At 40.6% G+C, this 137,920-nt stretch overlaps 3 protein-coding genes across 3 annotated transcripts; 2 read left to right on the plus strand and 1 right to left on the minus strand.

Annotated features, from left to right (window-relative positions):
• The first annotated feature begins 17,481 nt into the window (after window positions 1-17,481).
• Window positions 17,482-115,876, plus strand: LOC5568348. Its single transcript, XM_021838260.1, has 6 exons — window positions 17,482-18,813; window positions 113,534-113,887; window positions 113,951-114,446; window positions 114,513-114,674; window positions 114,895-115,208; window positions 115,284-115,876. The coding sequence occupies exons 1-6, from the start codon at window positions 18,726-18,728 to the stop codon at window positions 115,850-115,852; spliced, it is 1,983 nt and encodes a 660-aa protein (XP_021693952.1). The 5' UTR covers window positions 17,482-18,725; the 3' UTR covers window positions 115,853-115,876.
• Window positions 115,877-122,292: 6,416 nt separating this feature from the next.
• Window positions 122,293-123,152, minus strand: LOC5568346 (glutathione S-transferase 1). Its single transcript, XM_001657950.3, has 2 exons — window positions 122,945-123,152; window positions 122,293-122,881 (listed from the first exon to the last, which is right to left on the minus strand). The coding sequence occupies exons 1-2, from the start codon at window positions 123,077-123,079 to the stop codon at window positions 122,360-122,362; spliced, it is 657 nt and encodes a 218-aa protein (XP_001658000.3). The 5' UTR covers window positions 123,080-123,152; the 3' UTR covers window positions 122,293-122,359.
• A 453-nt stretch (window positions 123,153-123,605) lies between these two features.
• Window positions 123,606-124,658, plus strand: LOC5568347 (glutathione S-transferase D5). Its single transcript, XM_001657951.3, has 2 exons — window positions 123,606-123,793; window positions 123,857-124,658. The coding sequence occupies exons 1-2, from the start codon at window positions 123,662-123,664 to the stop codon at window positions 124,370-124,372; spliced, it is 648 nt and encodes a 215-aa protein (XP_001658001.2). The 5' UTR covers window positions 123,606-123,661; the 3' UTR covers window positions 124,373-124,658.
• Window positions 124,659-137,920: the final 13,262 nt, after the last annotated feature.

Below are 137,920 nucleotides of genomic sequence, written 5' to 3' on the forward strand. Positions count from 1 at the left end.
TTTCCCGAGTTCAATCTTTAAGCAGAGTTGCTTAATATCAATCATATCAGCTGATGGCTGATGGTCTACAACTATCACTATCACTTGCGAGCTATCAATATCACTTTGATTTGACAACCAACAGCAGTGATGCGACATCGCACTCTAGATCATAATCACTGCGGAATGAGTGATCACGTGGTAATTATCCATGCTATTACTGTTTTTCAGTGACCAACAAATAGTTTCATTCTATCTGTAACACTGTCAAAAATATCGTACTGATAAATTGCTATTTTAACTGCTTAATTTAAGGCTAAACTTAACCCATCAGTGATATCCATAGTCTATCGCCATCAATGCGCTTGTGATGGAGTAGACAGCATGATGCTGATGTGATATGCAATGATCCGATTTGTATCGCAGTCGGCCTGTACAAATCAGCAAATTTGAAGCGTTGATAGTGACAACGAGCAACTCTGTCTTTAAGTGCAAGAATAAACTGTGATATAATATGTGATGGAGAAATCTCGCGTAACATTACTAAAGGACCCATCTAACATTGAGAGGCTCTCTTTGTTTACTTCCTCTTTCATTAATAACTGAGTCACATTAATCTCTTCTGTTGCTTTTTTTGTATGAAACGCTAGTCAAGGAAATTGACTTTCGATCTATAGTGAAAAACTTCCCAAAATCTTTAGTATTCCACTGTTATAATCAAAAGAGAATGAGAGAGGAGAGAATCTCTCATTTGTACATAGGTCCTTTAGTAATGTTCCGCGAGAAATGTTAGTTTAAAGTCTAGAAAATATCTCCAACAAAATGCTTGTAGAAATGCCTGAAATGGAACGGATGAGCAAATTAATGTTTTCTTCACGAAATTCTTAAAAACCTTGAAAAAATAAACATTTTGAATTTAAGAAAGCCGTATAACAATTTATTGATGACCTTATTAAAGAGCATTTCAGAATAAATTCTTAGATGAGACTCTTAGAAAACCCTGGCTACGCCCATGCCGCGAGCTATGTAAGTGATAAGTTTCTTTAGCAGTTATTACACATTTATTACGCACTTTTTCCCCCTTCCTTCACGTTTCCTTATCTCGAGGCAGAAGCAATTGCCGAACCCCTCGCGCAGTTCATTCATGAAAAACCGATTCCTCAATCACAGCTCCACCGCACGGCTCGGCTATTCAAACCGCTCACATTCCCCCCACTCATTGTACCGCACTTCTTGCTCATTCCCAGCAGCAGCAGCAGAAGAAAAGAAGATGCTTCGGAGCCCGTGATGATCGATGGAAATGTATTTACCATGAAAATGAGTTTGCGAAATTGGATGCATTTTAGAAATACATTAAAAAATCCATCTCATCGCCTCCTACCGAACCAATTCCCTCCTCCTCCCTTCATGGTTGCCTCCGATGCCCAACTAGAGAAAAAGTAATTCAAACCGAGTTTTCGGAGGTTCTTCACTTTTCTCACTCTTTCCATGGGCCGGAGAATCAAGCTTTGGTTGGATTCGTTTTGCTTCTTGCGGCTCACTGCGGAAGCAAGAGTATTGAACCCATGGCCCAACGAACGTCACATCCGACTCCGATATTGAACCATAGAACTGTAATGGGGAAAAGCTTCGTCAACATCCGCTAGAGGTCCCAGCATGCCATGATATCAAGAAATGATATGATGGATTCTGTTTCAAGCGATGTCATCTCAAATATTATCGGCTCAAGTAGGCCGATGAAAATGCTTATCATCACTCAGGATGATGATGATAATGATAGGGACACGGATCGAGAGGAATCTCGTCAATGGTTGCTCTGATTACGAATTTGGGGTCCGAAAGAGAATCAACCACCGACCAGCGCTTGCCACATGTTGACCGGAACGTGATTAAAATTTGATGAAGATCGCCACCAAGCATGATGAGATTTTTCGCTCGGATGCGAAGAAGAGCGAAATGCGACACGAAAACGGAATAGACGAGAAAAAGATCAACACGGTTCGCCGAAATGCATCAGCATCCGATGGGAGAGCGATTGAATTTCGCTCTGATGTGAGTGTGAAGACAGAGAGCAACACTTGATTTTGTACGAAATTGGGCTCTCCTGAATAAGCACAGATTCGAACTTGATGTTCAAACTGGAGTACTGGAGATTAATAATCGATCGGCTAAAATTAATGGTATTACTTTTTCGGCAGGGATTATGGTGTCCCGAGCACAAACGAATGATTCTCACTAAGCTATGCATACCAATACCATTATTGGGTATTGTTCAGTATTCCAGGTATTGTCTACACCACATTTTGTTATTACTATGGTTACTCCAGGAGCTCATGTTAAAATTTCTTTTGGCGTTTTTTAAGAGAAATGTCACAGGAGGCAGGTTCATAGTCACGCATCGGATATTTTGATTTCACATCCTCTAAGGATGTTTCTAAAAAATAAATCTAAGCATGAAATTTTCAACCAGCATCATGATCCAGGATGAATATGTGAAACAACTTCAAGGGCAATTTCAGTCGAATTTCTAGTGGAAACCCTGTAAGAAATTTTAGGGCCGAATTGAAACCAGTCCGCATAATTTGGAAGTGAGTAAGGCTTCTTATTTGTCTATGGTACAATGGGGCCCAGATAGCCGTAGCGGTAAACGCGCAGCTATTCAGCATGACCATGCTGAGGGTCGTGGGTTCAAATCCCGCTGGTCGAGGATCTTTTCGTAAAGGAAATTTTCTCGATTCCCAGGGCATAGAGTATCTTCGTACCTGCCACACGATATACACATGCAAAAATGGTCAATCGGCAAAGAAAGCTCTCAGTTAATAACTGTGGAAGTGCTCATAAGAACACTAATCTGAGAAGCAGGCTTTGTCCCAGTTGTGACGTAACGCCAAGAAGAAGAAGAAGAAGACAATGGCTATTTCCATTTCTAGCATCATTCCTGAAAAAACCTCCTTAGAGGTTGGATTGGTTAAAAAAATATCTGGAGGAATTCATTTAAGCGTCAACTGAGAAATCGTTGAAGTGATTTCTGGAAGATCGCAGGGAAGAACTGCTGGTGGAATCTATAGAGGTATTTTAGAGGATAATTCTGGAGGAGTCCGTGAGTGTAATCCTGAAATAAACGCTAGACGGAAAAGTTTCTAAAGCAATTCCTCTAGAAATCTATGGAGAAATGCTTGAATATTGCGTGGAGGACTCACGTAGAAATCTTTGGAAACTCAATGATCAATACCAGAATTCTCTGCACTGCAGATTAGATTCAGAAGAAAATTTGATATAAAATTAGAAATATGACTTTAGAGACCATTTTGATTCTAAAAGAGGTTTGAAGAGACTTGCTTTGAAATAATGACCAAGCCTTCAAAAAGATATGTGCTAAGAAGTTTCTAAAGGTATTCCAGAGAAAACAAAAACCTGCGTATCATAGAATAACATACATAAATAACAGCTAGATATGGAACAATATTCTTTCAAATTAGCGAAAAAGAATAATTGACAGATTAGTAACAGCTCAAATTCCCACTTAGAGTCAAAACTGTCAAAATCCCGCCCAGACAGCTCTGATCCGCACCTGTCTCGTCGATTGCCATCATTACCATAATCATTACTAACAACCACTCTAATCACCAATCGTGCAATTCCCCCCTAAACAAATCATCGGTTAGTATTTCACAACATTCCCACGATGACTCACCAATCAAGTCATTTTGCACAGCGCCAACTACTCTCCACAACGCACAGTATAACGTGTCTGTCTATCAAACTACTAGCTGTCAGTGTCTTCCACGCGAAGGTGCATTCAGCTCCATTCCACCTCAGTCGCAGTAGGCATGCACCGTAAACCACATATAACCTGCCGGTATGCGCGAGACAACGACGACGACCCTCATTCTTCTTCTTGCTCCTTACATTCCTTTCCTCGACTCCTCATTCACCAAACAAACGAAGGCAAGACGATAAAGTCCAATCCAAAAAAATATGCCTTTGTAGTAATATGCGAATTGAATGAGCTCTATGGCTCTCCTCCGTAGCACAGTGTTTTGAATCGTCGATTTCACGATAAAAATATAATAACTTCAAAACCATTGGTTGTAGATATTTTGTGCCTTCTTCGAAGAAGTTTTTTTATATGAAAAGCCATTTCTTTTAGTTTTATTAATTTGATGATCTAAAAGAGCGATAAAAATAACATAAATTAAAATTAAAGACTTAAAGTCTTCGACAAAGTTGTAAAATATGTAAGGTAGATGTGCCAGTTATGGCCATAATGGTTCCCCTTATTTCGCGATATGTAGTAATAATATTGTTTTAAAATGTGATTTTTTATGTATTGTGGTGGTTAAATATCAAGTATATTTTGTTTTTGTTCTTTTTATTTTCGTCCCAATTGGGACAGAGTCTGCTTTTCAGTTTAGTGTTGTTATGAACACTTCCACAGTTATTAACTAATAGCTTTGTTATTAACTGATAGCTTGTTGTTAGAACATTCAGAGAAAGATTGAAAATATAAAAGCTATATCTATTTGAAATTTTACATATCATCAAATAGAGAATCACTTTAGCCATAACTGGTAAACTTTCCCTAGTTATAAACAATTTTGCCGAAACATGAAATTTCTTTGCTTTCGCTGTACTAAGACATGGAGTGTTTTGTCATAAACACCTATCCAAACTACAAACCGCACCTTATACAAAGTTGTTCACATGTACACATGTTATCTGAACACAAAAAGTCTCTATTTCTTATCGATAAAAAATTGTAAACATATTTAGGTCAGATTTTAGTCCACATTCACCTATGAAATATTTATTCATGGTATTCAACACTAAGCTGAGAAGCAGGCTTTGTCCCAGTGGGACGTAATGCCAGAAAAAAGAAGAAGATGAAAACTCGAATCTTTGATCTAGCAACACGGCCGAACTAGCAACAAAATGCCCTGTTGCAATTATACTCAACGATGAGAAAGCAGGCATTTGCCAAAACAACCAATGGTCTTTTTTGACAGGCAATTGGTTTCGTTTTGTACTTTAACCTGTCACATATTGTCTTAGGTTTGACCTGGGAGGGAGACACCGACACTACACACGAAATATGACACAAAGTTATTTCGAACTGCAAGAAAACTCCAGCTTGCCAACGACAATCAAGGCAGACTTGATGAAAATCGGTAGTTTTCTTTTGTTGTGTTCCTTCGATCGTTCTGGACAAACATGGAAAAAGGACCAAAGTTTTCTATGCATTTCATTTTCGTTTTTATTGAAAAAAGTAAAATGATGCGTATTTGCATACTTTATATTCAATCAGAATAGAAGGTTCTATTGTGACATTACTTTTGAATAAGCATGAATAGCTTTTCAATCGATTTTTTGTCACATTTGATAAAATGCAAAAATGTGTTTTAATCAATTACGCGCTTTTATCATGTTTGTCCATTGTTTCAGATCTGGGCTCACAGTGACAGTTCGTGACAGCAGAATCTCGGCTCACCTTGACGTACATAAATTTCGTATTAGTTTCTCCCTCCCAGGGTTTGACCTGGGAGGGAGGCACAGATACTACACACGAAATATAGAACATCGTTTGTTTGAACTGCAAGATAACTCCAGCTTGCCAACAACAATCAAGGCACAACAAAACATGCAAAAAGGGCCACAGTTTTCTATGCACTAAATATTCCTTTTCATTGGAAAAAAGTAAAATGATGCGTTTTTCAATGCTTTATATTCAATCAGATTGAAAGGTGCTCACGTAACATTACTTGCATTATGTGCATGAATTGATTTTCATTCGATTTTTGTCACTTTTGATGAAATGCGAAAATGTGTTTTAATCAGTTACGCGCTTTTTCTATGTTAGTCCAATGTTTGAGATCTGGGCTCACAGTGACAGTTCGTGACAGCGGAATCCCGGCTCACTATGACGTACAGAAATTTTGTATTGGTTTCTCCCTCCCAGGGTTTGACCTACAAGAAATAAACGGATTCGACGATCATCGGGTACTCCGATGCTGATTGGGCTACTACGATCAGTGAGGATCGGAAATCCTTTACTGGATTTGTTTTCATCGCGCAAGGTGGTGCAATTTCATGGTGCTGCAAGCGTCAGCATATAGTAGCACTTTCGACATGTATAGCAGAGTACATGAGCCTCTGTACGTGCCATAAATTCTTTTGTTCTCATGACTTTTACTGTGCGCCGTGTTTTGGTGCTGTCTCGCTCTATCTCATGGGCAACTTGAAAACAGGGCGCACAGTAAAAGTCAAATGTTTTATAGCATGCATAGGCTCATGGCACTCTCGGTAGCCGTCCAAGAATCGCTTTGGTTGAAGCGCCTTAGAGCAACGTTCAACATCGACATCGATGAAGCCGGGAAGATCAATTGCTATAATAAAAGAACTATTGCAGTTGCCAAAACGGTGGGTACTATCCAACAATATCGTTTATATCAGTATAGATAAACAACTAATGGACTGCTTGTATATGGGAGCTATGGGAATCCACACTAAAATTAATTTTATTGTAGAAACTACTGAATCCATGGTAAAATTACACCAACAATTTTCAACCGACTACATTAATCTGTTAACTCCACAAAAACATAGTAACCATCACTAAACAAGAATATGTTTCTGTTTATTTAACCAGAGTTGTAGTATTTATGACTAGAAACATTCTAGATTTTACAAGTTTGGCATTATGCTTCTGACCACACTGTGTTGTACTAGAGTGATGCAAATTTTGAAATGTTTGCTCCCCTATGCTTAAACAATTTTAATTATGGTAAATAGCATCCTCCCAAAGTTTGAAGTGGTTCGGAAGAAATTTGACTGTGCACACGCCATTTGAAGTTTATATAGAGATTACTATGGAAAACGCCAATCTTTTGTTTTAAGCCCTCTATCTCTTCGTCATAATATTTTATGGAAAAGTGAACAAATTCTTCTAATGTGAAATCCTCCCAGCTACAACTTTGCCGAAGACCACTTTTTGATTGGACCTCAGGATAAATTGTTATTCATCATCATAAAGTTGGTTTACATGTAGCATGCTTCTCCAACTGTTCGGCAGGCAACAGTGGTGCTCATGGCGGGTAGAATAGATCAAAGTAATCCAGGCTACTATGTTCTACAGCAAAAAAGCAGTGTTGCTCTGAAAGTAATTGAATAATCATCTCAGCATGTTTAAGACTTTATTATCAATAATAACAAATTATCCTTACGTCCCATCGAAATGTGGTCTTCGGCAAAGTTGTAGCTGGGAAATTTTTACATGAGATGAGTGTGTTCACTTTTCCATAAATTATTTTGACGAGCAGTTATGGGACTGAACACAAATGGTTTGCCTTTTTCATAGTAATTTCCATATAAACTTCAAATAGCGTGTGCACAACCAAATTTCTTCCGAATCACTTCATATTTTGGGAGGATCATTTTCATCATAATTGACATCGTTCAAGCATAGGGGAGCAAAATGTGCATCAGTCTAGTGTTGTACGGTGGGTGTCATGGATTGAAATACAATGCTTTGTAGTCGAGGCTACTATGGAGATAATCACTTTTACTGCACTGCTCAGTGATTTATAACAGATTATAGTAAACTTAACAGATATGTGTAGTCGGTTGAAAATCGTTGATGCAGTTCTTAATTCTTAAAATTTGTTTGCGTGCAGAGTCAATATGTTGAGGAGGAGTATTAAAATGGAAAACCGAACAACCTATGACTTAAAAAGTAAAAGCAGATTTGATAGTGCATTTTCAGGGAAAACTTTCCTTTCTACGGTTCAACGAAAAACTACCTCTGCTGTCACATCACTGATTTGCACTGGTAAATCATCAGTAGACTTCAATTATACCTTGGATACCGTCTAGACTCTAGATGATAGTTGTTTATTGATATTTTCCATAGCGTTTTCTCTTTCAAGCATACTATGATTGAATTATTAGCTTCAATGATAAAATGATATTGAAGCCTGTGATAGAACTTTGACAGCTACGGTAGAACTCTGCGGCTACCGTGCCCCGCGAAACTTTCCTAAAAATCGCAAAATACTTTTTAAATACCGCCCACACACGAGACAAGACGTATTTCCTAATCCTCTGCCCTTTATATAAAATCAAACTCATAATACCAAGATTTAAGAAAACCTTTTTGTATCGAGAAACTTCATCATAAGTAGTAGTTTGGCTGACAAGATTATATCAGCAATGTGTTTATGGTGAAGTACACAGAAGGACGAAAGATTGGTTGGAAAGATTGGTCATCTTTAGCAGCTATACCGAATTAGGAGATCCGGTGAGTTTGTTCCAAATTATTATCTGAATATTATTAGCAATAGTTCAATCCTAATAACTGCCGCGGGAACGTTCTGTTTTTTTTTTGTGCCATGCATCATCAGTTCGAGATTACTCGGTTTTTGAGCTTTTTACGCTAGCTTGCTATAATCTTTGATGCAAATATGATTTTTTTATGTTGATAAGAAGGCACGTCAAAAAATAAGTATTTCATTTCACATAATGATTTTTTTAAGTTGTCGCTGGTTTTCTGTATTTAACACTATATTTTTGCCATTTTAGGTTTATAATAAGCGGTCATAGAACTAAGGATTAATTCCTGTTAGTTCGCTATATTCCTTAAACTGAACAGCGTCAATAAATGTTGAGAACTGTACGACAAATTTGGTGCCAAGACAATTACTCAAAAGATCAAATACTACTGATTTTGTTTGAGCTTCTTCTGCAAGACAGACCATGGGTGGCAGGTGAACGTATTTATGGATTTCAGAAAATACCGCTTGATGAAACAGCCCAAATTGTGGTCGTTTGATGACCCTTTTTTTTATTTGAACGAAGCTTTACCACAGCTCCATCCTAGGTCTTGTTTTTCAGATCCAATACATGCTCTGTCTCCTGCAAATGATGAAGGTATGGTTTAAACCGACATACTTCCCAGTTGAGGCTATGTAATAGCATGTATGGAGCATGGATCTGTTCATGAACGACATAGACCTTGCCGAAGATCAAAAATTATACTTCTAATACATTCACAATCTGCAGACAATTGATAATTTACAAGGAATATAAGTTTTAATTTCCCATTCTATCGTGAGATCCACGGCATACACATAAAATTGTAAACCGTGATGAGATTCATGAGGTTTTGCGGCTGGGACGTGCAGTTCTCTCAAAAATAAATATGTACCCTATCTTTTTCTCTATCAATCGTGTCTAGACTAAACGCTATTCTCGTATCGATGCCTAAAATGAAAAAAAAGGATTAATAAAAAAAGAGGTGGCTTTACAAAAAATACTCAGGCGCAAAACAGATCCAGTGAAAATTATTGACATTTCAATCATCAATCGAAAAGCATGGCTTACTAAGACTAAACTATAAACTTGGTAGGTAAGTAAAGTCAAAGTCAAATCACCCCCTGCAGTTTTATAGCTAGCGTAAAAAGCTGGATAGTTGAAACCTGAGAGAGACTCGCGAAGAGGAAAAATATCAACGTCATATGCAGCCCAGATTCCCCTCTCACGGAACGTCAAATGCAGCCCACCGTTTTTATGGCTGAAAAAATGATAAGTAAACTGTTATTAGAAACCTCAGTCGGCGGAGCAGTTTTTTCCAAAGTTGCTGATAAATCTAAGCAGAAGATTAATTATTTCTAATGTCTGCTACGTTTGCTGGCATGAAATTTCACTCAAACAGCTATTTATGATTCGATGTGATGCAAACTCAATCATTTTTTGCTGAGAGGTTCATGTGAGGATTTGAACAGCATGCGCATAATTGGTATAAACAAAAAGTGGAATACGAAAAAACTCAGCAATCACAGAAAAAGAAGACCGTCTTCGCGAGTCTCGTCTCAGGTTGAAACACAAAGATGCGCGTCCGTTCGTTTTTTTCTTTATTTTAATGAGCTGAGTACGTTTTTTGTTTCTAATGTTCAATTTTCGAATACCTGGTTCAAAAAATACTGCAAGTCTTACGCGCTGCGGTTTTGTTTTTGTTCTTATTTTCTACCGATGACCCTTGAAAGATCGGTTCTGCTTTTAAACCATTAATAAGCCGATACCAACACTTGATTCGTCGTATACATAATCATTTAAAACGGAAAGTACTATGTGGATTATAATTAACCATATACCTTAAATAAGACAAATATCTTCTCTTTGATTGCTGGCATTTTAAAGATTAAATTAAAAACACTTAAACAAAAAATGCCCTGTGTCTATCGCTAGCTTTCAAAGCGAATCCTGACCTTTTACCACTCCCAACCCCAACCTCCGTAGCACTTACGTGGGTGTCGCTGAGTCAGTGGCCTCTAATTCAGTAAGTGCTACATCAACATTTTCTTCCTCTATCCCATGTTACGGTAAAGATGGGCGTGGCCAGGAATAGCGATATTTATGGTTTTGGTCTTCTTATTCAAGATTGGATCAAGGAATACTACCCTTCCTTGTTCTTGAAGGCAGCCTGAATAAGATTATCAAAAATAAAAATAAATGTTGGTAGTATCCAATCTACGAAGTAGTGTAGATGTACCAATAGTGTAGGTACTAAGCACGAATAAACTTCATTTAACCGCCTAAATTCAAGAAGCGCAATTAATGTACATGTTAATGTTGTAACGGGAAGTAACTATCATTGACTTAATGAGAAAAATTATTTCATCGCAGTAATCCACGGCATGTCAGTGAAAAATAATACCTCCACTATTGGTACACTGTTCCTTTAGTTGCGATGTATTTTTAATTTGTGTTCCTATAGTTGCGGTATCCGTTGTTTTCTTATGGAATCCATCACTATGGGAACACTTTACCGCAACTATTGGTACAAGTTAAAAAAAGTTTTAGCAATTTTTGTGATATTTCATCAGTTTTAAAGCAATTTGAACGCTCTTTTCAACTATTCCGTGTATCAACAAGCCAATACGTCGATTGACAGTGTCGGTTCTGTGGTTAATGTAATAAGATCAGTGAAAACGGCACTACCGCAACTATAGGAACACCCACAACTAAAGGAACACTTACCCTATCCAGCTTTTAACGCTAATTCGCTATAATATTTGAATCACCCCCATTTGGCATTTCGTGCGTACACTATATTTTTTATAGCTCGATCGAAGCAAGCTTTTAGAAGATATAAATTTTTAATGTTTACGTTGTAATGTCAGAGTTCAACGGGTTCACCGCTCTTGGTATCTGAAAATCCAAACTAGAATAGGTTTTTGATTTTCTTATTTTTCTACTATTTATTTTAGGTTTATATGTAGCAGTGATAAGTGCCTTAGCGATGATGATTGATGATACAATTATTAGCTACGAAATAAACTGAACCTATACTGAAACAAAATTGGTGAAAGTAATTGATTTTGAATAAAGAAGTCATTCAGAAATAAACCGCTTAACATCCCGCTTGAGAACCTAACTCAGAGGAAGATTTGAAGTACTACTCAAACTGATAAATTCTCATTAGTTTCTATGACATTACAATTTAATTCTAAAGCTAAGTATGCTGTTTCGCTCAAGAAAAGTAAAGAAATTCCTTGACTCAAAAGGGTCAAGAAATTTCCTACAGAGAGCCCCCTTTGAAGTGACATTTCTTCTCAACTGCGTACTGCGATCAGAAAAAAGTGATTTTCTTGACCATTTCTTGGGAGAAATTTTCCACGCATCGAGATAGGCGATTCCTTTTCTTGTCAGTAGCAAACCGGCTGTTTCATGCTATTTTACTTCGGAGCTCGGATTGATAGACGACTTGTTCACAGCGTCAGGAATTCAAAACTGCTTTTTATTTGATCAGTGTTGCCAAACCATTTTTCAAAACAAAGTCATTACATTTTTATGTAAAACATGTAACATCTCCCTTTTCATCAATTGAAGAATTGAGCTTATCAATACATTTCAAAATCTTTAAAACGTTTGGGAACAAGAATACGTCTTTTGGGTCGCTCCGATGTCACTTCCGGTGCTGAGGATGGTCTACATGGTGTTCCTTGATTACTGGAATCAATCGTGGGATTTGCATCCAGCTGTGGTTCAGGTTTCCGGCTATTATCAGACCTTGCTGTGACCTCGTTTCCAGATAGTAGTGAATGATGAGAAGCTGCTTGCGGTACACGTTTGATCATCACGTTATCACGCCGTAATTGCTGACCACGAACGTCAACGATTGTGGATCGATCAGTTGCAGTAGCCTTTACTTCTCCAGGTAACCACGTATTGTCAGTAGGTTTTTTCTTAACAAATACTGGCTGTCCTATTTCCAACGGTGGAAGACTCTTCGCTGTGCGATCATAGTAGTACTTTGCAGTTTGACGATTCTTCTTAATACGCTCCTTTACTCCCGCTTGAATATGTGATGTGTATTTTGCTTCAGCCATAGGAACGTTGAATCTTATACGACGACAGAACATCCTTTGTGCCGGAGAACTTCCACAGTTATTCGGAACGTTACGCCACTGTTGTAATGCTTTCCAAAAATCCGAATTAGTTTCTCCTGTTTTCTTTAGCAACTGTTTAATTATTTTCACCGCTGCTTCTGCTTTGCCGTTGGCTTGTTGGTGGTGAGGAGCAGACATCGTATGAAGGAATTCCCACTCCGTAGCCAACTTCCTGAATTCAGCGCTGTTGAACTGCGGACCACCATCAGTGCCGTACCGGGCAAAGTTTTGGCGGCACTTATTGACCACATTCGAAGCGGTTGCATTTCTTTGGAGCTCATCGACTTCGATGAAGTCAGAAAAATGATCAACCGTTATCAAATACACGTGTTTGCTGCCTTTGAGTTGGAGCTCACACAAATCGAGAGAGATCTTTTGGTACGGGTAACATGGAATTTGATGTGTTTGTATAGGTTCTCTTTGTTGATTTGGGGCAAATTTCAGACAAGAATAACAACTCTGAATGCGTTGGCGTATTTGGTCATTGATTCCTGGCCAAAAAACAGTGTCACGAGCGAGTTTCATTGTTGCTTCGAGACCAGAGTGAGAAGTGTGCAAACGTTCCAAAATGTTTGATCGAAGACTAACCGGTACCAATATACGAATATTCCTGTAGACCAATCCGTTCTGGGTGTAGAATTCGTTTTTGTACTTCCAGTAAATCCTCATTCTCTCTGGCAACTCTCCAATCGTTAAAGGCCACCCGTCCACAATGAATCGAATGATTGTTTGGATATCCGGATCTTCAGACGATGCTCGGCGAAGTTGATCCAGACGAAAGTCGGAAATAGGTATATACTCCGCTGAGTTGATCGCTTCATAGTCCGCCAGCGTGAAGTCCATGTCCATTGTGTAGACGTCGTAAATACTTCTGTCAGTAAGGTCACTTTCAGTAAGTGCTGCCCTTGATAACATGTCGGCGATAACGACTTCCTTTCCAGGCTTAAATAGTAGCTTAACCTTGTACCTTTGCAATCCTAATAGCATTCGTTGAAGTCTCATCGGTGCTTCATTCAATGGCTTCTTGAAGATCCGCAACAAAGGTTGATGATCAGTCTGAACCGTAACGTCCTTCCCGATAATATACATCTCGAATTTCCGGCAGGCATACAGTATGGCTAATGTTTCCTTTTCAATTTGTGCATACCTTCTTTCCGTTGGTGTCAACGTTTTCGAAGCGTAACACACAGGCTGACCTTCTTGCAGGAGTACTGCTCCCAATCCTACACTGCTACTGTCACACTGAATAGTGACCTCCTTATCGACATCGAAATATTTCAGCACAGGAGCTCGTGAAACCATCGTCTTCAATTTAACGAACGCGGCATCGTGTTCTTCTTCCCATCTCCATGCTTCTTGCTTCCCAGTTAGTCTTCTTAGAGGTTCAGCTATCGTCGACAATTTAGGCAGATAATTGGAGAGGTAGGTGATCATTCCCAAAAATCGGAGAAGCCCTGCAGCATCCTGCGGTGGTTGCATATCGATGATGGAACGAACTTTTTCAGGGTCTGGTTTTACTCCCGCCGAGGTGAGAATGTGTCCAAAAAATTTCACTTGCGGTTGGAAAAGACGTATCTTGTCCTTGTTGAGTTTGACGTTTTTTTCACTCATTCTCTTGAGAAACGCATCGAGGTTATTATTGTGATCTATCATGGCCTCTTCTGAACTGCTCCCACATCCGAAAATTATCACGTCGTCTGCTAGGACTCGAACTCCTTTCAATCCGTGTGTTGTTTCATGTAGCTTCTGTTGAAAGATTTCTGGAGCGGGTGAAATCCCAAACGGCATCCTCAACCAACGATACCGACCGTAGGGAGTCCAGAAAGTCGTAAGCCGCGAACTTTCCTCATCCAGCTGCACCTGCCAAAATCCAGATTTTGCGTCAACCGTAGTGAAAATTTTAGCTTTTGATAGTTCAGGTAGAAGTTCATTGACAGTTGGAATTGGATAATGAGGACGTTTAAGAGCAGTATTTAAAACAACAGGATCGATGCAGACTCTAATTTTGTTATTTCGTTTTACAAGGACAAGATTACTCACCCATTCCGTTGGTTCGTTCACTTTCGAAATTATTTGCAGCTTCTCCATTTCATCTAACTGAATTTTCAGTTCCTCGCGCAAGGTAACTGGGATCCTGCGTGCTGGTTGTACCACCGGCTTTACTGAATGATCAACTTCCAAGTGAACATCTCCAGCTAATTTACCAATTCCTTGGAACACGCCTGGATATCTGGCAACGATATTCTTCGCAGTAACTTCATGTTCAGCCGACACCGACAAGCACAGTTTCAATAGATTTAACTTTAGACACGAGTACATCGACAATATCGGTATCTGTCGAAAATCAACAACGGTGAAAACGGCTTTATACTGCTTATCGTTGTGTCGCAAATCCAATGTAGCTCTGCCCAACGCTCTAGTTGATGAGCCACCAAATCCCTTCAAGACTGGTTGCTGTTTATCAAGTTCTACCGATTTGCCATCCAAAATCTCTAACAACGTAGGGAGGCCAATCACGTTGCACGATGCACCACTATCCAGTATGCATTTCACTTTTTTGGATTTGTTCTCTGTTCCGAAGCTCAAGTCTGCCTTCAACAAACCGCCATGTTCTTGATCGATACTATACAGGTACTCGACAGTATCCACAATTTCCTCCTTAGGCTCTGTTTCCGCACAACTTTCTTCAGATTCCGAGTCGCTGATCTTATGCACCATTTTACTGGAACGTGTTTTGTTCTTCCTGTGCAATTCCCTATCTTCTTGCTTCTTCCTGCACATAGCTTCGAAGTGGTTGCGCTGATGGCAATAGAAGCAAGTGCTTCCCCTTGCTGGACACTCTTGCAGATTGCGATGGTATCCTTTACCACAGTAGGCACACTGCTTTATTTTGTTTTGTTTTGAGTACACTTTATTCACAGAATGTCGTTCTTCTTCTAGCCACTTGTTCTTTTCCATTTCCATCATCGTGGCTTCTTCTGACATACATTGATTGATGACATCCACCGCTGTAAGTTCCACTTTATCGATGAACGCTTTCTTCATACGGGTATCACGAAGGCCGGCTACAATCACGTCTCGCAACATTTCTTCTTCAAGATCGCCCCAGTTGCAATCCTTCACAAGCGCTCTGGCTCTGTTTATAAACTGTACCACGGATTCTTCTTCATTCACTCCATCTGCCGGTTGTTGTTTACACTGTAGAAACTCGTAACGCGCTAGCTTAACGTTTCGCTTCGGCATCATGTAGTTCCGCAATGAAGCCAAGCAGGCCACCACGGTATCTTTTTCCGCTGCTTGTAACGGCCAATTATTGAAAATTTTCCGAGATTCAACTCCTAAGGCTGCTTTAAACGTTGCTATTTTTACTCGCTCCTCGCGGTTTTCTAAACCCGAAGCGATGAGATAGATTTCAAAACCCTCAATGAAATCATCAACATTTTGACGCACATTGCCTGTCATAACTAGCGGCTCGGGAAACGGGATGTTATTGTTGAACATTTTTGCGGCGGCTGCTGACATGGCGGCTGCAACGATAGGCGATGTAGAGCTGTCGTCTTGACCTCTGCTTTTGCTGTTGTGCCCGCCGGCGGCTCCTTCCATTCCATCGTCCGTATGCTCAGTCGCCATCTTTTTTTTCCGATAATTCGCACTGATTCCGAATTTCACAAAACTATCACGGAGCAATTATCTTCCTTCGATCGCTATGGTTGTTTCGACAAACGGTAATCACAAATACTTGCTACAACCATTTTCCGGTATACTCAGCCACTTCTGGCACCATGTTTCATGCTATTTTACTTCGGAGCTCGGATTGATAGACGACTTGTTCACAGCGTCAGGAATTCAAAACTGCTTTTTATTTGATCAGTGTTGCCAAACCATTTTTCAAAACAAAGTCATTACATTTTTATGTAAAACATGTAACACCGGCCTTAAAGCTCTGAATAGACATGGGCTTTGCGATGGCCGATTTAGTAAGAAAGTCATTTGACCAAGGATAAGTCTGTCAAACATTTTCGAGTCGTGGGCGAAAGTTCAGAAGAATAATGTCGAGTGGGCCAAGAATGTTACTGCATTAGAAATTCTGCTAACTCAAACCGTTTTGTTTTACGCGTTATGTGAGAGTCTTGCCCAGATTCGAATAAAGTTATGTCCTGAACTTCGTGACCTATAACTGTGTCGAGATTTGTGGATTATACTTCTCAAGACTTAATTGAAATTTGGAAGGACCCTGTGTGGATTTCTCTCACGGTTGCGGTGGGTTCATGTTCAAGGTTCTAAAGAAATCGATATTTGTCACATGTCTATAATTCCGGTTTTCAGATGAAATTTTAAGAAGAAGGGTGATCAAGGTACCTAAAATGAGATAAAACAAAAATTAAACTTATTAATATAGCAATTATATGAAAATCGAAATACGAAAAAAAAATCATAACAGTAAAGTGAAAATTTTTGACATATAAATCAACAAACGCATTTCACTGCCTACTAAGACCTAACTATAAAACCTGTGGACAAGACATGTCAAACCCAAATCACCCCCCAGTGTTTTATAGCGAGCGTAAAAAGCTGGATACCGTAACTACGCTAACGAGAAACTTCATCATAAGTAGGTACCAAGTAAGTATCTAAAACCAATATTTTTGAACTCATTCTATTTTGATTGCGAAACTAATGATTTAAAACACTGCGGCGTAGATAGAGGATAGATGTACCTTGTACCTGTAAATACTGCACCGTTTTCCAAGAAAACCGGAGCACAGACATCATACAGGTATGTCCGGAGAGTTCCCCCGTCAACCGAGAAGACGAGAGAGAAAGAGCGAACTTGAACCACCCGTCGCGTCATCGTAGTAATCTATGACCAGTAAAAAAATCACTTTTCATTCATTCCGGTGGATGTTTTTCATTCTTAAAACCGAAAAATGCACATTGAGAGAGAGAGAGAGGGAGAGTCTTGCGTGTGCTTAAAGGTGAGAGAGGAGTGAGCGAACGAGCGAAGGAACTTGAGCAATACGGAGGTGCCCGCTAGCTATGCAACGTCTTGAGTCGAGTTGACGGTCTTCAGTTTCCAACAGTTCGTCTTCGAGGGTGGATCGTTTCGCGTGGATAGAAGGCGATTGCGCGTGGCGTTTACAAGACAAGAAACAACGTGTGGATTCTTGAGTGGATCGCGCGCACGTGAGAGAGAAAGAGCATTTTGTGCATCGGAAGCAGGAAGAGAGCGCGAGGAAGATCGTGGTGTGAAAATACCCCAGCAAAGAGTGCATGAGGGGGTCGGAAGGGTGGTACAGCGAACCCGGTTCAACGTTTTTCGGTAGTGAAGTGTGTAGCTTTCATTCATTCATCGATTCGCCAGTACGACGAGCAGTCGGCAGTCACTTCACGGAAGGTCGATCGCGGTTCATTCATTAACCGCACCGTTTGACTTTTTGACCCAAAGCCGTCAACGCCTACTACGACTGCTGTAGTGATCGCGATTTGGACTTTTCGCGCCGCGAAGAATGTAAGCTGGATATCGCAGCGTGGTGCATTGCGTGGTTGAATCCTCCAATCGGCGTTGAAGATCGCGATCGCGTGCGCTGAGGTTTCGCTGAGTTGTGCAAATCTCGCCGAAGGCTGCCACTTGCCGTGAGCGCACTCAGTCGGGTTATTAATTAGCCTAACGGATAAGATAAGCGATTGTTTTGCATCCAAAAGATTTCCATTCGTCTTAATTAGCGCTAAGGCGAAGCGGCGCTCCTGGACGTTGTGCCTTGACGATCGCCCGGTGATCAATGCGGCGAGGCGATAAAAACAAACAAATCAACTGAGCGAACGTTTGAAAGTCTGGCCATCATCAATGTGTGCGCGGTGAGCGACGAGGCTAGAAAAAATGTATCACCTAATGAGATTTACTTAATTTATGTATTAAGAAAGTCATAAATACTTCCCCATTCGGGTCATCGGGGAGTTCGAGTGAAGAAGCAAGCTCAGAAGAAGAAGAATAGCGATTTATTAGAGGTGTATTAGGTAGTTTTTCATTGCTCGGTTTCTTAATTGTTCGTTTGCGCACTCTTTTCTGTTTGAAAACTGGTGGAAACATTAATTTCCCAAGTCCCGGGAGGGGGACTCCGAGAAGAAGAGTTAGTGAAGTGAGCACCGCAATAAAAATAGTGAAAAAGTCGTAAAAACCTCGAAAAAACCTAAACAAAAGCTCCGGTAACGAGCAACCACAGCAACCGCTGCCGTTCATCGGAAGAAGCAGATAAAAGCCCATCATCATCATAGTCGCCGTAGTCTTCATCGTCGTTCGTCATCATGCGGACTTGCAGTAGAAACGTAGTCACCGGTGGAATCTGTAAAAGGCTGCTGCTTCTGCTACTGGTGCTGATAGCAATCGAACAAAGTGAGTACCTACAGTCGTTACTCTTCCATTTCCCCACCCGACGTAGGTGACCTACAGCCCCGATTCTGTCAACCGAAAAACAAATTGTCCATTTCCTGTGTCAACTTGAGACCCCTCGGTCTTTTTTCGCTGCACCGATTTCTCTTCGATTTCCCAATCATCATCGCATGCTCAACTGCTGTCTCTCAGACTCAGACCGAGACTTAGGGCAAAAAGTTGCGTGATTCGGCTCCACCGAGTCAATCATCTGCAACCGGCAACCACAGTAGGCTATGAGGCTGTATTTCACCGAATCGAGATTTTGTGACGTTTTCGCGGCAGTTTACGTGCGCGTGCTGCATCCCCCCCTAGAAGGCCATGAGCGAGCGCCGTCATTATCCAAATCCAAGCAACCTTACGTCACTAGGTGATTAGTCACACGCTGCGGTTTTCAAATTTAAATCTGTCCGATTCGGCAATCGAATGCCGATTGTCTTCGTCGGTTTTACGACCATTTTTTCCCGTTCCCCCTCGATGAAGTAACTGAGAAGCCCCCAAGATCACCCCAAGCCAATTATTACTGTTTTTGGACGAAAAAAAACCCGAAATGAATCATTACAATAAAATCGCGAGTAAACTCCAGGGCCTACTGTTTTCACGCAACTGTCATCTCGCTCGTTTAGTTTGGTTATGGTTTCTCGAACAATGCCGCGGTGAGGCGACGACCCGACAATGGCGCAGAAACTGACACATCGATGGCAACTGCAGCCCCCTTCAACGATTAAAAGTGAACAAGTGACTCTCACCCCGGTTGATTACTCGCCCCGGCGCCGAACGCTGCTGGTGATAATTAACGGGTTCATTGTTTCACGGGGTCTGGGAGCATTTTTTAGAGGAAATTTTCGTATTTTTTATGCCGTGCACGGCAATCAATGGATTTATGACAGCCGGAGAATCGTTTGCGAGACCGATTGTTGATACTTTTGATGGAGCTTTGTTGACATTGTTGGATTGAGTGGATGTCGTTTGAAATTCGGATACGGTGCAGCATCCCTCGTTAACCTCGAAGATGGGGAGATAAGCTGTCATGGGAATTTTACCCTTGATAGGCTTTTTCAGGTGACGTTTCTAATCAGCTAATAGGCCTTTCCACGAGACGCTTCAAATCAGCTGATTTCGGAGCACTTTGACAGTTCTCCTACGGAAACTTGTTCCCATCGATGTAAACTAATGCAAAATACTTGGGGGCTCGTTGACAGTTCTGCTATAAGAATGGCAGTCCCGTGTATGCAAGGGTCCTCAGCAGATGTAAGCAACATTGTTTATTTATGTCTTTGGCTACGTTATGTTACAAATTTGACAGGTCTCCTGCTCAAATGGAACGTGAATTTGGCGAATTTGTATAGAAACGACAGTTCACTGCTGTTTCAATATTGACATTGACATCCCTCTTATTTGGAGCCCTTAAGGCAATATTTTATAAGAAACATGTCGCGCGTCGGTAGTTTAGAAGTGAAAAAGTGCGTTAGTAGTGTTTGATCTATTGATCAAGTCGCTTGCTCTTGCGTGGGCGGGCGAGTGACGAACACTTGTTCGGCGTACAATGCGATTATCGAATTATTTCGCGAATCCAGTTAGGCGTGATTATATCATGGATCACATCACCAAACATTGATCACTCCCAGATCTCTACCTTATCCCCCTAACCCAATAAACTTTCCATGACAACTGTGGAGATGCAAAAATATACTCGGTCTCTAGTAACAACGGTTGTCTAACTAACATTCCTTCCCTTCCCTGATGACCGTAAGGACGTGGTCGGCGCAGTTATTGACTTTAAAAATTTGAGCTCTCGATTTGAGCATATTGAAGAATGGGAAGCTAATTCCAAGCCCCTTTCATTAATTTCATTAACTACGAATTGTACGGTCTACTATGCTTATGCTTATATTTACTCTTAGGGCCCTATTTTATAAGTCGAGTCGACCAAAAACTACTCGACTGGAGTCACTGTCGACCAAAAATTTTTTTTCGACTCGGCTCTGTCACTCAAGCTTGTCGACAGTTGTCACTCTATGCTATGTTACTGGATTACTAAGGGAGTCGACGGGTGACATATGAAATATGCATGCCTACTTTGATCGACAATGTCTACAGACGAGTCATATGAATCCACTAGATTTACAAAATAAACCCCCTTATTTACATTACAATATGACGTCACTCTTGATCATAGGCACTCTAACGCAAACGAATGCGTAAACAAACTGGTGACTGTTACATGAAGAATGTTATTAGACCAATGAATTGAGTTCACTTGTTCCAAAAATTTGGACACTTGTGGCTTGATCATGGAACGTTTCTGAGTGATACTTCCTTGAGCGGGGTAGGGACTTCAAAAGTACAGCGCTCAAGTAAAATTTCTTCTTTTTACCAAAAAGTTATGTTGACAGTTAATCCAGTAGGAGTGAAATGTCATTTTTACTTATGGCTGGTACTCTGATCATAAGTACTGTGCAATAGTATAGGACAAGAAACGGCCAAGAAATGATTCCTCTACCGAAATTACTTGAGCTGTACGCTGCTGAGAAGTAGAGTAGATTTCAAAACATCGGTAACGCTGGAAAAATGTGCTGCTCAATTATTCCGCAAGTAGGGGGATACGGGGCAGTATGGACACCCTAAGGAATTTGCCTATTTTGACTGTAAAAACATGAATATTATACTGTTTTTTATGTGCAGTCTGCTTTTTAAAGTTCTTGAGCATTTGTTAAACATGGTTACATAATCAGGAAAAAAAATATTTTGTTTTCAATAAAAGGTTTAAAAAAAGCTTATATTTGGTAGTCGCCATCAAGCTAGCGGGGCAAAGTGGACACCCCCATGGGGCAGTATGGACACCTCAATGTTTATAGGAAAATTGTGCTGCGATCGTTCTCAAAACCTCGGATAATGAAGTACATATTCAGGAAACCATAGTGACAGGTCACTGTGCCACTGAAAATATGATTAAAATCAATTTACGACATTTTTCGTAGAGATGCTTAAATATTGCCTCCAGGTTGGTTTTTAATCAAGAATTGACGATTTTTAACCGATTTGTGGTTCCACTTCATAATTATTGCATTGAATGCTAAATATTTTTGGATAATTTTGTGTTTGAAGTTATATTTCTTCCTCTTTGAAGTGCCAGCTCTACTTTGCCACCCAGTGTTTATATTGCCCCAACAGTATAAGAAATTTCCATATAAGTTTTTCAATGTCTTAAAGTACCAGAAAATAATCTACTATATTTTTGAATATAGCATAAATAATTGAAGATTCAATCCAGAGCTACATTATCGGTCAACTTGCAGTCATTTGCTTCTGAAACCTTATTTAGTGAGGTGTGAATGTTATAATTTTCGAACCAAATACAATCATGCTCAATTTTTCGATTTAAAATCAATGTTTAGAACATTTTTTCTGAAATTTTAGTGGATAGTTTACTCTTCCGATAGTCAACTGAAAAATTGTTTGCATTGAAAGTGTAAAAGTATTCGCCTATGTAAAGATACAGGGGGTGTCCATTCTGCCCCGGGTGTCCATACTGCCCCCGGTACCCCTAAAAGTGACACTGTGCTCATACTGGATCGGCTGTCTAAATTACTTTGGTAAAAAGGATAAATTTTATTGGAGCGATTTACCTTTCAGGTGCATACCACGCATTACAGAATAATCGAGCGGAACTTTACATTGCAGGCGTTACTGACGTTACGAATTCGTCTTTATTTATCAACAGCGTACTGCCTATTAGACCAAGTAAAGTTAACTCGTCAATGTATAAGTGATAAGTTAAAAATAATGTGTAGTATCCGCTCCTCACTCGGCCGAATCCGAACTGTCATTGATGTTATACTCAAATATAACATACGCAAATATAAAACATGCACTCTCAAAAAATTAATACCTGTTAAATTACAATCAAGTAATATTTCAATCCAATTTCAATACATCAACTCTAGCTAACACATATTAAAAAGGAATGATAGAAATCAGCAAAAACATGTCAAATGATCCTATCCGCAAAATAGAGAGAGACTATTCAACGATGTTACAGTAGCATTTGTGGAAATGTTTGCAATCCATATAGAAACAGATTTGTTTAAAAAAAAAACATGTGAATCCGTTATAAGACAGTATAATTATAGAAACTGAGCCTCTTGTTTGCAGGTCTATTTGACAATAGATTTTTTAGCGCAGAATTCATTTTCAACGTAAGATTTTGCACCTTATCGAACGCGACGATTTCTAATCGTCGCCGAGAAAACTGTCGCCACCCAACCAGCCGCTGCGAATTTGACGTTTCACCAGTCTTTCCAACATAAGGACTGTTCATTTTATAAAGTGGACACTTTGTTTATGCTATATCTTTTTTATAAGTCGATTAAATCATAATCGGTTTTCTGTGCATCGTTCAACTATTATTCTACAATGTTATGAAAATATAAGATCTTAGAAAAAGCTTTTGATTGAAGAGCTGAATAGTTTTTCCAAAAACTCTTAAGAAAAACTGATGGTCAAAGTTTAACTTTATTTTTCGCAAAACAAATATCCTCATTGTTATGAACAAATTGTATGTTTGTATCTTTTACTATTAATCTAAAGGTGTGACTTTCAAAAAATGAATTATATTCCACCATTCACTGTCATTAAGTAACATTAATGATTTATCCATTTATGCCTAAATTTGTTGATACACCATCCTTTCACTCCCAGCAAAAGAGAAAAGTAAAAAAGCGTGTTCAAAACTAGTTTAGATTACTAAAGAAACTATATTTGTATGATCGAGAGCTAAATCGTGAGTCCGCAGTCTTAAGTACAAATTTTACTCTTTATGGTCGATTTACTAAAAAGTCTCATACTTTTAAAATCATGTACGCATATTTATCGATCTACAGCAAATTCTAAATGTTTTTCTCCGAATATTTTCAATTGGTAGTCTCAGAATAACGTATTATGAAAATATTATGTGAAAAATAAAATCGATTTTATTACAGCAGTGTTGCCAATTTTGATTATTGTCATTGTGCTTTGAAAGGTCTTCCAAAAATAAAGCAATTGTTTTTCGATTGTGCTTTAAATGTGAAGTGGGGACTAATTAATTAACTCTATGAAAGCGTAAGTTATTTTTAATATTAATACTATAATAGCACTTCCGTCAGGACGTACCTTAAATTAAAAAAAAATCTACTCATATCAATTCCCTTCAAATTTAAAATATTTTTCTCCAAAAATATTGGGGAAAATTTATTTTATTACATCTGTAAAATTATTGCACCAAAAATAGCTAGATTTTTTTCCATCAGGCTTCTGATTGATGTTGCTTTTGAAAAAAAATCTTTTTTTGAAAACGAAAAATATAGATTGTCGAATTTTCCAGCCAATTTCTAACAATCATTGATTTTTATAATCTCAAAAAATTAACCGTTCTACACGTTATTCCATATTCGTGTGCAATCAAATTATTTTGGAGAATATTTTATCATTACAACACTAGAGGACCCAGCAAACTTCGTCTTGCCATCAAGTAGGCTGTTGAAAAACGCCATGAAACGTCCCGTGCAGAACGACAATTCCTTTCACTCCCGTTTTCCCGACTTTTGCGTTCAATATCCTGGGCTTATCATATACACAAACACATCGGAACACTTCAGGAACATAACAATGGAGAATTTTCGAAATTAGATAGCCCGTTCTCAAGCCATTACGTGACATACAAACACCACTCCATTTTTATTTATATAGATTGCACAATACTAGTCGAACGATGTACAGAAGATTCCGACTCCATGAATCCAGAGTTGAATCGTCAGAAGCAATCGAGACAAATGGTTTTCATTTGTTTTGATCTGGGAGAGAGACTCGCGAAGAGGAAAAATATCAACGTCATATGCAGCCCAGATTCCGCTGTCACGAAACGTCAAATGCAGCCCGTCGTTTTTAAGGCTGAAAAAGTGAAAAGTATTGTATTCGTAATAAACTGTTATTCAAATCCTCAGTCAGCGGAGCAGTTTTTCCAAAGATGCTGATAAATGTAACCACAAGGCTTGTTATTTCTAATGTCTGCTACGTTTGCTGGCATGGAATTTCACTTAAAAGGCTGTTTATGCTTCGGTGTGATGCAAACGCAATAAATTTTTGCTGCGATGTTCATGTGAGAATTTAAACGGCTTGCGCATGATTGATGAAAACACAGAGTGGAATAAGAAAAAAAACTCAGCAATCACAGAAAAAGAAGACGCGCGTCTCGTCTCAGGTTTTGATTCATGAAGAAGAACTTACACTTAGCAATCAGTTCTCGCGAAACATTACTAAAGGACCTATGTACAAATGAGAGGCTCTCTTTGTTTACTTTCTCTTTGATCAATAACTGAGTCACATTAAGGGGGCAGGATCCGTCATTGATTTCGGAATTTTTAAAAGCAGTTTTTTTGTTCAAAATCAAGAAAATTTACATGAAAATGTGTTCACTGTATGCTATTTTCCAACCGAAACACAGTGAACACATTTTCATCGAATAATTTTCAGTTTTGAACCAGAAAACTGCTTTTGAAGTTGAAGTTGACGATGATTACGATGACAGAGCGTTGAGCGTTAACCTCTTCTGTTGCGTTTTTGGTATAAAACGCTAGTCATAGAAACTGCCTTTCGATCTTTAGTGAAAAACTTCCCAAAAGCTTTAGTATTCCACTATTATAATCGAAAGAGAACGAGAGAGGAGAGAATCTCTCATTTGTACATAGGTCCTTTAGTAATGTTTCGCGAGAGTTGTCCCGTCGTGACATAATCAAATTTCCACGAATTTACCTGTCTTTTGAATGACCACAACGCGGATGAAAGTCATGGAAAACCCACTGCTCCGCAGTCGGTCTTCGTCATGGCTGCATCACGCTAACTTGTCTTCTGGTTAGTCATGATTGATATGTGTAACCGAGTGCTACTCTTAACAGCCCGTCAGGGCCTGCTATCATGTCCATTGCATGATATCACCAGGGCTCTCAATCAATTAGCCATTCACATTCATCTCGGTCAATATTTACACTTTCCAGGCCTTGACGCCGTAGCTTGGCTCTGTTTCTGTTGTTCGCAGCAATCTTGGATCGAACAGACACGCGTAGTTCGCCTACTGCGTCTTAACTCAATCAAGCCACGTGCTCTTGCAGTTGCACTTGCTCTCTCTCTATCTCTCAAGCAAGTGAACTGGAAATCTAATTATTTGTAGAAATAATATTTTAACATAAATTTTGCGCGCTAATTGCAGCCAGTCGATCTCCGGAATGCGCCCATCCCGAGGCAGTGTCTGCTAATTAGATTGGCGCCGGTACCGAGATTGGCACTCACTCACTCAGACTCATCGGCCAAGGCGAAAGGCCGAAAAATGACAAGCGTCTCGTGTCGCGCAAAACTAAAAATGGCAATAATTTCCCGAAAGTGCACCAGTTATCTTCGCACTTTGGCGATAAAGGTGTTTCGCGCGAGCGAACGAGCGAGGAATGCAATTACGGCGACAGACGGGTTCGCCGCCTACTCGGTTCCGAGTTCCCACGCGTGCGTTGTCGTTCATCTTAAGGCGCAGCAGCGTGCGAGGACAGTCACAAAAAGGTCCTTTTCTTTCTTTAGGTTGCGCCCGCGCGCGCGAAAGCTCGTTAAAAATAATAAATGACAGACGCACTCACCGACGGGCGGGCGAACTACCAAAAGCGTCCCGCAAATGAAATTACAGTAATATCTCGATAGAACGTAACTCGATTTTTATTTCCGTTACGTTGTATTGAAGCAGATTTTCTCTCTTGATTGCTCTCTTATCAACGAATACATATTTAACTTATGTTATGTCTCACGTTTTCACCCTTCCTAATTTTGTGTTGGATGTTTATTTTTTATGTTTGTATATTTTTATTTTAAACTAGTGGTCTGGGAAAACCTTGCCTTGTCATCAAGTAGGCTGTTAAACAACACAATAAAATGTCCCGTACAGAATGACAGTTTCAATCACTCTCGTTTTTGCGAGTTTCCCGTTCAGTATGCTGTGCTTTTTATAGACACAAATTGGAAGAAATTTCAATATCCACAATATCCAATAGACCGTTCTCAATCTATTGCGTGACATACAGACACCATTATATTTTTATTTACTTATATAGACGATATACGTCTTTCAATAATATTGTAGTAGAGCCTATTTATAAGCTTATATATATCGAGCTTTTTACGCTAGCTATAAAACAACAGGGGGTGATTCGATTTTGACATTTCTTGCCAACAGTGTTTATAGTTCACTCTTAGTAGGCTGTAATTAGCGTTTAATGATTCAAGTGTCAAGAATTTCACTTGTTTCAGAATTTCTTCGTATTCTAATTTATATTTATAACTTGACTATGTTTTGTTTAATAACGTTTCATTTATATAGTTTTAGGTGCTCAATCGAAGGAATTCCTTGTCCTCATTGACTGGACTTCTAATTTATGATAGATCATTGGTGCTGCATTGGTAATCTCTGGAATATATTTACAGCCCTTTCCGTGGCCCTTGTAGTTTTTCCAAGACAGATGCTGTTTATCGATACCGACCCCCAGTGCCTAATCATTGCAGCTTAACTTTGGAAAAGTTTGGTATCGAAATTAAAGATTTTGGGAGGATTGAGTTCGTCGAAACAAAAATTGAGGGCAAAACAAAAGTTAATGATGGAATTATATAAGTAATTTGATATTGACTTTTAGAATAGGTTATTAGCACTAATTAAACGTACGGACTGTCATAATTGATTTAAGGCCTGAAAATTATCACATTTTGTCATTAGCGTAACCTAAACTCAAATCTAGAGGGGGCTTGACCCATTCGATAAAACAAAATCTAAAGTGAGGTGCATACTTGGCATGAGCAAATTAATTTTCTAGGGGGGGCTTGAACTTTTCTAGGGGGGCTAAGACCCCCCTAGCCCCCCGTATCTACGCCAATGCTTTTTGTTTTGAACGACATACTAAACATATAATAATAAAACAATCGGTATTGAGTCCGTCCGTAGATCCTATTTGTCTCAATTTGCTATTTTGAATTGCTCGATTATCAACCTGAAAATGAAGGAAAAGCATAAAAGAAATGAAAAATACTTAAATGCTTCTCTGATTATAAATGCCGGAAAATAGAAGTAAACATTTTTGGCAACAAATTCGTTGTCAACTTCGAAAGTTAACCACGAAGCTTGCTTTGATTATGCTATAAAAAATTATATTGTAGGCAAGAAATATCAGAAGGGGGTGATTCAAAATTTATAGCACGCTAGCGTAAAAAGCTGGATAAGCACTTTCATTGTTGGATGTGATGATAGCTAAATAATTTCCTGAACTTCCCTAACGTAACAACGTCGAGCCTTTTATACGATAAACAATGTAAAAATGGCAAATTTGACAAAAACCAAACACTTAATAAATAAGTGTGGAACGTGGAATATACGATAAGCTGAGATGCACGCTCGGTCCCAAGATTGAGTAGCGTAATTATTATCTTCACCATTCTTCAATTCTTCAAGGAACAGCGAAACTAAACTTTGAAAAAAGTTTTACAAGTTAAAGTCGGAGGAATTCCTGAAAAAGCTATTAAGAAATGTACGGTGGAACTCCCGAAGAGATTCAAAAATGACAAGGATAAAATCTCGCTGGAATGTATGGGGAAACCACAAAGTTACCCTAGATGTACTTCTGGAGAAATTTTGGAAAGGGTCTCATAAGAAATTCCAGTAGGATCGCCAAAAATGCGCCTTAGTTCTGTTGAGATGACTTGACTCTTTGATGTGAGAGTGACGATGACTCGCGCTCTATTTAATTGCTTGGCTTGATTGTAATAACAATTATGAAGAAGCTATGTGGAATTCCTACAAGAATTCATAGTGAACTTAATGAAAAAGTCTTTTGTAAATTTCAGAATTCAGAATTTCAAAACAAATTCCTGAAGGAATTCTAAGAAAATTGTTTAAGAGAATTCTCGGAGAAAGCACTAGAAAACTTCGTTGAAACAATATATTCCATTCCCCATAACTCGATATTTTATATCTTAGATAACCATGGTAAAAGTTGGTTTAAGACTACTTAGATGCTCCCTTGAAACGCAGTTGTAATGATTTTTTATTATGTTATTCTATACCTCCCTAACTCGATGATCACTTGATCCATCGAGTTATGGAGAGTTGACTGTAGATCTATCCTTGAAATAACTTTCATAGAAACATAACTAAATTACACTGCGGAACAAGTTTTTGTCTCAAACTTCAAAATATCTAAAAAATTCAAGTGGCGGAAACTATTGCCGTTTTCCAAAATGTCACAGCACGTCTGGTATTTGAGATATTAATTGTTGAAAATGCATTAGTTATCAATTTAAGTCAACTTGCATACAAGTTTACCAGCTTGTTAGCTAAATGGTGTACCTAATTAACTACAGAACTGTGGGCTTCGTGGCAATGCGGCTAGTGTTACCAAGCATGTGGCCGCATCGAGTCAAGGAGTGTAGGCTCCAGTCCGGAAAACTTTTCGTCAGAAACGTATTTAGACTGTGCCACTGGGTGTTTTATGCTAGTCCGCTTTACTAGTGTGGTGCTCCAAGCTTGTCAACCACATACATAATGTATATATGAACCGTGGCCAACATGATTTTGACATTTTTGAGATTCTGACACGTTTGGGAAATCTGACAGTTTTGGGTTGTTCATGTTTACTAATAACTATTCATTACCGTGGATGTAAACTGGTTAAGGCGTATAATGAATGAGTAAACAATAGGGTAACGACTGTTTAATTCGTTCATAACCGCTAACAGTTGGCGCCAGTAGCAAAAAGTACAGACAATAACCTTTCGAACATTCAGTTTCTCTTACCGGCCGCCGAGCGTCGACACTGATGTTTGTATGCCACTCACTGATCGCGCTACGCTGGATTCTCAAATTTCTCAAACTTTCAACACAAGCGCATGGAAGAATGGTAGTCGGAGAACTGTCAAAACGTATTGAAAATAATGAAAATCGTAAAATACTTGCAACTAGGAAACTGGATCAAAAAATTAGTGATTACAAATCAAGTGTAAAGTGAATACATAACTTTTTGTGTTTAATTCATCTTCCGTGGTGCTTTCTTTGCTTCAGGATTTCATTTTTACTACCATTGAAAAAGAGCCATCTATTGCCTTTTCAGTTTTGAATATCGCCCTATTGTGTAAGCCACTAAATAAAAAGATAAACTATCCACAACGCGTTTTTGTTGTAATCTACGAGGAAATCGTCTTTTGATGGCCCTCTGGTAGTACTTCCTTCAAAGGACAAATCGTCCACTGGAAGCATTAACGTGTCGGTGTCTTCAAATCAATGTTTTGATACAAAAGAATACGAATCCACGAAATTTGTCATATTTTCGTTACTGAAACGTATTTTTCTTTATGATTTGGAAAAGCATTCTATGTGACCATTAAATCGGGATATTTCAAACAAACCACGCCTCATACAAAAGTTAAAGTCTTATATTGCATGCTCAGTGGATTGAATTACCCAAAAATGTATAAATCATAGTTTAAATTTCCTTTGAATATCAACAATATCAGTATCTTATACAACTTTAACGACCTATAGCAACAAAGTGTGACGTACTGGAGCATTTCTGAAGACACATAATTTGATCTTTGAAATACGCGGAAAGGTTATTTTTGTTCCGCTGTGATATTGCCGGTATTCTACGAGAAATCTTTGGATAATTCCTAGAGCAGTTTTTAAAGGAATCCTAAAAAAAAGTTCTTGTAAAAAAACCTGAAGGAGACCGAGGAAACATTTCTGGAAGAATACCTGAATAATTCACATGGAGAAATCACTGGAAGAAACCATTGCGATCTTTCTTAAAAATATGCCTAGTGGAACAAGTGAGGGATTCCCTTTCACACAAAAAAACCCTTGAAGAAACTCAAGTTATTCGTAGAATGGTTTATGAAAAAATCCTTGGTAGAAATTCATAATTAAGTTTCCATAGTTTTTTTTTTTTTTCAGTTTTCCGGACGAATTTCTGCTCGATTGGAGTGATTCCTAGAGACATTTTAAAAACCCCGCTGAAGAAAATCATGAAAGAATCTCTGACGTAATTCATGGAAAAGGAAACACTATATAAATTCCTGAAGGAATCCTGGAAACAATTTTAACGATTCGTAGGAAGAATTCCTCGTAGAATCTCGAGTACATTTTTTTTTGAATTCCTGAATAATTTTCTTGATGAAAATCTCGATCAAACGCCCAGTAGAGTACTTACATATATCTATCAAGAAAATACTGGAGAAAGGTGTTGGATCATTAGGCCAAAGTACGTTAAGCCGAAGTATGTTAGGCCAAAGTGCATTAGGCTGAATGATTCATTCGGCCGAATGCATCGTTGGGCCGATTGGATTATTGGGCTGAATATCTTGCTATTGAAGCAATCATTATGAGCGTATAGCTCTAAAGAATAAGTAATGTTCAAAAGAAAGAAAAATCTCATATGACTGTCATTGTATGTATAATTTCAAAAACCTCTATTGCAGCGAAACTCGAAAGAATAGGTTACAATAAGAGGAAGCGAAATTTCTGGTACTTGTTAGGTTTTTAAAGTTTGGACCTAATTATCTATTTTGCCTAACGTACTTCAGCTAATAATCGATTCGATTTAACAAACGTCGGCCGAACTTACTGCGACCCAACGTACAGGTTTAATGACCTGATCCATAATTCAAAATCATTTAAGAGAATTCGTTGAAAACAATTCCTGAGCATAATATAAGCGAAATTTTTTGAAGAGTCTCTCATGGAATTCCTTAACAGAAGCTTGTACCAATACTTGTACCATTTCTTGGAGGTATCACTAGAAAAATTACTGATAAATACAGAATTTCAGGTAAGAGATCCCTGTTGGAATACCTTGTAGTATATTTTTATGCAATACACAATTCGTGGAGAAAAACTCAAACAATTCCTAAAGTCGTTTGCGCAGCAAGACATGAAGATGCTCACGAAAGAATCTTTGTAGGTATTTAAAGATAAATCCATGGAGAAATTATTGGAAAACTCGCTTGTGCCTTTCTGAGAAGGATTCTTAATAGAATCTGCTCAGAAATTCCAGGTAGAACAACTGGAGAAATTCTTGGAGAAATCTCTTGACAATTTTCAGTAGGAATTCCTGATGCAATGTGAATGAATTGGCGGAAATTTCAAAATGATGGTGAATGCACCCTGATATGATTTCTGACATCCTCAAGTTCTCTTCTACAAAATAGCCAAAAAAAAATATACGCATCTCGTTGCAAAACTCGATTTTTACTGCACTCGAGTTGCATACAACATTGTTCGCAATTGTTGGATTATTTTGGGAGCATCGATTCAATTTTCTCTCAGAATCCCTCATTTGACTCGAATTCGGATCGTCCAATGGATGTAGAATCAGAAGCTAGTTGACTAAGTCATTGAGAAACCAAGAGCAATTCGATATTTTTCTACCAATTCCCTAAACAAAACTGTAAAGTGCTACTTTTCGGCCCCGTTCTGAAACAGTGCGGAAAAGTAGAACTTTTGAGTTCTCTTTTTTTTGTGAGAAAAGTAGGCCATTAAGTTATGGCCGTTGCAAAAAAAGATCTTTTTATGTCGACTAACATTATGAAGAGGTTAAGTTATATCGAGCTGTGACTGTACTTCCCTCCGGTGTGATACGGAGAAGCCCAACCAAACTCCGTTTCCCAAAAGCGTTGAAAATCGGCGAGGAATGCAGTCCGCCACCGCAACTTGGATCATCCAATGCCAAGTGTCTGATCGCGCATCCCCATGGCAACGGTGGAAGGTGGTCGGGTCCAGGTCGCGCAGATCCCATCGTCGTCGTCGATTCGAACCCACGAGAGCGCACCTAACATGACACTTTTTCTTAATTCCAATCTCATTTATCACACGCCATTCGCAGCGAAGGAAACTGCATCGAGAGCCCAAAACCATGGCAACACCACTCACACCGTTTTGGTGGTATTTTCTTCGCCACTGCTTCTTGGCCGACTCGGCGATCTCTTCATGTGGTGCGCGCGTAGGTGTCACAACACGCTCCACTCAAGATCAACCCGTTGCGATGACGACAAGACAACGACGAGGATGAAGTCGACGCGAATGCCGAGACCTGCACTCCTCCGAACTTCATCTCTCGGGCACAATGCGCTCCGAAGTATGAAAAGGAATCGGTAAAAAATTGCTTTCATTTGAAAATGTTCCAAAGTCGATGTGCTTGTAGATCTTTTATCCGCCCATTTCAAGATTGTCTCCTGATGATGATGGGAACGGTTTCTGGGCCCAGACCCGAGGTGATCATTAGCGATTTGCGCGATCCGGTGCCGAGGCAGTCTCCGCGGTTTGGACATTATCTTGCGGTTTCATCCCCCTGTCCTCTCGGCTGCTCTCGGGTCGTCGATTATAATGCGACCGTTGTGTGTGGGGCTGTTTGTCATCGTAATGATCGGGGAAACTGCGGCAGCAGCAGATGAAGAAGAAGAGAACGAGAACCGATCCGAACCGAACACCACCCCTAGAGGTAGCAATTTAAGTTCGCTTATTAAATCGTTACCGTTTCAGTCTGCTTCGGTGTCATTTAGTCCCCGGGCTCGGGGATTAATCACACGCTTCGGGCTTCGTGCGGTTTCCTGCTCGTTCGCAGTTGACAAATGTCGCAGTCTCAGCGGGATCCGATCGTTTCCCAGATGAATGCGGATGCAGAATTGCTCATGGCTTGCTTTGTGCAGTGAATTGCCGCAGGGCCTAGAAAGTTGTTTCCTCGAAAGTTCTGGTTTTACCTTTCATCTAACAAAGTTATCTACGCAAAATTATGTAGAACCGTTTTAAAGCTGGTAACAAGCCTTCAAAGACTCGTTCAAGCAAATTTTCATCCATTTTGTCACACCGCAATTCGATTAAAGATTGATTTCCCGCATGTAAACGCTTCTGCATTCAAATCTAAAGATATTTTTTTCGATTCTGAGCCCATACCATTCTCATGTTTGTCTTACTATTACCTTTTTCTATTTTTATATCAGTCCTTCTCTGTTATCATTTCAAATAAAAATTCATTAATCATTCGATTAACAACAATCTTATCAAACAAACCTCCATTACACCCTCTGAAATGACAAGCCAACCACAAACTCGACTCGACAACTTACAACACCATTAGTTTGGTTGATCATTGTAGAAGAGTAGTAGGCCATGTAAACTTACGAAAGAAAAATGTGCATTACTTGTCAAACGGCGTGTGAGATCAGCGTAATAAATCGAAAACCTCCGAGTTGGAAGCAGTTTAAATTGTTATTTTATTATCCATTGCGGAGATTTCCCGAAGAAAAAGGAAGAAGTATCCCGTCGGATTGTTTCCGACAGTTTGTAGGTGAGCCCGTCCCTGTCGGTGATTAGCTGAATCCTGAAACATTTGGTCCTACTCCGTGTAGGGATTGAGAGGGGTACTAGAGAAGATATAAACTAAGCAAAAAGGCATATAGTTTCAGTAATAATGAAAAAGTAAACCAACCGGAATAAGACGAATGACACATTAGTCTTGTAACGTGTTTCGAGCGATGAAGTTGCGCTGGAATTGCACATGTTGCAATTCGGCTGATCGAGCCATTAACTTTAACTATGCCAGATCCTCCATCCGGACACTCCGTTTCCCAGGTGAACCTGTCCCTGTTGGTGATTCTGAACGAGCGAATCCTGACACAATCATAGAACCTCAATATCAAAATGTGAGATTTCCAACTATATTAAACAAAACCAACATCTTACCAGCTGACAGTCCACAACTTTTTTGAGGACTCTTGAAGTTTAGAGAGAGTCCAGGCGGCAGTTATGGAAAGAGAAGGGATATCACCACTGTCACCTAGTTTGTTTTGCAAAAACGTAGCAAAAATGTACTTCGAAACCCGTATATTTTTACAAAATGTCATGGCTGATGAGGTACATAACCTAAAAATCTAAGAAACGTGTACTGGTGTCTGCCAAACTTGGGTCAGAGGGACCGATTTCACTTCAATGGACCAATGCACGAGTTGTCTCGTTAACGTTTGTGCAGTACCATGTTATTTACGAGACCATGGAAACGAGAGAACTTGGCACCGCTCAAACGTCAGATTAGTTCGCTCGTGCATTGGTCCATGAGCGGTATCAAGAGTAGTCCGACTGATACGTCCTGATAGGCCTTTTCATGCGACAGGTCCGTCTATGCATTTGTTTATATCGGTGGAGGACCGGTGCAAACACGGGTCTGACATCTCCAAAGAGCTTCAATTCTCGAAAACTTATTCAAATAGTCTCAAGCCAGAAAAGTGAACATGCTTACTTATCGATCCTACGTGTTTCGCAGACGAAATTCCACACGTTCCGCTCTTACCCAACTTGATTTTTCACTTTAATTCCGGAATTACAAAACGGCGAAAGTAAGAATTTCAATTTTCGCAACCCGACCGCAACTTCCACCGCTCCGTTGTATGGGGAGACAAAGTGACTTAACCACGAATCAAAACAAAACACTACTTGATCCGATTTTACACTGGTACAAAAACGTCGAAAGTAACTGAATGAAACGGTTTATCATTTTGTTATCTTTTTTTGTGGGAAACAATAGAAACTACCTAGTTTTTGAATGCGAACTGATTGTATGTCAAATTAAAGCGATGTACACGGCAAAAAATGTTAAAACAGTGATTCATTTTAAAACAGTTTTAGAAGACAGGTTGTGATTCTTCCTTATTAATTTTCTCAAAACCGTATGAAAGATACTTACGTCGATTTGAAAAAGTAATCGAAAATTGATTTGAAACGTCTCGTTCAGGCTGAATCACTCCCTTGATTCAGTATAGGGCGCAGAGTTACTTGGGCACTTCCATAATTCGCTTCGGCATAGGGTTTTTTTCTCGGACGAATTGTTTAAACCTTGCAATCAGAAGCACTAAAATGAGCTCAGTAGCTTCCGAAAAACCCCACAGCCGAAGTGAATCAAAGGTGCCAAGAATACGATTCGGCCAGCTATAGACCTTTTCACGAGAAGTTTCAAATCAACTGATTCGGAAGCTGTTCGCCAGTTCTTCTTCGGAAATGACAGTCCCGTGTATGCACCGCTCTTCGGCAGATGTAAACAAATGCATACACGGAGCTGTCAAAGCTGAAAAGGTCTATAGCAAAATAGTTTCCTTCGGGGAACCGTTCTCGCGTAACTTCTCAAAAGGACCTATGTAACAATGAAATATTATCTCCTCTTTCAATCTCTTTCGATTATAACACTATAGGTCTAAAGATAATGTTCTTGGCTAGCGATTCCTTTTAAAGAGTTACGCGAGAATCCTTTTTGATAGTGATCGTTCGTTTGATCGTTCGTGAGTGATTGAACCTTGGATTGAACCGAAAACCCTCGATCAATGTTGGAAACCCAACGCACTCGGCTCCCAGAACCATGACGAATCCGCCCCTACGCATCTCCCCGCAATCATAACACAGCTAGCTTTCATTCATCGTCGATCTCACGCCACCAGAAGTATTTGGGATTTATTCCGCCACTTTCCAAATTCCACATTCTCCACAAGCGCGCGAGAGGCTGGCTCCATCCGTTTATGCTCCGTAGCGTAATGATGAAAGCATAAATGAACGCAGATTACCCTTCGATAGACTCGCGTGCCCTCATCCTGTCCTACCTTCCCCTCAAAACGCAACTTGTAACAGTTTTCTCACAAACAAAGCCTACTGTTTTCGTTTTACTCTGTGTCAGACTGACGCTGACTGTGTTGTGTATACAAACATCCCACGGCCGACGATGGTTGCCATGGTTCCCCCTTTACAAGATCCCCTAAAATCTAAATCGACTCAAATCTAAGCATTAGTCATGGCCTTCTCCGGCGAAGTGGTTTCCTTCCGAATTTTGGGCTTTCTGCCGACGACGATCCAATCAGCGCGCAATTGGATTCGATTGGATTGGGGCCTCAGTCTCAGTCGATTCGGACGGCCTTCGCTAGGGGGGTCCCGCCCAATGGGGGTTTCCTCCGTCGTAAGACAATTCGCGCATTTTCGGGGAGCCTCTGCGTTCGGTCGTCGGCTAGTAATTTTCGCTCCGCTCGATTGCGCTCTGCACGCGATATCCGCCGCGATTCGGTGCCGGGGAATTCCACCAAATAGATTACGGTGATTAAATATCATTATGATCAGTTCGCCTTATTATTTTAGCTGTATCGGGTAGTTTTTTTTTCGTCGTTGTTCTGCTGGATTAGGTTCCCCAATCGGCTATTGTTCGTGCTCGCAGTCGTCATGGTCCACTTCGTTCGCGTTTTTTTTTTTTTGTTTTCGGGGAACGTATAGCGCCGTCGCTAAGCGTTGACAGTTGTCATGTGGATTTGCGGGCCGAGAGGGGGAAAGAGAAGGATGATAGCGATTAACCTTACACACGTGTCCGATCGCCGCCCCCTGCCGAAGCTGTTGACGTGCCCCCCTTCCGTGATGATGCGAGGCTATCATCCGCGAAGATCTCTTTCTTGAGTGTGTGTGCGTGTTTGGCTCATTTTTTTCGGGAGGTAGGTATTTTTTAATAACGATAATTTTCTTCCACGAAAAGCTTCAAATTAGCTTCGCGTTCGGCCGGGCAGAGCTCCCTGCTGCTTCTGTGCCTCGGTTCCCCTTCGCTTGAACCCGATCATGATTGCTTGCTCTCGCTCGCTTGCTTTGATGATGTTGGTGATTGTGTGATGAAGATGATGATAGTGATGGCTGCGTTCAGTCTGAGTGGCCACGGCAGGAGCATTGATCTGGAACACCTCGCTCGGCATGGGTGTAGGAAGGTTTTTCGTCAGTGGGGTTTTCAACCTCGAAAGGTTATTTAGGAATTTCACGCAACATCCCGGTAATTTTTAGCCGAGACTCAGCAAAGCTTTTACCGAGATTTCGATTTATAAAATCGATTACTGACATCTCGGTAAAAGAAGTACCAAGGTTCGGTATTAATAAACCCTGAAGTGCTTATAGAAGAAGTTCTTTGAAGAACGCCCCCCTTGGCTACGCCCGTGTCGTTCGCTATAGGATTTTTGCCTTCCATAATTTCGGGGTTCTTTTGAGGTGACTTAAACCCCGTTCGGTCACAGCGCAGCGCAAGTACCGGGCCCGGCCATCATTAGCCATTGAAGATTGATTAAGTTTCATCTTTTCGCTCTCAGCGCCTCAATCCGAGCAGAGAAGTTCGTCGTCAGTATACGCGGAGTAGCAGGCCATGACGAGTGATGAGAAATTCCTGGCTTCCACAAATTCCCTGCGTCCCCTTCCGCACAGACCAGGTAGCAAAGGTAACAAAAGACGACGGCTATCTGAATTGAGCATTAAGAAGAAGCATGACCAATGCGCGAGAAGCCGAGAAGCGGTTCTGCAACCGCGCCCGCAGCGATCCGACTTTTGAACCATATGTTTCACCGTGGCAATCTACCTGTCCAAGTAGACTACGACAACCGGCGACGACAGGTGGGCAGTCAATTAAAACGCAATTAAACGTTGCGCAGTCGTCCTCCTGTTGGACAGGATTCCTACCATTCCTGGGCTTCCTTAGCCGACGACAAGACCAGGCAATTAAGCGACGACGCGATCCCAAAGCCGTGTTGTCACCGTGGCAGGGCAGTGTCGTCGTCGTAATTCAAGGATTTTATTGTGCTCTGCAAGATAAATCCACGTAATGCGATTATCTGAAAATGTCGATATACCGTCGCAGTAATAATGAAAATCACCAAATGTTCCAGATTTAGCAAATTTGAAACATTTGCGTCCTTGAAGAACGAAAAAATCCAAGCCTACTTGAATTTTGACGTTGCGTTTGAATTGCGCGCATATCTTTTGCGCGTTACCGCCGCCGCTGGATGTGGATTTAATATAAGCGCCGCAATATGAGGGTTGAATTTCTCCACCGCCTACTGGTTTGTATGGGTTTACATCATCGGAAAGAAGCCATCGCGTAGCATGCGCTTTCAAGCTGGAAGTGATAGCGGCATGGCAACTTAAGGTGACCGCACGCCGATGACTCTGAAATTCCATCCGGTGGTCGTCGTCGCCGATAGGTAGATAACACATGGTGTAGATAAGGCTTAAAAAGGGTCCCCAAAACAGAGGACAGTGAGACCCGTTCTGTGGAATCCGGAGTGGTATTTTGTTGTTCTTCTGTGTTGTTCTCCAACCTCTTTTGGGTCGTTTGAAGGACAACGGTTTGCCGAGCGATTTGCGACGCCTACTAACCAAAAACCGACCTAGCAATTGTCAGCAGGTCGTAAAACGGTAAAACACCGAAACGGGGCCCATTTGTTTACAAACAAATGCGGTTGCACGCGTTTCGATTGAAGCTTGCGTTACGAAAATCGATCAAAGCTACTTGTCAGCGAAATTCGATAAGGTTTCCGGGGAAATGTGCGCAATGATTTTGTTAACATGCGTAACAAATTGGGTGCGACATGGCGGCGATTTGGCCGGTCAGTTATTATACGGTAGAATCGACGACGAGTTGAATGAAAACGCTGACAAGTAATCGATTCAATGTGTCAAAAAGAGGGCGCCGATTTGTTTATTTGTTGTTGAAGCAGGTTTTGTAAGGTTTTTCCTTACAAGGTACAGTAGAAGTTTGCTGAACGGAACTTGATAACGTTACAGCTAACGAATATGATTTTTTTTTACGAAACGCTACAAATCAGCTAATTCGCAAGACAAGACGTGTCAGGTAATAGTGCAAAAATGAAATCAATTGCCTGTCAAAAAAGACCACTTCTCATTGGTCGTTTTGGCTAGGCCTACTTTCGCATCGTTGAGTTGAATTTCAACAGGGCACTTTGTTGCTAGCCAGGCCGTGTTGCTAGTTCATAAATTAGAGTTTTCACCAATAGTTGGAACATTTTGCATGAGATCTTTTTGTTTCAAATCTTTTTAAATTCGATGTCAAGTTTACCGCATGTGATCCTACAATGCTAAAATAACTATAAAATACTTAATTGAGAGCAAAATAATGATATTTTTTTTTAATTTCCTCAAAAAATATCGCCGGTTTTCAAAATAAACCTGATTTTTTTACAAAGCTTACACACTCTATTGCATGAAATGAATGAAGAGTGCAAAAAACTACCAAATTATGAGCCTTGATATTTGAATTTGTTCAGAAGATTTGATTAAAAAGGATACTGGTAGCACTGGCTTTTGCATCGACAAGGTTATTGACTGAAAAACAACGGGGCAGTCCTAGTTGAGCTGTCACGTCCTGTCCTAGGCTAATTCGAACGATTTGAAAGCTGTTTTTTACAGAAGTTCTATGGAAATGAATCTCGCTGAACGTTACTAAAGAACCTATGTAACAATGATTATCTCCTTTCTCGCTCTCTTTCGAGTATAAAAGTGCAATACTAAAGCTTTGGGGAAGTTTTTCACTATAGATCGAAAGGCAATGCTAGCGTTTCATACAAAAAACGCAACAGAAGAGGATAATGTGACCAAAAAGAGAGCCTCTCAATCCCTAGAGAAACATAAGCGGAAGTTTTTTTTGCAAACCAATGATAAATACTATGAATTAAAAGCAATTTATTCAATCAAATTAGCTCAGATATTATTCAGAAAATTCTAGATTTGTGATGTTACTAATATTCATGTTTTATTTGTCTCTTTCCAGGTAAGCAAACGATGTCTATCGATCGCAATAATGTAAAACTCAAACAGGTGAATTGGATAAAAACTTCATAAAAAGAAAATTGTTCAACATTTTCTATCTCTGTGCAGATAGTTTAAATCATATGAAGCATATTCCAATCTTGACTGTTTTTGTCTGGAAATAAATAACATAATAATCTAAATCTTCGAAATTTAGTAAATGGCTTCTGAAAACTTTTTCGTCGTCACCAACGTCGATCCAAACTTTCTTGTTTATCTTAATGATCGACTGGATGGGGCATGTGATGGAGTTGCTATCATCATTCATAGGCGTATAAAACATCAACTTTTTTCGTCATTTGAAATACACTTTCATAGCTGTCCAGTTGCCTTTTCAATGCACTGGGCAGCAAGTTTATTTGCTTCAAACTGACTTGCGGAAATTGACTTGCATTTTTTTGTCATTGGTGACTTTAATGTTGCTTATCATTCCTGGTTGATATATTTGACAAATGTTTTCAGTTGTCATATTTTCCTGACGAATGGAAAAATGCCAAGGTTATACCAATTTTCAAACCGGACCAAAATCCTGCAGAAGCTTCTGCCTATCGCCCAATCAGCTTGCTCTTCTCCATCAGTAAACTTTTTAAAGGGTCATTTTCAACAGAATTATGATTCACATCTAAATCTACGAAATCTAATAAATGGCAATTATAAACTTTTTTGTCGATCAACGTAAAAATATAAAAAAGTTTCCTAGAAAGGCAAAGTGCTGGAGTAAAGAATGTATTTTGGTCCATCCACATTTATTTTGTTATCTCGTCTCATAAAGTTTGTTGTAATATGAAATAAATGCTTCAATAGGATAATTATGGGGCTGTCGTTATGTTTCAATAGGGTAATTATGACTTGCAATTATTTTCTTATCTGAACAATAAATTCTGAATATCACGCCAGGCATTTATCTGACTATAGGTTTATCTTGAACTATGTTTTAAATGCTTTCTCGAATTTCTGTCGAGCATTTTTTCGGATTGGGTCAAAAAATATACTGCAAATTTGGTAAATAATTTCTCCGAGAAAACCATCAAGAATTTGAATAGAATTTACACTAATATTCTGAAAGATTTCCCCAGCAACTCATTCAATGATTGAATCTAAAAATCTTTCTGAAAAACCGCCAAAAATCCGGCGGACTCTTCTGAAATTACGTCCCCATTGGAGTTCCTCCGAGATTTACTTCTGGGATTTCTCAAGGAGTTGCTTTCACATTTTTGCAAGAGTTGCTTCTGGAAATTTTCAAAGAGTTGCTCGTGAAACTTTTCAAAAGTTCCTACTGGAATTCTCCTGAAACCTGATTTTGGAATTCCTTGGAGAGTTCCAACTGGAATTCCTCCTGGAAGTTGCTTCTGGAATTCCTGGAGAAGTTGCTTTTAAAAAATCTCAACAAGTTACTACTGAAATTGTTTCCGGAAGAACTCTTGCATTTCTTTCAAAAATTAGCCCTTCCATTCCTCCAGAAATATCTTCTAGATGTTCTTCTGGATTTGCTTCTGGAATTCCATCGGGAGTTGTTTCTTTGCTGCTTGCATCGTGAATATTTCACAATTTTTTTCTTGGAGTCCCTTCAAAAGTTGCTTCCGGAATTTCTTTAAGGCGTCCTTGAGTATTCCTCGGGAAGTTTCCTCTGAAATTCCTTCAAAAGTTTCTTCTGTAATTGTTCCAGAAATTCATCCTCAAAGTCCTCCAAGGGCGGCTTCTAAAATTTCTCAAAAAATAGCTTTTGGGATTCTTTAAAGAAACTCTATTGTAATTGCTCCAGAAGTTGCTTCTGAAATTCTTTCAAGAGGTCCTTCTGGAACTCCTTCGGGCATTTTTCTTTATTGAATTCCCTTAAGAGTTTATTAGGGAACTCCTTCAAGAGTTCCTATCGAAATTCCTTTAGAAGTTGTTCCTGAAATTTCTTTAATTGTACAATATGAAACATTCTGAGAATTCCACATGGATTTTTTTTTCTTGAAGTTTTTTTTTAACTTCTTTCCAACATTTTCATAGAATCTATCTAGAAAATCCTCCAAAAATTGCCTCAGGAATTCTTCCATAAGTAGCTTCTGGAATTCGTTCAAAAGACACTCCTAGACACTACAACGAAAATATTTCTTAAGAATTTCTCAAAAAGTAGCTTCTGAAACTCTGTCGAGAGTTCTTCCTGGAATTCCTGTGGAAGTTGCTTCGGGGATTTCTCAAGAAATTGTTTAGAAATTCCTTCAAAAGTTTCCTCTGGATTTTTTTTTATTCCTTTAGAAATAACTTCTTCAATATTTTTAAGAAATCCTCCTGGGATTCCTCAGGAAGTTGATTCTGGAATTTCTGAAGAATCTCCTTTCGAAGTTTCTCACATTAACGTTCTGGAATTATTCATTAAGTTATGGTGGTTGTATTGGAATTCCTCCTAAAAATTCTCAGAGAATGGTTTCTGCAATTTCTGAAGAAGTTGCTTATCGAAATCCTTTAAAAGTTTCTTTTAGAACTCCTGCGAGAGTTTCTTCTGTAAATTCTCGCGAAGTTGCTTTTGGAATTGCTTTTGCTTCAATAGCTGATGCTTGAATTCCTCAAAAAGATACTTCTGGAATTCCATCAAAAGTTTCTCTTGCCATTCCTCAAGAAGATGCTTCTGGAAGAGTTTCCATTGGAATTCCTCAAGGAGTTGCGTTTGGAAATACTATATGAAGAGCTTCTGTAGTTTTTTTTTGTCATGGGCACCTACTGGAATCCATCCGGGAGTAGATTCTCGAACTCCTGCAATAGTTCCTTTAAGAATTTTTCCATTTATTAGCTACTTGAATTTGCCACGGAGATGCTCTAACAATCCCTCCAAAAGTTGCTTCTGGAAATCATTCAAGAATTTCTCCTGATATTTCCACAAGAGTTTTTTCTGGAATTCTTCCAAAAGTTCCTCATGTAATGCTTCTGGAAGTTTCTTGTGAAATTCTCTAAAAAAGATGCTTTTGGAATTCCTTCTTCCTCTTCTAAAATTCCTTCGCAAGTTGTGTCTAACATTCTTTTACGATTCAAGAATCCATCATTCAATCCTCAGCTATCATCAACAACAAAAAAACAGTTTTTTGTTCAAATTTGAAGAAATCCTCATGAAAATTTATCACCGCATTATGGATAGCAAGTGGTAAGCAATGTTAGACTTTCAAAAACATTTCTACGATTTTGAGTAAAAAAAATCTCAATCAAGCAGCTGCGGAGATTCATCTCGGAGTTGCTCCTGAAACTCCTCTGGGAGTTGCTCCTTGCATTCCACTGGTAGTTGCTCCAGATTTTTTTTTCTGGAATTCGTTCAAGAGTTTCTTCTGTTAGTTTTTCAAATGTTCCTCCGGTAATTTTGTTCAGGTTGGCCTCTGAAATTCCTTCCTTCTGGAACTCCTTTGCGAGTTCCTTTTGGAATTCTTTAAGGAATTAAGTTTCGTATGAGTTCAAAAAACTTTTCGAGAATTGCTTCAGGAATTCCTCAAGAAGTTGCTTCTGGAAATTCGCTACAATTTCCACCTAGCAGACCACCAGGAGTTCCAACTGGTATTTCTCTAGAAGTACCACTCAAAATTACCTCCAAATTGCCCTTAAAACGGATCGGAATTCCTCTATGATTCACAGTAGAGATTCTTCCTCGCATTTAACAGGCTTAGTTTTTATACAGCGCCACAATTCAACCATTGTAACTTCCATCTTTGTACTCTGAAATGTTTCACCTTAATCTGTGAAGGATACACGGAGAAAACGAAAAACCCATATTTGAGTATTTTTAAACTTATTTTTGAGTTATTTGTCTCTCCCTATTTCATTTGCTCCTTCTATGGTTGTTAGAGAGCGAAGAGCAAAACAACCCAAAAACCGAACCTTTGTGCGTTACCTCAAATTTGAGTAAGTGGCACAGTACTGGAAGTTGAGTTATTTGATCTGCCGGTTGAGTGAAAAGAACATAGCCAGTAGGTATTTTTTTGCATGGCTGCAAAACAACTTCTACCCCATCAACTCAAAATTAGGTTAACGCTCGAACCCCTCGAATTGAGTGGAATGAACTCACTTTTGAGTACTCGATTTTCTCCGTGTAGCTCTGAATCAGTGCTGGGAATGGTAATAGTAGTAGGCTTGAATTTCGCGAAAATCACGTGGCTCTCTTACTAGGGTAGGTGTACCAATTATGGATGCAATATGTCAACAGTAGTAATAAAAATCAAGTTGTAACCGCGTTTCTAAAACGCAAGCATGACTTGTTGGTGTCAATTACTAGTTTAAAGCCTTGCGAATCTGTTGATTCAAACAGTTTTAGTATTAAATTGACTTTAAGCTTCTAAAAGTGGATTTTAAAAAGCGTTGTCCTTGTACCAATTATGGCAATAGCGTTCCTAGCATTCGACATAAAAGTGTACCAATTATGGACTATCGAATATTTGCACGAAATGAACTCAAACGCCATGAAGAGCGAATGATAATGCAACGCTTATATGTAATAAAGATATCGCTCATAAAATTTTCCAAAAATTTTGGGTTAAATGTATGTTAAATCAATTTTTTGCAATGGGTTCATGGGAGGAAATTAATTTTCGAAAAAGAAGTCAAAATGTAGTGTAAATGCAAATTATGATACAAAACAGCATTAATGATCTCACATTACTATTCCAGTGCCAATTTTTAACGAAAAAAGTGGGAAAATTCAAAAATCGAGTGTCGCTGAAAACCCCTCTATCAAGAAATTAGCATGTTCCGCTCGCGAACGTTTTCGAACGTGTTATTGAAAAATCTTAGTAATTGAGTACAAAACATGAAGATAATGCCTTACCGAACCGTCCCGTCGTGGAAGTCACCAGTAAAATAGCTTTACTTCTTTTATTTTACTGATCAAAAAATGTAAACAAACCACCTCCAGAGTATTGCCATAATTGGGCTCTCATACACTCTTTGTACCAGTTATCGACATAGTGGAAATAACATGATTTCCAACTTAAAATAGTAGAATTGGTTGCATACCAGCTAAATTTACTCATTTGTTCTCACTAGGTAACATACATTCATCGGTTGAAACAGTTTATCCGGATGAAAACAAACATTTCGTAACGGAGGTCCCTTAGCCAACTGCTAAGAAGGTGACATACAGTGGCTCAATTTCATTTTCGTACGGGGCACTGTTTTCATATCAAGTTGGTATAAATCTATTAAATGGTGCATGGACTTCGATATACTTTATCAATAATGAAGGTTATAGGTGTCATCTATTGTTTGGCAATGACAAACTGTATTCATTTGCTTAAATCTTTGGAATAATGGAAAAGTATTGAGATTGTGTCTATAATTGACCCAATTCCATATTCGTACACCTAACAAAAAAGAAATATACAGCATTTAAAACTAATTTTTAATGATCTAGATGACTACTTAAGCTCTTCGTTGTGTTGTTCAGATGTAGTAGAATACATTTGGAAAATTTATAAACGGATATATTTGAAACTTAAGTAAATTTAAGAAAAATACCAGTTTTCCCATGTTTTTTGCTAAAATATTCGGTAAATCGAACAATAAATTGCATTTTTTTCATCATCACTTCCTTAAGAATGATAACTGCGAATATTGCACAAGTTTCAAAAAATTATAATCAGTTTTAGAGTAGCTAAGAGTGGATATCGACAACTTATACTTTTGAATCTTAGGTAATATAATATTTATAACAAATCCAAAACCAAAAATTTTAGTCAATTTCTTTATGTTTGGCTCCTAAATGTATATACATAATCCATAGTTAATGTTCCTATCAAAATATTGCGTAATTATCATTTTTAATTTACATTTTACTACCCAACATGATTATAGAGATTTATAGAATAAATATTATTGCCATAACCGCAACACAAACGTGTTTTTAAAATGATGAAAACAACAGGATATATTCTATTAAATAGTGTATCAATGCTTTCTGCTCATTCAAGTTATTTTGTATTTTTCTTATAAAATCAATAAATTGCAAAATAGGGTGCTATTTTGAATATAATTTAAATATTATTTCAAAGATAATTGAATATTACGATGACATCAATTATGTGGAGGTATGTACAGCGTAGTTTAGGGTACTTTATTGTAAAACGAAGTTCGTAGTTCAAATTATTTTTACAGACAAATTCGAAATTAACATTTACCTGTTGTTTAGAATGAAAATTTGGTTTACATTGATTAAAAATATCATTTTAGAAGAGTTTTGAACTTATGGCACAACAATTTTCTGAACTCAATAGGGATAAACACTGTTTATGATTTCTGTAAAGTGTATATATTTCAACTAAATTTCTATCAGAGCTTACGAGTATAATCTATAGATTGGATCCAATGACAAAAATAAACGTAATTGTTCGAATTATTGGATTTTATAGCAAAAATCATTGGAAAACTGGCATTTCTCATAATTTTACCTAAATTTTATATATGTCCACTAATAAATTGTCCAAATGTATTTCACTACATCTGAACATCATAATAAAGCACTTCAGTAATCAAATAGAGCTTCTAAATTTAGTTTTGAACGTTGTGCGTTTGAATTTTGGTAGGTGTACGAATATGGAATTGGGTGAATTTTAGACATCCATTCAATACTTTTCTATTAATCCAAAGATTAATGTAAATGGAAACATTTTGTGATTGGCAAACAATAGATGACACCTATTACCTTCAATGTGGATAAAGTATTTGTAGCTCAATACTTAATTTAATAATTGTTTACTAACTTGATGTGGAATCAGTATCCTGTACGAATATGAAATTGGGCCACTGTATATGTGAGGCAAAATTTTCAAATGTTCATTTTTCGAAGCTTATTGCACGAATGTTCTTTTCAAGGTTTAGTTACCATCAAAAACAAATAGTTTAATCATACCTGTGAATAAAAGCCATTATAGTCTAGTGAAACAATAAGAATAATCTCTTTTTGTTCCCATTATTGCCATAATTGGTACTATAGCCATAATTGGTACTTCTACCCTACAGTAGTTTAAAATCGTGAATCTCATCAAGTAGCCTATTCGCGACTACGAAACAAAAAGAGATTTACAAAGCACTCGCACCAACGGAAAACCTCGTAAGGAACTGTCACCGTGTGCGTGAAAAAAAAGCAAAAAATATATCTCGCCTTGTTTTTCTCACAGAAAACCGAAGAAAACATCAGCAGCTTCGTAGTCGCGAATATTGGGTACATGAATTTCTCTAAATCAGTAGTGTCATTGACGGCTCTAAATGCGGAAAATGCAGCGGGAAATAGAACATTTTTCTACAGTAATTTTATGTTGCCCTTAGCAACGGGTGTTTTGCAATTTTCAAGGCTTTTTGCCTACAGCAGCGATGGGCGTGAGTTTCACTGGCTTCGCTGACTGTGATTGGCTTTGTTTAACTACTGTAGAGTGAATTTCAGATTTTTTCCACACCCTGGCTCTGATAGAATACAGTCAACTCTCCATAACTTGATATAGGCTTTTTCATGTGACAGGTCCGTCTATGCATTTGTTTACATCGGTGGATGACCAGTGCTAACACGGGACTGTCATCTCCATAGAAGAACTGTCAAAGATCAGCTGATTTGAAACGTGAAATTGTGAAAAGGCCTATTGAAGGGACCACAGATTTATTACTATGAAAACAATCTATAGCGTTTTGTTTTGAGTTGTTTGGAATTCCTTGATTACCGGTCACTTCAAGTACGTCCTGTGGGAACGTTATGACGGTTCCTCTCGACGTTGCATCAAGTGAAACAGTGAGTACAGTTCACTCTATTTTTTTCATACAAACTTCACGTTGCCACGTGGGTCATCATTCCGGGATGCCGTCCGGCCAATCCCAGAAGCAAACACACACATCCCCGGCACAGATTATTCAATATCCTTTTCCTTTTTATTTATAACCATATCGATGTCGTTGTCGTCGTCGTCCGACCGATGTCCGATCGGAGCGAAGCCATTTCCTAGGGGGACATTCAGTTCCGGAGCCATTGTCCGGTGGCTTGATTTTACTCTCCTTCGTTCGGAACTAGAACTGAGGGGATTCCTATTCTTTGCCATTGCGTATCTTTCATTTTTTAGCATATGAGGGGGTGTCATCCCCCTCTCTCGGTAACGAAGCCGGAAAGTGATATCGAATGAGCTCTTGATTTATCGATGAAAGAACCCTGTGCTTTTGCGAACAAGGGGACCGAAGTTGACCGGTAAACCACAAGGTTGCCAAACCACCGACAGACATTTTTCGGGTTTGTATGCAAAAGGTTTCGGGTTTCATATCTCGGTGCCCAAAGGAAGTTGTTCGTCTTTTTTATGCTGGCCAATCCGCCCATCATCGTCGGGGAAGGCTTCACAAAAGGGGGTTAATTTAAAAGTTGATTTATTTCGGACCCGGAGGGGGTAATATGACACAGATTTTGACGCGTGAGCAATTCAAATTACCGAACGGTTCGGGACGTTCGGTTCTTCTAAGGTTGCGTCAGTTGGTGGCGATTTGGTCTTCGAAGAGATTAAGTTACGCTTTCCGTTAGGATTTGGTGATGAAAACTGATGCTAAACTCGAAAAAGTGACCTTCTTTCGGTCCATCTTAATCAAGTAGCCTAAGTTTCTACCTCCCACAACGGCTCAAACCTCGCACGGCTTACTTGGATGAATGCAGTTTCCTGAGATTAAGAAGAAGCGTTTACTCTGACGCAAAAAGTGCATCACTGCCAACGTGATTCCCAGGCCAGCGCAATGCGAAAAGGAAATAATGCAACATTGTTATCTCGAAAAAAAAAATAAACAACCGTAATGGGTTAAGGAATTTTTATGTTACTGCCAAGCGTCGTGACTCCATTCGCGTTTTTTTTCCCGGGCGCGGAACAAATTAAGGCATAAATAAAGCCAACCAAGCACAATATGGACGAGAGGTGATTCCGACGTTCAACAATGGGAAGAACGGCACTCCCAGATTCCGGAGAATCGTCATCGCGGGTGTCCTCCGCGCGGACTTGTTCTGCATGAAAATTCCGAAAACTTTTTAAAAATCGATAATAAAACTGCACAATTGAAGCATATGCTGCTTGGAATCGATCTTGCCGTCAACGCGAAATCAATCAGCAAGCCGGTAGACGGCTTTATCGTAGCACGCGAGAAGAAAAAGTCGACGCGTCAATCAGGGCCTACTGCTTTCGAAGATCGCGTGCCACCGGCCAACAGCCAGCAACCGTTTTTCGTGTGTATTTTGAAGAAATCCAATCCAATTAGGATGATGATCTAACTCATTGTGGGCCCCGGTTCTCGACGAACCGCAAATCAACCGTCCAGAACTCCCCGATAATGATATGCAAAGTACCCGGCTGCTCGAGCTTTATGGGACCATTCGATTCCGTACATTCACGTATTTTCGCCACTCGCTTCTCATTTCGGATTTCGATGCTTTCGAAGGAACCCCGCTGAGACGCGGCGGTCTTGGACGATTGGCGAGAATATTTTCGTTTTTGGAATGATCGTTGTTGACCTCACGGACGAGCTCGCGGATTACGCGCCGTCGTGGGATATGTCGAGTGTCACCACTTGACGGGTTTTGGGACGCGCCGCGGGTCGTCAACCGGGATCCACTATTCGAATGCCATTCGGGTTTTTTTTTAATGGAACCGAGTGGATGTGAGATCACGTACTGGATTTATGAATTGAGTGTTTTTGCTTTTGAAATAATCGTATAATTGTGAAATATTGAGGGAAGAAGGATACGTCCTCAAAGCTAGGTTTGGATGGCACGGTGCTGAACAACAATCGATTTTCGATTTACAAACCTCATATAGTCAAGTTTCAATCATTTCCGATTTATTTGTGTAAGAAGGGGTTGAATTCTGCGAAAATGAAGAGTATTTCTCATTTATCGCTCTCTGTAACAATTATGATCAGCAACACATCATGAGAGTCTGTTTATCGTTTGCTGCTACAGCTCTGATTATATCGCGGGGATAACAGTGCATATTAAAACCCATCTAAAAAAGCTCCAAACCGGGGGAACTATTGCTATAGGGTGTTCGGGTATTGTTTAGTAAAGTAAAACACCTACCCCCAATGGTAAATAAGCGAGAAAAATGGGTTATATCATCGTTCTCTCTTTGGGGCTCTTCTTCGATGCTGCTATTTATCAAGCTTGTTACAACTTGCAATACATTGCCGATCATGGACCGTAACATACCCTCGATGCGGTAGTACACACAAGGATCATACCTTGCTTGAGCTAGCCTGAACTGCTTCAGCATGTGATCCAGCTTCTAGTTCCAGACTCGACTGAACTGCTTCAGCCCGTATAGCGCCTTGTTATGACGACACATCAGGGACGGATTCCGCTGATCGACGATAGTGAAGGCTGCTCCATGAAGATTTCTTGCGTCAGTTCACTTTGGAGAAATATGGTAACAGCGTCCATCTGTTGATCTCTTAACTGTGTTTCGTCATCATGGCGAACAGATATCGCAGAGAACTGTGACGGACTTTCAGTGATTAAGTTTCGTCATAGTCTACCCCATTTCACTGCGAAAACCCTTTGGTCACAAGTCACTTCCTGTGTCGATCTACACAGAAAAAAATCCGTGAACAGCAGTCATGAACTCGACGAGCAAAAATACACCTTGAACTGGATCATGCATATGTGAACGCGTTGCCTAGTTCCGAGAACGTTCATGTAAACATGATGGTAGTTCACGGTGTATTTTTGACAGTTCACGTTTTCCAGAACTCTTTTTTGAGCGTGTAAGTTTCCATCGGCATCCAATTTCGTTTAGTAAACCATTTTGCAACGTATCGCCTTCCTACTCGTCAAGGTCCACGTTTCGGCCTTTAACGTCGACTCATTGCTTCTTGTTGGGTGGTTGGGTCGTCGGGAATCGTGGCTCGTTCGTCACTCGGCTGCTGAGAGGCCACCCCAGTTAAATGGCTCGAGTACTCAGGACCCAGGGATGAGTCGCTTGCTTCATCGATCGCCACATCGGAATTCAATGGGTTGTTGTCATCGATTGCAGGAATCTGGGAAAAACCACGGGCCCTCCAAGCTTGTCAACCACATATACATGAACCGTGGTCAACATGATTTTGACACTTTTGGGAAAATGGCACTTTTGGGAAATCTGACAGTTTTGGGTTGTTCACGTTAACTTATAACTACTCATAAACGTGGGTTTAAGCTGGGTAAGGCGCATAATGACGGAATTGATTTTAGTGTGCTATTGCTCAAAAATTACACGATTTCTAGAAATACGCAAGTAAATGAGTAAAAATTGTGTAAGCCACTAAATAAAAGGAGAAACTATCTTCAACGTGTTTTTGTTGTGATCTACGGAGAGATCGTCTTTTGATGGCCCCCTGGGAAAAACGAGAACAGGGCAAGCCTTTGCTCGAAATAGCATAAACTCGATACTTGCCCTAGAAGTTTGTGCACCCGACCACAGCGCCTCAACACCTGTGACGAAAGTGTATTTGAAGTTTGTCGTGGAGGAAGCCTTGTGATGTCAGTCATGGTAGCTGTGGAAAAACTACCTGCTGCTCCTTCGAATTCTTTTTCATCCCAATTGCTTTACTCGTTCAACTGGACCTGTTGCATCATCCGCGGGAGTCGAATACCCGCCGGTAGCTTCTTCTGGGTTTGGAAACGATACCGCCTCTTCTACATCTAGCTTGATGATCAAAGGTTTACTGCTCTTGATTGTTCCCGGCGCGGTACCGATGTCGCTATCGTTGGTGAACGTTACATCTCGACTTCATGATATAACTTCTTTGAAGGGTCATATACACGACAGAAACCACGAAATTTCATCGAATCCAACTAGACGACATTCAAGGGCCTTCGCATCCTACTTACGCTGTTTTGATTTCGGCACATAAACCATCTTTTTTGCTCCAAAGGTCCGAATGTTCTGGCAGCTTCGAACGTAGACAGGACGATGCAGAAAGCATCTCCTTTCTTCGTGCTTCTGCAGTCCTTCGCGATGTATCCGTAATTGTGACACTTCCTACATTCCGGTCCTTTCGATACTGTGGATTACTTTGATTGATTTCCACGGTTGTGGTTGCTGCCGTTGCTGCGGCTGGAGTTACCATGGTTACGTTTACTCTTTAACAACAACTCCGCACCCGCCGGTGGAATTTGCACCTCTTGAAGTAGCTTCGTCTTGATTGCGTCGCCAGTGATTATGATTCCAGAATATTCCGGGGTCATGATCATTGGAATGGCAAACTTCCACGTAGCCCAGCTCTCCCGTCCAAATAACCGCTTAATTCCTAGCAAACTTTACATTCCTTGCACGGAACTGCTGCTTGATCCTTCTTGACTTCCGAAATTCATCTTGAATTTTCAGAGCTTCGGCTTGAATACGATGGGCCCATAACCTATTGTATGTTGAGACAAGAACAAAAACGACTTGGTCTTTCAACGTGAAAAACGGAAAATGATAAATTTATTTGAACCGAAGTTTTGGCTTACTTATATCTCGCCGATTCTTTGCAGAAATGTTTAACAGCGACTTCCCGTTGAACTGACATTTCTTTTCCCCTTGAGTTAGTTAGTAACTCAAGTAACGATTAGTAAAAAAAGCACTTTCTAGAGCGATTCTTTGCCGAAATTTCCCACGCATCAAGGTAGGCCAAGGAAAAATTTGTCATCAGCAAACTAGTCTTCAACGCATATTTTGACAGCTGATTTCCTTGAAGCGAAATGTCAATCTTCCTTGCGATATAATTGAGCGGATTATTTTTCCGCACGGTAATGGCCGGTACGCTGATCATAAGTACCGTGCTAAAACGATAGGACAAGTAACGGTCAAGGAATGATTCCGCTACCGAAATTACTTGACCTGTACGCTGCTGAGAAGTAGAGCTGATTTCATAACGACGGTAACGCCTGCCGTACAAATCAAATGGAGCTGTCACTTTTCCGTACGGAAAAATGTGCCGCTCAATTATTCCGCAAGTAAAAGTGACATTTCGCTCAAACTAAGTCTGCTGTCAAAATTACTTAGGTGAAAAAGATAAATTTTTCTTGAGTGCTTTACGATTCAGGTGCATACCTCGCATAAAGTGACAGCTCCATTTGATTTGTACGGGCGTCATTACCGACGTTACTGAATCGGCTTTACTTGTGGGCTGCTCAAGTTATTTTGAACAGCGGAATAATTTCTTGGCTGTTTTTTGTCCTATTTTTTTGCACAGTACTTTTCAGCTGCGAACTACGCTATGCAGATAGCTTTGGCATGCCAAGTAGAGCGGTGAAGTTTAATTTTCTGCAAATTACTAAAGTACTTTTTTTGATAGTTGATCTACTGAGAGCCAACTGACACTTTTATCTGCGGAATAAACGAGCGAAACATATTTTCGTGAAAAATATGACAGCTACATTTGATTTCCACAGCAGGCGTTATGAATCGTCACGAAAATTTGTCTACTTGCCAACTGGATACAGTTCAAGTTCTTTAGACAGCTGAAATATTTGCTGGCCATTACTTTTCCTATTGATTTGCACAGTACTGACATAGTGGATACTATCCAATTGTACGAACTTGGAAAGTAAAGCTTTAAAAATGTGCTAATTACCAAAGTAAATTTGACAGCGGATCGCATAGGAGAATGCCACTTTTACTTTGCGGTATAAGTCTGGTATCCACATCCTAAGTAGAGCGGTCAAGTACAGTTTATTGCTAATTACCAAAGTAATTTTGACAGTTGATCCAATATGAGCGAACTGTCACTATTTTCCTTGCGGAATAATTTAGCGGAACATTCTTCCGTACAGAAAAATGACAGCTCCATTTGATTTGCACGGCAGGCGTTATGAAGCGTTACGAACAACTTGTCAACTGGATACAGCTCAAGTAATTTGGACAGTTGAAGTATTTCTTGGCCATCACTTATCCTATCCTTTTGCACAGTGCTTGCGAAGTGGATACTACCCAATAAGCGTAGTCCGTTCAAGAAAAAAATCTGTATTTCAACAAAGTAATTTTGACAGCTGATCTCCTAAGAGCGAAATGTTACTTTTCCTTGCGGAATAATTGAGCCGGACATTTTTCCGCACGGATAAGTGACAGTTCCTTTTGATTTGCACAGCAGGCGTTTCCGACGTTATGAAATTGGCTCTACTTATCAGCTGCGGACTGCTCAAGGATTTCGATAGCGGAATCAATTCTTGACCATTTCTTGTCATATAATTCTGTACAGTACTTTTCATCTGCGGACTACGCTTTAATTGAAATATAGAACACTATGAGGAACATTTCTCCGCAAGAAAGGTGACAGCTCTATTCGATTTGCAAGGCAGGCGTTACTAACGTTACGAAATCAGTTCTACCTATCAGCAGGATACTGCTCAAATACTTTTGATTGCGGAATCATTCCTTTACCGTTATTAGACATATTATTTTGCACAGTACTCTTCAGCTGCGTACTACCCCTTATGAATAATGTTTTCGTAGCAACAATTAGTTTAATATGATTTTTTTTTTTTTTTGGTAAAACCATCCAATAGAACGTTTGCAGTAAAAAATAACGAAAGTCATTCCAACTTGCGCAAATAATCTAATTAGACAAGCATTTGATTGAAAGAAAACCCAATGGAGCGTATCACATTGCAAATCGATGCAAAAAGCTATCGAAAACAACCTCGAAATTGATACCACTGCTCGATAGGACTCCATTCGCAACGGAGAGAGAATCGAATCGAATCGAAGTAGTAGCCAATGCTAATCCAATCACATCCAGTGAACTAGACAGTGATAGACAGTGCAAAAAAGAAGCTCCCAACTGCACAGCATCTTCCCCTTTCCCCACCCGGTTGGCACAAGAGTAGCCACAAATTAAAACGTCTATAAAACCGGTGGTGAGCGCACGCGGAGAGTTCTTGCCAATAATCCAGCCGGCTACTTGGACCAAGAAGAGTCCCTGATATGCTCCGAATATCATTATGATAATTAGTTCGCTTTCGTTGCCCACTCCGTTCTGCTGGCATCATGGCTTGCTGGGTTTCCACCATTCCGAGCGGGGTTGGTTTTTATGCGTTTTTCGGTCCATCGCAGGAGGCTGGGACTCGTCGTCGTCGTCGTCGTCCAAAGGTTGAATGTATCCTTTACTACTTCGTTTTAATAACAGTAATTACGGGCGGTCGAAAAATTTTATATTCATACTATTTCTGCTGCCGGTTGCTTCGAAAATTGGCCATCTAGAGAGCGGGGCTTAAAACAAAAAAGCACAAAACACGAAAGTCTACCATCGCAGAAAACACGGGCACGAAGCCCGTTGCTCTTGCTTATAAATTTTCGAGGAATTCATCATCATTCGGCAGCAGCTTGGTCCCGGCTCTCCGCGTCATTATTACCTTGATTTTGTTTTGCTCTTCCGTTCATCTCCACGAGCGATTTTGCCTCGTTTGCTCATTTGGGCCAACTGGACCGGGACCGGCTCCTCGATTGGCAATAATTTCGCCAGGGCTGTTCCCCCTCCCCTTTCCCTCGCGACCAACGTCCACAAATCAGCCGCAGTTTCCTGTTTGAAATTTAAAATTCTTCTCTCTGTTCGCCGCGCTGCCAACGGAGTTCTTCTTTTGCAGCGAAGCGTCGGGAAGAGACTTGCACACTGTGCGAAGTCGGGGCAAGTGACGAACCTGTTACACCACGCGGTCGAATCGAACACCTTGCACACGGTGCATCCCGACGATCGCTTCCCACCCGGTCCCCGATCGACGCTCTCCGTCTCTCGGATATCTTGGCCAACCAGATCACGAACTTGACTCAGACCGACACCGACAGCGGGCCTGGACCGAAATGTCGATGCCTATCACGCACTTTTCCGACAACCGGCGCAGTAGGCGCAGTCCGTTCGAGGTAAGGGTCTGCGATATTTCGAATGATTCGCACTCTTAAATTCGGATATTTCGATTTCGGTGAACGGATTACCGAGAATCCAACAGCTTAAATTTTGGTAACTAGGGTTTCAGTTCTAAAGCTAAGTATGCTGTTTCGCTCAAGAAAAGTAAAGAAATTCCTTGACTGAAAGGGTCAAGAAATTTCCTACAGAGAGCCCCCTTTGAAGTGACATTTCTTCTCAACTGCGTACTGTGATCAGAAAAAAGTGATTTTCTTGACCATTTCTTGGGAGAAATTTTTCACGCATCGAGATAGGCGATTCCTTTTCTTGTCAGTAGCAAACCGGCCTTTATAGTGGACCCCTTAGTAGTTGAAATTCATTCTTCACTCTTTACTCATCATTCCTTATTCCTCATTCCTTATTCCTTATTCCTCATTCCATATTTCTCCTTCTACATTCCTTTTTCCTACACCAAACTCCTCATCCCTCATTCCTTCTCGGGGGAACTAATTTATCCTCTCGGAGGAGTTACTTTTCCCCTCTCGGGGTATAGATAGATAGGAATGAGCTGTTAGCCTTCTCAATACTATATGCACCGTGGACGTGATGAAAAACAGCCGATGAGGCATATCGCATCCCCTTAGTTAAAGGGCTTTTCGCAAATGAAATTCATCGCGTCGCATCGATAGGCTAGCAGCAGGCGGTGAGCGTGAGGCACGGTGTACTATACTTAAGAAGGTGATATATTCCGAAAACTGACAGCTACTTGACGACGTCATTCCTATCCACCTCGAACAAATTTTCAAAAAAATTGATCTAGTGGTCCGGATGGTATATGGTACGATAGGAGTGACGTCACATGTTTTCAACCAAACTTGATGTTTACATCAGTGAAGAGCCTGCCTTGTTAATTTTTTATGCCGTGAGCGTGAGGTGTGCGTTCAGTTTAGTGGCCGCCCGGTGGACGAAGACGACGACAACTACACAGGCGGGCAGGCAGGCAGTTTGATTTATTTAAACTCGTTCTTCCTTTGCAGCTGGCGTGCGCGAACTGAAAACAAGAACATCGGAGCTCACCATCGGACTCCGAGAGGAAATTGGAATGTTATTAATTGCGATTTTTCCCCCATGCAACTCGAAGTAGCCCCCGGGTGCCGGCAGGACATTGACCAGATATCTTACCGAGCGTCCAGCAGAAGCAGAAGCAGATGGCCCTGATGATGTTTCCTTCGGTTGCAAATGAGGGAGAAGAAGTCGCTGCCGAATTGAAATGAAAGCACAGCGAGGGGTCCATCGATTGCGAAACGGTGACAATGTCACAGCTGCAGGGATGCCAAGTCGTTTATTTTTTAATTGTGTCTGGAAGAAGTCTGGATCTTGTACGTCCTATATGGAGAACCTTACAAATGCATACAAATTCAAAATGGAGCTTCAAAAATCTGAAATATTCCAGACAAATCTGAAAAGTTGGCAACGCTGCTAGCTGCGCTGCATCATCATGGCCATCTTCTGCACCGTGAGAACGAGGAAGTCCAAATTGGGGCCACTAATTAACGGAATGACACACGCACGCTCACCTATCCTATCCTCCGAAAGCGAGGTGCCAGCCGAACCCAAAACGATGATAAAGTGCCGTTTCCGGTCGCGTTTCGGTCTCCTTTCACTCACTGGCCCCGGCCATGTGTCAACGGAGGGAAGGCGAGCAAACCGTGAATTTACATAAGCAAATGCGACAAGTTGAAAAAGTAAACAGATTATTGTTCAGTCCCCCCTCTCTCCAGAGTCAAATCGCCGAGTGAGAAACGAGAGCTCATAAAACCGTTTTGTCGCTTTTTCGGCACGTCGCGTCGACGACAACGACGGTGTCAAGTTGAGCCTAACAACGTCTAATGGCAACCCCTGTTGGTGAAGCCGCTGATGACGACAAAGTTCATGCCGCATCGCAAGAGCTTCTCGTCTTCTGCTGCAGCAAATATTTTATGCGTCTATTATGTCTATTACAGATATGTGAAAATGATAGAGTGACTGACTGTGTGTGCAGGGTTGATATCATTTGCATAAATAAATACGCAAACAGTGCTGTCTGTCTGTGGAGCGCGCGCGGCAGATTCTATAGCGGATGAAAGACCTGACGACGGCTAGGTACGGCTGCGGCGTGCTTAGTAAGCCATGACTTGTCGTTGTTGTCGTCAGGGTTGTAACGTTCGAGGAGTTACGCTTGCTTGGGATTGCCATTTTTCTGCGGTTGCTTTGATCTTTATGGGTGGTAAGCTGTTCATAAGTACCGTGCAAAAGGATCGGACAAGAAACGGTCAAGGAATGATTCCGCTACCGATATTACTTGAGCTGTTCGCTGCTAAGAAGTAGAGCTGATTTCGTAACGTTCATAACGCCTGCTGTACAAATCAAAAGGAGCTGTCACTTTTCCGAACGGATAAATGTGCCGCTCAATTATTCCGTAAGTACACGGCAACGTTAATTTACTGAAATTTGAGTTGTTTCAACGCAAAACCGTAGTTGAGCCCAATAACCCAAATTTGGCTAAATTTCCAAGGCCTCCATTAGGTACTTTGCCTTTAAAGCCATAAGCAAAATATACTTAAATTTGGTTTGATTTAACGCAAAATTGAGTTCATTCAACTCAAGCTTGAGAATAATGCATTTTACCCAAATTTGGCTTATTGGGCCAAACTACCCCCATTGGGTAGATGCAGCTCTCTCTATTTTTGACAACATTGGTTGGGAAGAGAGAGAATACCGAGAGATTTTGGGTTGAGAGAATAATCGATATACTTAATTTTGGGTAAAATCAACTCAAAAATTATGTAAAATGGTTTTTCCGTGTAAAATTGTCATTTCGCTCCTATAGGATTAGGGCCCTATTTTATAAGTCAAGTCGATCAAAAAAGGCTCGACTGGAGTCACTGTCGACCAAAAATTTCGCTCGACTTGGCTCTGTCACTCGAGTTTATCGACAGTTGTCACTATATGTGACTGGATTACCACAGACAAACAGACGTAACACTTAGAACAAATCTCGATCAAAATCATAGTCATGAGGACATGTACGCCCAATGCTAAAATCAGCGTGTTTGGCCGATGCGCCAACAGATGGCGGTAGTGTTTAAATGTCAAACGCGAACAAAAACGATGCGAGCGCTGCGGGTGGCGGATTGGCCACCTACAATATTTTTGAATCGACCGTTTAAAAGGGTGTCGATGGACAATGATGAGAGTGTGACGTCTGTTTGTCTGTGGGATTACTATGGGAGTCGACGTGTGACATCTGAAATATGCATGCTTACTTTGATCGACAATAACTACAGACGAGTCACGAGAATTCGCTCGAATTACAAAATAGACCCCTTAGTATAGTGGATTAGCTGTCAAAATAACTTTGGTAATCAGGAGAAATTTTACTTTTACTTTTGAAGCCCGTACTTCGCTTTAGGCGTAAGCGCTCAAGAAAAAAATCTGCTTTTACGCAAATAAATTTTGTTAGTTGCTCTCCTAGGAGCGAAATGCCACTTTTACTTACGGAATAATTCTGGACAAACATAAGAAAAGGGCCCAAGAGGTTTTGAGCCATTTTCAGAAACGTTGCTGTTGAGCTCTTTTTTGTCCGCTCACGCAAACTAACACCACTATCAGAAAGATTAGTGTTAGCTCTTCCTGATAGTGGCATTAGTGAGCGTGATCGAGTTGAATTAGGCTCAACAGCGTCTTGCAGCGCGATTGGTTACATATGTCGAAGTGCCCTTTTCTAAAGTTTATCTAGAATTTAGCGGAACATTTTTCCGCACGGACAGCTCCATTTCATTTGCACGACAGGCATTACCGGCGTTACGAAATCGGCTCTACTTATCAGCTGCGTACTGTTCAAGAAATTTCGATAGCGGAATCTTGACCGATTCTTCCCCTATGCTTTTTGCACAGTACTTTTCAGCTACGGACTACGCTGTTAGGCTGGTTTCCTACTGACAAGAACAGGAATCGCTTATCTCGATGAGCGGAAAATTTCTTTTTTCTGATCGCAGTACGCAGTTGGAGAGAAATGTCATTTCAAAGGGGGCTCTCTATAAGAAATTTATTGACCCATTCACTCAAGGAATTGTTTTGCTTTTCTTGAGCGAAGCAGCATTATTTAGCTACTAAAACGAACATCAAAAAGAAACGTTCAAGGAAGATTTTAGCTAATCACCAAAGTAATTTTTACAGCCAAACTAGTAGAAATTAATTGCCACTTTTACTTAAAGAATCCAACCAATTGAGCAGCACATTTTTCCGTGCGGAAAAGTGACATCTCCGTTTGATTTACATTGCATGCGTTACCGCTCTATTTATGAGCAGCGTACTGCTCAAGTAATTTTGGTATCGGAAACTGTCCTTGACCATAGTATGGACCTGAAAAGTAAATCGCTTAAGAAAAAATCTGATTATTACTAAAGCAATTTTGACAGCTGATTTTCTAGGCGAGGAAGTTCGCACTTATACCTGTGGAATAGTTGAGCGGAACATTTTTCCGCACTGAAACAAGCTACCTATATTTGATTGGCACGGCAGGCATTACCAGCGGCGATATGGATTCGGCTTATCAGCTGCGGACTGCTAATGTAATTTTGACAGAAAAAACATTTTTTGCCCGTTTCTTATCTTGTCTTTTTGCACAGAACTTCCAAAAATAGACATTAAGCGTTCCTTGTTCTATCTATATTCACAGTACTTTCTAGATTCGTATTATCGTCAATCTTTAAGCTTGGTACAGACCTGTAAATTGAAAGTATAACTTGACAGCTGCCAGTATGAGCGTAGTGTCACTTTCCCTTGCTAAACGATTGAGTGAAAAAAAATTGTTGATTGATAGTAGTAATTTTCTTCGGCAATTTGCGTTTGAATAGACTTTTGTTTTCATCTGCAATCATGACCAAATGCATTCTTGGGTGATTTCTATCCTAAATTCTCCACGCATCAAGAAGTTACTTAAGTTTTGAATAGCGAATCTAGCTTAAAATCTGAGTTTTCCGTTAAAATTTATGATTTTCCGAATTAATCTTGTAATTGGCACAAGAATTACCCATAATAGAACGAAAAAGAAGGTTGAACAGAGTTTATCAGCAACTCTTGCAGTTATGGCTACATTGCTAGTTTCTATTCGATTCGTTTGAGTTTCAACGGCAGTTCAGCTCCCATGCGTTGTACATTCCGAGCCAAGATCTTCCGTCTAGTTCCGTGGTCATCATTATCCCAAACTATGTCCTTCAAGGTCATTGCCAACAGTAAACGCCTTCTTTCTGTGTCATTAATTGATTCTTCAGATTAATAGCATTATGGGTCCGTAACCTTTGCTGTCAAGTTAATCAGAACTTGTTGGCTTTTCAATGGGAATTTAGGTATTTATCATGATATTGATAACTAAAACCAAAATTAAGAAGGTTCAGGTTCTTAGAAATAAAATCGATGATACAGTTAACACTTCATAATTCGGCATTGAAGGGCCCATCGAGTTAGGGAGATATCGAGTTTATAGAACACAATTCCAGTGCAAATGCGATCCAAGGGACCATCATGGTAGCCATGAAAACCAAACCTAACAATGTTGTTCTCTAACTCGAAATCGAAATACGAAGTATCGAGTAAGGGATAGTGGACTGTTTGTTGTTCTGAAAAACAAGGAACTTCGAGGAATTCCTCTGGCTCAATTTAGAGGTAGAATAGAAGACTTCCAGTAAGCGATACTACCCCAAATGTTTCTCGAAAAGAAACACCATAAAACCTGATAGGCGCGACTTCCATGTCAAAGGTCTCACTTTCTCAACTGCCTCCAGTGAGCATTCGAACAAATGTTACGGCGAAATTTGACACCAAATTACAACCCCTGCTCATCGCGCACCAGTGATAACTTTCCCGCCACGGCGGAACATTTCTTCCGCTTAAACAGGTGTTGAACGGAGGAACCCCCCCACCTTCCATACCCAGCCTACTGCGATAAAACAACATATGCGTAAATAGCGCCCCATTCATTCATTCATACGAGCTTCTTCCTCCGAGTTTATCCGTCATTCAGCTGACGTTTATACCCCTCGTACACACCTTTCGCCTTTTAGCCGGCGTGTGATAAGCGCGGCACAACGTTCTTGTCGGCGCGTCTATCTTCTTCAATTACCACCGCCGCCGCCGTCGCAACAAACGGAGTAACAAATTGTTTCGACATCGACATAAAGAGGGACGGGGTAATATGCGCCCCTTGGAACTGTGAATTTCGTTGAAAACGTTATTTTAATTGAGTTTACAGAGAACGAAATATAAATGAGCTCGCGATTGCTAAAAAACAGTCATGGGATTGTGGCAATCATATCTAAAAAAGTCAATTTAAAAGAAATGAAATGAAATGAAATTATGGCGTCTGGCAACGTATGGCGCGTTTTCCCCACGTCATTTCCAATGTTGCCAAAAAAGTTTTTTTTTTTAATGTTTATACATGTGAAAATCAAGTAATGGTTTTTTTTTCCGTAAGAGGGATTAAAATTGATATGAAATAATAAAATTTGACTCAAATACCTGTATTGAAATATAAGTGGCGCTTTTTACCCCGATGGCGCCTTTTACACCTTAGCCCTCCTACGCGTGGTTGTTCACATTCATGCACCGCGGCCGCCCGCCAACGCCTACCACGATGGCGGTGCAGCAAGGTGGGGTCAAATGCACGCGAGCTAATTTGACAGGGGAGCGCTTTTCCGGTTGGACGACGCGTCGTGCGCCGAACGGAAAAACCTACTAAGGTTTCGAGCGGATGGCTCGCGCCTTCTTCCAGGGTTTATGTTACCTATAATCGGTCCAAAACGGGCCTCGATGATAAAGTATTCGCGCGCGCCATGACGAAAACCTCATCCATCACTAGATGAGGAGGTCGTTTTTCGTCAAGTTTCGGGGGCATGGCTTTGGCCAACAGCTGGCAGCACGTTCAACACGGTGGACGCCGGGAAATTAGTGCAATTTTATACTTTTAGTGGTTCGATTCTTGCACCGTTCAGTTCCCGGCCGAGCACACGCTACTTCGATGGAAGTGCAATTTGTTCATTTCCGATGTGAGCGCAGCAAAGCTTACTTTGTTCCTAAGAAGGAAATTAAGATTGGCTTGTTGTGGAAGGTGAGGGTGGGCCGGGGTAGCCACCGATGAACTCCTACAACTTGCAACACCAGCTAATGGAGAAGAGGCACAGCTGGAGCAGCATGCTTTCAAGCTAATGCCTCACGTGTAGAACAGTGGGCGGAAATTGCATTACACTATTTAGGTTGTTTTTATTGAATTTTTGCCTCCATGCATGCTTTGCTTTTCGCGGAGAGCATTCACACAAATGTGTTCGGGAATGATTCATGAACTTTGGATTGTTTTTGCTGAGCAGTTAGTCCATTACAGCTTTCTTGGGTTGAGTTTGTTACAACAGGGCATACAGGAAGGAGTGACAAACCCTCAGTTGCAAAGAAATTTCAGCTTAGAGTGCCTGTAAACAAGAGTTACATCTTGTTCCAGTGTTGACAGGTCTCCTGCTCGATTGGAACACGGATTTGTATGGAACAGTGACAGTTCGACGCTGTTCCAATTTTGACGTTAGCGCCTCTCTTATTCAAATCCACTCTGATTTTAGCAACTATTTAAGCGAAATACGAACTTGGAAAGTAAACCACTCTAGTAAAATGTCTCCTTTTACCAAAGTAGTTTGACAGCTGGTCCACTATGCGCGATTTGTCACTTTTACTTGCGGAATAAATGAGAGGAACATTTTTTCGTTCGGAAAAGTGACAGCTCCAGTTGATTTGCACGACAGGCGTTACTGACGTTACGAAATCGACTTAACTTGTCAGCTGCGCTCAAGAAATTTCGATAGCGGAATCATTTCTTGACCTATCCTTTGGCACAGTACTTTTCAGCTGCGGACTACGCTTCAATCGTATCAATCAGTAATTCCGTAATTCTTTTCAGCCCTCTTACAGGATCCCAAACAGTTCTTAGCGTTTCAAGTACAGTTTGCTGCTAATTACCTAAGTAATTTTGACAGCTGATCCAGTATGAGCGAACTGTCAAGGAAAACCTTGCGGAAAAATCGAGGGGACCATTTTTCCGCGCGGCAAAATGACAGCTCCATTTGATTAGCACGGCAGGCGTTATGAAACGTTACGGACATTCGCTATACTTGCTCATGTAAATCGGACAGCTGAAGGATTCCCTGGCCAGTACTTGTCCTATCCATTTGCACGGTACTTACGAAGTGGATACTACCCATCAACTGTTTCGATGTGCATTAAGCTTAATGTATCTTGTCATTCTGAAAATTTTGACTTAAAGGTAGATCAAAACTCCGTAATGTATGAAGTATTAGTTGATCAAACTACTACTGCAGAAAAAAATATATTCTACAACTTGTGTTCTGCAATTTCACAATCATTTCTAAATTAATACGGAAATATTGATAAGAAAGTATGTTTTTAGAAATTAAAACAAATCCATTCCGACCGTTCGACGCGTCGTCATTCTCCAGTAAGCTCCTCAGAGCTCATTCCCAAGCAGTGCGCTCGTAAGTTCGCAACTTCACCGCACCCATTTCCCGGCTGCCCAAGTGCAGGTTTAAGTTGTACCCATTAGCCCCGACCGCAGCGACAACCACCGCCAATAAACTCGACCAAAGTTTACACCATGTAATTACGTTTAATGTGTATGTACCTACCTTCTCGAACGCCGATATTGAGAGTGCATTTTCGCTCGGTGCAATCTTCGTACGCACTACCACAGAGACACAGACGTCCATGTAAGAAATGAAATCCCCTTAAAAGTTATGAAAGGATTCAAAATGAAACACGTTGGGAGCACTAGCGCCGTCACTCAGCGAATAGGCCTTTTAATGTGACAGGTCTGTCTATCATTTGTTTACATCAGTGGAGGACTGGTGCAAACGCAGGTCTGTCCATAGAAGAACTGTCAAATTGCTTCCAGATCAGCTGATTTGAGACGTCTCGTGAAAAGGCCTATTGTGGCAATCAGTTATGTATATACACGGAGACGGAATTCAACTCAATTCAATTCAATTCAATTCCGTAGTTGAGCCCAATAACTCAATTTTGGCTAAATTTCCAAGGTCCCCACTAGGTAGTTTGGCTTTAATTCCATTAGAAAAATTTACTCAATATTGGGTTGATTTAACGCAAAATTGAGTTCTTTCGACCCAAACATAAGAAAAGTTGCATTTATCCAAATTTGGCTTATTGGGCCAAAGTACCTCCGGGTAGATGCAGCTCTCTCTATTTTTGACAACATTCGTGTGGGAGAAAGAGAAAACCGAGAGATTTTGGGTTGAAACTATAATCGATATACTCAATGTTGGGTAAAGTAAACTCAAAAATTAGGTGAGAATATTTCTCCGTGTAGGCTTTTTCATGTGACAGGTCCGTGTTTGCATTTGTTTACATCGGTAGAGGACCGGTGCATACACGGGGCTGTCATTTCTACAGAAGAACTGTCAACGTGCTTCCAGATCAGCTGATTTGAAATGTCCCGTGAAAAGGCCTATAAATAATATGAAATATTTCATGATCACCAATGACATCGTTATGGGAACTCAACGTATTGCCATTCAAATGAGTATTTACACAGGTTTGAAACCAGAATCAGATGTCTGTTCTCTGTGGCGCTACTGAGCTAACTGCTGACTGACTGACAGACCGAATGTTGGCCGCATTGTTTCGGTGCGAACGTTGCAGTTTGATTTGGTGAATGCATCGTCGCCATTGCCGGCACCTTCTCGACGACCAAACAAACCGCAAAAGTAATATTTACTGCGGCGGATTGGCAACAAACGCAGCAAGCGCTGCGTTTTTTTTTTCGGTGGGCCTCACTCACAATCCAATCAAAGTGACCCGCGCGCGGCCACTGTGTCGTCAATGGAGTCAGTGACGAGCAGAAGTTCGACCTGTAAGAGCTGTTCGCCGCAGTAGCAGCAAATCAAACAGAAGTTTATGATTGGCTTCGGGATTTTTGTGCAGCGGCTTGGTGGTTGAGCCAGACGCAAAAACCAAGTTGGCGAGAAACGAGAGGGGCCACGAGAAATTACTACATCCTCCGGCGCGCGAGAGTCGGACTTTTTATGGTGCGTCAGTCAACGATTATGACGGATACGGTCGACAAAGACGATCGGATCACAGTTTGATGTGGTTAGTTTTTTTTTTCGGGGGTCTCACATGGCTTGCTTTGTTGATTGTGAGTTGGTTTCAACCGATACGCGATGGTTTTGTGCGGTTGAGACGATTGGCTTGCTGATCGATTTGGAAGATAATTGGAGCTCACACTGATTACGGATGAAGCCCCCCAGTTCCAGGCGGTATCCGTGTCTCCTTGTCGGTCCACTGACTTGTATCACCTATCGATTCATCAGATGAATCGAATACACGTAGTAAAGATGAAGTTTCGACGAACTGGGAACATTGCACCAATTTTTTCAATCCATTTTGGCACCCTTTTTTTTGTTTTGACAGTCGTGCTTTGCTGTACTCGAAACTTTTTAGCGTGTAGATAAAAACTTATGAAATTCTGAATAGAACTATCTAAGAGTGTGATGTTACGTGAGCAGAATTTCAAAACAATCTGTCAATGGGGAAAGTAAGGCAATAACTGGCAAGAATCTCCTCTCGGATTCCTGGAAGAATGTCCTCTCGGATTCCGGGAGGTATCTCCTCTCGGAGTTCGACAAGAATCTCTTGTCGAATTCGATACTGCTGGATTTCCTTCTGTCAGATTCTGGCAAAAAACTTCTGTCGGATTCCGAGAGGAATCTCATGTAGGATTCCAGAAGAAATCTACACTATGATTCCGGGAGGTATCTACACTGAGATTTCAGGAGTAATCTTCTCTCTCAGTTTCCGGAAGGAATCTCCTCTCGGATTCCGATAGAAATCGCCTTAGCATGATCCCTTTCATAACCTGAGCATTATTATGGCGCCCGGCTGTGTGCAATGCTAGATATGTTATCAGCTGCTCAAGCAAAGACACCACCACTGCTGTAGCTGTTTTGAAACCAAAAGCACTCTTCTCTTATTTCGGCGCCACTGCCATACGATATCGCAGCTTGCTTCGATGACAAATGATAGAGTTCGCCTCCGCGCGCTCTGCATTCCTAATTTCCGCAAGTCATTTGGGAACCCATTTCACCCCCTGATCCAAGCTGTAATTCACCGCACTAAACCCGTTGTTTACGGTGGCCTCAACCGAGATGAGATGATCCACAGTTGCCAACCTACATAAATAGGCCCTCAATGAGTTTTATCGGCCGCACTAAACTGGCCCATAAACGGTGCCGGTGCTGGTGCTGGTGCAGCCCGGAGCAGATACCGATCTCTCGCTTCGAAACGAAAACGAAAACAACAACCCAACTAAACGGCCGTCGTCGTTGGTTTACATATCTGGCGAGTCATCAAAACAGACCTCCGAAACTATTCGCCGTGCGAAAAGTGGCCCTCTGGGCAGAGCCTTCACTGCCGAGCCGACGAGCGATAAGTATTTATGTAGATTTCATTATGCTGTAAAGTTTTTTTTTCGCCGCTCTCTGGATGCTCACACACACACAGTTCGTTGTCGTCGATGTCACTCCGAGGGACTCCAATTCCCCAAACCCAACCCAATCCGGTCAGAAAGAGATATATTAAATTAGGTATCCACTCAAAGTCCAGTTTCGCAGTGGCTCTCCCCTTACTCTCACACCTGATGAGCCGCCTGTGCTTCTCCTTCGCTTTCTGCTTGGTGTGGCGAGTAGGTTATGTCGCCGAAGAACGGGCCGTCGGATCCAAGTAGGCTGGACGTTTGTTGTCCGACTACGACGGTCATTATGATGATGATGATGATGATGTTATTTCGCTTTCCGTAATTTATTTGATGTGTTTATATTATGACCCCCGAAATGAGCGGGCCCGGTTGACGGTGCTTCTAATGCGATGCGATGAGGCACAGAGTAGCCTTTGAAGGCGTCCCACTGCAGCTAATCTGCTGGAAATATGGTTCTTCGGACGAAGGTCGACGATTTTGCTGATTGTTTTTGATGGAAGATATCAAAAAGTCTAAAGTCACTTTTTTCCCTTCAATCCTGGCAGTGATTCCTGGTGCTAAACTTAAAAGTTCCAGAGAAACTTTTAGAAATTCACGCTGCTATTCCACAGGGTTTTCAAGAAAGTCCAGAATTTCCTGAGATTAGAAAAGGGTACCTACATCAACAAAGGTAAACAATGACTTCACAAGCCTATAATAGGCCTTTTCATGTGACAGGTCCGTCGATGCATTTGTTTACATCGGTGGAGAACCGGTGCAACCACGAGTCTGTCATTTCCATAGAAGAACTGTCAAAAAGCTCCCCGATCAGCTGATTTGAACGTCTTGTTAATAAGGCTATCCGAACTAATGCCTATGGTATAGGCCTATTCACAAGACGTTCCAAATCAGCTGATGGGGATGCTCTTTGACAGTTTTTTCTATGGAAATGACAGCCTCGTGTTTGCACCGGTCCTCCAGCGATATAAACAAATGCATAGGCCTTTTCATTTGACAGGTCCGTCTATGCATTTTTTACATCGGTGGAGGACCGGAGCTAACACGGTCTTGTCATTTTCATAGAAGAACTGTCAAAGTGCTTCGAGATCAGCTGATTTTAAACGTCAAATGGAAAGGCCTATAGACGGGCCTGTCACAGGAAAAGGCCTATGCTGTTCTGCTTAGGGAAAAGAAAAAAATCTTTGACAGAACTGGATAAGAGATTTTCTTCTACGAGCTCCATCTGAAATCGATCGAAGAAAAATGTTTTTCTAGACCATTTCTTTTGAGCCTACTTGGATCATTCAGCAAATCTCTCAGCCTGCTTCGACCACGGCCACCCACCCTGGGAGCACTGAACCCCCACACCCTCCAGAAGAATTCCCAAACCGTATGGATAGACCGTGAGCACACGCAAATTACCTCTAATGGTCAATTTTCCCAAAAAAGAACACACGAACAACAAAAAAACACTAAAAACCAACACCAATAATGGGCCCCGGAGGAGCAGGCAATAATTGTTTGTTTTCCCGCAAGTCAGATTCGTCGATTCTCCCCGTCGAAATAGCAGAAGTAGCAGCAGCAGCAGCAGATAGATTCCACGGAATCCCGCAGCGTTTAAATCTAAATAGTACCTAACCTCACGTACACACACAGATGTAAAAGCACAGAGGTCCCAGGCTGGCTGCGGGTCATTAAAATCGTTAATCTTGCTATAAGTGCTTCCGGAGCGCATAAACCCGGGCGAACAACGCAGATCGCAGCAACCTGTTTGAGAGAGAGCCAAGCGAATGCGCGCCTACTGAGCGTCCGTGTGTCGTCGTTGTGGTCAAAAGTTCTGGACTTCTGGAGAAAAAAAAAGCGGGGAAACGGTTCAGGGTTAATGGCGAATGCAGTGCCGAGTGCGCCGGATATCTATTTTAAAGAAACCTGTTAAACGGCTGCTATTAGTTGCAGAAATGTACGCGCATCTTGTTATCTGTTTACTGGGCGTCCGGTCCGGTTCTGATAGGTGGAGCAACTTGTTGGTGGAAATGATGATAAATTTATAGGTTTTTGCATTCTTGTGCTACATCCTTTTCCCGTGAATATCTGTGCATTTTATCTGATCTAGTCGAGTTTCGTTCTTTAGGATTTTTTCGCAAGATTGTTTTTTTTTTCGATTTAATCACATAAATCTGAATTTTACTGAAACTAATTTGAATTTTCTTAATCTCTTTACAGGTAAGCAAATGATGATCACTGATCAACAATATTTGATATCGAAGAAGGCAAAAGGGTAAGAATGTAGCTCAATTCAAAATTTGATAGAAGGCGAAGTGAGGAATATCTTCTTAAATACCAGGCGTTGTCTTTTCAAAAGCATGCCGAGTGAGATCTTCTTTCAAATTCCGGAAAAAACATCCCCACAAATTCCACCTGATATTTGCATTCCAATTCTAAAAGAATTCTGTTAATTCTCGTATTCTATGAGAAATTTCTACTTTTGAGAAGACTTTCTTCGCAAATCCCGGAAGGAATTTCTTCTTATATTCCGAGAGGAATCTTCTAGATTATAGGAGGAATCTATTCTAGAATTCTTGATGAAAGTTTCTCTTGGATTCCAGAAGAAATCTCCTCTAAAAAATCCTCGGATTTCAGGAATAATCAACTCTTGGATTCTGGGAGGAATCTCTTCTCGGATTCTGGGAGGAATCTCCTCTAGGATTCCAGCAGGAATCTCCTCTCCGATTCCGGGAGGAATCTCTTCTAGGATTCCGGAAGAAATATCTTACCGTATTTTAGAAGGAATATCTTCTCGGAATCCAATAGAAATGCCCTCTTGGATTTCGAGAGAAATATACTTTGGAATCTGAATTCCGGAATCTCCTCTCGAATTCCGAAAGGAATCTCCTTTGGGTTCCGAAAGAAATCTTTTTTTCCGGAAGCAATCTCCGTTGGGATTCCGGGAGGAATCTCCTTTGGGATCTCCTCTCGGATTCCGAGAGAGATCTCTCAGATTCAGTTTCCGGGAGAAATCTCCACTCGGATTCCGAGAGGAATCTCCTCTCGAAATTCGAGAGGAATCTCCACTAATAATCTGTCGGATACCCAAAAGGAATCTCATCCTATATTCCAAAGCAATCTCGTCTTGGATTCCGGGAGAAATATCCTCTCAGATTCCGGGAGAAATCTCCTCTCGAGTTCCGGGAGAAATCTAATCTCGGATTCCGGGAGTAATCTCTCGGATCTCGAAAGAAATCTCCTCCCATATTCCAAAACATATTCGTCTCGGAATCCGGAAGAAATATCTTCTCAGATTCAGGGAAGGATCCCATCTCGGATTCCATTTCTTGACATACAAACACCATTCTATTTTTATATATTTAGATAGATAAGGCCGGTTTGCTACTGACAAGAAAAGGAATCGCCTATCTCGATGCGTGTAAAATTTCTCCCAAGAAATGGTCAAGAACATCACTTTTTTCTGATCGCAGTACGCAGTTGAGAAGAAATGTCACTTCAAAGGGGGCTCTCTGTAGGAAATTTCTTGACCCTTTCAGTCAAGGAATTTCTTTACTTTTCTTGAGCGAAACAGCATACTTAGCTATAGATGAAAATTTAATGCCGAACTCCAAAGAATTTTCGCTTTGCTTTGCGTGACGCGTCTACTCTGGCCGATATCTTGGGGCGCGGCCAGATTAGACGCGAAACGCGAAGCGTAGCGAAAATTGCTCGAGAAGGAATAGCAATAGGCCTATTCACATGACGTTCCAAAACAGCTGATCGGGAAGCTCTTTGACAGTTCTCTTATGAAAATGACAGCCTCGCGTATGCACCAGTCCTCCACCGATGTAAATAAATGCATAGACGGACCTGTCACATGAAAAGGCCTATATCTTATTATAAATGAAATGTCAAATTCTACAGGATTTTCGTTTCGCTTTGTGTGACGCGTCTTCACTAACTGACACTTTATAATGAGCCAAATGTCAAAAATCGAGGAGGCCTTACTTGGAAGATAATTTCAAAAAGAAGAAGTTCTTGAAAACATTTAACGAAAATACTTCTCAAACGTAATTAGCAAAGTAGCCAAGTGGTACATTTAATGAACAACGAAGTAATTTACCTCCCAGAGGCGAAAGTCAATCAAACCACTCGCCCAAATGGACCATAAAGGAGCCCCCTAAAGCCACAATTCGTTGGCTAGTAGCACAAAACACCGCATCCTCGCCCAAAACGATGGACGAATTTTACGACCATCCTAACAGGTTCGTCCCATGTTTGCAGACTCATCAAAACTTCCCCGCAAGTGCCAGTCAGTCGGTCGTAAATGTGTCCTGCGCCGGGGCGATGACATGCGGTCATTGCAGTCCCCCTCAAATGACTCAATTTTCACCGACCGAATTCCGTGAACATCATCGCCGCGTCAAACGAATCTCGACTCCACTGAGACAGTCCCCGTTTACGAGCTTCGAAGGATTCGGACTTTATTGTGATACGATTAATTTTAATTCGATGTTAGATTTAAGCGAGCCGATTAGAATCATCAATCACGGACAAAAGGCTCGACTCGAGCGATCCAAGTAGCCCCTCCTAGCCCATGGTTCGCAACGCACTCTTGGATTGCTTTGGAAGCTCACCGTGGATGCCCGAGCGTAGATTAGATCTCGACAAGCTCACCGACCAACAACCGACCGTATTTCCAATTCAACAGAAATCTGGTCCACTTGCTTGGCCATATAGCCTTGTATGGATTTTGAGTGCGGGATCAGGGGGCCTGGGAAGGGGGCAGCGCAACATCACACAGATAGATTGACAAACCATAGCGAATGTCATGATTAGTATAATTGATGTTTTTCTCCTATTCGCTTTCGCGCGATTCCGTGTTTCTTCGTCGGTTCGGATCGCAGCCATGCCTTCTGAGACGCGAGATGAGAACGATAATTTCATAATTCGACAGGTTTTCGAATGTGTCGTTGTTGGGAGCCAGGAGCGCACTGTGGCGCGAAGGCGGCCAAAATTTCAAAACTAAAAGTTGTTTTCTTCGAATCGAAATAGAAAACCATCGAAGACGAAGAGAAAATAAAGCTGCCGAAAATACGAAACGTCATCCTGAAGAACACGAGAACGAATTCGGCAATGCCTGGTAGAAATTTGAGGTTTTGACCGACGTTTGCTCTAGATCCAACCACTGTGCAGCGATGCATTGAAGTTTGCTCCCGGGAATGTGACCTCAAAATCGCGTAGGAAAAAAAAAACGGAAAGCCTCACAACGGTCCCTTCTCGCGCTTCGCATTGATCCTAATCTATAATTTTCTGGCTGAAAAAGGAAACCAGAAATCAATACGTATCTCAGCGTCCGTTCCAAGTGCTCAACGAGTTGTGGCCATTTGGCGAAAGATGGTTAGGAGTTTTTCTGACGGAGTCCAATCCCCGTGTGGAGGAAACCGTTCTCCTTCAATGGCCGCTCTAATGGAGCTGCGGAATTGAACAATTAAATCATCCGTGAGGCTGTGCTTTCTCGCAATGCCCACTTCGAGAAATACATACGGCCCAAATTAGTCCAATATGGATCGCGGGATGTGCGAGAGCTGGAGCTGGGAACCAGAGAAGGGAAATGGAAAGCACATAATTACACGGTTTTTGGCCGTTTTTTATTGCGATGATGCGTGTCGATCCTGTTCGGTTTCCAATAAATGGCCACATTTGGCGAGTGGATCTGGTAGGGTTGCCACCAGTGAACGCAAGGAGGGATCTGGGACAAATTTCTGTTGCACCCTTGTTGGTTTAATATGAGAAAGTGGTTAGAGACTGATCAGAGGAGGCCTCTTTCGAGTTAACGCAAAGATGTCTTCGGTTAAAAAAGTCTGGGCCCATAACCTTAAGATATAAAATAATAGACGTCACAATCTCGTCGTTCTCCATCGACCCCCTTTTCAATAGTGAATTCAAATATTCAAACGACCATCCGTAGCGTTTGCATAGTTTATTTTAAGGATTCAAACTTCGAATACTTCATGCTTTGGACAATCTAAATTTCAGAAAATGCTCAATGGAAAATCCCTCAAGCTCATAGCCTCCTTTGACTAATAGCTCCGGCCAAGTGCTCCCTCAATCAACCGTCGCTAATGCACCGAAGAATCATCCCGGAATCCACTCAAATTAATAGCAACCCTTACACAGGTCACTTCCTACTTTCCCTTTCCTGACCTAATCTGACCTCCGCCCGCTCTGTCCGTTACGCTGCTGAATCAACCGCAGCCACAACGTTCAATTCAATTGGACCAACCGAACCAGACACAAGGTTGCTGCTGCTGCGGCTTCACTTACCTCCCTTCCATCTATCCTTCCACCTCCGCACACATTCGTTCAGGATGATTAGGTGTAGGTTGAGGAATCGACCGTCCCCCACCCCCTTTCTGCACCGTCACCGCGTAATCCCTCTCATCTAATTCCCATCAACCGGTGGAATTCCGTCCAACCGACCACCGACAAATCGAACCCGGAGAGTTCCCATAAACACATTAAAACGTTAACATTTAGACCTTTAGGAAAGCGCCTAATCTTCTTGATTCTCTTTCGCCTCTTTGGCCACCTTCCCAGCTTCTCTTCGCGTTCCAAGCGTTCATAGCAAAGCTTTCGAAGTTACGAATGACTGACTGCTGAGACCCTCTCCTCCGGCTTACACCAATTCTCCAAACCGAAATTAATCCGTAATGAAACAGAAATCAAAACACACATCGCTCAAATCGTTTGGCTTTAGCTTGACTCGGCTGGCAAAGTTCACAATTCGCGTGGCCGAGCCTCGATCTGCTGCTCCCGCTGCCACACACTATCCGGTGTGCCATACAGCTGAAGCCAAACGGACAAAACCAAAAGCCGGATGATGCCTCCTCACGCCGCCTACTTTTCCCTCCAACCAAGAAGGCTCGGACTTCGTCTTCGACTGTTTCGTATGGACGTGGCTAGAGCAGAGCAGCGCGCTTAGCAGCAGGCGTTAGCGTGTGTACTTCGAACTTCAATATTTTTAATTATATGCTTCGATAGGCTTTAATAGAATTAAATTGGACGGACGGACCGGAGATAGTTTTGCGCTGGCTCACGAAATGGAAGAAATGGGAATAAAGAGCCATTTAGCTCTCTGCCGTTTAGGTTGGTCCCCACAATACTCCACCGGGGGAAAACTCCACGACGAGGAGAAAAGCGATGAAATGCAATGGAAAAGCATGAGCGTAGCCCGAGGGGGGCAAGGGAGAGTGCTAAGCACTTGCCACGGATCTTACAAGAAATCTTACAATAAACGTTACGGAATTCCAAGAATCTTACAAGCCACAAAAATAGCACTAAATAAAACTATCCCGCAACTATAAGGCATTATCAGAAAACCTCTTCTTGAAACTTCTCTGTACATACAGTTGTGTTCAGAATAACAGTAGAGAAAGCCTATTTTCATACTAAATGCTCAAATCTGACAACATTGTTTCCCTTTGAGCAATCGGCATGATTTTTTTTACAGAAAACTACAAATACCGTGCACCCCCATTAATTTGAACGATACCTCAAACAAACCATCGGGGTTCATATTTAATTTGAACTTCTAGTTCCCTAAGCACGACGAAAAAAAAAACGTGTTTCTGGTCACCTCATTGGTTTCTTTTGATTCTGCGTCCCGTTTCACAACGTTCCATTTCACTTCAGCTAAAATAAGTTTGAACCATTTTCAAAATGCATAAAATATCCTATACTCAATTTCATTATCACAATTATTTTTTCAAAACTAAAACTACTATTATTTTGAGGGATCTTATCTGGTGGTTAACTTTTCAACCAGTGCTTTAAAAATATCGATTGTCAAGGGGTCTATTTTGTAAATCGAGCGGATTCATCTGATTCGTCCATATAAACTGTCGATCAAAGTCAACCCCCCCGCGAAGTGACAGATAACGCAATTTTCACGTACCATTGAAACTTTTCGTCAGGAATGTTTCTCAACTGTGCCACTGGAGCATCCTTATCCATTGTCTAGTCTTGAGTTACATTCCGTGCAGCTAAATGGCTGAAGACGGTGTCCTTATCTTTTTATTTGAGATCGAATCAAGTCGAAAAGTGATATTTTTTTCATTTGCAGTTTTTTTCTATGCGAATTAGAACACTTTTTCTCATACTCACCACCAGAGGTCTAAGTTTCAATCAAATAAGCCTATGAACTATTATACGATGACGTCACGCTGCAACTTTCAGCGTGAAGAAAACCTTTATTGCGGGCGATGTATATAGAAAAATAAACGATTTCGTTGCACATTCATCCACGCTTTGTTCATCCGGTGAACATTCATGTTGGCGTGGATGTCATTTTATGTAAACATATTTAGATCGGAAAACAAGAAAAGAAGACCTTGGATAAGTCCATTGGATGAACTATCCAGCTTTTTAGAAGCGGTAATGGCCACCAAAAGTTAGCTTACTTTCTGGTAGGGATCCAACATTTTGACGTTTGGCTTTGGTGGACTTGTCCACCGGTGTGATAAATTCCGAGTCACGTAGATGCTTCCCACGTGTTTTGGTCAAGTGTCAAAATTCTTGGACTGAATAAATCTAGTGCACCGGTGGATAAGTCCATATCAAGCGACCCAAGTCAAACGTCAGATCACTAGATCCCTTTTTGTGAAAGTGGGCAAATTTTTGGTGATATTAGCGTTCGTAAAATTAATTCAATAAGCTTATCTGATTGAAACTTAGACATCTGGTGGTGAGTATGGGAAAAAAAGTGTTCAAATCCGCAAAAGAAAATGTACTGCGAGTTGATATGATCTCAGATTGATTACAAGCTTATAACTACAGTCAATTTCCCATAAATTAATGATTATCGTAAATATTTTTTTTTTTTTTTTTTTTTGGCGTTACGTCCCAACTGGGACAAGGCCTGCTTCTCAGATTAGTGTTCTTATGAGCACTTCCACAGTTATTAACTGAGAGCTTTCTTTGCCGGTTGACCATTTTTGCATGTGTATATCGTGTGGCAGGTACGATGATACTCTATGCCCTGGGAATCGAGAAAATTTCCAACCCGAAAAGATCCTCGACCAGTGGGATTCGAACCCACGACCCTCAGCATGGTCATGCTGAATAGCTGCGCGTTTACCGCTACGGCTATCTGGGCCCCCGTAAATATCTAAGGGATGATTCAAATATTACGTAACGAAGAAATTTGCCAATTTAAACCCCCTCCCTCCCTGAAGTAACAGGTTTTATATGGAAAATTTCAATTTATTGTATGGACCAAAACACTACAAAATATCCCTTACCTCCCCTTGTTGTGTTACGTAATATTTGAACGATCCCTAACAAATTTGTCTTGCTTTGAATTGTCAAGTGGTCAAAAAATAATTTCGTAAACAAGGGAACGGTTACTATAAGCAACTTACAGCATGCGGACCACATCACACCACTATTCAAAACTCGCTCGTGGGCCATACAAAATCTTCCCGATGACCGTACAAATCCTTTTAGAGAATCGCTATTTGGTGATCACTCGTTGATGTTACAAATGTCAAACAAAAAATGTAAAACTTTTTTTATGTCCATCAAGCATAATTCTAGTTTACGCCCTATTTTGAGCACACTCCATGATTTCATTGAGTTTGACAGTACCACGAACCAAAATTTTTCGGTACATTGACGTTGTACTGCAGCTGTCATGATGCTCCCGGGTTGATCAAAGTAAACATGCATATTTCAGATGTCACCCGTCGACTCCCATAATGCAGCCCACAGACGCTCAGACGGTTTGACCAACAGTGGCTCCGCTCCCAAGTTAGTCAAACCGATTTATGTAGATGCAACCGTTTGATTGACTGTCAATGTTCGTTGCAGCAACACGATATTTCTTCGCATGTTGTGAATAATCTTAGCAAGTCCAGTGAGTATGTGATTGTTATGTTTTTTTTTCAAATTCTGTGGCTGTGCGAGAGAGTATTACTACGATTTTTGGGCAATAATCGTGGTGAGGAAGAGCAGAACTTTAATAATTTAAGTACCAGAAGTAATGAATATTGAAAGATTCTTTCAGAAGTTAGTTTACGAAAGGAGTTCTTTCAGATACTTCTCAAGGGATTCCTCAAGAAATTTATTACCAGAAATTCACCCAAGGATTTCACCAGGACTTTTTTTCCGGGCTTCCTCCTAGGAATCCTCCTTAAATTCCACCAGGAATTTCTTCAGCTATTTTTTCTAACAATTTTTCAACAGATTCCTCCTGGAATTTATACAAAAACTTCCCGAAGGATGATGAATTACTTCAATAATATACCATAACTTCCTCCGAGGATTACTAAAGGAATTAATCAATCAATTCCTCCCAGTATTTCTTGAAGGGTTTTCCCAAAGAATTCACCATAACCTTAGAAAATCCTTTAGGAACTCCTTCAGGGATTGCTTTAAAAGTTCTTCCAGAAATATAATAAGGCATTTCTCCAGGGAATTCTCTGGGAAGTTCTCCTGTATTTTTCCTTTTGAAAAATCCGGTCGATGGAGAAATGCCTGAAAATCCCCAAGAATCCCTGGAATTATTTTTCGAGAAATTCCTTAAAAAATACGAGAATTTCCAGGATTGATTCCTTTAAGAATTCCGAGAGGAATCATTTGGTAAATTCCGCTACGAATCTTTTGAGAAATTCCAGAAGGAATCTCTTCAGTAATTCCGGTGATGAAATCCTAATCAGAAATTTCTGATAAAATTCTCTGAAGGAGCTCCTGATGGAACCCCTGTAGGAACTCCTGATGAGTATTTAAAGATTCCTGATGGAATCCCAGGAAAAACATGTGACAAAATCCTCAGAAGAACTCTTGATGGAATCCCTAGAGGAAATTCCGATGGTATCCCTTGAGGGACTCCTGATAAAAACCCCGAATGAGCTCCTGAACGAATCCTTTGTGAAATTTATCATTGAATCTTTAGAAGTACTCCTGATGGAATTCCTGGAAGAACTTTTCAAGGAATCCCTAAGCGAACTCCTGATGGAATTTCTTGAAGAACTCGTGGAGGTATCCCATGAGGAGCTCTAGGTGAATTTTCGGAAGGAATTTCTAAAGGAATTCTAAAAAGAATGCCTTGTTGAATCAGTGGACAAAATCTTGATGAATGTTTTGAAAGAATACCTAGTGGAATGAAATCTATGAAGGAATTTTGGTTGAATTGCAAAAGAACTTCCTGCAGCTTTACCTGGAGAAATTCCTGGTGAAATTCCTGATAGAGTCCTAGTAGGAATTCCTGGTACAATCCCTGGACCAATTCTTTATTGATCTTTTGATGGCATCACAGGTAGAACTGCTGGTGGATTTGCTAAAGAACCTTGCTGGTGGATTTGCTAAAGAACTTGCCTCCGCACACCGGTGGTTTGAGCAAAATCAAACTTGTTTGATTTTTGCCGACCGATTCGCCAACCGCCAAATCGGTTTCACAAACTGTCAAATTGGTTCGTCAAGTAGCATCACACAAAACAAAATGTGCATCATGAGAAAATCTCTAGATCTGTGCAATTTTTTGGTGATATGTTCAGAGGAATATCTTCGAGGAGTTCCTGAAAGAATTTCTAAAGTTATTCTGAAGAAATTTCTGGTGAATTTTATAAGAAATTATAGGGGAAATTCGTGTAGTTTATTCCTGATTATGCTTCTAGTCTAGATATCTAGGAATTCCTAGAGCAGCAGAGGACCAAAAGGACATTGAGAAATTCTCAAAAGACTTTTTTGAGTAATCTTTGGATTAATTTTGATCGAACCTTTAGAAGGATTTATAATAAATTACTTGTGTCATTATTAGAATTCTTAATTGAATACTTAGTGGCATCTTTGAAAAACTCTTGAAGAAATCTATGAAGAGTTGTAAAGGAATCATTTCCAGCTATCCATATATTGTAAAGTAATAGTTGTTATGAAATTCGTAGAGGAACTGTGGGAAAAATTTCCAGACGAGCCCCGTGGACAGAACCTAATTATTACCCAAGTAACACTGCCAATTGAGTAATAGCTTATTCACTGAATAGGGTTCTAAAGCTGTGTCCCAATTTTAGTACAAAACGCTTTGATTTAGGCCAGAAACAAATGTTTACTAAATTTTAAAATGTTTTTTGCAACACTCTTTGATTTAAACTCAAATTTTGATTGTATTCTGTTTTCCGTGTCCCTTCCGAAATGTCAGATAGAAACAACCCCACACGGAGCCACAAATCAATCCATCTTTTGACGCAATTCGGCTCTTCCGTGGGATAACCCAAATTTGGGTTAACTGACATATAGCTATCGTTAGGTAGTTCTCCTTTGACAACAACGAAAAATACAACACAGCGTCAGCTTTCGAAGTCTCCGTAGTGGGTTAAAACAACTTAATGTTGGGTAAACTCGAAAGAACCCAAATTTGGCTTATTCCATTGAACTTCGGCGATGGGTCGGTGCGTCTCTCTCTGTTTTTGACAACATTGCTGTTGCGAGAGAGGCAAAACAACCCAACCGTGGGTAAAAACCTGAGACGAGACTCGCAAAGACGGTCTTCTTTTTCTGTGATTGCTGAGTTTTTTTCTTATTCCACTGTGTGTTTATACCAATTATGCGCATGCTGTTCAAATCCTCACATGAACCTCTCAGCAAAAAATGATTGAGTTTGCATCACATCGAATCGTAAATAGTCGTTTGAGTGAAATTTCATGCCAGCACACGTAGCAGACATTAGAAATAATTAATCTTCTGCTTAGATTTATGAGCAACTTTGGAAAGAACTGCTCCGCCGACTGAGGCTTTTAATAACAGTTTACTTTCGACACAATACTTTTCATTTTTTCAGCCATAAAAACGGTGGGCTGCATTTGACGTTTCGTGAGAGGGGAATCTGGGCTGCATATGACGTTGATATTTTTCCTCTTCGCGAGTCTCTCTCAGGTAAAAACTAAATGCAGTTTACCCAATTTTCAGTAAAAATAACTTATATTTTGGGTAGTCTGATTTCTCCGTGCAGTGTTGAAACGTCAGATAGGAACAACTAAAGAGTCTAAAATACACCTAAAAGAGACTCGCGAAGCGGTAAAAAAACATCAACGTCATATGCATCCCAGATGCCGCTGTCACGAAATGTCAAATGCAGCCAGTTGTTCTTATAAACAATTATTAAAAAACCTCAGTCAGCCGGGGCGTTTTTTCCAAAGATGCTGATAAATCTAAACACAAGTCTAGTTATTTCTAATGTCTGCTTCGGTGTGATGCAAACGCAACAGTTTTTTGCTGAAGTTTTCATGTGTGTGTTTGAACGGCTTGCGCAGTTGCGCATGATTCGAGTGTACGAAGGTACGGTGCTGCCATCTGAGAAAAGTTTGCTCGATGCGTGAATCGTCGAAACCCGGCAAGGTATAGGAAGCGAAATTTCAAATGCTCATATAAAATTAACTACAATAGTTATTTAAAATCTTTTCAGTATATGTTGATATACTTTTAATGGGCTACATTATAGGCATATAATTTTGAGTTTTATATATTTTTCTCAGTATACTGCTGATTTTATAGTTGATCAATAGTCCAAACCCGTACACTTAACAGAATTTAATTAAAAAGTGTTTTGAATTTTTTAGAAGCATTTGAAAATTGACTTCCTATGCTTTGCCATGTAAAATAATCGGAGCTTCACGCATAGGGTCAACTGTGGTATTTACCTTCGTAGACGCGAATTGTTGTAAACACAACGTAGAATAAGAAAAAAATCTCAACAAACACAGAAAAAGAAAACCGTCTTCGCGAGTCTCATTTAAGGGAACAACCCCTGTGGCGTTTTTAACCCACTGTTTGCTTTTTTAGGTCAATATGACCCCAGCGAACATTGAAGGGCTGTAACTTTTTTGTTAGTGAACCGTTTTGTGTTTTTTGCACACATTGGTGCGTATGCACGAGTTATTTGTTTCGAAAATGATTTTTTCTCAAATATCTTTTAAAATAGTTTTCTAAAATAATAAAATTCGGGGTACCAGAAAACATTGCTTTCTGTGATAGCTCCATCATGCGGGGGAATTCCCAACTAACCAATGTGCAACACAGTAGTCCTATGTAAAAATGTTTTCGAGATATAAGCGTCCAAAGTTTCCAAATTTCACGGATTTTTTTTTCTTTTTTCAGTATAGCCCCTCCCAGTAAAGACCTCCCCCCCTCTCTTGAATTTTCTTATATTTTTGAGTAAAACTGAATTAAATGTTGTTTTCAAAACAACAGAAAAATCGAAAATCGATTGAAATTCCACGAAGTTATTATGATTTTAATTTGGGGTCCCTTCCCACATAGTTTGTCGAATAACAAGAGATTTCTTATACTGTAGTATCTCTACAGATATCCCGAATCAAATTCCAGGGGGAATTCCTATAGAGCTCCTTGAAAGAGTTCTTCGGGTATGTTTTAAATATGTTTGAAGAAATACTCCAACCCAGAATGGTCTAAGGGCCATTTATCTAACTGGTTAGTTGAACTGAGTCACTCATTTGCAAGTTTGAAAAAAAAAATCAATTTCACACGAAATTCGTGAATGAACTTTTGAAGTTTTCTCCCTCTGAAGGAAAATCTGGCTACGCCAATGAGAAAAAAGCGAAGGAATGTGTTTCTTTTGGGGGTTGTGACGTCGAACTCCAGAAAATAAAGGCAATTCCATTGAGGGGCATTTTGCTGTTTGCGGCGCGTGCATCAGCTCCAAAAGCTCGCACGGTAGAAGAGGTCATCGCAGTAGGCTACACACTACGAAAAAATCATGCGATTTACGTCTTTTAGGATGCACATAAAAGAAGCGAGCCGAAAGACGTAAATTTGTGTCGAATGAAAAATACGTTAGTGTCTGATTCGGAAAATGTCGATCACAGTTCTATCGTTTTCGTGTCCTTTAGTATGTAAAATTACATTTTTTGTTCAATACATCTTTATGGACACATTTTTGTGTCGTTCCATCAATTACATCATGTATTATTCAGTCATAACCAGAATTACGTCCACAGTAATTTTCATTATTTTTAAGAGTGTATATGCGATTTTCGTTCGTTATACCATGTGATTGTCGAATCGAGGGAGGAAATGGAGAAATAATGCTCTTCTTTAGCGAGTCGAGGCAGGGTCCGAAGCCGAGGCAATTTCGATCGAGCACAGCAGGGCACCTCCAACGGACCGGATTTGGCGAATTAGATTAGATGAGTTGTATGTTTTGTGCATTGAACTGTGTGTTTTCTGAGGGTGGATGGAAGTTTTCTTCGTTTGTAGGCTATGAAGGTCCCAACCATGGAGGCAGATGTACGCGATTGTTTGCAGACCTCCAGGAACAACATGTCGTGTATCAAACCATTCCTGGGTTAGGACCCCCGATTCGCTAGGAGGGTGATTTTTTTTATTCGCAACCTGAACGTTTGGACTCGATTTGGCCCTAGTAGGCTGTTGTTGTTGCTGTTACATGTTTATTTATGTTGCCATTATTGTGTACATGTTGCTATTTCTTGTTTCGGTCCACAAGTAGGCAATGGAAAACGCGTGTGATCACATATTTGCGCCGCCAACTGCTCAGCGAGGGGTCCGTTGCTTCCAACGAATGTGTGGTGTATCTATATGGAGGTTCGCCGCTTGCTTCATTCCCGGGAAACATTTCCAGCGAAATTCTAACATCTTTGGCGAACAAATAGTGTAATTGCAATTTTTTACGTTTGCTCCCATTCGTTGGCTGTTTGTTGAATGTGAACAGTTGTTGCATTTATTTCCTCGCCCGTCTCGCTGCTTCACGTTTCTCTGTGGATGCCGGCAAGGGAGTACGAATTTATGTACAGGTGAACAACCATTGTTACGAATCCAGTTTCTTGTGTTCTGTTGAAGAACTACAGATTGGAAACGAAAAAAAAACATTAGCACAAAAGATGTAGTTTCAGAATGTAGCTAAGGATTTTGGAAAAAAAAAGCTGAGAAATTTAAATATATTCGTGAGCAAATTGTTTGGAGATCTGTAATGGAATGTTTAAGGAATTCCATCAAGAATGGCTTTGGGCAATACTTCCAGAATTGGGATTTCTGAGATTCCTCCAATAATTTCACCGAAGCTTTTCTAAGAGATTAAAAAAAGAATTCAGTCAGAATTTTTCCAGGAACATTATTATTATATCGATTCCAACTGAAATTTTGCCAGCAAATTCTGCAAAGATTTTATCTGGAACCTCTCTTAGGAAATACTAGAGAAATTCGATCTCATGAAAAAAAATCCCACGTGTTTAAATATCCAAAGGTTACCATGACTGAAATTCTCAGTTTCTGGACAAACATCGGATTCTTCTTGCTTCGAAGTTATCTTGAATTTAGTAGAAGATTTTTGGTAAGCAAAACAGAAAGTGATGTTTTACAAAAAAAATTACTCAGTGTAAATTTCTACAATAAATTATTCCTTAAAAAACGACTAAAAGAACTAAAATAAATCAATTTACGTTCGTCTGTCGATTACATCAGTAGAAGCATTAACCTAAGAATGCTAATGTCGCTGCTGTTCGTGTTACCAGCATCTAGTTTGCCACGAACTGACAGCGTGAGTACCGGGCCTCAAAGTGTCAGATTAATTTTAAGAACCAAAACAACATCATGGTATAGAAAAAACAATGAAAAACCATAATTTAAGGTAATAAAAATTGAAATCAGTTTTGTGACAACTACGCCATTAGCGTTCTACTACTAATAATTCTATTATTACATCCAATTCCAATTCTCACACCGAAAAGGCCATCTCGGAAATTTGTCGCTCTCCCACAGTTTCCTCCATCATACCCGTCCGTACATACATTTTAGTCACGTTGCAAAGTTCTTCCCGCTGCTGCGGACCGAAACCAATGCGCATTCCACGCATAGGCCTTTTCATGTGACAGATCCGTCCATGCATTTGTTTACATCGGTGGAGGACCGGTGCTAACACGGGCCTGTCATTTTCATAGAAGAACTGTCAAAGTGCTTCCCGATCAGCTGATTTGAGACGTCATGTGAATAAGCCTATTGCACGGCCGTAAAAGCATAATAGTGAAATTGCAGCAAGGTGCAGCATAGCAAAACGATGCGATGGCGTTTCGGTCATAAAAACAAATCTCGCACGGCCTACTTTCTTCTGCTCTCGATTCGCTGTCATCCATCTGCACAAGTCGCAGTCACCGGGCGCAACAAAAAAAGCTTTTTACGCGCAAAAGTTTTTAATTTTATGCTCTGTTTGATGCTTGAATTAAAAATCATAACACATGTCGGCGAAGACTTCGTCATCGTCGCAGTGAGCACTATTTTTTTTTTTCTGATTCGGCTCAGTGATAAAACGGAAGGAAGGATTGTGGCGTTTCACTGCAAAGAGGTAAACTCAATCGAGTTGGCCGGGGAAAATTGTTTCATTCATAAAAACAAAAAGGGGGTACAATACATCTTCTCGCCATGCTCTCTATCCGTCGATTTGCACGTTTCGTCGCGGCTGTAAGTCGATTGGTACCGTCCGTTCAGAGCCCGCAATCATATCGGAAATGGTGTACAACAGGGTTTCCCAAACAGTGCTCCGTGGACCCCTAGGGGGCTGAGTCTATTATTGTGCCCTCTGCCAAGCTTGTCTGTCAAAGCCTCCTGAGATCTTCGTCAGTTTTTTAATTTCAATAGTGATTAATTTTGGGCGTCTGTTTGTATACTTTTGAAGAATATTTCAACTGGGGCTTCAAAAATAATTGGTAGCCGCTGGTGTAAAATATCGCCTTCGTTTCGCTTGGTGCCGTTGACCCAAGTTCCGCGGGATAACGTCTTCGCCCTTCAACAGCGCACAGAAATGACGACCACAGACGGCGACGACGACGACGACGACATTAACTTGTTGCGCCGTTGTATTCTCCATCGCTTCTCCGCGGTGTGGATCTGATTTTAATTTCAATTTTATGAACCACAGCGACAGCCCTTCAGAAAGTGGCGGTATCTCACGACCACCGGGGCAATCAACGCCAACGCCCGCCGCCGAGACGGAACTAATTTTCAACACATTAGTGTCTCTACTCGGGCGGTTCGGTTCGGACTTCCCGGTTCCCGTCGCTAGATGTCACAGTCGGCTGAACTTCCACAATAATACTAGCGCTCTGGAGCATTTGGCCGGGCGAACAATCTTGCACGTTCTCATAGAGTTCGCCTGTCAGTCTCGGTTAGGGTTGATTTACTCCCAGGAATTTCCCGGTCCCGGCAACGCCACCTGCGATTTCGCTATATCTACTTTGAGGCAACCATCTGTTGCTGCTGTGCTTCCTTCGCAGACGTAGTAGGCATTGCAACGGAGCAAAGCAACCCACACACGCTGCCGTCAGGGGTCCATTAAAATCATAATGTTTCGTAACTTTGGAGAAGAATATCTCAATTTGACCGAAAATAGCAGGTAATGGGTTTTGAACCGACCATTCCACACCACCACCAATTAAGATCTTTCCCGGGGCGTGTGCTTCCTCGTCCTCGCTCTCCCTCTCTCGCACTGTGGAATGCCTCTCGTGGCGGTTAGTGGAAAGAATGGAAAAACGTTCCATAGCACACACGCACCCATAGCCTGCTGGGATTAGACGGAGAGGAAATGGATTCCAAATTGTTCTGTTGAAATAAAATTATTAGTCGAAGAGGGCCGAGACCCCGACCCCGGCAATTATATAATCGATTGGTCATTCTCCGGCGGCTGGGGTGCGTTCTGCGTGTCGGTTCGGTTCGGTTCGCCGGGGATTTGTCCCGATTGGCTTGTAATTAGGCGCGGAAATCCGATCCCGATTCGGGACCGACCGCTTGATGATGGTGATGAAGAGGAGGCGGGACAGGTCTCACAGGGAGACCACCTCGGATCCAAGCGGAAACCGACTGAAGTGCACTCTCCGAAACGGCCGATAAATTTCTATGATTATCTGTGCTGCATCCAGTGTTGCCACATTTTTTCCGATTCTCATCTGTGTTTTCGGCTGGAAAAATCTTTTTTATCTTAAGTTAACCTTTAAAAATCTTGGTTAAAATCTGTGTCGCAAAAATACCCAAAATTTTTATTTTTTAGATCAAAAAGAATTTTTGCAAACGTATTTTGACTGTTTTTGGCATGTCAACAATTTTTTATTTGAACATATTATTCTAAAAGTAAGTTAAAGGTACATAATAAATTGTAAAATATTAAAATACTTAAGTTTTTGAGAAAAACTAAACAGAGTAAAGGCATTTCTATTTTATATCTTCCAGAATCGTGTCCTAAACTCGTGAAATATCCTTAAATCTTAAAAATCTTTTTTATCTAAAAAATCTGTAATCTGTGATCACAGATATCTGTAGGCAAGAACAGGAAAAAATCTGTGTAATTACAGATAAATCTGTGTATGTGGCATCACTGGCTGCATCATCGCCAGTGGGGTGGCGCTTAGCGTTGTGGTGGTGTGAGAGACAACGGAGATGGGATTTATGGGGTTCCTGGCCTTTTGAATGAAATTTTTGACGTTTCACATCAACGCCTACTGCCTAAGTTGCGCAAAAGTTCAAAGGTAACCAATGTATCCTAAATAATTATCGTTGTTTGCACCCACACAAACACAGGAGGGGTCAGGCAATTTGATGTTCGGCTTCCATTGTTTGAAAGCTCATCGATAAGATCGCTGATCGATCTTATCGATTGATTGTCAAACGATATAAGCCGGACTGAGATAGATTGCTCAGAGAGACGTTTCCAATCAACTGATTCGGAAGCTCTTTGACAGTTCTTCTATGAAAATGACACCGTGTTAGCACCGGTCCTCCACCAATGTAAACAAATGCATGGACTGACCTGTCACATGAAAAGGCCGTAGTGGCGCTAGTGGAACACAATCAAACCTTCATAAGTCGATATTGAAGAGAAAATCGACTCATGAAACTTCATGATATTCTTTGGAAAAATATTGTTTATCACTGTTTTACAGGAGTGAATCGCTGTTACGTTACGTAAGTAGATTCCTACATTAGCTATTTCCTGAGATTTTCGTAAATTCCTATCAGTCAGCAACCTGACTCTTAGAGTTTGTCCAGGAGTTTGTATGACATTTTTTTAGCTTTTCGAAACAAAACAAAAATGCGTACCGTATTTTAAACTTTATACGATTTTTTTATGGATTCTTATGGATATCAAAATTTGCCTCACTTTCCAATAGTCCGTCTTATGAGACGTATTTGAACAACTGATTGCTCATATTATGAATGAAAATTTGACAGGAGGCGGTGTCGTAACGTGTGAAAGTAACAGCAATATCATCAGTATTGCCGTTTCGTAAAATGAACTATAGGGATCAAACGACTTGACATTTAGCTAATGTTGTCCCACTGATCGATCTTATCGATCAGCAATATCACCAATAGTACTCAGTATGTCAATATATATTACCTTAAGATATCTAAAAAACATTTTGGAAAACTTTCTTAGAAGCTGGGAGATGCGAACTGAAAATCAAAAGCCAGGCTGCTGTCAAACAAAATTTTCGTAAAAATGATCCGAGTATGCCTAGGAATGTTCGGTCATTATTTCAACACGCTAAAAACTGTTATACAATTATATGTATAACTATAACATAAAGACTGCCTACTGTTAAAGAAAAGTTGTGCTTGGTCCAAATAATGCCGAAGTCTTTTACAACCCAGTCAACATTATGGTTGGTATAACTTCTGTTATACATCATTCTATATGAACCAATTCAATCGTATGAAATGCATGAAAAAACTATCTACCTACTTGTGTTGTACTTGGTACAACTTTTTCAGACTTTTTGCGATCAGAAATACGATGCCACAAAATTTGGATGAAAATAAAAAAATGTTTCCAGCACGCCTCAAACGCGGCATCTCTGGATTAGGAATTGGACACTGTACCACTGTAGCAACAAGGGTTACACAACAGACATGTGATTATTTGGCAATATCAATGCATGTTTGTACAGCGACACTTGCTTTGTTTTTCTTTGCAGATACCAAATTTGGGTGGCAATTTTTGCTAAGTTATTGCGATTTTATATGATGCTTTCTGGATTGATATATGATCTGTCAATTTTTACAACTTAACACGATTCTGTGTTGCACTATTTACGACATGTTTTGCTGTCAACACAGACTTTTACATATATACAACTTGTGTTGACATTGATAACGCTTAATTTGGCATCTTGTGCGATTCTGATTCTTGACGTACAAATATGTGATTTTGAATGCACATTCCGGAAACTTTCTGATTACGTCTGTTTATTGGGTTTATTGCCTGCATTGAATTAATGATGCTTTTTTGAAGCATTTAAAGAGTGCACTTTTAATGTGGTTTCCGGCGAGACAAGCAAGCAAACAACGGTCAGCACTCATGGAAAAGATTGTGTTCAATTTGACCGACCTAAATATTCGAGTCCACACCCTCAGCTTAGAAGTACTAATAGTCACTACAGTCGACTCTCCACTTCTCGATGTTCTACATCTCGATATCTCTCCCTATGTCGATGATTTCTTCGGTCCCTTCATTCTACATACAATTTCCCTCTCCATATCTCGACATCTTCGTTTCTCGATGTGATTCTGTTGAATTTTTGTTCCTAATGTTCTCTCCGTACCTATCCTCATATTTCTACATCCTAATCTGAAAGGTAAGCCTCAATCGGAAATACTTAATTAAAATTATACAATGTTATACATTGCGTTGTTCATAACCCACATAGATCTAGAAGTTAACAAATTTTTGAACATTTTAGACCATTTTACTTTTGCACACTTTAGACATCTCGTCTGAATGGAATCATTCTGGTAAAAATGGCTGTTCTTAGGCGAAGCATAAGACTCCGTATGTGGAGAAAATCAATGCGAATGAGTGAGGAAGGGCTGAACGATCTTTGAGGAAAACATAGCTCGGCCGGGGCTGTTTTGTTTGGGCCGTTCCAAATATTTTGGTTAACAATGGAGTGCTAATTAATATACATATTTCAAATATGCCATCATTTTTATTAAATTATTTCTGGTTCTTACTGATCCTTTCCACTTATAGATAAAGGTTCTTCAGTGCCTGGTTGCTGGAATGGTATAGAAGGTTAATAAAAAAGTTGATAAAAAAGATAAAACTTTAATTAGTTACAAGGTACAAGAAAATTAGAACCCCAAAACAAATAAAGTGAAAATTATTGACAGTTCGATCAACATTATGAAGACATTGCCTACTAAGATCATGCTATAAAATGGGTACGCAAAACATGTCAAAATCGATTCACCCCTCGCAGTTTTATAGCCAGCGTAAAAAGCTGGATAACCAATGTCAAAGGTTACTAGACCAGATTTTTGTAATTCAGAACAAATTAGGAATGCAAAATGACGTCTGCTTGTTTATTATTTTCCCTATTTGTGGAGTGTTTTTCACTCTAGTATTCAATTTAAATATGTTCTTTGTTCCGATCTTTCCCTATCACGATGGTCCCTTCGAAATCGAGATGTGGACAGTCGACTGTACAAACAATTTCGCTTCCTGGTACGGATTAAACAGTGTAACATTTGGCTTGGGTCTTTTGACAGTTGATCGATTAATTTGGTAATCAATCTTATCGTTTAGCTGTCAAACGGTACAAGCCAAACGTCAGATTGCTAGATCCCTACCAGCGAGCGAGCTTTCTTGTCGATGCTCGTCGAAAGATTTCTTATTTGAAACTTTAAAGGGAATTCGACAGATCTATGCTGCGATTCACCTACTGACTTCATCATATGGCCTACTACGACAAACGCATTCCATGACATCACACAGAAATCCCAAACATTTCCAGCCTTCGTTACGCGCCGTCCTCTTCGGCAATCTATTCCTCTGTAGCCGAACAGCACCAGCCAAGATTGGACGGTGGACAATTAGACCAGAATGGCAGCGTGCTGCTGGCGATCCACCGTCCGTCCGGCTGTGCCGAATCGCCCAAATAATAAGCTACCGAACTGGGTAAGAACAGTTATTCGCCGCTCTTCGAGCCGGTTCTCTGGCCAGCCCGTCTCTCTTGGGCAAGGTGATGGAGGTGCGTCGCGGTTCGAGGAATAATTGTAGATTCCATTTTCGGCCCATTGGATCACTGGTCGGTTGGCTCTCGCGTACTCGCTGCTCCCGGCAGGCAATGAAACCTCGCACTTTTCGGGAGGAACCTCCCGAAATCAGGGGGTATAAATTCGGTCCGGGTAATTATACAGCTGGGAACCGAATTGTTAATTCCCCTTCCGAATGTACACATTTTTTGCACCGTACCACCGACAAAAAAAATCCATTCTTTGATGAAGCGAACCCACCACAAGTGAGCATGTTTGTTGGTCAGCTAGCCTCGATCGTCGACGCAAGGTGTGACCCACGTGCCCGCGTTGTTTTTGTTACCAGGGTTCGACACAAGTCGCAAAAAAAAGACCAAATCTGGGAAAATTACATGCCGACCAACGGATCAACGGTGGGATCTGAATCCGATTCGGAAACAAACGCTCGTCAAATTTGCACTTTGGACAAGGAGAAAGTGGACCGGGTGGTCAGGCCACCGTAGGAATGCGATTGTTTCCGCGTTCGTTTGCTAGAAGGCCATTGTCGTGTGTACTGCAGGGCGGCGGTTTCCCACCTTGATGAGAGGTTCTGTTTTGCACAAGGTTACTAGAAACACACAGATGGGAATCGTTTCATTTTGATTATTTTCTCACCTTTATTGACAGTCTTTTGCTGTTGAAAATATGTCAAAATCAAAATACTGCCTTAATAACAGTCACGCGGGAGATAAAATTGGTTTATTTCAAAAATGTTCCAAAGTATTTAATAAAGGTATGAACCATACAATCAATCGACAAGAAAAACAAATCAGTAGCGCAGTTTTGCTGCAAGTTCCCGATCGCGGTTGCGACAATGGCGCAGCGTTCAGTAGCCGTTTCCCACGCGTACTATGTGCGGTCATAAACTCTCGAAACGTCGCTGCAATTAGTTGGACCCGTCAGCTTACGTCAAAACACAGCGCCTCGCAATCACGGAGGCGATCGTTACCGCTTGTTTTGTGTTATTTTTTTTTCTCTCCCTCATTCGATCGACGCAGATCTTAACGATCAATCAATCGGCTACTGGGATCGATTGCCCCTCTCGGCTCTAATCGATCCGCCGGGTAGTTTGCCAAATTATCGAACAAATTGTACGCCCAAACAGCGGTGCTTCAGCGCCGCACTTAGTGGCAATTGCCAATCAGTAAAGCGGGTAGCAAAATCGCAGCAAAGTAGACTCCAAATAAAGCCCATTTCCGAACGCAAACACTGCCGATCGGCACTCCCCGGTGTGTGCAATGTCAGTCAGTCAGAGTAAATTATCATCGGTTCGCGCGCATCAGGGGAAAGTTTTCCAAACAAACCCAATTAATCGAAGTCTGCGGCGCCACTATAGGCCAGAAAGCAACAAAAGTCCAAAAACTTTTTTTAAAATAGGTATAATGAATTCTTTGCGATGAATTAGCTATTATTTTAGACATGCGTAATTGTATACAATCAATTCTGTTCTATTCATTAGACATTCATATTCTTTGTGGAATTGAACTTTGTTTAAACTAAAAAACTTCATTTTCAGTCTACTATATTAAAATGTGGTTTGTGGTTAAAATGGCAAGAATAGATATTGAATGTACATTTTTGGAAAGCACACCTTATATCTTTTACACAGGTCCGTCCCACTCGGGCTCAGATTGGGTACCACTTCTAGTACTGCATTTGGTCCCTCGATAGTGCAAAAGGTACCCAAGTTTGACAGATCGCAGTACACTTTTCACGGCATTCTAGATTACCTTATGAGCCATAAAATTTTGGGTCACTGCAAGGGACATGGAGGTATTTAATTTGTCTTTGTTTTACATATCTGAGCATAAAAAAACTCTTACGACACTTTGTCTCTCCATATAGCGGAGCGATGTAATAAGTGGTTTGGTTTCGAAAGGTGGAATCTCACTTACGCCGTTTTGTTAATCCGGAAGTTAAACGTTTCAAAAGTGAAACCCGAGTTGTTTCAGAGTGCGATGTGTAGAATCCTGAGAGAGACTCACGAAGAGGAAAAATATCAACGTCATATGCAGCCCAGATTCCCCTCTCACGAAACGTCAAATGCAGCCCACCGTTTTTATGGCTGAAAAAGTGAAAAGTATTGTGTTCAAAGTAAATTGTTATTAAAAACCTCAGTCAGCGGAGCAGTTTTTTTTCCAAAGTTGCTGATAAATCTAAGCAGAAGATTAATTATTTCTAATGTCTGCTACGTTTGCTGGCATGAAATTACACTCAAACGGCTATTTATGATTCGATGTGATGCAAACTCAATCATTTTTTGCTGAGAGATTCATGTGAAGGTTTAAACGGCTTGCGCATAATTGTTATAAACAAAAAGTGGAATAAGAAAAAAAAAACTCAGCAATCACAGAAAAAGAAGACCGTCTTCGCGAGTCTCGTCTCAGGTAGAATCTTGTCTGCGGATTTATCATAGATAAGTCGGTTTGAATACTTTTTCGAGATTTCAGTTTGTATTACTTTTAGCACAGATATCTGTGCTTTTAGTTCATTATTATGAAAGTACTTGGAATTTGGTCACGAAAGTTGAATTTCTAACCCATAGTGCGGCGATGCGATCGCGTGCATTCGTTTTCAAACATAAGAGCATCTCCATCTCTGCATTCAAAAGAAAAACGCGAGCGCGCGTGGTAAACGCACGTTTTGGGAAATTTTCGTGCACTACTGGCGTTTCGATCGCTGCCACTGGAACCAATCGCTGGAAACCAGTTTCGGAATTCAGTAACGGTGTGCCGATCCGATCGGTGATAAACGGTAAAAAGAGCCACACCGGCTTTTGGGCCGAATGAAACTCAACTCATTAACGAAAATATGCACTTATTTCCGGTTGATTTACAATATTTTGATGTTTTCCTCTTCTTGCCTCCGGGCGCCGTTCCACCGATCCAATTCCGATGAGAATCGGCTCGAAGATGCTTCGCAATGACGGCGGCGACAACGGTTCCATATAATTTTAGTGCCGAGTTTGCTTTTCCCATCATCCGAGCAAAGCTTGGTCGGTGCTCGCATTTTACGATCCGCATCCAAGCAGGCCGGTTTTCCATTCTGACCGGATTGAGATCGATCCCATCCCAAGAAGAAGAATCAAGAAGGGAGGTGAAAGCCGAAACCATCCTCTGGTCCAGCAGTTTTCAGATTGTGCTCCCCGGAGCATTTGGTGCTTCGCTAATAAAACCAATTATACTTCTTAACTTTTTGTATGAAAACATATTAAGTCAAAAATTTAGTACACGAGTAGAAATTTGAATCTTATAATCATGATTATGGCTCATGATTCCAGTGTGTTTTAATCTTATGAAAATATACCATGATTTGGACTCATGACAACATGAGTCCGATAGCCGTAACGCTACATACGCGTTATGTTTTGTTGCTGATTGCACGGAATCATGAATCCAAATCCATGGAATAATGACTGGTCAAGCTTTTGGATTGGCAGTCTGAAGACGGTGGACTGCTCTTGTCGAATGGAAACTTTATCTCGGTTTATCGTTCTGTTTGTTACACAATGGGGCTCTGCAAAAATAAATCTTCCGTTTTCATTCACTCTTCCATAAAATTTGTATACAACAAGGTCAGTAAAAGTCAAAATTCCATGCAAAATCAAAACAATGCAGAGCCCCATAAGATGGTCCGCGCAACAATTGAGTCAAAATTAAATAAAAACCTCCATCTCCCTTGTAGGTGCCTTAAATTTTATGGCACAGAATGTAATAAAGCAAAATCTAGAATAGGCCTTTTCATGTAACAGTTCTATCTATACATTTGTTTACATCGGTGGAGGACCGGTGCTAACACGGAAATGTCATCTCCATAGAAGAATTGTCAAAGTGCTTCAAATTCAGCTGATTTGAAACGTCTTGTGAAAAGCCCTATACCGTGAAAGGTGTACTGCGATCTGTCAAACTTGAGTATCTTTTGCAGTATACCAACAAAGACGAAATAAAGACCTCCATGTTACTTGCAGTTGCCCTAAATGTTATGGCACATAACGTAAAAGAGCAAAATCTAGAATGCCGTGATGTGTTACTGCGATCTGTCAAACTTGGGTACACTTTGCAGTACCGAGGGACCAAATGCAGTACTAGAAGTGGTACCCATTCTGAACCCGACTACTATGCCTCTTTTCGTCTCTGCTCCGTGCTCCGCAAACCAAAAGGGCTCAAACCCCTTGGGACGATCCAATTGCTAAGGCTATGCCTTTCGTAGGGGTCCGAGAACTGAAGGAAGCTAAATACGAGGAGGTGAAGGGCATTCTCATCCTGCTCAACTTTTCGTCATCTACAGAAGCAGAGCAACAGTCAGCAGCATAGGACCGAGGAGGCAGCTATCGAGTCTGGAATGTGCGGTTTTTTTGTTGCAATTCCCTGTACAAGCTTCGAACAGTGCGAGGCACTTTTTTTATTGGCCTTGCTCGAGTCTAGAACCTGTCATACGATACGCAAACCTAAGGGGTCAAAACCGCTCTGAGGAGGAAATTGGAGCAGGCAAAACGAAACGATCCGATCATCTTGTAGTCGCCTGAAGGGATGCGCGCATGTTCTTTGGTCTTTCTGTCGCGATTGCGAATCGGAAGGGGCCGATCCGGTTGTAAATGGCGAGTAAACTAGGGGTCCGTGGCTATCCACTTGTTGACGACGATGCCAATGACCGTCTGCGAAGGGTTTCGCGAAGGAATTTATGTATGAATGTTATGGACCCTGAAATGATCGGTTGTTGGGTGTAGAGGGTACAAATGGTTTTACTGACGGTCATTTGTATGAAGGGCACATATCGTAAAATCCTGAAACGAACATTGCAAGCTCCCGGCTGCCAGTTAGTTGAAGAACAGACGCCCTACAGGTGGACAATCAAGGATCTTCTGGAATTGCTGCATAACTTCCTCCGAAAGATTTCGAGTAGTTTTTACAGCTTTTAAAGAACCAGTAAGACTATTTTAATGTCATGAATATCGTTGTAATATAATATTTTAAGGTGAAACAGCTTATAATCCAAATTTAAGAATACAACAAAACTTTAAAGAAAAAAAATCGTCAAACAAACATTTTATCATTTTTTTATCTTTCTGCATAAACAGAGAGCTCAAGAATAGAAAATGAACTTCATACGTTTTTTTTCACATTAGTGTTTTTGCGATTCATTAGCTAGTCATTCTGAGTCAAAATTTCTGACAACCATCTTAGAGTTCCGAGATGTTTAATCTTTAGAGCATTTTAAACATTTATGAACGTCTCGACTACTAACAACATCTCGCATGGATTCCAGGAATAACTTCAGAACTTTTTCAAAATTTCCTCTGAATTAATGGAGGTATTCCCGAATCTATATCATTTGATATTATGTGGCAAACTTGATACGAACTTTCTTTACCGGGGTTGGTTTGACCACATTTAATCTGAACACTAATTTTTAATTTGTACCCCGCCCATTCGCACATCAAACGTGGCCAAACGTCATTTAGCTCAAGGAACAGAGTGAAGCGAAATGAAACGCTGTGGAACGGAACGCAGAATCAAAACAAAACAGCCAGAGGGGTAATCAGAAGTACGATTTTCTGTTGTTCGTAGGGTGGCTAGAAGTTCAAATTAAAAATGAACCCCGATGATTTGCATGAGGTACCGTTCAAATTGCCGGGGTCGCACGGTACTCTAATTTGCAGCTCGTTAATGCTATAACGTCTGCCGTCAAATACATCTGATATCAGTAAAAATTTTGATTTCTTTGTCAAGTATAACAGTTAGCTGTTGAGTGTGCCGATAAAAATCTTTATTTAAACTTGTTTAATATTGTTTTTATGTAAAAAAAATTCGAACAAAATTTTGGTTTAAATGCCTGTATTCTTCCTGTTTCATATTCCGAGCAGCACTAATAAATCGTATTAAAATGAAAAATTTCGCAAAAAAAATTATCTGAGCTAGTTTTACTGACCTCGAACAAAAGAATCATCAAAACTCTCGAGGAAAAAAAATAGATAAGAAGGCAATAAAATTTAATTGTAATTTACCACCATTTCCTGTTGAGTTGATGACGCATGAAATCGTGTACGGGATATGAGTCTATTCGTAATTTGAGACAAAATGGTAACAAACTTTACGGTAGACAAACTTTAATTTTTAAATTTTCACAACTGAGCTCAGGAAATGAAACTAAGTTTGTAGGCCACCTAAATATGAAACATCATATCATTGAAAAACTAGATGTATGGTTTCTGGCATCAAGAGAGCTAGATAGATAGATATATCTAATGGAATGGTGTTGTTTCGAACGGATTTACATTATTCATTCTCCATTCGTCATCAAACGTCAACATCCCACCGCAAAATCGCTAGTGTTTGGAGGGGATTTTAACCTCCAAATTGCCAAATAACCTCCAAATCATCACCTCCAAGTTAGTTCTAATTTCCTCCGTTATATGAAATATGGTGGCGCGTCGATCGTCGCAAGTTTATCGTTGAACAGTCAATTGCATTTGTTCAGTATTTCGATGTGTTCGTACGTGGAAAAAGTTTAGGAAACTTTCCGGAATAGTCTTAAAAAACGGAAGAAAACTAAACTGTTGTTTTGTACGAGAGCCATTTTTGAATGCCATTTTCCAACAGCCTACTTGATGGCAAGATGAAGTTTGCATTCCTTAGCTGAGCGGTTAGCGTCCGCGGCTACAAAGCAAAGCCATGCTGAAGGTATCTGGGTTCGAATCCCGGTCGGTCCAGGATCTTTTCGTAATGGAAATTTGCCTGACTTTCCTGGTATCATAAGTACCGTAATCCGAGGGCAAATTGATCACATTTTCATAACTTTTTGTTGTGTTGTCCTTCGGAATTCAAATATTGTCAAATAAATTTTGACAAAATCAATACTTCATTGATTATTATCAGTTTATGTAATCGAGTTTTCATTAAATAATATTTAACATATTATAATAATAGTTTTAATATCAAAACATTAAAATGACACTCTGGGGCGGAATTGATCATCATATAACAAAGCAGGTTTAAAAATAGAAAATTTCCCTATATACTAAATTTGGGTTTCCTGAAACTGAAAATGATGTCGAAATTCTTACAACTTGAGTATTTGATAATTTTATTGCTAAATCAAACTTAAAAAATCTGCATAATACGCCTAAATGTAGGCAATTTCCTTTAAAATGCACATATTTTGAGAATAAACTGTACTTGCTATAATGCTATGATATCCAAAATGAGTTCAGTACTTCATGCTCAAGCTTACCCAACATTTTAAACACTCAAACACAGAGAAATGTACGCCCAATGCTAAAAACACTGTAGGACCAACAGGTGGCGGTAGTGTGTAAACGTCAAACACGAACAAAAACGATGTGAGCACTGCGGGTGGTCGATTGACCACCTACCCAATATTTGAATCAATCGTTTAAAAGTTGGTCGATGGACAGCGATGAGAGTGTGACGTCTGTTTGTCTGTGACTCAAAGTTGACATGTAGGCATAGCACCAGTGGATTGTTTAGCACCGACATTTCCAACTGTATTGCTTACACCTTCAAAAAGTATGAATGTTTCTATGCAAAACTGACCCTAATAAAAATAAAATAGTTCGAAATCATCTTTGCGTCATCACGTTTGCGTCCGATACCATTTGCCTTTTTCTTAGTTTCGAAAAGTTGCCTCTTAACTAGAGCCCAGTACTTGTCTACTGGACAAAGTTCTGGATAGTTTGGTGGATTGCCTGTTTTTGGCATGTAATTGACCAGGATTTAAGGACAGATAAGAGGCCAAACCAAAACAAAGATTGAAAGTCACGGCTTCTTACAAACGGTAGCAACCGCTTTTGCAGACATTCTTTCTCGAACACATCCTTATTGATAGTGCCGGTAGAGACGAAACTTTTAGATTTACGACCACAACTACATATGGCTAGCCAAATCAAATACTTCTTCGGGAGTTTGTACACCTTCTTTGTCCGAAAATGCTCAGCCACAATGTTTCTCTTCATTGCGGTATAAAAAGCCAGACTCGGAAGTTTGAAGTCTTCAACAATCAATGTTTCGTCGTTAATTATGATATAAAAAAAAATATTTGCAAAAGTTTAGTGTACAGTCGACTCTCCACATCTCGATGTTCTACATCTCGATAGCTCTCCCTATGTCGATGATTTCATAAGTCCCTTCAGTCTGCATACATTTTTACTCTCCATATCTCGATATCCTCCTTATCTCGATATCTCCATATCTCGATGTGATTCTGTTGATTTTTCGTTCTCAATTTTTCCTCCGTATGTCGATATGACCAATATCGAAGGTTACTAGACCAAAGTTTTGGGATTCAAAACAAATTAGGAGTGCTAACTGACGTTTGTTTGTGTATTACTTTCTTGGCAACGGAGTGTTTTTCAATCTAGTAGGGTATCCGTCCTATTATGGAGGACTTAAGCACGGTGTTGAAATTAAAATAGTATTGCAGTGTCCAAAATCTAATTATTATAGTATTTTGCAATGTTAAGTGGTAAAACTATCCTTTATCTGGAGTATAGTGAAGTAAAAAAGTAATTTGTGGAATCATACAAACATTTTCTTGACATAAATCTGAAGCTCTACCTCTGTCCTATTATTGCGGTATTTTATCCTATTATTGCGGTAGTGCCGTCCTATTATTGCGGTATACCAAAAATCATAGATTTTATTACATTCAAGATACATTCAATACCACACAATGTTCGAGCATTGAAATTATGCTCCCTCCATGTTAATGACACTGCACGGTACTGTCAGTTTGTGTGACTTTGGACATATCTATGAGGAAAACTATATCATTACTTTATGTCACGATTCGAAAACAAATCAACAGAATCGAATGATTTTCTGCCGGTTTCGTCTCCTCTTTCGTCATAGGTGGACAATGTTAAAATGAATAGACAAGGTTCTTCCATCTGAGACCACTAGTCGCTATATAAGAAATGAATTTGTTGACTTAAGTATAACCTACAATTTTGATGCTTTTAAAAATATTTTTCACTAGCAACACAATTTCAAAGAATTGCTTCCTTGCAATCATGTTATATCTTAGTTTTTTAACATATTTTTGGCATTTGTTCCGATTTTCAGTCAGTTTACGTGATTTTTTGGTAAAACATTGTATTTATTTGCAAAATATTTGTAAATACGAGGAATTACACGGTAAAAATAAACATAAACCTTTCTTTGACTAAATAAATGTATGAATAACTCAAAATTCTGTCTCAAATTAGTTTCCTAATAATATAATTAATGTTTCCAGCAATTACATTTAAAATGACTATTGAAATATAGAATTTTTGAATGAGATTTACAGATACCGCAATAAAAGGCAAAAAGCTATTTTCATTGTCCTATTATTGCGGTATATGCTTTTTCTCAAAAATATAGAACTTTTATTCAAAATTCAATATCTATCATGTAACTACATCTATACTGAACTGATATACCCGCTACATATAATTGTTTTGGTTCTAAACTTAAAAATTTAAGCTTATGAAAACAGGCCCGTAGATAGAGAGACTGGTTAAAAATATAGGCTTTGCTTGATGCATCATCTAAAACTGTTCTTCCAACGATCAAAATCGTTTAATTTTTAAAGCATTTATCTGGTACAGCTTGGGAATACTATAAGCTTTCATCATCATCAATAATATCCATAGAAAATAGAGTTTTCGATTAATAATGAGGGTTTAATTCTTATACCGCAATAATAGGGAATACCGCAATAATGGGCAAATTACCCTATTCTTTAAAAAAATGTTCTTTGTCTCGATCTCTCCCTATCTCGATGGTCCCTTTGATATCGAGATGTGGAGAGGCGACTGTAATTTACAATGAATTTTTGCAGCGAAATTTTGCTTATCATCGCGGTTGGGCACTAGACTGATGCAAATTTTGAAGTTTTTTCTCCCCTAAAATTTGAAGTGATTTGGAAGAAAATTGGTTGTGCACACGCCATTTGAAGTTTGTTAGGGAAATTACTATGGAAAAGGCAAAACTTTTGCGTTCAGTCCTCTAACTGCTCGTCATATTGATCTATGGAAAAGTGAACAAATTCTTCCCCTGTGAAATCTTCCCAGCTTAAACTTTGCCGAAGACCCCATTTTGATGGGACGTGAAGATAATTTGTTATTGTTGATACCAAAGTCTAAATCATGCTGAGATGATCATTCAATTACTTTCAGAGCAACACTGCTTTTTTGCTGTAGAACATAGTAGGCTGGATTACTTTGATCTATTCTACCCGCCAGGAGCACCACTGTTGCCTACCAAACAGTGGATGAAGCATGTTACATGCAAACTCACTTTATAATAATGAATAACAATTTATCCTGACGTCGAATCGAATTTGATCTTCGGCAAAATTGTAGCTGAAAGGGTTTCACATGAGAAGAGTTTGTTCACTTTTTCATAAAATATTATGACGAACACAAAAGGATGGTGTTTTCCATGGTAATCTCCATATAAACTTCAAACGGCGTGTGCACAGTCAAATTTTGTACGTATGATTTTGACTTCCCAACTTTACAAGCAACATTTCGCACAGAAAGACTGAGATTTTTCTCAATAATAACTACCACCTTCTTATGTATTTGACAAAAGCATACTTTTCCATTTGTTCCACTTTTTTTGCTAACACTAAATAAGGTACTTTTCGATAGCTTTAGTGCGAACAAAATGAGTTTGCGCACTTCCTTTTGTTCCGACGTCTTTTTAGTGAATGCTACAACCTTTATTAACAGAAAAGCGAATCGATGAAGAGAAATCGATCATGCGACTTACGCCCTTATTCTAGCACACGCTTGATATTTGGCTTATTGGACCAAACTAGAAATCCTTTATAAGAGAGATTCGCGGAAGCTGACATTTCTGTCAAAGTGTGAGCCAATCGAGCAGCGAGAGCTGTCAAAGTGTGAGCCAAACGAACATGCGTTATGTTTGTTTTGAACTTTTCTTGAGGAGTAATGTTATCCACTTGAAATTATTTCGGTAGAAGTAATTTTGCATGAAGCAAAATAAATGAAATCTCGCGAAACATTACTAAAGGACCTATGTACAAATGAGAGATTCTCTCCTCTCTCGCTCTTTTTTGATTATAACAGTGGATTACTAAAGCTTTTGGGAAGTTTTTCAGTACAGATCGAAAGGGAATTTCCTTGACTAGCGTTCCATATAAAAAACGCAACAGAAGAGGTTAATGTGACTCAGTTATTGATCAAAGAGAAAGTAAACAAAGAGAGCCTCTCATTTGTACATAGGTCCTTTAGTAATGTTTCGCGAGAAATATTTTTCTTTTTTTAATTTTTTTCAATGCGATTTTTATTTGTTGATTTTTTGGGCTGTTTATTAGTTTGAATGTGTAGCTCAAAGATCTATAACGAAACAAAATAATATTTTTAGCGATGATGAAGTCATGTCCGTGTTACAATATTGTTCTCGACGCCGAGCAAAATCAGCACTGCTGGTCTGTTGCCAAATATTTCCATTTTACTTCCGCGTATCTCTCTATATAGGATCACTAGACCAAACTACCCCCATTGGGTAGGTGCAGCTCTCTCTATTTTTGACAACATTGGTTGGGAAGAGAGAGAATACCGAGAGATTTTGGGTTGAGAGAATAGTCAATGAGCCTATGCATGCAATGAGCCTATGCATTAGACCTGTTCATATTTGAAGAAATCTCTGTAAATCTTCCGGTCAAGTAGTATTCCGAATTCTCATGCTAAGAACATCTTCTGGTCAAATTTTCAGCTCATTTGATAAAGATTACGGTATGCTTCAAGTTAAAAATGTGTTTTGGGCTTATTTCAACGTTTGAAAAATCATAACTCGCATGCTGAAAATCAAAACCACTTGCTATTACCACTATTTGAAAGCTAATTTTATTCTGTTAAAGTTTGTCGAAGACGCTAATAAGATTAAATTGAGTTTTAACATTGTTTAATCCAGATTTGTTCGCCACAGTACCCAGAAATCACAGTTTTATCAATATATATGGTATAGAAAACACACTTTGACATTATTTCTTCGAGCCCTTGGCAACGGGAATCAAACATAATAAACCTATGAATTCATTGACCATCAACTGCTTACATGTTGCTTGAGACAATAAATTACAAATAATGCCCAAAGATCGAGCACAGCATCGCAACCTGATGAAAGTTAAATTGTGCGAGACACATGTACCGACAAATGAATGCATTGAACAAGTTAGCATTGCTTTTTCTTTCCAATTGATGATTGTTTTGATCGCATTTCACTGACCATTTAGAACGATTTGAAAACAATCATCATCATCGACTGAGAAAAGGCAGTGCTAACGTGTTCATTTTTTATGTTCTTCGAAGCTCACGGTGGTGTTTTTGGCTCACTCACAGCGGATTTACAAATGTGCTTCATAATTATCTATTTTTTACAATTTATTTTCGTAAGATAAATGGTAACTTTGAACGGGATTGACTTTAAGATGTGCATAGTCATCATGTCTGGAAATTTAAAATCTGAAGATTTCATACAGGTATGCTTTCCAGAGAAAACACTCCCCGGAAATAGAGATTTTCAAGAACCTCGAGACACAAACCTCAACCAAACTATGTTAAAACTTGCTCCAATCATAAAACCGTGTTCGACAAAAGTTTGTAGAATTCGATAAACTACTGTTTAAAGGTATTTTCGATTAGGTTTGGTGTTCCTTTCGGTAGTTATGATTTTTTAAAGCTTGAAAATAGCCCAAAAACACAAAATTGATTTGAAGCACACCTAAATTTACTCCAAATTGACTGAAATTTTGACCAGAAGTTCATTTCGACATGTAAAATTAAAGTATTGGTTGACTGAGGAGTTTCCAGACATTTTTGAAATAATGAATAGGTCTACTATGCATGCTATAAAACTTTTGACTTTTACTGTGCGCCCTGTTTTCAAGTTGCCTGTGAGAGAGAGCGAGACAGCACCAACACACAGCGCTCAGTAAAAGTCAAAAGAACAAAAGAATTTATGGCACGTCCAGAGGCTCATAAAACGTTTGACTTTTACTGTGCGCGCTGTTTTCAAGTTGCCCGTGGGAGAGAGCGAGAAAACACTAACACACGGCGCACAGTAAAAGCGCAAGCTATAAAACGCAAAGGGTTACCCCTCAAACGATTATAACATTTCTTGTATACACATTTATAGCTAGATCTCAGTAGGTAGTGATTTAAGTTTGTTAAGAAACTGTCAAGAATTTTCGCAGCGTTTGTTTTGCCTGTCCCTTAGAATAATTTCATTCATTTAGGGACAATTATTCTCAAAAACTTATTTATTTTTACTGTTTTAAGCCTGACTCGCTGCTGACAAGTAATTTCTTGGCCTATCTTGATGCATGGGAAATTCCTGCAAGGAATCGATCAAGGAAGCGCTTTTTTCTGATCGCAGTACGCAGTTGAAAAGAGATGTCAGTTCAAACGGGAGTCGCTGTAGAAAATTTCTGCAAGGAATCGGCGAGAAATTTCTTTAGCGATTCCTGTTCAGCAGCAAATCAGGCTTTAGGTTGGAATTCATATGGAAAACCAAAGAATTAATAAACTTATGAAGAACCTTCGTTGGGATTCCTGGATTTGCAAGACTTTTACAGAACTATTATTCAGTTTTAGAGAAACATTTTGATTTAAATCTTTGCGATACACATCATTAGCTTGTTCATTGCTCGGTGTAAGTACCAGTAAAACAAATCTGGCCATTGCCCATTGCACGGTGACGTCATCAGAAAATCGCTCTCTTTCTCTCCTTCGGGAAATCTGAAAACAACGGTGGCAGTACCTGTCAAAGTTGACAGGTACTAACACCATTGTTTTCAAGTTTTGTTGGAGAGCGAAAGAGAGAGAATTTGGCCGTGTAATGCCTAATACACAACAGATCACTAGGAATATTTTTAATATGTAGTTGTCATGTTCTCAAATGTACCATGTTTTTATAATGTTTGATCGATGACTGCACAGACTGACCACAAAATCATTGGTAGACTCAAAATTCTGAGGCATTCGCTACCCGCCTTAGCGACTAACGTTGATATCAAATCCTATTCAAGACAGAACGATACACTTATAACGAATCAATCATAATTTTTCTTCCTGGCTTCCGCTATCCCTAAAAAAAATAGTCTTCCGTATTGATTCTGCTATTGCTAATCGTAAAATCCGACAAAGGTAGAGAATAGTTTTGTCAGATGTTGTCAGATTATTGAATAGCAAAGGTCTGCCTCTCAGTGACGCTATCAACAGAAATTATATTACAAAAAGGACAAGCAAAAATGGACTAAAAAGATTAAGAAATATTGTTTCCAATTTGGTTTCCTGAAAACACAAGTAAAAATTCTGACATCTGTTGATGATTTACAATATTTTTTATTACTATGCTTACTAGGATTTAACTATAAACATTATAGTGTAGGCAAAACAAAGGGGGTGATTCACAATTTATGGCAAGCTAGTATAAAAACCTGGATACTTAATTTTGGGTAACGTAAACCCAAAAATTAGGCAAAATGTTTTTTTCCGTGTAGACATTCATGATTTGATTCTCACGACAATCTAATACTGATACCATGAATGCCGTGAAGTAAATGACGAATTTCATATGGCTACCACTCTCGAGTCACGTGGTTTTTTTATTGCGCAAATCTGTAAGTAAAACACACGACTTTGATGTGTGGATTTTTGTTTCAGTGTAATGAATAAATCATCCAGTAATAGAGCAGTGCTAGATATACCTTATCACAAGTTATCCTAGATTTGTCCAAACTGTTCCGTTCTTTTAGTTTATCAGGCTCTGTAATGAGCTTATACGAAAATAGACACAAGTTTGTACGGCATATTTTTCCTATGCAAATCTTTTGCAAATGCAAAAGAAGATTCTGAGAAAGGCTTTGATCTGCTAAAATCGCTAAAATAATACTTATTGTAAAATGTCATCCGTAAAACCTAATGAAATCAGAATCATAAATCTGCGATAAACATCTGTTGAACCTCTGCAAGTATTGTTCCTACAAGAAGTAATTAAAGAGAAGATTTATACAACTTTTGGGCAAATCGTCTTCGGAACCACTGAATGTTTGGCGTAACTCTACTTAATATCTCTAAATTACCAATTTGAAGTAGGCTTCTTATTTGCTACAATCTATGATCTTAAGCTCAATCAAACCTTAAATCGGCTTTTTTCAAAATCATTTCATTTTTAAAAACATAAAAATGTTCTTAGCATAACCAAACAAAAAATTAGATCACCCAACAAGTTTGACATTCCATCCGTTTTTTTAACACCACACAAAACCCTACTGCGATTACGAGCCTGGCGGAGTCACTCAACCTTTAAGATTAGAAGGCGCATCTTTCGACTAGGGTTGTCGCAAATTAATCGATTATTTCGATTAATCGAGTAATCGACTCACTAATCGATTAATTTTTCATCGATGACTGGCTCACTTAATAATCGAGATAATCGATTAATTGACTTCGATTATTTGACGATTTTTCCAAAACACAATGCCCAATTCAAACTACGGTGATGTTTTCCTGTGAAACACTGTGTTGTGTAAGGTTAAGTATGCTGTTTCACTCAAGAAAAGTAAAAAAAATTCTTTACTTAATGGGTCAAGAAAAAATTTCTACATTGAGTCCCATTTGAAATGACATTTCTTCTCAACTGCGTACTGTGATCAGAGAAATGTAATTTCCTGGTCATTTCTGGGAAGAAATCTCCTCGCATCGAAATAGGCAATTCCTTTTCTTGTCATTAGCAAACCAGCAAACACAGTCCTATAGTCCTATACTGCCGTGAATCGCAAGGCAGTCCCATTTGATTTTTTGTCCAATTTTAGTCTATACAAGTTTTGAACATATATTCCTATGACCTTTCAGCTACACTAACGAGACTGCATAACTTGTTCGGTAAAATTTGTAAAAAAAAAATACCAAGTCGAATTGTCCTATAATGAAATGTGACCTCATTACAGTCTCACTGCATAGTTTTGCAACGTTTTATAAAAAAATTAACGGTGTTTTGATCATCCTAATATTTCTCTCAAAAGGTATCAGAATGATAAGCAAAATGTGAAAGTTTCATTGATATCCAAACATGTGTCAATCTCCTGAACTTATTTTTAGTATTCGTTTGAATGGGACTCACTTGCGATTCACAGCAGTATATTGTCTATCAATTAAATGGCCATGGGTCATTATGTCATTGCATACGCCACAAATTTTTACTACCGTTTCCATGTTTAACACTTTACAGGGAGAAGAGTAAAATATTCTGCTCAATTTCCTTTATTCACTTTTGGAAAGATTCCTACCTCCACATTCAGCGTTTTCTTGATCTTCCTAAAGTGTCTCTTGAGATTTTCCCACATTTTTAAACGAATGTTTACAATGAATTTACTTATCAAAAAATCTTTTTTTTTTGCTTTCATTGTACATTGGAGTAATTTTTAGACATTGGCACTAAAAAAGAGATAGTTCTGATATTTCTTTTACTTAAGAAAACTAACTTTGGAAAGCGATCATATCCATGCTGCAAAAATCTTTCAGTGACCTCGGCGAGCGGCGCTACAATGCTTTTAAAAGCTCTCAAAAATTAACTTTTGAACCAAATTTAATTTTCTTTTACACTCTAATGAAAAGGTATGAGACCCTAGAATAGAGTTCTGAAAAGTTTTTGTAAATTTGATCATACTGTACACAAGGAAGTGGTATATACCTATGGTCAGAATTTCATAAGCGTGTATGGCTCACTTTTTTGTTCTGTTTCACAAGAGCATCAAGTCATGGACGATTGATTTTGGCAATGTGATATCGGTTCTGGTAGATCTTTGTGTGGACATTTTCTGAACATCATGTTGTACCATCATTCGTCAGCTCAAAATCTATGATTTTTATCCACACTTAGAAAGACGTCATACCATAGCACATATTAAATAGGTTATATCCGAATTCTTCATTTTACGACAAAACACAAAGATAGAATGAAATTTATATTATTTTTATACAAAAGTAAAAAAACGTAAAACTTGCGATCAATAACTAGAATCATGGAATCGGTACAGATAGGGCGATAGAAATTGCTCCAGAAATATTGTATGAAAAATTTCCAGAGTGATTCTCCCGTTTATTTATCCAGGAATTAATAGATTAATAAACTTGTACAGATTTTTCCACAGATATATCCAAAAATTGATCCAGATATCACATTGCGAAGATTTTTTAAAAGATATCTCTAGGATTATTTATAGCTGTGTAATCCATGTAGATGTCTCTAGGAATTCAACATGAAGCTCAAGTATGAGATTCCTTCATTTTTTTTTTGCTTCAGAAATTCCTTCATGGATTCCTTCCCAAATTATTTCGTGATTCGTCCAGGCACTTCTTCGAAGGATTCTTGGAATGTATTCAGGAAGTTGGTGGAGATTATCTCGAAATTCATTTCAAGACTCCTTCAGGCATTATTTGTAAGGCTTTTCCTCCAGACATTTAAAAAAAAATAAATAAAAAAACCGTCGAAATAATCTCTAGCGTTTCCCAAAAACATTCCAAAATATTTCTCTATCACTTCCATCTAGGATTCCTATGCAAGACACTACATGAAAACCCTCATGAAACCGTACACAACGTTCTCCAGGTGCACATAGAGAACGTTGTGTACAGTATTTGCCCTAAGAATCCTTACAGAAAATGTTCCAAGAATTTCACCAGGAGTCGTCCACAGATTCCTCCTGGGATTCCTCTAGGAATTGTTCAAGGGATTCCCCCAAAAAATCCTATTAGGATTCCAGCGAGAATTCCTTCAGAAATTCCTCCAGACGTTACTAAGAGATTTGTTCAGCGATTTCAACCAGGGCATTTAATTAAAACTTTTCCTCGAATTTCTTGGAGTATTTCCTGAAAGAATTCCAGGAAACAATCTGGAGGAAATTTTTGAAGAAAACCCAGGAGAAATAACTGGGAAAATTCCGAAAGAAAAAAAATTGTCAATTCCAGGAGGAGTTTTCAGATGTATCAATGTAATGGATGAGTTTTTACAGGTAATCTTCAAAGAATTTCAGGAATAATACTTGTTGTTTTTTACTAAAGAAACCCTGGAAGGAATTTCAGGATGAATTTGTTGAGAAATTATTGGTAGACTTCACGGAAATCTTGTAAGAACAAATAAGGGATTCCTGAAATACAAAAAATGAGGAAATTCTGGCCGATGTTAGGAGAAATGACTGTAAAAAACAGGTAGAATCCCTTGAAAAAAATCTGGAACAATTCCTAGAATAAGTCGTAGAGGAATCACTGGATAAATTTATAAAGGAAAATCCTAGGATTTTTTTTGGAGGAATTCTTCAAGTATTTCAAAGAGATTTTTTTTGAAACTCTGAAGAAAATCCTGGAGGAACTCTTGATAGAACCACAGGAAAATGTTTCGGAGGAGCCAAGTGACGTTTTTGAAGCAATGGTTGGAGAAATCCCTAAACAAATTTCTAAAAAAATTCCTGATGTAATTCCTAATGTAAAGCCCGAATTTCAAATAAAATACTTGCAGCCGTCTCTTAAGAAATTTCAGAAGGAGACTCATAAGCAATCCCTAAAAGTTGTACTTGAGCCATTCATAAAGGAATCCTTAGATGAATGATTTAGATACTTGCAGGAATTTTTAGAGGAATCCCAAATGAAATTCACAGTAAAATCCGAAGAAGAAAAACTGAAGCAGCAAAACAGAAACGACTCGAATAATTCCAAGTATAATTCTTAATTCCTCTACCGGCAGCTGCATCTTATCACCAAAAAACAATATTCAAATTGCGATAACTTTTTTGGTTCTCGATATGTTTATTTTCACATATTATCAACAAACTTTTCTATTTTTGGATTTTGTGTCGGTATTTACCATAGTCATCTAGTTTTGAATATAGGGTAGGTGTACCAGTTATGGACATAATGGTTCCCTATTTCGCCATACGTAATATTTTGATTATTTTCAAATTTTTAATCATTCTGTGTGTTCTAGTAGTTTGATATCAAATAAATCTTGATTCAAACATATTCAAAATGTGAAAGTTTTCGAGAAAACACATATGGCCAAATAGGGAACCACTATAGCCTTAACTGGTACACTATCCCTAATCTGGTATTCCTTGGGGGACCGACACTTCTCATAAAAAGTTATAGCGATTTCAATATTTCTTCATGACAAAATACTGAAGCAGCTCGTATACTGCCCATAACTGCATATTTTTAACATTCGACAAAAGTAGGCATTGAGTAAATGGGATACCAAGTTTGTATTTTACTGCAGTATGGGAGGAATCTAAAATTTCAAAAAATCATTAAGAATTCAAAAGAGCTTATTTGAGGCTGAAATTTTGTACAACTCATACCGCATATTGGGTGAAAAAACAGAAAATAATTCTGATAGAAATTTCGTTGCTACTACATTATGAGGTTCATGTATAATCTCAAAGTTACTGTTATGCGGTTACATTTGCCAGTGTGACAAAACAACTTGGTATTTTTTTCGAATTTTCTAGAACAAACTCACAGATTTTAGTAAGTTGATCGAAAGTATTTATCATTTGATGACTCTCCCCGGTATTAACTCCAATTTGTCAAAAATGTCGAATGTGACTGTTATGCACTTATGGGCAGTATAGGGGTTAAGAAACCTCTAACACTAAATATCTAGGGGAATCTTTGGTAGACTTTTTGACAAAAAAATCGCTAAGGAAATAACTGAAAAAATCTACTGAGAATTTCGTAAGTAAAATTTCTTGAAGTATTCATGAAGGCATCTCTGGAGGGGTTTCATGTGGACTCCTTGGTAGTTTTGCAGGAGGTATCTCATGACATTTTCTAGAGAACTCCCTGAAAGAATCCTTGTGAGATTTTTTTCAAGGGAACTCCGTGAGGAACCTTGATAAAAATTCTGGGAGAAATTACCGTAAATCCTGGAGGAGCCTGAGGGAAATATCTGGGACAAATGCATGCAGGAATCTTTGGATGAATAATGGTGAAATTACGGGAGAAATCCCTAAAAAAAATCCTGTCGGTAGCATCCCTGGTGGAATTTCTAAAAGAGTCATTTTCGCCCTCAACGCATGATGTGAAAGTTTTGTGAAACTCATATTTACAGAAAAAATGTCGATTAATTCGATTAATCGAAAAATACTAGTCGATTAATCGTTATCGATAATCGGTATTCTTGGACTATAATCGATAACCAACTAATCGATTAATTGAGATTTTGCGACAACCCTACTTTCGACGAGCAAGCAAACCGAGCGGCGCACCAGAGCCTACTATATGCACTAGTCTGTATAGAGTGAAAGGAAACCACAACAATTATCATAAAAGCATCAAAATGAGCACGCCGCTTAGCGACGACGACGACGATCTACAGCCGCGCGCAACAGAGTATCCATTTTCTCCTATATTCCTTACGTGACGGCGAAAGGGCCCCCACAACATAAATGGGCATAATGCATCACACCGCCACCAGCCGGCCCCCCGAACCGAGACAATCTTCAACGCCCAAGCAACGAAGCGGCATCCAGGTGGAAATGTTCGCCGAAAGGGTGCATTATCTGCCGGGGATGTTGGCAATGCAACCGTGTAATCACACACGACCAGGAGGAGCCCGGAATCTAGTGCAGCTCGCAATCACTCTCCTATCTAACATGCAAAATGCGCTGTTCAACATCACTGATGAGTTGCGCTTCTGCGTCGCGAAAGCGCGCATCCTAGCAAGCCATGTAACGACCGTGTAAAGTGCACTGTTTTACAAAACAGTGAAAACGGTAACGGCTACTGCGATCGTCTGCATGCATCGCTAACGGGACCTATGCTGCAGCAGCACCTGATCCTCTGCGAGCGAGAGCCGCGCGATGAAGGGATTGCGTTGCGATCGAGAAAATAGTAATTAGAGGCGGCCTGCGGAACTAGTCCGCGGTGGTCAGACAGACGGCCGCGCCACTTGCTAAGCAGCTGTAGATTTGATTTTAATTAAATTCCCATCGGACGGAAGATTTAATTATACACAGCGCGAAGGGAACAGACGATGACTAACCAGCTCAGTCACGGCGAGGGAAGAACGGCAGCGGTCGGGCCCTGGCAGGCAATATTTCACCACACGATGGGAAAAAAAAGCCATCGGAGTCTTAGCTCAAGTATGCACTCGTCTTTCATGCGTCTGCTGCGCGTAGGTTTTGCACAACAAAAGGAGCAATCGCACCAGAGCTGGGACTGGGAGTGATCCACCCGACAGGGTTCCCTTGCCATCTAGTAGGCGCAGACGCGGAGACATTTCTAGCGCGAGGAAGTGAACGTAAGCCTACTCCGTGTGACGACACGGCCTGGCCTGCTACGATCGGGTCGAGCAATTCAATTGAAGCCAGATACACACACGGAGTTAAACGACGTTCAAATGAGCAAGTACCGCCCGCGTTTTGGAAGATGGAATTTCTCGCGTGGGCGCTCGCCCAAGTGGATGGAGCCAGAGCCAGAAAAATGAAAACACAGAGGTGTATCTCTCCATCAACCTCCCGAATGTGTTGTACGTACATGAACTCGCGCCGAGAATAACAATCAGACAGAGACATACACGTTGGCTTTTGGGTGGCGGGGGGATATGAAATGCTCCTCGCAGTTCTCGCTAGACGCCTTCCCCTTTGCTCCCCACCCGTAGTTCTTTGACATGGCTTCCACTTCGAACCGAACCCTGTTTGTTTTCCAAGAAACGAGCCCAACATTTACGGCCGTCTGAATCTGAAGAGATGGTGACCACAGCGGACTAGAAGAAGGCCGAAAAATGTTGGTATTTCGAAATAACCACACGCTACTTGGGTCGATCTTAGAAAAGTTCATGTTTGTGTTTTATGCTCTCGCCTTGCCTCAGCCTGCTGTGATCGATCCGAATTCTTTGCAATGCCATGAGTGAGACGTGCGGCGCTTACTTGGACCGGGTCGATGGAAGCTGTGAAATTAAAACACTTTTCAGTTGACTCGTTAGCACCTGTCAACTTTTGCCGCTCTCTGCGGGGTGGGTTCGTTTACACTCCTTTCGATACGGTGAGGAAATTAACACTCTGTACGCAGCGAAACCACTCGCCGTGTCTAATTCCGTGATGTGTCATAGAGCGTCGCCTCTTTGATTACCGCAGCTCTCTTTACACTACAAATTACTTATGGCAATCACCCTACCGAGAAGAGCGGCGTTCCATAGTTAGAGCTGCCGTCGCCATCGATGCACAATACAATTTCCTTTTTCTAAACGGTAAACCACCTAGCAGACCGCATCGAGTTGAGCTATCTGACACTTCTTGCAAAGTGCGCTGCCAAGCGCGAAATTCCTTTCTGCCCGGCGGCCCATTGTATGAAGACTTCTATGACGAGCAGCAATTGAGCCAGATCTTGCCTCTTAGCACGACCTTCTCCCGGATTAAATTACCCTACATCAGCAACATTAGAAACAATTACCTTTAATCGACACCGTTTCTCTCTCGTTCCATTCCAGCGGCTGCCTGTTACTTCCCGATCGAGTACCAAGGCGAGTACATCACCCAGAATACGGTTACGGACGGCTCGGTTCGGTACAGTCGGATCAACATCACCGAGAGCGCGATCCCTATCTGGGGAAACTGCCACAAACGACACGACAACAATGTCGTCCTAAAAACCGGAACCGAGGAAGCCTCCTGCTACCGCTGCTTTCATCTGAAGCTGGTCTCAAAGAATGTTCTTCGAGTGCTAACCGCGGACAACGACTACATCTCCAAGTGTCACACAAACGAGGAGAAAGCTCTGGCATCTTGCCTGCGGGACGACGCCCTGCAGGATGAAGAAAAGAGTACCGAGATCATCCTTTACAGTGAGTTGAACTCGTTGAATCGTAATCCTAATAAAATTCACTAACCTCTCTTCCCCTTCTTAGAATTCCGCGAATGGAACAACGACGAGGTCCGCCAGGAGTACTGTCCGATCCACGGTCGGTACAAGCTGACCTACAACATCGACAACGGCACCGAAGATCGCGTCGAGTGCGAATCACCGGAATCCGAAGTCGATAACTGCCCGTCCGGTTCGGCGCTGAACCTCCGCTTCCGCAACTGTGCTTTCCACGACCAGGAAGTCACCTTCGAGTGTCTCGGCCACTGGCGAGGCCTCCGCAACCAGAACTACCTCGCGCTGGTCAACACCAACAACGATGCCCGCCTTGGGCCCAAGTACCGATGCGCCACCTGGGTGGAAAACCCCAAGACCGGCGAGATCGAGATCTCATTCAGCAAGGATTCGACCTGCCGTTCGATCAACAAGTACCATCGCAATGCGAACTCCTACGGTAACAACATCAACAACGACTATCACAGCGAGATCATCTCGTTGACTCCGATTCCGCAGGAGTTCGGTCAGATCAGTCAGTACTGCAGGTAGGACCGCCTTCAACCACTCTTATCTGACCTTCATTCCTAATCGTCACCCCTCGAAAATTCCAGCTTCCCCAACTGGCTGATCGGCAAATGGGAACACGTGATCGTCAGCCAGAACCAGCTCATCTACAAGGATCACACCTCGTTCAAAACCTACACGATGAAGTGCGTCAAAAACAACACCAACTACGACTCGGACAAGTACATCGTCTACAGCCAAACGCAATGGTAATTATCGCACTTCTATTTGTTTTCCCCCTTTCGGAAATTAATTACGACCTGCGCTGCGCCGCCGGTGAAAGCCCATCAGGCTCGAGCCGGCTGATTGATTCGGAAGTAAAAATTAATTCAAACGCCCATTTTCACCCATCAATCTAATGCGCTTGCGTAACACAAACCCATCACACATCTGCTGCATGTGTCTAATTTCCTGTTGAAACTTTTACAGCGGTGAGGAAAAGTATCAGTGCCTCAAGATCCAACGGCGGGACGAGAACGTGTTTGAGTTCCAGATCAGCTCCCGATCGGAGCCTAACTTCACCAACACGATCTGCAACGAGTTCTACTTCAATGACGACCGGTGGCTGACCCAAGGTCGACTGGACAGTAACAGCATCGTGTCGCCCTGTCCCATTGTGGGCGAGTTCTCCGGTGTCATCCCAGACGATGAAGGATTGTGCGCTAAACTGTCCTCGGAGTGCGGATCGCCGGATATTATGTACTATCAGATCTCCGCCTGCGAGTTCGACGAAGTCTATGAAGGTGAAATATCGTTTGAGCGTCAAATTTGATCGATTCTATAGTCCTTAACTAACTCGATCCTTATCTCTCTTCCAGAACGGGAATACCGCTGCCTGGGCCAGTGGACCCACCGGAACATCGTCTACACGTACACCCAACGGCGGGACGTTGGCACGTACGAGTGCTTCGTGGGCACCATGCTGTCCGATCGGCAGATCTTCATCAAGGAAGCCGGCGAGCACTGCCAGCGGGACGTCAATCCGCACCGGTTCGGCATGGAGCTCAACAAAGTAGCCCACTGTAGCATGCCGGAGCCGTTCAAGCCGTCGAGTCGGCCGACGCACAAGTACTCGGAGGTGCCGACGGTGCGGTCGACGACGTCCGGCTACCAGCGGCACGATCAGCAGCAGCCGCACAGTTCCTCGCCGTCCGTGGTGGCCAACTCGACGCCATCATCGCCAGTGGTCACCACCGGACGGAGCAACACCCAGTATACGGTCACGAACCAACAGCAGCCGAAGCAGCCGCAGCCGCACCCGACGGCGAGACCCGGCGTGCCCGGGTCCGGTGCCAGCAGGCCCATTGTACAGTCACAGTCCTCGTATTTATTATTGTTAGCAACTCTTATCTGTGTTATATTAGGTTCTAATAAATTTAGGTGTTAAAATTTTTTATTTAAAAATGTAAAAGTTTTGCAGTAGACCGAATTTAAGCCGAAAACTCCTTAATGACCTTATTTATTATCAATCCTTGCAGTATCTGGTTTACCTTTCCTACCCACAGGGTAGCAACGAAGCTCTTTAATAGGGCTTTTTAAAGTTTGGACGCAGAAATGACACAAATAACAGAAATCTTGTAAGATTTACTGTGCTGGTCGATGCGTTGATAACTCACTTTCCGAGAAATCATTCGACTTTTGGCGATCACAGCCATATGTGGAACGATCATCTAGATCTGACAATGTCTAGATATGCCCTCTGCATGATCATCTGTAAATAAGTAAAGGACTCATGATCATCTAGTTGAGCGTAAGCTTAGGGCTATCCTGGTTGTTACTCAGTTACTCAGTAGTCGAAGTTACGACATAAAAGGCGTACCTTTTCAAAAGGTAACAAATACGGTCCCTCGGCACCCAAGTTTGGCAGATTCTAGGAGCATCTGTGGCGTACCGTACATCATCTGGGAGTGTAAATGGTCCATTACGTCGAATACGCTTTCTTGAAGGTGGCTAAACAATCACAACGTTGACTAGAATCATGCCAAAAACTACTTAATGACCTTTTCGTCAAACTTTGCTTTATCTGGTCTGTCTTTCGTGCCCTCGAGGCTGGCAACTATTATCGAATAAATCGGCGAAGCTCTTCGATACGCTTTCCAGAAGATTGAACTTGAAATTGATACTAGCAAATGACATCTCTTTAGATTTACGGTGCTGATCGATGAGCAGGTTACTCACTTCCGGAGAAACCACGAGCCTTTCGTTGATCACGCTGTGAAAAGAAAAACAACTCATCAGCAGATCCCAAATATAATTACATCGTTGGAGCAGAAATATGGAAAAGTCGACATCTTATCCAGAAAGTATATCCATAGATTCAGACACGCAGAGCCCTCAAATCACCCAAAGCATCGGAACATTTTAAGGACACACCAGACAACGTGTTACAATTCATAGAATTACGTAGGAAGATGCTGTCAGGAGACGCAGCCGTTATGAAGACGGAGAACATCGTGACCAAAATGTGCCAGAATGAAAGCACATGGAATGCGTTAAGCCGAGGGGCAACGCAGCTTATGTCATTGTCACCAAAGATAATTAAGTCACCGTCAATGCTGAATCAGTAGAGTAGGTCGTCGATGCACCTACATACCGAAAGATATCCTCCACCCAGAATATTGTATCGGTTTTGTAATAACTTTCGTCGTCTGAGTTTTTGTCAGAGTTTGCAGAGTTTGCCATCGAGAACTAGTTCAAGTTTACAGATCACTTTCGAAACAAGGGACTACGCGCAGTGATAACAACGGTTCCTTTGTTGGGGTCTCTCTACCGAAACTCCAGGTCTTCTTCGAACATTGTCCACGTCTCATGCCCGTAGAGGACTACCGGTCTTATCAGTGTCTTGTACATGGTACACTTAGAGCAGAAGTGAAGTTTACCAGACCGCAGGGTCTTGTGGAGTCCATAGTCCATAGCATGACTTCCAGCTATGAAACGTCTTCGAATTTCTCTGCTGCAGTTGTTATCCGACGTTACCAATGATCCGAGGTAGACAGATTCGTCTGTCACCTCGAACTCATCCCCGTCGATCATCAAGCGTCTGCCAATGCGACCTCTATCGCGCCTGGTTCCTCCAGCCAGCAGATGCTTCATCTTCGACGTATTTACCTTCAATCCAACCCGTTCTGCATCACGTTTCAGCCTGGTATACTGTTCAGAAACCACCTGGAACGTTCTTCCGACAATATCCACGTCGTCAGCAAAACAGATGAACTGGCTGGATTTATTGAAGATCGTGCCTCTCATGTTTCATAACACCTTCTAGGGCAATATTGAACAGGAGGCAGGAAAGACCATCGCCTTGTCGAAGTCCTTTGCGTGTTTCAAACGGGTCCGATAATGCACCTGATATCTTCACACAACACTGTACACTATCCATCGTTTCCTGGGAAAACCATTCTCGTCTATAATCTTCCACAGCTCTTCGCGGTCGATTGTATCATAGGCCGCTTTGAAATCGATGAATAGGTGGTTCGTAGGGACTTGATATTCGTGACACTTTTGGAGGATCTGCCGCAACATAAAGATTTGGTATGTTGTCAACCTCCCGCCCACAAAACCGGCTCGATAACTTCCCACAAATCTGCTTTCTAGCGGCGATAAAAGGCGGAAGAAGATCTGGGAAAGCACTTTATAGGCTGCATTATGAATGGTGATCACACGATAGTTCTCACATTCTAACTTGTCGCCCTTTTTGTATATTGGGTATATTACTCCCTCCTTCCACTCCTCCGGTAGCTGTTCTGTATCTCAGATCCTGGCTATCATTCGGTGCAGACAGGTAGCCAACCTGTCCGGGCCTATTTTAAAAAGTTCCGCTCCAAAACCATCCTTCCCAGCTGCTTTGTTGTTCTTGAGCTGTTTTAAAGCATCCTTAACTTCATCTATTGTGGGAGTTGGCACGTCTCCCTCATCCGCCGTTGATGAAGCCATTCTTCCTGCTGTCTTGGTCTTCCTCCTCTGCGTCATTTTGGTGTGCAACGTAGTGCTACTTCCACCTTTCAATCACCTCACGTTCGTCTGTCAAGATACCTCCGTCCATATTTCGGCTCATTTCGGCTCGCGGCACAAAGCCTTTGCGGGATGCATTGAGTTTCTTTTAGAACTTACAAGTTTCTTGATAACGATACAGCTGCTCCATCTCTTCGCGCTCCAACTCTTCCAGGCGGCGCTTTTTATCCCGGTTTATGGGGTTTGCTGTATTCGCTTCTGTTTGTATCGTTCCACGTTTTGACGGGTGCCTTGCTGCAGCATAATCGCCCACGCTGCATTCTTCTCGTTCAAAACCGTCTGACACTCCTCGACGAACCAACCGTTCTGTCGATTTCCTTCCACGAACCCAATGGCACTGCTTCCGCTGTTTTGGTAATAACTGCTTTGACATTACTCCAACAGTCCTCATGAGGGGCTTCGGTGAGATCTTCTTCATCCGGCAACGCTGTTGCGCAAGGCTTTGCGCGTAATCAGTTGCGACTTCGGGTAGCTTGGGTCTTCGTCCAGATCCTGTCTCATCGTCCAGGTGCTTCCTCGTGGTCCCTCATTGAGGCTGCCTCAGCGTCCTCCAGGCGTTCCTGAGCACACAACCTGTTGAAATAAAAACGACTACAAAACAAGGCTTTCCCAAGCAACCAAAAGTTCAGATAAAAGAGCAAATTTAGGCTTAATCAGCATAACGAAATGTAATGAATAGCATGCTATGCAGCTCACTTTTTAAGTAATTATCCGAACTTCAGTTCACAAAAATTTCTCTTGAGGTGCTGTAGGGAATGCAATTCAGCTCAAAAATAAACTTTAGTAAGGCGAACAAAATAAAATGCCCAAATGTAAAGCCCATATTTACATGCACTTTTTAACTCTTAAGGTGAAGATGAATCGAAGCCAAACTTCAAATTTTCAAGAGCACGGGTCTGGAGAACGAAACATCCGTTTAAGCTGAAAATATAATCGATTGCTCACTAGCTGATGGTGACCAATCGATTAGGATTTCAGCTCAAACAGGTGTTTGGTTCTCCAGATCCGTGCTCTTGAAAATTTGAAGTTTGGCTTCGATTCATCTTCACCTTAATGGTGTTCGGAACAAATTTTCCTACAATTTTTATTGATGACATTGTTCTATAAATACGTTTGCTGCAAGACTTGAACTCGAGCTTTCTCGTTGAAACCGTAGTTCATACCCATGATCTATATACGTGTTGTGCTATTTGGGTTTATTCTACGACTGGCGTGAGGTGACAATTGTCGGTCTCGTATAGCGAGGTGACAATTCTCGACTCGAGTGAAGTGACTCGCCGTGCAAATCAAATGGAGAGTCACTTCACTCGAGTCGAGAATTGTCCTCCTAGCATTGAAACCCTAGTATTGTTTCAGAAGTGTTCCGTGAAGTGATCACGCATGGATTTCGCCTGAGAACGACGGGAATGGACTCTGATGGTGGACTGGACGGTGCATTGTGGTGAGGCAAAGGACTCCACATCAAATACAAGTATATTCCATTTGGGGAGGTCTGTAGCCTTGAGGTTACGCTTTCGCTTCATAAGCGGAAGGTCATGGGTTCGATTCCCAGCCCCTCCACAAAAACCCGTCCAGCCACCAGAAGATGCCTCACAGAGGACCGTGCTTTGGGGAGCACATCCATCCTCCGTCAGTATCAGATGGTGACTGAGACAAACTGACCCTCTTCGCAGGCAGCTAGCCTCACTAACAGCAGAGCTCTCTCCTACCTGCTCGGTGTGAGAGTAAAAGAATAGGAGAGAGTGATGTAGATGTAAATATAGATAAGTTGAAAATAGATCTGTATCGGCAAAGAAGCTACAGATCAACTGATTCCGGCACAGTAGTGGCCACGAGCACAGAGTGCCTTTAAAAAAAAGTAAATTCCATCTAAAAACGGTGCAGGTAGGTCAAATAAAATATTGGATCGTGAAGTGATTAATTAAAATCTCCGTCGCACGAGAAAACATTGTGTCCCGAACTTATGCTCCCCATTTCATATCGCTGGTGTTAATCTTAGTGCGTGTTATCCTTTCTGTGTTCATTGGTCAACGAGAACTATTGGAAGCTCGCCCTGCGCAAACACTTGGTAGCAGAATAAACAGATCTCTTAGAGATTTATTGTAAGCGAGCTTTCTAATTACTCTAATTAGGTTTTTCAAGAAGTTTATACTAAGTACGGTTAGCAGTTTAAGTGAACGTTGTGTTTGAAGTTCAAAACAAGTTCATATCAATCCATTGAAAGTGGCTCTGAAGTCAAACTTCCGATGAGGGACCACGAAGAAGCACCTGGACGATGAGACATGGCCTAGACGAGGAGGCAGAATCTCGGTGAGGAGGTAGAGCCTGGACGGAAGGTGTAGTCTGGACGGGAGGTGGCTTGGACGATGTGTCCAAGAGTTGGAGGTCAAGATGCCGAGGCTGGCTGATCGGGCTTGGAACAGCTGGAGGAACTCGGAAGTCAAGAGGAGCTTGAAGGACGGCGCGGTTGGCCAAGAGGACGATGGTGCAGCTGGCCAGAAGAAGCTCGACTATGAGGATTACGGTAGCTGGAGCTCGGTGCCAGGAGGAGCTTAATGGACAAGAGAGCTCGGGTGGCAGATGGCGGATTGAAGGTTGTGTGATGAGGAGGAGTGTTGGAGTGCAGGAACATCACACACCCTGCAGCGGAGATGTCTTGGGTAAGAATTGTAGAGGTAGTTGCAATAGATTGTAAATAAGAATATGTATACCCAGACATGAAATAAAAGAGAGGAGCTGGCTGGTAGCGATAACAGTCAGTAGCCTGCGGTATGGAGGAATAGCCTTGTTTAGTAGTCGTTTATTTTCAACAATTTCAACTTGAATTGAACTTCTGAGTTCACAGTTCAAGTGAGTTTCGAACTGTTGGTTGCTTGGGTCTGCTCCACACCACCCAATCACGCTCCTCTGCGTTTCACCCGTCACGATGAAAGCTGTACCCAGCTCGTGTTTGTTGCCGCAGCTCTGGTAGATGGTAGAACCATCCCTATACGTATGTGCCGTCGACCCTTTCCAGTTAACCGCTACGATGTCGAACTTGCGAACCCTCAATAATTCGGAAAAAACTTCCCAGGAAATTGAGAGATTTACAGTTCCATGATCCGAGTTTCCAATCGTTAGTCCGTTGTCGATGCCTGGGTCTATGCCGATTGTTCCGGAGTGGATTTACGTTGTATGCTTCGTGTACTGATGATTTTTACGAATGGCTTGTAAGGCCTGCACCAAGCCCTGTCTCGCCGAAGGACCATCGTGCACAGCATCCACTGTCAGCAAACGACCAAGGACCCACGGGTTGGTTACTCGATCTTTCCTAGGTTACTCGTATGTAGGACTGGGGGCGTCAGACTTGGCGCTGGATACGGAAGGTGAAGGAAACATTTTGTAAGGCTACGATTGGACTCAATAGCGCCTGAAGAAGTGTGTTGACTGTCACAAATTGACAACTTGAAGCGTTGTTTCACATATCGGAGCAGAAGCGAAAGAAGTTCGATCCAAAAAGATCCACTGAAGGAGTCTTCATCCTTATATGGCATGCGGAAATAGTACCACTGCAGCAGGCCATGGACTGTATGAAAGGACTGCTTATGAAGAATTGGTATCATATGAAGAATGTTGTAAAAATTAACCGATTTCGAAGACAAATTTATCGTGGTCTGCTTATTGTCTACAGGAATGGAAGAAAAGATTGAAGAGATTCAAAAGAAAACGTTCCCAGTTTTCAGACGCTTCAATTATCTCTCAGTTGAGCATCTCATTTTGAGGAATCTGTAGCAACGAATCGGTTCCATTCCATTGGACACAAATACGAAAGCTTCCTTAAATATCTATATGGAAATATGCTTAAGCTTTATTTCATTACGTATGAATTACACGTATCTACCGCCTAGTGCGTCTCGGGTTTCGTGACGTGCTTCCTCCACTCGGGGAATCCCTTCGCGATAACGTCTTCGTAGCCAACGAGCTCCTTCTTGAGAACGTCGTGCCAAGCGGCGACCTTCCCGTACCCGGACCGATCAAAGTAGCACAAATCCAGCAAGCTCACACTGACGAACAGCGAAATGTCCGCAATCGTAAGCTGGTCGGCAGCCACGTACTTCGTCTTACTCAGGAAAACTTCCAACAATTCGAACGCATCTTGAACCTTGGTGCGATTTTCCTCCGTGCCCATGGAGCCGCTCTTCCACTGGGGTGAACAGTAGGCGATGATTCGCTGGTACAGCGTTCCCAGATCGAAATCCAGCCGGTTGTGAATGAGTCCACGCGTTTTGGCATCCCGCGGGTACAGCGAGTTTTCCTGGCCTTCAGTTTTCAACGACTCCACCAGGTAGACCAAGATGGCACGCGATTCGCTGAGAGCGTAGCCGTCGCCTACTGCCAGTGTGGGAACCGTGTGCGCTGGATTGATCTAGGAAGCGGGATGACATGATGAGTTTTGCAACTCCGACAGATGGATACAATGGATAATTACCTTTAGAAAGTCCGGCTTCTTGTGCTCTTCGGCTTTGAAATCGATTTCCTTCAAATTGAAGGTGAGATCGAGTTGACGTCCAAGTAGCAGTACCGACCAGCAGGGCGGAGAAATCGGCATGTAATACAGATCCATTGCGGTGGGTGATGTGCTGATTGGATAGGAAGTAGCTTCTGAACCGTTATTACCGGTATGATTTGATTTCTGCATAGTCGCTTGCCTTATATATTATAATCATATCTTGTGACGATAAGATAAGACTATGGTCATCGTGAATTGATGTATTTTGAATTTGTCATTGCGGCTCAGACGACGGTTGCATGACTCCAAACCTCAATGACAGACAAATTTAGCGGTGATTAATGCCAAATTCGGAAGCGTATCTCACGCTATGATTAATTCTAATTTGCATGTGATGCATTCTTCAGCATGGGGTTGTTTCTCATAATAGCTTTCAATATTATGATTGATGATAAGCAATTACTTACTTTCACCCGAGCGACTCGACGGGTAATACGTCTGTAATCTCGTAGATAAATGAATAGTTACCAAGTGAAGGTACAAAACCCCCCAAATCATATCCATAATATGTTTAGCAATTATTGAAATCAGATTAGATAATGATAATGGCCTACTAGATTGGTATAAAAGCTATTGGAATCGCTATTCGTCCTTCAATCCAAGTAGGCCAGTTTTATCCGTACGATCTCAAATCAAATGGATCTCTACTATCATATTATACCGCCGCCAAGTCGCGCCGTCCTTGTATTGTCGAAAAAACTCAACATAACGCTGAACCTCATTTCAATCGACACCAGAGATGCCAACGAAATGGCCATCCTGACCAAGGTAACAGTTAATCAAAATTGTAATCGCATTCATTCGTAACCACCCTTCCAATTCTCTTCGAAGGTGAACCCATTGCAATCGCTTCCGACGTTGATCGACGACGGACAGGTCATAGGCGAATCGCACACCGTGCTGATCCATCTGACCAGCCTGTTCGACAAGGAGGGAACGCTCTATCCCGTCGACCTCAAAATTCGTTCGGTCATCAACGAGTTGCTCTTCTTCGACACCAACATGTACAAGTGCTTCGTGCTGTTCGCCATGCCAACGGTCATCAAGCGCCAGGACCCGAACCATGACATGCTGGAGAAACTACTCGTGTGCGTTAAAGCGTTGGATAACTATCTACGGGAGCGCGTCTACGCTGCCGGGGATCACTTCACGCTTGCCGATCTATCCTTGGCCCATACTATTTCGTCGCTGGATGTGATCAAGGTCAAGCTGAGCGACTACCCTAATGTAGAACGCTGGATGACAAAGGTGCTGCCAGAGATGCCGCAGTTTGAGGAGTTTCAGGTCCGTGCCGAGGAAGCGCTGTCTACCTTCCTGGCCAAGCAGTACGGGGCCAAGTGCATTTGAGGACCGCTTACGTCGAAAGCTGCGTGTGAGGGATCTATTTTGTGAGTCGAGTAGAGAAGAGATGATACGGAAAGTTACGAGGTCGATAACCGGCAGTCCGCTAGTAGACATGCGTGTCTACTACATTCGGGAGGGACTGCAGACAAGTCGATTATATATATATATATATATAATATACAAATGATCCCTCATTCGGAACGCATTAGGAGATTTTCTTTTCATATACTTGTTTTTCAATTATGAAATATTCATGCATTTAAATAAAACTTGTAAGAACATGCAATAATATCCTTCTCTTTATTATCTTTAAGTGTGAAAGCCTATTTTGAACAAAAGAGGTGTTGGCCTCTGATTTTCAACTTCTATCAAAACTTGGGCACGGTAAATGGCTGGGCATGGCGTACCATTGGTACTAGAGATGGTCGGGTCTCGGGTTTTCAAACCCGAAACCCGACCCGAACCCGAACCCGACGGGTTCGGGTCGGGTTCGGGTTTGAAAATTAAAAATTTTTCGGGTTCGGGTTCGGGTCGGGTTTGAAGGCTACAAAATTATCGGGTACGGGTCGGGTTCGGGCTTGAAAAAAGTCGGGTTTGGGTCGGGTTCGATTAGAATTGTGAACAGAGTAACAACCTGAAAACGTTTCTATGCATCGGAAACAATAAATTTATTATCTTTTCGAGCTCGGGTTTTATTCGGGTTTCTTTTAGAAAACTTTTTCGGGTTTCGGGTCGGGTTCGGGTTTGAACAGCGAAAATTTTTCGGGTTCGGGTCGGGTTCGGGTTTGCTTTTCAATAATTGTCTCGGGTTCGGGTCGGGTCCGGGTTTGAAGAAATAAAATAAGTCGGGTACGGGTCGGGTTTGGGTTTGAAAAAAGTGAAACCCGACCATCTCTAATTGGTACCTCGCGTACCTGCAGGAATGAAATAGACCCCTTTGTGTAGGCCTCAGCCTCCTGCTGCAACCTGCCCAGCAACTCCTATCCCTACCTCCTCACGGTACTGGCCGGGGTACGAGCAACCAGAGGGAAGATCGGGTAACCAATCCCGGTGGGAACTCTTGTCGTATACTGACAGGGAAGGGGGGTTTTGCTTTTGCTTTTGCTTCTGCAAACCTGGAGCGTCTGTACTCCATGTTAGGAGCGGCTCACAGCAGCGTCTGTTGCCCATGTCAGAGGCGGCTGATCATTGTCCGAGCGCCAGAGAAGTATTCTAAGCTAAACTGCGCACTACGGTCCTCCGAACATTAGGGGAAATGGTCCTCCGGAAATCTAGGGGGTTGGTGTCAGGCCCTGCAAGCCAGTCGTAAAATACAGTTAACTCTCCCTTACTCGATATTCCGTATCTCGATATCGAGTTAGAGAACCATAGTAAAAGTTGGTTTTCATGGCTAACTCGATGGTCCCTTGGATCGCAGTTGCATTGGTTTTGTGTTCTGTAACTCGATACCTCGCTAACTCGATGGTCCCTTCAATATCGAGTAAGGGAGAGATGACTGTATCAAGCAACGAATAATCAACGAGAGAATACGAACCGGGACAATCGGCGAAGACCACAGCGACGTAAAAGGACTAGCGAATGGAAGCTCATTGCGTAGAACTGTAAATCTCTCAACTTCATCGGAAGCACATGCATACTCGCCGATGTGCTGAAAAACCGCGGAATCGGCATCGTAGTGTTGCAGGAAGTGTGCTGTACAGGAGGAATGGTGCGAACGTTTAGGCTGTGAACCGTTTCACCAGTTCGTTTAACTTTTAGTTAAAATTTGACAGCTCGATAGTTATTTCTCCTCCGGTTAGAAATAACCCTGCTCTGGAGCATAGTTAAACTTGACAGTTCGAAAGTTATTTTTTGCTCCCGTGAATTTGAGAATAACTAACCATCTGTCAACTTTGTTCTGAAATAACTACTCGACTGTCAAAGCTCAAATGGGTCGACTGCGATGTTCAATTTAACCATTTGAGGGGAAAATAACTATCGAAATGTCAAATTTTAACTAATAGTTAAACGAACTGGTGAAACGGTTCACAGCCTTAGAGGTAAACATACCATCTACCAGAGCTGCGGAAACACACATGAGCTGGGAACAGCTTTTATAGTGATGGGTGATGTGCAGAGGCGCGTGATCGAGTGGTGGCCGATCAATGAGAGAATGTGCAAGTTAAGGGTCGAAGGCCGGTTCTTCAACTTCAGCATAATAAACGTGAACAGCCCTCACTCTGGAAGCACTAATGATGAAAAAGGCGTTTTTACGTGCAGCTCGAACGCGAGTACGACAGCTGCCTAAACCACGACGTCAAAATCATCATAGGAGTTCTAAACGCTTAGGTTGGGGAGGTGGAGGAATACAGATCGACTATTCAGCGCCCAGCGGCTGACGAACGGGAACGGTCTATAACTGATTGATTTTGCTGCTTCATTCGTAGCGCCTATTTCCAACATAGCCTGTGCTACCGATACACCTGGAGATCGCCTCAACAAACAGAATCGCAAATCGACCACGTTTTGATTGATGGACGGCACTTCTCCGACATTATCGACATCAGAACATATTGTGGCGCTAACATCGACTCCGACCACTACCTAGTAATGGCAAAACTGAGCCCAAAACTCTCCGTTGTTAACAACCTACGGTCTGGTACGTCGAAATCGTAGCGAGGGCGATGTGCGATCCTACCAGCTTCGACCTCGTGTTCGTTTCCAGTGACACGATATGATGAACGGGATTGTGCTACTTTTCCCCGAATGTCTGTTCCCCGAATGACCCGTTTCCCCGAAAAGAGCTGCAGTTTAAATAGGTGCTAAAATTGTCTTCAGTGACTCAATGTGAACTAGAAAGAACGACGAGCAATCAAAAGAAGGAGCTATTTTGTTATTCTCGGCTATACACATGTTGGCAAAAATGCTTAGGAAGGTAAAACTCGAAAGAACCGTCAATCAATCACCACCCTGAAATGTATAAAGTTACGACAATTATGAGTGCCAAAAACTTTTCGGGGGAGTGGGTTTTTCGGGGAAACGTGATATTCGGAGAACTGCCATTCGGGGAAACAACATTCAGGAAACCGACATTTGGGGAAAAGTATCACAACCAGTGAATGGAACCTTTTCGCTGGCGTTCAAGACTTGGTGTTTCTGGAATGCTGTTCAACATACAAAGAAGATGACTTTGATGTCGTGCTTGTCTGTTCCATGCCGACGGCTGAACTGGTCATTCTTCTTGTGGGGCAGTGACGAACAAAGTGCGCTACATCGACGTCTACATTAGGCCAGTAGATGTAGCTGCGAGCCAGAGATTTCATCCGGTCCATTCCTGGGTGTCCACGATGTAGCTGCCGAATATTCCGTTTACGGAATTTTAGTGGCACGACGATTCGATCGTCGAACATGACGGTCGACAGTGGTCGACGATTTAAAGTCTATCTTTTCTAGCGAAGTACTTCTTGACATCAGGATCTTCAATTTGCTTCACAAACTTCTTGGAGAAAATTCACCTCTTGTTGGAGAACTCGATCTCTTCGCGCTTCATCCTCTATCATTTGATGCGTCTGATAATCGAACCGAAGAAATGATATCGTTGTTCAGGAGCCTTTCCAGTTCTGCATCTAACTTGGGGAGTGCAGCGTACTTTACTGGTCGCTTCGAGCAATAGAAGGACGTGCGTCAGGCTTCAGGCGCAGCTTCACTTGCGCTTTGGTCACTTGACAGAACGTGGAACGTTATAGACAGAAGCGGAAGCAGCAGACCCGTACAGTTTCCAGTAGAAAAAGGAGCGCCTGGAGGAGACGAAATGTAGAGAAATGGAGATGAGGCTTCGTGCCGCAAGCCGAAATGTGCAGAGATAAAATTGGGAACATTTTGTCGCCTCCAAAGTATTATCCCAGATCATATTCCGTCGCCTATCACAAATAGCAAATGAGTTCGTGGGAAGTTATCAAGCAGGTTTCGTGAACGGCCGCTCGACGACGGACCAGATCTTTACAGTATGGCATATCCTCCAAAACTGCTGGGAATATCAGGTCCCTATGCATCACCTGTTCATTGATTTTGAAGCGGCATACGACAGTATGGAGAAAAATGGACAAGAACAGCTTTCCGGGAAGCGACGATGGACGGTGTGCATAACTGCGTAAAGATTTCGGGCGAACACTCTAGTCCGAATCCCGCCAGGGGCTAAAACAAGGTGATGAACTTTCGTGCCTTTTGTTCAACATTGCACTAGAGGGTGCCATGCAGAGAACCGGGTTCAACAAGCCGAGGCCACAAGGTCTAGTCATGCTGATAACATGGATATAATCGAAAGAGCATTTGAAACGGTGTGTACACCCGCCTGACACGCGAAGCAATAAGATTTGGACTGGTGGTGAATGAGTCGAAAACAAAGTAGGTACATTCTGGTGGGCGGAGCCGAACGCGACAGATCTCGCCAAGGAACCAGCTTTACGGTTGACGGGGATACCTTCGAGGAGGTAGACGAATTCATTTATCTCGGATCCTTGCTGACGGCGGACGTGAAATACGGAGACTCATCATATGTAGAAGTCGTGCCTACTATTGGCTCCAGAAGAACTTGCGGTCATAAATCCTTCCCAGCACTAAATGACCATGTACAAAACGCTGATTATAACGGTGGTCCTTTATGGGAATGAAACGTGGACGATGCTCGAGGAGGACCTGCAAGCACTCGGAGTCTTCGAACGTCGGGTGCTTAGGCCAATCTTTGGCGGTGTGCAGGAGAACGGTGTGTGGCGGCGAAGGTCCAAGCCAAGATGTACCACGAGCTCGCTGCACTCTACGGCGAACCCTAGCATGTAGCAAAAGCTGGAACAATGCGTTGGGTGGGGCAAGTTGCAAGAATGCAGGACAACAACCCTGCATAGATTGTCTAAAGTAACATTAATAGCTGAACAAATAAGCTTAAGAATGATTTGTTCAGCTCTTATTCAGCAAAAATATTTGTTGAGGTGTTCGCTTCCGATGCGGCAGGTACAAGAAGGCAAGGAGCACAGCGGGCACGGAGGGTTAACCAGGTGCTGCAAGATCTAGTGAGTGTGGGCCGCAGCCGAGGATGGCGGGAGGCAGCTGCGAACCGAGTTTTATGGCGTGGAATTGTTGTCGCGATTTTATTGTAATAACAATGTAATAAGCATAAGCATTGATTACACTGCGGAACACGTTTTTGTCTCCAGCACCAAAATACCGCTATTCACTCAATTCAGGGTTGCTGAATCCATTGCCGTTTTCAGAAATTTCATAGCACGTCTAGTTTTTGAGATATTCACTGTTGAAAATGCAAAAAATGACTATTTCAGCCAACTTGCATGCAAGTTTGCCAGCTTGTAAGGTAATATATTGACTTAATTTGCCACAGAATTCAAACTTTATGTGTATAACAATACTTATCATCAAAGTTTGTAATACTTTCGATACGGAAAAGATATTTTTTGATGGTTTAGAGAATTGTTGTATTTTGCCATATAGAAGAAACGAAGAATTTTGTATGGAGACTGCAAGCATGATGAACAAATCGGTTTAATCGAAATTTAATCGCGCAATTTCAATCAAATTATGTCTGAAATGAAAGTTCAAGTTCTATTTTGCATGTTTGGTGGATTAGATTACAAAAAAGTTTGATAAATTGTACTTTAAATGTCATGTAAACATTAATAAAACCAGTGTTTTATACAACTTTGGCGACCTGTAGCTAAAAATTGTGACGTGCTGGAACATTTCTGAGAATGGCACCAGATTCAGCAACCCCAAATCTACTAGAGACACATAATTTGATCCTTGAGACACGAAAAAATGTCATTTTTGTTACGCTGTGTTATCGTACAATTCGTAGTTGCTACTCAGTGATTGACCACAATAATCGAAGTTGCACAATGAACCAATAGCTGTAGCTTGGGAGTAGCTTTCTATCTTCAATGTACACTTTCGAGAACTCCAGACATTAGAAAGTCAATAACGGCGCCGGCCACGTCCTTACGGCCATCGGATCGAGGAAGGGAAGGAATGTTAGTGTGACATCCATTGACACTAGAGACCGAGATCACCTCTGCATAACTGGTAAGGTTTCGGCTAACAGGCATCTTCCTTCATTGACGGGATCGGCACGGCCCAGGATGAGACCGGAATGACAGTGCCGAGAAGCGATCCTCCTGGATCCGACGTCCTATTGAAGGAAAGCTTCACCTTTAGGGTGGCCAAAAATAAATCCTAGACAAATTTACCTGTACGGAGGTAGACTAGAATCCCAATTCCAGCCTCTACTAATGGGAGGGGAGTTTACGGATTGCACTGCACTGTTCGATAATTGGTCTAGAGTCTAGCTAGACACACATATTCTAAAAAAGGGTTTCCCAACTGGTGGTCCGCGGACCCCCAAGGACCTTAACGACTCTCCGAGGGGTCCGCGAAGCATTTGTAAACAAGTGTTATACATCTTGATCGATAATACTTCACATATTTTTAAATTTATAGCTGATTATGTTTTTTTAACTGCTGAGTAGGTATCTGTATTTCCTTTAAGGCTCAAGAATCCATCATTCAATCATTAGCAATCATCAAAAAATAAAAACAAGTTTTTTCTTTCAAATTTTAATCGATCCTTTGAAAATCTATCATCGTATTTCAAATATCAAGTGCAATGCAATGATAGATTTTCTTGAGCATCGTTTCGAATTTATGCAGAAAAACTGGTTTTGAAAAAATGTAAAATGATGATGGTTATTTTCCTCTTAACGTCATTGTGTAAATAAAAGATTGCAAATCAATTTTTCCTAACCGGCGATGCTTGATTGTTATTCCAGTGTGAGCTTGAAACTTTGATTGTGCCAGGATATAGATATTCCCGGCATATATTTTGGATATTCTTGCCAGTTTTGGCCAAAACACCTTGTCAAGAAGAATAAAAAAAACTTTGTCGCCAGCTTCGTGGCCAGAAATTCCACTCTTCCAACGCATTGGCAGAATCTTCTTAAATCTAACAGCATTTTGATGAAGTTTTCAAATGATATAATATGAATAGCAGCTATCGTAGTTTCTGCGCCCAGCAATTTGATCTTATAACTGGTTTTCTTTAAGCACCTTTTTTGTACGAGATCTGCAAATTCCCTTCAGTGATAAAATATTCACACATGAAAATCTCAGAATTGGAACCAATCGGTTACAAACTATCGTAAATTCAGGTGTAATTGATCAGTAGGTTGAAATTGATCACCGTGTCACACGATTTTTTTTCTTCTCCACCAGCTGGTGACCAATCGATTAAGTTTTCAGGTCAAACAGATGTCTACTCCTCCAGATTCGTGCTCTTGAAAATTTGAGGTTTATTTCTTTGAAAATAATATATAATTCCAAAATCATGTAGGTGAAGTTTTGACAAACACCCATAAACTTCTAGTTCTAAACAATGATTTGGACATGGTATAAACTAGTGATCCTTTAGAGAGAGATAAGCGGAAGTAAAATGGAAAGATTTGGCAACAGACCAGAAGTGCTGATTTTCCTCGGCGTCGAGAACAATATTGTAACACGGACATGACTTCCTCATCGCTAAAAAAATATTTTGTTTCGTTATAGATCTTTGAGCTACATATTCAAACTAATAAACAGCCCAAAAAATCAACAACTAAAAATCGCATTGACAAAAATTTAAAAAAGAAAAATATTTCATTTTTTTGTTTCATGCAAAATTACTTTTACCGAAATAATTTCAAGCGGATAACATTACTCCTCAAGAAAAGTTCAAAACAAACATAACGCATGTTCGTTTGGCTCACACTTTGACAGCTCTCGCTGCTCGATTGGCTCACATTTTGACAGAAATGTCAGCTTCCGCGAATCTCTCTTATAAAGGATTTCTAGTATAAACCTGAGATTCTGATAGGATGCTCAAGATATTCAAACCAAATTTCATCACCAGCATTCTTTCCAATTTGCTCATTCGTTCGAAATTAGTGAAATTTCTGTTCTAAATATCAAGGAATTCCTTAAGAAAATGCATACATTTAGGCGTTTCCGTGTACACCCGATTCTGTTTTGCACGGGAGATGCGTACCGCGCAAAAAAAATTTCAGTTCAAAATTTCAAAAACCGTGCAAAAAAAGTAACACCATTTCTCGACGTTTCATGCAAAAATAAGGTTTTGACGAAAAATTTTGTATGGAAACTTTTTTTGCACGGCCGTGTAAAAAAAATCCGTGCAAAAACAGAATCGGGTGTATTCCTGTTCATTATTTCTCGAAGACTTATTCAAACAGGCTCAAATCAGAAAAGTTAACAAACTTACTTTATCAATCCTACGTGTTTCGCAGACAAAATTCCGTTCAAAACAAATTCGATTTATCACTTTTAGAACGTTTAATTTCCGGATTTACAAAACGACGAAAGTAAGATTCTCCACTTTCGCAACCTAAACGCTACTTTCGCCGCTCCGTTGTATGGGAGACAAAGTGACTTAACCACGAATCAAAACAAAACACTACTTGAGTCGATTTTACCTTGGTATAAAAACGTCGTAAGTAACTGATTGAAACGGCTTATGATTTTGTCATACATTTTTTTGTGGGAAGTGATAGGAACTACCTAGTGTTTTAACGCGAGCTGATTGCATGCAAAATTTAAGCGATATACACGGTAAAAAAATGTTATAAAGGGGATTGATTTTAAAACAGTTTTAGAAGAAAGTTTGTGATTCTTCTCAATTAACCTTTTTCAAAACCGAATGAAAGTTATTTACGTCGATTTGAAAAAGTAATCGAGATTTGTATAAATATTGTGTTGTTAAGAATTTAGCAAGCATATTCGGCTTCAGGGAGCTCAAATGTATTATGTAGAATAGTTTTGAAAATTAACAATAGTCGCATTGACAAGTGATCGATTTCACCCCGAAATGAGATCCCGCGATTTTTTATTTTAGAGATATTTCTTAGCACTAAAATGACATTTATTAGACAATTTTGGTACATGAGCCAATGAGGCTCACCTACGTACTTGTTTTCCTGCATTCAGTTTTTTGACATTGGCAACATTATAGAAAACAGACAAGAAAAACCGTGAAAAATGATCAATGTCGCCCGAAACTACGGTACTTTGTCTCAACATGGCATTATTTTGAACCAATTTGAAAGGTCCAAATATTAGCTAATTCATAATTTGGCTTCACACTAGTGCCATCTACTGAGCTGTTTCCACAGAGCTAAAACATAATGTAATTAGTTTATTTTCATGCACCTACATTAGAGTGGTTCAAAAAATCGTTTTTGCTCCACACCGCTCATTCGATTCTAGATCAAATTCTGAGTGTCCTCCCAAAATTTGAGCTCATTTGGATGAAAACTGAGACTGCACAAGCCCTTTAAAGTTTATATGGGAATTACTATGGGAAAAGCAACCAATTCATTCAATCGTTCATAGTGTTTGCCCATGTGCTCTTGGAGATAAGAACTACGTTGATACTGTGAGAAACAATAATCAGCTACAACTTTGCCGAAGACCGTTTTTACATCGGACGCCCCAGTAATTAGTTATTGATTTTTGAATAAGTTGTGAAACTTTGGCTATAATTATTGGGCTGCTCTGCAGGCATCACTGGATATATGCAGTAAAACATAGTAGCCATGATTTGTGCGTGCTATCTTTCGCGCCAGGTGCAACAATGTTGCCTGTTCAGAAGTTAAATGAGCAGTGCTGAAGAATTTGTGACTGGATATAAATCAATAACTAATTAATGAGGCGTCCGATTTGAAAACGGTCTTCAGCAAAGTTGTTCCTGATGAATGTGTCTCACAGTATCAACGTTGTTCTAATCTCCAAGAGCACATGGGCAAACACTATAACCGATTGAATGAATTGATTGCTTTTCTCATAGTAATTCCCATATAAACTTTAAAGGGCTTGTGCAGTCTCAGTTTTCATCCAAATGAGCTCAAATTTTGGGAGGACACTCAGAATTTGATCTAAAATCGGATGAGCGGTGTGGGGCAAAAACGATTTTTTGAACCACTCTAACCTACATATTACACATGTTAAGAGCATCGAAACAAACACCAATAAAATTTTATTTGGAATTACAGCATAAAGGAGCTTAGATGTTTTTGAATAAATTACCGGCTTTGCTCTTGTCCATAGCTAAACAGCATACGTTGTTAAGGCGGAGTAGGCTGTCATTGAAATTTATACGCGTCGTTGATGATTGGTGCTAATTCATCTCACGATTTCAAATTGAAGAAAATCAGTTGGTTTTGCACTAACACAGCTGAAAAAGTATCAGCAGATTCATTCATGTAAGCGCGTACAGTGATACTTTTTCAAGTCAAAATAAACTATCACGACTGAGTTTTATCACTTTGAAATTGCAAGTTGAAAAGTCATCACGGCTGCCAAAACGAATGACGGGCTACTTAGCCTTAACAGTTAATTCTCTCTTACCTTTACCTATATAAAAAATTGAACTTCATGGCTAGCTCGATCTCTTGGATTTCAGTTGCACTAGTTTTGTGTTCTATAACCCGATCCATCCCTAACTCGATAGTTCTTTCAATATCGAGTTATAGAGAGTTTACTGTAGTAATTCAACGTCTTTGCGAGCCAAGATTAGACCAATAACTGACAGTCTTTTTGTTTCTTACTTTTCTAAGCCTACTTATTTCTTATATCTCTAAGCCTGCCTATCAATTCAATTACAGTTCATTACTTCCTCACATTACTCTCTTTTCCTACTCCTTTTTAAATCTAATTCAGTGTTAAATGTCTCTTATTATTAGAAATGTAAGAAATACTCTTATTTCAGATATAATTCATTCTATGTTTTTATTACAATTCATAGCAAAATGTATTCCAAATTTATCCAAAGATTACACAAAGTCACTTGAGATTGTTAATTTGAAAGTTCGTTTTAACTACAAATTTAGTCTATCAATGTGCCATTTTCACTTTAAAAGGCTGAAGGATATACCCAAAAATCAAATATTCAGAGGTAAACTAGTCGAGGGCTGATAACAATGTGATGTGAAATTTGTTCATCGGCATCGATTTCTCGGCATCGGTCTCTCAAAGCTAAATTGGCTAATTTCCAAGCATAGTAGCCACAAAAATAAGCTCCGCAGAACGTGCTTCCGTAGCATTAGATTGCAATACTTTACATTTAAACTTTATAGGACGTACAATTTCAAACATTTTGAACAACAGAATGACTATTTGTTAGACATTAACCCGTATTCAAATCTCCACGATATCTACATCATTTCTTCGATTCCTGCTTTGATCAATTTTGATATTCTACTGCACCAACGATACTGTAGTTGGTACCATTCGTAAGGGTCATTATAATCACTTCAAGCTTCATAATACTGATGTACTTACACAAATCGGTAACGGCTTTTTCGTCAGATTGCTTGTTTGTAAAACAAAATATACTATTCATACAGTCTAAAAATCCGATGACGTTTCATCAGGCATCCTGTTCTGAAACCGTTCCGTTGAAGTTTTCAACAGATCTTCTCCAGCTTTAATTCTAGAAATTCTACTTCTCAACCGTATATTTATCTGATTCAGCGATGCTCCAAATTTTTCTTGTAAGTGTAAGTCAGTTTGCTTATCCACTTCCATCTCCAATGCTGTTCATAGCGGTATTCATTAGCGATTGACACAACGAAGTTAGTCGTTCAATGTGGATTTCATTGAATCGTGTCGTTAAACAATGCTCATCGAATTTCAACATTAAAGGTGCTATGAAATTTGAATTACCGTTTTGACTCATATTCCGAACACTTAAGGCCAACAGTGACAAATGCATCTGGTTGGCATAAATTAGCTGATATTCGTGAACATTTTAATTTCTCCACAAAGTCTAACCAGGTCCGTCACACTCGGGCTCAGATTGCGTACCCCTTTCTAGTACTGCATTCGGTCCCTCGTTAGTGCAAAAGGTACCCACGGCATTCTAGATTACCTTATGAGACATAAAATTTTGGGCAATTGCAAGGGACATGGAGGTCTTTAATTTGTCTTTGGTCTAACTGTTAGTTGTTGGGTGTAACGATAAAACAGTTTATTTAAACTTGTTTAACATTGTTTTTACGTAAAAGTATGGAACAACATTTTGATTCAAATCCCGAACACTGTGTTCATTCTGTCTCATATTCCGAACACCTTGATTCAAATTCCGAACAGCACGAATAAATCGTATTCAAATGAATAATTTCGCAAATAAATGTATCTGAGCTTGTTCTACTGGTCTCAAACTAGAAAGTCATCACTACTCCCGCGGTATAAAACATATTGGAGACGTTCAAATTGAATTGTAATAGACTGCCATTTCCTTGTAATTTGATGACATATTTCAGAGAAATATTCAACCAAATCGCCATACAAAAACCGAGTGTTCGGAATATGAGTCTGTTCGGAATTTGAGACAAAACGGTATATGCCATTTAAAATTGTGCTTCAATGATTAAATTTTCTGCTGTCTATTTTGGTGCTCTTTGTTTCGTGTTGTTTTTTTTTCACCATCCTGGTCTGTTTTTTATCTTTATGTTGTTGTGTCATAGTATACAACAATATTCTAGTAGTATTTTAAACAAATACTGACAATTTTTGATTTAGATGGCATATTTAACTCACCATTCGAATTTGGTAGCTTTCTACGAAGAACAATTTTACTATCTTTGAATACTGGAGCCTAGTAATCTACAGTGCAAGGTACTAAGCATACTGTAATTTTCAGTTCTTCGACTGTTTCTACAGTTATAGTAATTTTAACACGATACTTCCGACGTGTACACAGCCAAATTTATTTTCTGATATCATACATCGTACATCGATATTGTGAGCAAAAACATCTATAGCACTGTTTCATAAAGCTGTATTGAACCACAAAATTGACTGGATTTTGTTCATTAGATCAACTCCGTTAGCAGATCATCAATTACTATCAAAGTTGAGGCGAGACGACAGATGAGAATAACCTTGATTTATTTTCTACTACAACCGTATGCATTCAGTGGTTTATCACTAGAATATTGAAAAAAAAAAACATTCTCAGAACTAGAAAAATCAATATATACATTCCGTAACAATAAGGAACATCGTACGCCGATGACAGTAAGTTTCTGGATACTTACTGTATCTTTCTGGCGATTCTTTTCCACGGAAGATTGTAAACTTTCATACCTTAAGTTTCTAGAAAATACAATCTTACTATCTTCGAATAACAGAATGTTTTGTAAGCTAGGGTACCTGACCTCGGACCCAAATTTCTGTGATCCATTATTCGGAAATCAACGCTTCTCGTAGTTTCTGAAGTTCTTCGTCTGATTCAGTTTTAATATGAAACCTATTTTGTATAAAATTTCCATCATGTCCACGTTAAGAATAACTTTTTGCGTATCCTTGAAAGATATTGGCAGCATAGGATGAATCTATGTATTAAAACAATAAAATGTTTAAAAAAATATGAAGATTTTTTTAAATATTCTCAGGATTCGATGGAGATCGGAAGCATTTTTCATAACTGTTGATGTGAGCGCTTTATTTAAGTTGGAAAAG

The sequence above is a fragment of the Aedes aegypti genome, chromosome 1 (assembly GCF_002204515.2).
Source record: "Aedes aegypti strain LVP_AGWG chromosome 1, AaegL5.0 Primary Assembly, whole genome shotgun sequence".
Lineage (NCBI taxonomy): Eukaryota > Metazoa > Arthropoda > Insecta > Diptera > Culicidae > Aedes > Aedes aegypti.

Excerpts from the sequence above, each read along its gene's own strand:
- LOC5568348 (XM_021838260.1), top strand. The coding sequence starts at position 18,726 with ATGCGGACTTGCAGTAGAAACGTAGTCACCGGTGGAATCTGTAAAAGG. Across the intron at positions 18,814-113,533 it reads GCTGATAGCAATCGAACAAA|CGGCTGCCTGTTACTTCCCG; the intron begins GTGAGTACCTAC and ends GTTCCATTCCAG. Across the intron at positions 115,209-115,283 it reads GTTCGACGAAGTCTATGAAG|AACGGGAATACCGCTGCCTG; the intron begins GTGAAATATCGT and ends TCTCTCTTCCAG.
- LOC5568347 (XM_001657951.3), top strand. The coding sequence starts at position 123,662 with ATGGATCTCTACTATCATATTATACCGCCGCCAAGTCGCGCCGTCCTT. Across the intron at positions 123,794-123,856 it reads AAATGGCCATCCTGACCAAG|GTGAACCCATTGCAATCGCT; the intron begins GTAACAGTTAAT and ends TTCTCTTCGAAG.
- LOC5568346 (XM_001657950.3), bottom strand. The coding sequence starts at position 123,079 with ATGGATCTGTATTACATGCCGATTTCTCCGCCCTGCTGGTCGGTACTG. Across the intron at positions 122,882-122,944 it reads AGAAGCCGGACTTTCTAAAG|ATCAATCCAGCGCACACGGT; the intron begins GTAATTATCCAT and ends CCCGCTTCCTAG.